The sequence below is a fragment of the Phoca vitulina genome, unplaced genomic scaffold (genome assembly GCF_004348235.1).
Source record: "Phoca vitulina isolate PV1807 unplaced genomic scaffold, GSC_HSeal_1.0 scaffold118, whole genome shotgun sequence".
Taxonomy (NCBI): domain Eukaryota; kingdom Metazoa; phylum Chordata; class Mammalia; order Carnivora; family Phocidae; genus Phoca; species Phoca vitulina.
The window spans coordinates 913,017-1,020,250 of NW_022589821.1; the positions used below are offsets into that span (position 1 = coordinate 913,017).

Below are 107,234 nucleotides of genomic sequence, written 5' to 3' on the forward strand. Positions count from 1 at the left end.
GCGCGGCGCTAGCCTCCGTCTTCTTTCCCCCTCCTTGTGGAGCGTGGGTGGCTGCGAGAGCTCTTGCGGCGTCCCCGCCTGGCCTAGGAGACCGGAGGCCTTGCGCGAGCTGACGGTACAAGGCGGGGGAGCGTCGCGTAACCCTCGCCGTTAAGCAGTCCCAGGGCAGAGACCGTCAGGTGGCACGGAGCCAGCTCCCAGAGCTGAGCGTGCATCGCACAAGTAAGCGTGTGCTCACGCGAGTGCCGTCAGCTGCGGCAAAAAACAGTGCATGGACCCAGTCGGGCAGTCCAGATCCCTAGAGTCGTGCCCGCACTAGCCGGGTTGCTGAGTGACAGAACCATCTCCATCCTTGTGCTGAGGCTCTGGGTCTGATACCTGTCGCTGAAGTCGTCTCTTACCCACAGCCCAGGGAGGCCCGGCGCGTGTATTGTGAGCGCGGTGTATCCCTGAGTGCACTTCTGCTTCCTGGCCCGACAGCATTTTCCATTTCCTCAGGGTGTGAGATTACTTTTATTTTTATTTTTTTAAAGATTTTATTTATTTATTTGACAGAGAGACAGCGAGAGAGGGAACACAAGCGGGGGGTAGAGGCAGAGGGAGAAGCAGGCTTCCCGCAGAGCAGGGAGCCCGATGCGGGGCTCGATCCCAGGACCCTGGGACCATGACCTGAGCCGAAGGCAGACGCTCAACGACTGAGCCACCCAGACGCCCCAGTGAGATTACTTTTTAAACTGAAATTGTACAGATATTAGTTAACACCACAGGGGATTCTATTTATTGCTACACTTGTTAGGGCTTAATATTTTAGCTATCTATACACATGCATGGAAATGGTGTGGATGAACCTTTAAATTGACTCTCATTCATTACTTTATTGTATATATTAACTCTAAGACCTTAGGCAAGTTACTTTGACTTTCTATAAATTATCCTGCCTGGAAAATAAAGCGGACTGGCTGATCTCTACCCTTATAGCTCAGAAAGTTTCGTTCTATTTGTGCTTTGGATTCCTTCTAGGTGCACAGCACTGCATTAGTCTCTGAAGAATACATGCTTGTCATTACAATAACATTACTATGGGTCACTGAAACACAAAGATACATTAGGCAAACAAAGAAAAGTTAGGTTTAAAACACTGTGTTCATGCTTCTCTTTGTGTGTGGGTTTTTAAAAGTGGGAACTGGGGAAATATACACCCATATTTGTAAATACAGAGACTATCTCTGAAAGCATACACAAAACCCCAGTAATATTTGTTGTCTTTGGGTAGGAGACTGGCTGCCTGGGAGATGGGGTGGGAGAGAAACCTTTTACTGTATATGTTTTTGATGAGTTTTGGGACATTGGTGAGGTCCGGAGCCCATGGCCAAGAAAGAATTCTTGAGATGTCTTTGGTGCAAAAAAAGGTGATTTTATTTTATTTTTTTTTAAAGGTTTTATTTATTTATTTGTGAGAGAGAGAGCACAAGCAGGGGGAAGTGGCAGGCAGAGGGAGAAGCAGGCTTCCTGCTGAGCAAGGAGCCCGATGTGGGACTCCATCCCAGGACTCCGGGATCATGACCTGAGCTGAAGGCAGATGCTTAACCATCTGAGCCACCCAGGTGCCCCAAAAAAGGTGATTTTTTTTTTTTTAAGATTTTATTTATTTGACAGAGAGACAGGAAGAGCAGGAACACAAGCAGGGGGAGTGGGAGAGGGAGAAGCAGGCTTCCCGCTGAGCAGGGAGCCCGATGCGGGGCTCGATCCCAGGACCCTGGGACCATGACCCGAGCTGAAGGCAGACGCTCAATGACTGAGCCACCCAGGCGCCCCCAAAAAAGGTGATTTTAATAAAGCACGGGGACAGGGCCTATGGGCAGAAAGAGCTGCTGCACTGGGGTTGTGAGGAATGGCTGATTATATATTAGGGAGTTGGGGGAAGTAAGGAAAAAGGGAGATGTCCAGAAGGACTTTGATATGCTAAATAAGACTTTCAGGATACTGGAGGCCTTGCCATTGTCAAGGTGAGGTTGGTTTTCCCTCTAGTAAAGTATTAACATTAAGACAGTTGGGGGTTTGGGGTGCCTGGGTGACTCAGTCGGTTAAGTGTCTGCCTTTGGCTCATGTCCTGATCCCAGGGTCCTAGGATTGAGCCACACTTTCTGCTCTCTGCTCAGTGGAGCCTCTCTCTCCCTCTGCCTGCTGCTCCCCCTGCTTGTGCGCTCTCTCTGTCAAATAAATAAATAAATCTTAATAAAAAAAAAAAAAGACAGTTGGGAGTTTCCTGGAGGAATATTATCTTCCTATCACAAGTCCTTGTCAATGGCTACAGTTGATAAGGAAGTTTAATTTTACCTGCATTTCCTTTTACCTTTGTTTTCCACATCACTATGGAGGGGAGGGTGATGTTAGGGCTCCAGGAAATTAAGTCTATGGATCTCTGGAAGTTAGGCTATCAATAAGAATGCTTTTTCCTTGTAAATCACTAAGACATTTATAAACTGAGGGAGACTCATGTCCTGCAGGACTGTGATCTTTATCAGTTAACCATTTGTTTTTTCTTTCCCCCAGTTTTAGGGCATCCAGGAGGGCCTGAGGAATGTCACAAGTATCCCACAGTGGTGGGGGGGGGGGGTGCAGGGTGTCAGCTTGTGCTTTTTCCTCAGCTTGCCTTCTGCTCCCTCATCACTTGGGTGGTTTTTTAATTAAGCACCATGTAAATGTAGTACTTCTTTAAAAATACCTTACTCAAAAATACCTGGCTGACTCAGTCGGAAGTGCATGCAACTATTGGTCTCAGGGTCATGAGTTTGAGCCCCATGTTGAGTGTAGAGATTAAATTTTTTAAAAGCTTTAAAAAGAAGAAAAAAATACCTTATTCAGAAAATGTTTTGGGGGGTGCCTGGCTGGCTCAGTTGGAGGAGCATGTGACCCTTGATCTCAAGATTGAGTTCCAGCCCCACGTTGGGTGTAGAGACTACCGAGATAAATAAACTTTAAAAATTTATTTTTATTTTTATTTTTTTTAAAGATTTTATTTATTTATTTGACAGAGAGAGACACAGCGAGAGAGGGAACACAAGCAGGGGGAGTGGGAGAGGGAGAATCAGGCTTCCCGCGGAGCAGGGAGCCCGATGTGGGGCTCGAACCCAGGACCCCGGGATCACGACCCGAGCCGAAGGCAGACGCCGAACGACTGAGCCACCCAGGCGCCCCTAAACTTTAAAAATTTATATAAATTTTGGGATCTTTGACCTCCCTGAGTAGTCACTGATGTGGTTTTGGAATATAGGTGAGGTTCGGTGGGGTGAAGTCTGGAGCCGTTGACCAAGAAATAATTCTTCACATGTCTTTGGTGCAAAATGGTGGCTTTACTAAAGCAAAGCACGAGGACGGGAACATCAACTGGCAAAAAGAGCTGCTGCACTGGGGTTTTGAGGAGTGGCTATTTATATACTCAGGAGTTGGGGAAAGTAAGAAAAAGGGGATTTCAAAAGGATTTTCATATGTTAAAGAAGACCCTCAGGATACTGCTAAAGAGGAACTACAAGCTAATGCTAAAGAGGACCTACAAGATGTTGGAGGCCTTGCCATTGTCAAGTTAGGTTGTTTTCCCCTCTAGCAAGGTATTAACATTAAGACAGTTGGGAGACTCCTGGAAGAAAGTCACACATATCCCGCCCAGGAGTGGGGGGTGGGGGAGGTTGCAGAGTGTCAGCTTGCACTTTGTCTTCAGCTAGCCATCTCCTCCCTCATCATGTTTCATGACAATATAAAAATCAGGTCATGTACATTTTCATATTGGACACTTTTGTTAAAAACTTTTGTAATAGTCAGGGGCGCCTGGGTGGCTCAGATGGTTAAGCTTCTGCCTTTGGCTCAGGTCATGATCCCAGGGTTCTGGGATCGAGCCCCGCATCGGGCTCCTGCTCAGCGGGGGGCCTGCTTCTCCCCCTCCCTCTGCTTCTCCCCCTGCTCATGTTCTCTCTCTGTATCTCTGTGTCTCGAATGAATAAATTTAAAAAATCTTTAAAAAAAAAAAAACACTTTCGTAATAGTCAATATTTTGGGGCCCCTGGCTGGCTCAGTCTGTGGAGCGTGCAACTTTTGATCTCAGGTTCTTAAGTTAAAGCCCATGTTGGGTGTAGGGATTACTTAAAAATAAAATCTTAAAAAAGCAAAACAAAAAATATATATGATAGTAGGAAAGCATACCTGCCTTTCTCCAATACTTTAGTCAGAAAATAAGCTCTAATTTTATACACATTTTTTAAAATTAAGTAAGCTCTACACCCAACGTGGGGCTTGAACTTAGAACCCCAAGATCAAGAGTCACATCCTCCATGGACTGAGCCAGCCAGGTGCCCCTTTTTTTTACTTTTTTTTCCCTTCTTATATACATATGAATAAAATGACAACTTACTTATCAAGAGTTTGCTACATGCCCTGCATCATTCCAATACTTCATGTTTTAATTCATTTACACCTTGATTTAAGTAATACTGTCTTCTCCACTTTACAGATAATAAAACTGAGGCACAGAGAAGTTGTTGGTTGTTGTGGGTTTTTTTTTAAGATTTTATTTATTGGGGTGCCTGGGTGGCTCAGTTGATTAAGCATCTGCCTTTGGCTCGGGTCATGATCTCCGGGTTCTGGGATCAAGCCCCACATCGGGCTCCCCGCTCAGTGGCGAGTCTGCTTCTCCCTCTCCATCTGTGATCTCTCTTGCTCTCACTTTCTCTAATAAATAAATAAAATATTTATCACAAGTAGGTGAGCAGCAGGCAGAGAGGCAGGGGAAGCAGGCTCCCCGCTGATCAGAGAGCCCGATGGATGTGGGGCTCATCAGGACCGTGACCTGAGCTGAAGGCAGATGCTTAACCGACTGAGCCCCCCAGGCGCCCCCACAGAGATGTTTAATAATTTGTACAGGTCATATGGTTTAGGAAATGTAGGACTTAGGAAATGTAGAACTGAATTGTGTCCCTCCAAATTCATATGTGGAAGCCCCCAGTGTGCTGGTATTTAGAGACCAGACCTCTGGGAGGTAATTAGATTTAAATGAGGTCATGAGGGTAGGGCCCTCATGATGGGATTAGTGCCCTTATAAAAGGGCCCTCCCTTACTACACAACAGGTACACAAAGAAGAGGTCATGTGAGCTCAGGCAGCAAAATGGTGGTAAGTGCAAGCCTCCGAATGAACCCTACATTGCCTGCGCTCTGATCTCAGACTTCCCAGCCTCCAGAACTGAGAAATTTCTGTTGTTTAAGCTACCAGGTCTATAGTGTTTTGTTGCAGTAGCCTGAGCAAACTAATATAGCCAGGATCTGAACCCAAGGAGCTCCAGGGCAAGCACACTTTACCCCTACATCGTACTGCCACTTTGTTAATACAAAGTGGAAAAATGGAGTGATTTGGAAATTTCTAACTTACAATTCTTTTTTTTTTTTTAAACTTACTAAAGTAGGGGCGCCTGGGTGGCTCAGAGATAGGAATACTCTCCTATCAACTAAGCAGACTCATCCAGCATTATTACGGGCACGGGGTTAGAGACTGTGTGAACATACCCTAAATTCTGAGCCCTGGAAGCATGTAGTTAGTACAGGAGAAACAAGGTTTGAAATATACAGAGCCAGAAACTAGTATACGGAAAATCCTTCCAATCATCAGATTTGTGAAATTGCAAAGGGAGGATTTGACTGTCACTGATGCCTCGTCAAAACTGAATGTCTTGGGGCACGGGGGTGGCTCAGTTGGTCAGGCATCTGCCTTTGGCTCAGGTCATGAACTCGGGGTCTTGGGATCGAGCCCCATATCAGGCTCCCTGCCTGGTGGGGAGTCTGCTGCTCCCTCTCCCTCTGCCCCTCCCCCTCTTTGTGCGCTCTCTCTCACTCTCAAATGGATAAATAAAATCTCAGGGCGCCTGGGTGGCTCAGTTGTTAAGTGTCTGCCTTCAGCTCAGGTCATGATCCTAGGGTCCTGGGATCGAGCCCCGCATTGGGCTCCCTGCTCCGCAGGAAGCCTGCCTCTCCCTCTCCCACTCCCCCTACTTGTGTTCCCTCTCTCGCTGTGTCTCTCTATGTCAAATAAATAAATAAAATCTTAAAAAAAAAATAAAATCTTTAAATATATTTTTTATTTTTATTTTTTAGAAGATTTTATTTATTTGCCAGAGAGAGAGAGCGCGCGCACAAGTAGGGAGAGTGGCAGGCAGAGGGAGAAGCAGGCTCCCGCTGAGCAAGGAGCCAGATGCTTATATCTTTTTTTCTTCTTCGATGAAAATTGTGCAAAATGTAATTTATCATCTGAACTCCTGGTAGGGCATAAACCTGTAGCAGTATTACAAATGGCAAATTTGTGTTTGAAGTTGTATGCTTTATGCATCCCACTTATTGGTAACAAAAAATAAATTTCACTTAACTCTGTTATAGGAAAGACAATTATTTTTCTATTCCCACCATAGAAAATGATATTACAAAATTATTGTCATATGAAAAGGCTATCAAAGAATATGCAATAAAAAAAGTAGGAAGTAATATAGACATGCCTCAGACAGTTAATTCATAAAGATACTGTTACTTTTCTAGGCTTTAATATATTTGGATATTTGTCAGCTTTTTGACATTTTTAATTTGTTGTAATTTATTTTCACATTCTAATTAAATATTTATTTTATACTTAATTTTGTATTATTTTTCTTTGTATTTTTATTTATTTATTTTTTTAAAGATTTTATTTATTTAGACAGGGAGAGACACAGCGAGAGAGGGAACACAAGCAGGGGGAGTGGGAGAAGGGAGAAGCAGGCTTCCCGCTAAGCAGGGAGCCCGATGCGGGGCTCAACCCCAGGACCCTGGGATCATGACCTGAGCTGAAGGCAGACACTTAATGACTGAGCCACCCAGGTGCCCCACTTTGTATTTTTTTTTTTTTAAGATTTTATTTATTCATTTGAGACAGAGATACAGAGAGAGAGAGAGCATGAGCAGGGGGAGAGGCAGAGGGAGAGGGAGAAGCAGGCTCCCCGCTGAGCCTTGAGTCCAATCTGGGGCTCTATCCCAGGACCCCAGGACCATGACTTGAGCCGAAGGCAGAAGCTTAACCATCTGAGCCACCCAGGCGCCCCTTTCTATTTAAAAAAAAAAGTAATCTCTACCCCCAATGTGGGGCTCAAAGGCATAACCCTGAGATCAAGAGTTGCATACTCTACCAACCGAGCCAGTCTTTTTCTTTTCTTTTTTTCTTTTTATTTTTTTTTTAAAGTTTTTTTTATGTATTTATTTGACAGAGAGACACAGCGAGAGAGGGAATACAAGCAGGGGTAATGGGAGAGGGAGAAGCAGGCCCCCCGTGGAGCAAGGAGCCCGATGTGGGGCTTGATCCCAGGACTCTGGGATCATGACCGGAGGTGAAGGCAGACGCCTAACGACTGAGCCACCCAGGTGCCCCATCCACATTCTTTTTCTTAAGGCAAACCCACCAAACTATAAGCTTTAAGCCCCACAAAACCTGGATCCACCCTAGCTGGAGGCCCGATGGAGAGGGACTCTGAGGAGACAAGGACTCTGTCCACCGGTGCTTTGTTTTGTTAGGATTTTATTTATTTATTTGACAGAGAGAGAGCATAAGCAGGGGGAAGGGAAGGCAGAGGGAGAGGGAGAAGCAGGCTCCCCACTGAGCAAGGAGCCTGATGGGATGCGGGGCTGGATGCGGGGCTAGATCCCAGGGTCCTGGGATCATGACCTGAGCCGAAGGCAGACGCTTAGCCTACTGAGCCACCAGCCGTCCCAGTGGTGTTTTTAAATAGAAATACTGTGCTCTGTGTGACATAACCCTCTTCTTTCCTATTTCCCGTATGAAATTTTTAGTAAAATGGCTATTTTTCACTTTATAATTTAACACAAAACAGGGTGAGAGAGATTTGGATTAACAGCGGCAATGTGAGAAAAACTGTGGGGTTGGAGGGATGTGTTTGTGTGAGGCCACAGGTTCTTTGATAGCCCATTGTGTGACAAATGCAGGGAGGTGACAGTTGCCTGCTTTCTGCACTCCTCAGACTGCACCTGAATGCTTCTGCCCCAGACAGGGAGGCAGGTTGTCAAAGGGACGTTGACAAACTAAGGTGAACCCAGAGGAGCTCACCCAGAATAGCGGAGTTTGGAGTCAGATCTTGGAAAAATCTTTATTTTTTTTTTTAAGATTTTATTTATTTATTTGAGAGAGAGAGAGCACATGAGAGGGGGGAGGGTCAGAGGGAGAAGCAGACTCCCCGCTGAGCAGGGAGCCTGATGCGGGACTCGATCCCGGGACTCCAGGATCACGACCTGAGCCGAAGGCAGTCGCTCAACCAACTGAGCCACCCAGGTGCCCCTTGGAAAAATCTTTAAAGAAAACTAGTTAAGGGGCACCTGGGTGGCTCAGTCGTTAAGCGTCTGCCTTCAGCCCAGGTCATGATCCCAGGGCCCTGGGATCCAGCCCCGCATCGGGCTCCTTGCTCAGCGGGGAGCCTGCTTCTCCCTCTCCCACTCCCCCTGCTTGTGTTCCCTCTCTCGCTGTATCTCTCTCTGTCAAATAAATAAATAAAATTTAAAATAAAAAAAAAACTAGTTATGTTGCTGAGACTCCGGTACGGGGGGGCAGGCGGGGGTGAACACTGTTGTTAGAAGAGAGGTAGTAAGGGCAGTGCTAGGACCAATGGTGAGAAGCAGACTGCCTTTTTTTTTTTTAATGTAAAGAGTTTATATTAAATACCTCTATCAAATAACTTAACATTCACGTTGGAATGATATTCATCAAACAACTACAATGGCAGGATTTTAAGTGATTTTAATTTCTTCTCTGTACTTCTTTGTAAAAGTGTATGCCATTTCTGGTAAACAATAGTCATTAGTCTTTTTTTTTTTTTTTAAGTCTCTATCAGATACATCTGGCTTTCAAAGTCCCAATTCAGCTACTGAACTACCTCTACTCTTGCTTATTTTCTCAACTACCACACAAGCAGATTTAGTTCATCCTGAGCTTCATAATTTATATAAAAACTCAGGTCCAGGGGCGCCTGGGTGGCTCAGTTGGTTAAGCAACTGCCTTCGGCTCAGGTCATGATCCTGGAGTCTCCGGATCGAGCCCCACATCAGGCTCCCTGCTGAGCAGGGAGTCTGCTTCTCCCTCTGACCCTCCCCCATCTCATGCTCTCTCTCTCTATCTCATTCTCTCCCTCAAATAAATAAATAAAATCTTTAAAAAAAAAAAAAAAAAACCTCAGGTCCAGGGTGCCTGGGTGGCTCAGGCGGTTAAGCATCTGCCTTTGGATCAGGTCATGATCCTGGGGTCCTGGGATGGAGCCCCTCATGGGCTCCCTGATTAGCGGGAGCCTGCTTCTCCCTCTCCCTCTGAGGCTCCCCCTGCTTGTGCTCTCTCACTCTCAAATAAATAAATACAATCTTAAGAAAAAAAGAAACTTGGCTCCAAGCTTATCAAAACAAAGGACTCCCCAACCTAGCAAGATGCTCCTTCCTTAGATGGCAGTTGAAAGGACAAGCCCCCTTGTCCATAAAAAAAAAAAAAAAAAAAAAAGATTCCTTCAAAAGAAATTCTGACAATTAGAGTATCTTCATCTTCTTATACAGTTGTTCTTATTACACTTGTTCAAAAATAGAATGGTCTCAGTTCCAAGTCCCTGAAAGTTTTCCAATAGAACATGAAAGAAAAGCCAGATATTTTAAGAAGGATGCTGGCCCAGGGTAGGCAGTTGGGACTCTATAACCTCTACTTTTTTTCTAACTCTCACATTTTTAGATCTCATTTGTACCTCTCATTGAGGGGTCTAATTATGTGCTGCATTTCACTTCCAAACATTCTCTGGACATCAAGAACTTCTTCTATCTAACACTGTGGTTTGCATAATGTAGACTCTTCATAACACTAGCAAAACACTTAACAAATTTCTATCACCTGCCAGTCAGCCTTCTAAGCATGTAATGGGAGGAATTAAGTCATGTAATCCTCAACGCAGACCCATGAGGTAGGGCTTATTATGATCATTCCCGTGTTGAAAATTTGCCTGAGGTTCCATGGATTATGAGGGACAGAGCTGGGATTCGAATCCAGGCAGGCTGTCTCCAGAGTTAGCCTCTTAGCCAACCTGACGCCGCCTCTCACTTGACAGAGGTTTGAAATTGCTCCAGTTCTGAATACTGAGATCTATGTGGTATTTTGGTGTGGTTCTAGCCTGCTGGGAGTTTGGTGGGCTGACACAAGAAAGCTGACCTGATCATGGGACCTACCTACCAACAGCCAAGGTATACCATATGCAATCCACATTTGAAAGCCAAAGGCAGAGGGGCGCCTGGGTGGCTCAGTCGTTAAGCATCTGCCTTCAGCTCAGGTCATGGTCCCAGGGTCCTGGGATCGAGCCCCACATCGGGCTCCCTGCTCGGAGGGAGGCCTGCTTCTCCCTCTCCCACTCCCCCTGCTTGTGTTCCCTCTCTCGCTGTGTGTCTGTCAGGTAAATAAATAAAATCTTTAAAAGAAAGAAGAAAGAAAAGGAAAGAAAGGAAAGGAAAGAAAGAAGGAAGGAAGGAAGCAAGCCAAAGGCAGAGAGTAGTCGTAGGATAGTTGCATCATGTCCAGAGGGGTACCACAGTGATTGACAGGTGCACACGACTGTGGAATCTTTGTTTGCTGTGGAAAGGTTCTTAAAGGGCAAGCAGCCCACCCATTCAACATTGGTGCCACGTGTGTGATGGGGAACTGGGTGGGTGGAGCTTCTTCCTATCCGGACCCCCTCACTGACCTTGGGTTAGCACTACCTGTCAAGTGGGTCCCTGACTCCCACCTCCTCTCTTCCTGTGGCCTCACCCACCTCTCAAGCATCCTGGCCTCTGCCTCGGACAACACTAAATTCATCAATATCTCAACCCTTCATCTTGGTGGTAAACACCCCGGCTGGAATCTTACTTTAGTTCCAACTCAATGAGATTAAATTTCCCCGGACAGCATTAGGTGTTTTATTCTTATGGTTAAATAATTTTTTTATAGTTTTACAACTCCCGCGATTTAATTAAAAAATGACTTTCAGGCTGCAAAATTGGCCTCCGCTGCTAAATAGATTCCATAGATTTGTCCTGAAAAGGATAAATAATTAAAAAATATATGATTATTACTAAAAGTATTGTTATGACAAGTAAATTACCGAAGGTCTTTGACGTAGAGAAAAGAGGGGGTGGGGGGAGGCTAAGTGCCTTCTGCAAGCTCTGTTTTATCTTCCAGTCCCTGACCGCTTGGGCCGGGCCCCCCTTGCCCCACAGCTGGACCTCAGCTGGGCGCTCCTGCCCCCTTCCCGGCGGCGTCACGTGGCCGCTGAGCTCACCGTCAACCGCCAGGCTCAGCTGGATGCCAACGATGACTGTTGTTTTTATTGTGATCGTACTCCAGGGAAACCCTGCTGCCGCCCCGCACCCCTCCAGCCCCGCTCGGCAGGACAGCCCGGGAAACCGGCCTCCCGTGGGCGGAGGCCCCCGCTCCCGCAGACCCCTCCCCTCGGCAACGGCTTTCCCAGGTCTTCCCGGCTCCGGGGCCTTCCTCCAGAAGGAAGTCTCCTCGGCCCCAGGGAAAGTTCTCGAGCTGCAGCAGTCCCCGGCGGCCTGGGCCTGTCCTCACGCCCCCCGCCGCCGCCCCCTCCCCTCGAGCGCCCCGTGCTGGAGCCAGGCTGCCCCGGAAGGATCTGACCGGCCACTTCCTGCAATTGTCTCTCTGGACGCAGTCCGCGGGCGTCCAGCGCTCCCCGTCTCCCTCCCGGAGCCCGGCCTCTCGGACGTCCCCGCCCACCCTCTCCGGCCCCGGCAGCTGTCCTTCGCCGCCCTCTCCGCAGCCGGCCGCGGGGGACCGGGCGTGCGTGGTCACCGGGGCAACCGCCCGGGTCGGGGCGTGCGTGGTCACCGGGCAACCGTCGGGCAGGGGCGGAGGCGGAGTACGGTAGCTGCGCTCTCCCTCCCAGCGAGTCAAATCGGAGCGGCCGCCAAGGGTGGGCTGGGAGCACCGCACAGCAAGAAGAGTCCCCGCGCTGGAGGGAGGACGGCTTGCCCTGCCTTCAGCTCAGACCACCGCGGCCCTGAACGCAGGCCGCCCCACCTCCTGGTCCCACTGGGCGTACCCTCCAGGAAGAGGCGCAGGGAGGTCGGAGGAGGGGCCTGTCTGCACTTGATGGATGGCACTGAAGAAATGTCTGGCACTTTCTTTCCCCGTGGGGGAGGTGAGGCTGCAGCCACCTCTCCCCCGCATTCATTCGCATTCCTGCCCGCCTGCTCAGGAAGGGCTTGGGGTGGGGGGCTGGAGCAGGGCCAGCTGAGAGTCATTTTGCAAACTCTCACATTTGTCTACACTGGCATGGGTAGTGTAGACAAATCTCAACCAAGGTAAGAGAGGATCCATCCTTCTTTCCTGGCTCCCAGACCTCCCCAACATTGGGCAATATAGCAGTTCTTAAACTGGTGTGGTCCACAGACCCTGGGAGTCCCCAAGACCCTTTCAGGGGATGGATGAGGTCAAGAGACTTTGTATAATCATACTAATACATGATTTACCTTCATGACTTGACAGGTACATTGATGGTAGGAAAGTAATGGGGGCAAACTGCTGGTGTCTGAGCATAAACCAAGGCAGCGGCACTGAATGACTCATTGTATTCTTCATTACCACACATCGGCAGTAAAAAAAAAAAAAAAATTAAAAAGTCAGGTTTTGTAAGAAAACTTGATAAAGCAGCAAAAAAATATTAACATGCGATTAGTTTATTATAGTTATTTAAATGAGTTAATAAGGCCTTGTTTTAATTTCTAATATAGTATACATGAATAGATTTAACCCACATAAACAAAAACTCTTTGAGGCCCTCAATAATTCTGAAGGGTGTAAACAGGTCCTTAGACCAGAAGTGTCAGCACTGCTGGGGGAAGTCACAGGCTGTCAGGTAGCTGAAAGGGGGCCGGGGCCTTTTGCAGATATTGCATTCCCAGCTTGAGAAGCATGTCTTACTTGGAGTAGAGGGTGGGGAACATGGCTGTGTTTTCTGGGAACCCGCTCTCCTTCCAGAGACAGTCACTAGAATAAAGATGTTAATGGCCTCTGCTCACCAGAGAAACAAGACATACAGGCTCACAGCCCCTCCAAGCTACCCCTCTCCCCTGTGCACTGTACCCAGTGTTGGGGGCGGAGGGGGACACAGGTGTGTTTGTGGCCTAGAGGTGGACTCCCCTCATCCCCCGGATTCTCTTATAGTCCCTTTTCCTATTGCCTCTAAGGTGGCTCTTCCCCTCCCCAAATTAGTCACAGTTTAGCAAGGTTGAGGGAGTGGGGGGAGAGGATCAGGAGTCCACACCCTAGCCTGGCTTGCGTAGGATGGAGAGTGGGTATACTTGTCTATGTGTGTGTGTGCCACTGGGCATGACTGTGTGCTTTGGTCCAGTTCCATGAACTCTCAAGTTCTCCCCAACACCAGTCCTCCTTCAGAGGTCATATCTGGTGTCTCCATTGGGGTTAGCACATTTGAGTTGTTCAAACTACTTCTCCGATCCTTTGGCAATGGCAGGGCGGCTGTGGGTGAGGCCGAGGTCTGGCACCTCTCTGTTACCTCTGGCACGGGGAAGGGAGGTGTGGAAGGCCAGGAGGGAAGGCAGGTCAACCTCGAGTGCTACTCCCCCGCTCCCCGAGGAGCCAGTAGGTCCGAACTTTGCCTTTGCCCTGGAGGGAAAAAGAAGAGGCAGTTGGGGTGGGGAGTAGCACACCTACCCACTTTCCCAAATGAGAGGAGAGGCTTAGGAATGGGAGTGGGGTTGGCTGCTTGAGAAGGGGCCTGGGGGAGCCCCTGGGACCCCAAGGATGGTGAGGGCAGGGGCTTTCTTCTCTACCTTCATTTCTACATCTCCTCGAAGCTCCAGCTCGAAACCACCAAACTCTTCCAGGACAGCCTTCGTCTCAGAAGACAAGTGGATCTTCAGGGCTGGGAAGGATAAGGCAGAAGAAGGGAAGGTGGGGGATGCAGAAATAGGAGCAGGGGAGATTAGGAACTGCAGGGGTAGAAAGATGCTTTCCTTCCTTTCATTTGGCCTAGAAAGCCTCTTAATTCAGAGTCCCACCCCTCCATGTGGAGTCTGTCCATACTGGCCTCTCCCTTAGAATTCTAGAACTGTATTGTCCAACATGGTAGCCACTAGTCACCTGTGGCTATTTAAATTTAAATTAATTAAAACTAGGGGTGCCTGGGTGGCTTAGTTAGCTAAGTGTCCGACTCTTGATTTCAGCTCAGGCCATGATCTCTGGGTCGTGAGTTCAAGCCCCACAATGGGCTCCACACTGGGCATAATTAAAAATAGCCTAATTAAAAAAAATAATAATCGGGGCGGCTGGGTGGCTCAGTCAGTTAAGTAACTGCCTTCGGCTCAGGTCATGATCTCAGGGTCCTGGGATCGAGTCCTGCATCGGGCTCCCCGCTCACTGGGGAGTCTGCTTCTCCCTCTCCCTCTGCCTCTCCTCCTGCTGGTATTCTCCCCTCCCCGCCTTGTGCTCACTCTCCCTCTCTCTCTCAAATAAATAAAATCTTTAAAAAAATAATTAAAACTAAATACAGTTAAAAATTTCAGTGCCTCAGTTGTACTGACCACATTTTTTTTTTTATGATTTATTTATTTATTTATTTGAGAGAGAGAGAGAGCAAGAACGAGCGCACGAGCATGGGGAGGGCAGAGAGAATCTCCAGCAGACCCCCATCTGAGCATGGAGCCTGACTCAGGTCTTGGATCCTAGGACCCTGAGATCATGACCTGAGCTAAAATCAAGAGTCAGACGTTCAGCCAACTAACCACCCAGGCGCCCTGCACCACCACATTTCAAGTGATCAATATTCTCCTGTGACAGAGGCTACTGCAATGGACAGCACAGATTATTGAGTATCTTCCTCATTGCAGAAAATTCTGTTGGACAGCATTCTAGAATGTCACCAGGCTCCAGACAGACAGTGTAGCATGGTGGTTAGGGGCTCCGACTTTAGATCCTGCTCTGTCTAGTGAATCCAGTTCAGACACTTGTTTGGGGAAGTAGTCTAAACTCTGTGCCTCATTTTCCTAGTCTGTAAAATGCTGATAGTGACAGTTTCCACCCAAGGCCTTGTTATGAGGGTTAAATTTAATGCTCATCAAGTATTTAAATAGAGTCTGGTGCACAGGAAGCACTCTGTAAGTGGTTCTTGTGACTCTTGTTTAACTCAATAGTCATTTTCAGGCTGAGGGAACTGAGGCCTAGGGGAGGAGATGCACCCCAACCGCGAGGTCAGATCTAGGCTCTGCTCCTGACCTGGTATTCCCCATACTTCTCTCGAACTTGCCCCTGCCACTCCTGGGGTCTGTATCATAGTGGCCTTGTTTTGTTGTTGAGCCATTTCTGAGAAGATGCTCCTTGAAGACTGGACCTCAGTGAGGGGCTTTCTCCTACTCTGACTGCTGGAAACACAGTGCCCAGGGAATATCTGCTGAACCAGAGCCCCTCTGGGCTCCCAAGTAGCCCTTCTCCTGCCATGAGGCTTGGATGGGGTCTGCATAAATCGCCCCCAGTGGGTCTGGGTCATCTTAGTACCCCAAGGCCTAGCACTTAGTAGTCACTCAATACATGTTTACTGAATTGAATCGCATTGAATATAGCAGGAGGGTAGAAGATCAGCAGGAAGCAAGACTAGGGAACAGGGAGGAGTAAGCATTGACGAAATACCTACTACGTGCAGGGGTTGTGCGAGCTTTTCTACAACCCTGAGACAGGTATCGTTTTATAGATAAACAGCTGAAGCTCAGAAACGTTGAGTGACAATTATGTCCTGGTCAGGTTATATGGCTTTCACACATAACTCTTCTAAGGTACGTATCCTATTCTCATCTTACAGATGAGGAAAACGGAGGCTTGAGGCCAATTGACACACAGCTGTGCGGGCTGTGGATCTAGATTCACACCTAAATGGGCTGCTTGAAGCCCCTACCACATGTAAGAGGGAGCAGAGGGGCCCGAAGGATAGGCTTCCCTTAGGGAACTGTTGAACACTGGCCTGGAAAGACTTTCAGCCATTTGGAGGAGGGGGCCCGGGTCTCTGACTGGATTGGAGATGATGTGCCCACACTGACGTGGAGCCTGGGAGGAGAAAGGGCTGGGTGCCAGTACACTGGGAGGGTGCCTGCCTGAGAGGCTTTCCTCGCTCCAGCCGCACCGCCCTCTCCAGCCGGTCCCGGGCAGCCACCTTACCTTCTCCATTAGACTCCATTCTGGAAGCGGTGTTGACTGTGTCTCCAAAGAGACAGTAACGGGGCATCTTTAGCCCTACCACACCGGCACACACGGGTCCTGCAGGGAGTGGAGGCCCATCAGTGACAGGGTGGCAGAGGTGTTAAGAATGGTAGGTGGGCGGAATGGATGGGGACTGCTGGGCAGGACTCCTGGAGAGTCAAGAGGTGGGACCCGAGGCCCCTGGGAATCCAGGTGTGCATGTGTGTGATGGGTGGTGGGGAGGAGCTGGGCCTGGGGATACGTCTCCAGCCCTTGGGGACAGCTGGGCCCGGGGACAGTCCAGCCCTGGGGGCTCCCTCACCTGTGTGGATGCCGATTCGCAGGCGCAGCTCCTCCTGGGGCCGATGGCGGATGCGGAAGGAGCGCACCGCGTCCAGCAGCGCCAGGGCCATGCGGGCCACCTCCCGGGCATGCAGCAGCCCATTCCGCACGGGGAGCCCGGACACCACCATGTAGGCATCACCAATGGTCTCCACCTGTGGGGCCCGCCAGAGGACGTGGGGTATGAGCCCTGTGCTGCCCCCACAATGTGTGCACCGTCTTTGGTTCAGCACCCCATCCCCTGCGTCCCTGCTCTGCCTGTTCCTGGGGCTCCAGGTATCAGTCTCTGCCCACGTCTCATGGTCTCCTCTCTCAACACTCTGCCCTTCACCTTTCTCCGAGCCCGCGCATCACCACCGTCCATGTCCGTCCCCACGCCCATCCTCACCTTGTACACATCAAAGTTGTCTATGACAGCATCGAAGCAAGTGTACAGGTCATTGAGCAGGGTCACCACCTGGAGGGGAAGAGGAGCCAGGGTGGGTAGGGAGGAAGGGCCCCCACCTGGGATCGAGTGGGAACAGGGAACCAGCAGGCAGGCCTGACAGGGTGGAGATGCTAGGCCAAGCACACCTGCCTGGTCTTCACCCGGACTCACCTGCATGGGTGTGCTCTCTGCTGACAAGGCTGTGAAGCCCACGATGTCACTGAAGTAGATAGTGACACTGTCGAAGGCTTCAGCCTGGACCGTCTCCCCACGCTTCAGCTGCTCGGCCACTGAGCTGTGGGGGCAGGGACAGGTGCAGGATCAGAGCATGAGGTGGGGCCAGGAGGGGGTGGCCGGGCGACACCAGACACGGGCACTCACTGAGGCAGAATCTGGTAGAGCAGGGCCTCGGCTTTGCGTCTCTCCTCCAGGTAGGCCTGGGTCCGCTCCTCTACCAGCCCCTCCAGATTGTTGGCATACTGCTCCATGCGGGACAGCAGGTTGTCCAGGATGTTGCTGCTACTCTCCCTGAGGACCGGGGGTGGGGGGATGGGAGTGGCGGTGGGCAGGGGGGCAGTGAGAGAGGGGTAGCCGGTAGTACCCGGAAGTGTCCACCCTGGCACTCACCCTTCCCAGGCTTCATGTGAGCCCATCCCCTAACTACAGTGGGGTCCCTGGAGAGGGTTGGGGTTGGGGAGCATGGCAGGATGGGTGGGTGTGGCAGGGGAAAGTGTAGGAGGAAAGTTCCATTCATCTCTGAGACCCCAGAGTCAGGCCCCAAGCTGGAGAGATATTGGCTACTTTGTTCATCTTTGTTGTTGAACACAAGCAAGTTAGAAGGAGGTAGAGGAGGTGGAGATGGACAGGGGTCAAGCGAGGACGGAGTGTGGGCACACGGGCGGGCAAAGGGGTGTGTGGAGGGGTGGTTGGGGCAAACTGCGGCAGGGACGTCCAAGGGCTGGGGTGAGAGCCCCTGTGGAGGGTTGGGAGGCAGGGAGCTCCACTGGTTCTGCACCACTTCAGAGGAGGGGCTGGTGGGGGGGGCAATGCTGGTGGGGGGAGGGGTATGAGAGGTGGGGGACGATGGGACAGCTGGGTTATGCAGCACTCACAAAAGCGGGCTGTGAGGCTGTGGTGGGCTGGAGCGGGCTCTCTCTGCCACTGCCAGGAGAAGACTTAAGTGTGGGGCACAGGGTGGCTGTGGGGGGGTGGTGGGCTGGGAGGTACATCAGCCACCTGTTGAACTTGCGCAGCATCAGGCGAATCTGCTGGAAGGGCGGCCGCTCCTGCGGCTCCTCGGCCCAGCACCGCTGCATCAGCTGCCCCAGCTCCTCCAGGTGACTCTGCAGGGCCAGGGAGGGCCGGAAGGGGGGCTGCGCCCCCCGAGTCACACGCTCCACGATCTCTGTGTTGGGGGAAGAGGGGCTGAGGGGAGGGGCCCGCCAAGGGCCAGGGAGAGATGGTGGGGAGGTCCAGGACCAGGCTGGTGTGGCTGAGCCACGTGCCAAGGGACAGGTGTGGTGGTGTTTCCAGGGGTCCCTCACCCTGGGGCTGGGTGTAGCTGCAACTGTGGCAGGGCTAGGGGACAACATGGTTCTCTCACCTTTGGGGCTGAGGTCCAAACCGTCCACATGGAAGACACCGCGCCTTAGGGCAATCTCCTGAAGGATGATCCCAAAGCTGTACACGTCACCTGCCTGGGAGCCCCGAGCAGGGGGTGAGGCCATTCGCAGGAGCTCAGGGGCTGTCCACAACTTTTCTGCAGGTCAGAGGTCAGGAGTCATGGGGCGAAGGGCCCTAAAGCTAAGGGGTGGGGGGAAACAAGGTCCTAGAAGATGTGGCTGGAGAGATCTGGAGCCATCAAACCGAGTGCTACAGAAGAAGAAGCCTCGAGACCACTGTGTCAGGCTCCCCTTTCCACTGGAGAATGAACTGAACCAGGAGTCAGGAAAGCCGTGCCAAGCCCTTGAGAAGCCAAGCATCAGTCCCCCTGTGGGGCTGTGCTTGGAAGGAGGGGCGTCTTAGGAGTCAGAGTTAGGGCTCACTGGCATAGAGTGTGTGGCCTTGCTCTGGTTCCGGGTCCCTGAAGCTTTCCAGGCCAAAGTCGGTGATCTTGAGCACAAAGCGCCCGTCTACCACGCAGTTGGATGATTTGAGGTTGCCATGGGAGCAAATGGCCCCATTGTGTAGGAACAGCATACCCTGGGAAATTTGGGGAGGCAGAGGTCTTGGTTTTAGTGGGACCTCCAATCAGGGCTGGGGAGAAGCATGCCTGGCCCCTCCCCCACATAGCCCACCTTGACAATGTCATTGGTGAGAGAGTACCGGAACATCCAGTCTAAGGTGATGCTCTCATTCTCCAGAATGTCCTGCTGGGCAATGAGAGTCAGGCATGTACACTAGGGGCTCCAGGGGGGGTTGCAGAGGCCTAGTGACATAAACTGGCACGACAGGACAAAGCCTTGGGTTTACTCTAGTGCATTTGCCCCCCTCCCCCATTTTATAGATGGGGCAAATAAAGGTCAGAATGAGGGAGAAGCTTGCCTGGGGTCATATGGCCAGTGGGGGACAGAAGCAGGACTAGGCCCAGATTTCCCGAGAGCCCTTGTCCCCTCACCTGCAAGCTCCCACGGGGACAGTACTCTGTGAGGATACAGATGTTGGGGGGCTCAGTGCAGGCACCTACGAACCTGGTCAGGTGTTCATTCTGTACATCCCGCATCTGGAGGTGGGAGCCGGTATCAGGAACCTGACAGAGACCTCACTCCTCACCAAGTGCCCCCCAGGGACCCCTGTCTTCTTAATGCCCTACTCACTCTGCAGACGGTCTAAGGCCCTGGTGATTCCCACCCGTGTTCTAAAGAACCCTCCCCCAGAATCTGCTCCCTGCTCACTCTGCCTCCTAATCCCCCCACCCCCCAGGGGCATCCAATACAGCCCCCCCAGGACCCCCCCCCCCCCCCCCCCCCCCCCCCACCCCCCCCCCCCCCAGGGGCACCCATACCACCCCCCCCAGGCCCCCCCCCCCCGATACCGCCACTAGTCTCTTCTCCCACTTAGGACCTTCTCTCCCACGTACAATATGCGAGGGTCCATCCCTTTCCCGGGATACCCCGTAGTCCTCCCATAACCTTCCCATGTCCCTGGGACTCTCCCCCAGGCTACTGCCTCACTCCCCCACATTACATGCTTCAGTTCAAACAGGACTTTTCGTGTCAGCTCAATGCGCTTACGATTCACACGTTTCACAGCCACAAGGTTGCCCTGGGCAAGGAATGGAGGATGTCACTGAGATGACCCAGTGGTGGGGACTCCAATTGCTCCTGCAGGCAACTCTGGGACCGCCCTGTGCCCCGCACCCCGCCCCAGAGCCCTGCCCAGCTTTCCAAGGATGGCAGTCTTTCCCCGGCGCACCTTATAATACGCTGTCTTGGCAAACACTTGGAACTGGCCCTCTGTGGTTAGCAGGGAGCCATAATTGGAGCCTCTCTGGAGGGATGGAGAGCAGGAGGGGTGGTCAGCCCACTCTGGCCCGGTGGCCGGAGCTCTGGCCCGCCTTATCTCTGTCATCCTGCTTCTCATTCCACATCATAAAATCCTTTTCTTTTTTTTAAACATTTAAATATTTTTATTTTAAAGATTTTATTTATTTCACAGAGAGAGTGAAAGAGCACAAGCAGGGGGAGCAGGAGAAGGAGAGGGAGAAGCAGGCTCTCTGCTGAGCAGGGAGCCCGATGCGGAGCTCAATCCCAGGACCCCAGGATCATGACCTGAGCCCAAGGCAGACGCTTAACCGACTGAGCCACCCAGGTGCCCCTATTTATTTCTTTTTTAAATGTATTTTCACATATACTATTTCTGAACTTTGAAAGCCGCCTGTGAAGGAGGCTCTGTGGGCATAATCTATCTGAGGTCGTCCCAGAGGGGCAATGGGACTCACCCCAGGTCACACAGCAAGTGAAGGCAGAGCGGGAACTAGGACCTTGCCCTCTGCCCTAGTACCAGGCACTGCCCCCGACCCCCACCCAGCTGTCCCCCACTCTTCCCCTTACAAGTGTTCTTACCCCACTCAGGGTCAGCCGGCTGCCTGCACTCCGGAGGTGCCTCTCAAGGCTGCTGGGCTGCACGTCCTCCCAGCGCACCCGCCACAGCTCGGAGGCCAGTTCCTTCTCCAGCTGCATCTTCCTGGGGCATGAAACCTCCATCTGAACCCATGTCTGAAGCCCTGAGCCCGGGCTGGGCAGCTTAGCAGCCCCTCCTCTGAACCCTGGGACCACTGCAGGTGCCGACAGGTGGACGGGGCAGTCAGGAGGTGTGGGTGAAGTCCTGCCTGCCTCACGGGGACCTTGGGCAGTCACTTCATGTCTCTGAGCCTCATGTCCTCATGGCCCAGTGTCCTGATTTGGGGACTGGCGACCTCGACATTTATTTCAAAGCATTGTCGTAAGAAGGGAAAGAAATAGCGCGTGGCGGTGCGTGGCGCACAGTCTGGGCTCAACCAGCACTGATCTTCTCCCTCCCCTCCTTGCATCCCTCTGATATTGATGTCTGCAGTTCATTTCGGCCTCCCACTGGAAGGCAGGAGTGGGGCTCTTTTACCTCCCTCCTCCACTCTGGGTTCAGCACCCAGTATAAAGCAGTGTTCATCACCCCTAGTCAACTGACTGGGCCCAGGGCCACAGGGTTTGAACCATCATTCCCCATCAGGTCTGCACGAGTCGCAAGGGAGGAGACACCAGCCCCTAGGCCAGAACCCACATGCCTGTGACACCCAACTGCTCTGCCCAACTGCTCTGCTCTTCTCAGGGCTCCCAGACCCTTCCTGGCCCTCCTTCTCTCCTCCCTGTGTCCTAAGGCTTTTTAGTCTCCCTCCTTCCCCATCTCCTGCAGCTTTCCTCCACTGTCCCTCCACCCTTCCCACTTCCCTCCAGGTCCTTGCTACTTCCTCTGCTAGTTCTCCAAGCCTCCCGGCCTCACTCCCCACCCTCATTCCAAGACTCACCTGCATATGAAGAAGGAGGCAGTCAGAATGCTGAGCAGGGAGAGGCTCCCCACCAAAGCCAGCACTTCCAGGGAAGAAAAGTGATCTGCAGAAGAGTCCAAGTTCCAGCAAGAGAGATTTGGTTAGACATCAGGAGGAGGAAACTTCTCATAGTTAATCAGTGAACTAGGAAGATGGATGAAGGGAGGAAAAAGGCAGGAGGAGTCTCTCCAGAAAACCCTCAGTGTGGGAGAGGAGCACCTATTGGACTCCTGAAGTGGGGAAAAGAGAGAATGTCTCCAGAATGGAGGCCTGGAAGGCAAGAGGCAGTCACCTTGGTTGCAAGCTGGGTCCTCGTTGTCAAAGCCGCATTTGGGGATGTCAGGAGGTGGGTACCCCAGCGGCCAGTTCAGTTTGCACCCTGGCACGGCCACCAGCTCCTGGGAAGTCCCATTGTAGTTCAGAACAACCTATGGAAGGGCAGGAGTGGTAGGCGGGAAAGGCCTGGGGTGACGCCTCCTGTCCGGAGGAGCAGGGCTGCCTCCCACCCACCCCACGTCTGCTTCCAGGGCCTGTATCTGGGCTGCTGTCAACAATTTAGCAAGCCCCTGCTGTGACCAGATGCAGAGGGCCTTCATAGCCATGCCATTAGAGTGGAAAAACTTGGCTTTATAAAGAAAACTCCATGTAGAACCCCAACTTGACATTCAGGGAGTTTATAATCTTGGACTGAAGCACATACAAAACAGGAAAAGACAATGTTCTCAGTCCACATTCCCAGGCCTAATCCATGTATCTCTTCTCCAGGAAGTCTTCCCCTAATGATCTGCTCCTTAGTGCTTGTGGCCCCAATTCCTTCCTGTTCCCGACTGAACTTAAAGAGCTGTACGGCCCCCAAGTTAGCCTGTCTCTGCCGAGAAAGGGTCCTGCCTATCTTAGGAGACATGGGACTTCCTGAGGGTAGGGCTGTGCTCCCTTCTCAGACATGGGGTTCCTCAAGGGTCCCCGTCATTCTGGTTGCTCCCCCAGACCAGAGCTGGGTCTCTTTTATCCCTGGATTCTCTTATCCCTCTCCAAAGGTGACCAAGCATGGTAGGGGTGACTACAGAGCAGAGATGCCCTGGCAGGGCTGTGGGGGAAGGCCGAAGGACAAGATGTCATTGACAGTTGGCACTGTCTCCTGGGGGCACAACCTTACCCTGAAAGTGCCAGTCTCAGGATGCATATCCCAGAGGGAGAAGTCAGTCTCCCGATCTCCATTGCTGTCCATTTTCAGGTATCCTGTCACACCTGGGGCATGGAGGAAGATGGCTATATTTTGAGAAAGTGGAAGTTCAGCACTTCCCCTTACCTTATCTCTATCCCCATCTTATCTCTATCCCTTGATCTTCTTTGCCTTGCCCTCCAAACATATCTAATAGTAACAAAGTATTAATAACATATATAATAACAAGAGGGACATACATTTCAGCAGTAGGAATGATTGAAGCTGGGGACTTAGGAGGACTTTTTTTTAAAGATTTTATTTATTTATTTGAGAGAGAGAGAAAGTGAGACAGAGCATGAGCAGAGCGGGGAGGGGCAGAGGAAGAGGGAGAAGCAGACTCTCCACTGAGCAGGGAGCCTTAGGCGGCCCCTGGGATCATGACCTGGTAACTGACTGAGCCACCCAGGCGCCCCACTTAGGAGGACTTCTTGAGGGAGCTAGGGAAATGGGGAAGGAGGCCCAAGGGAAGCTGTGGAAAGGACAGGCATGGGTGAGTGACCCCCTCAGCGGCTAGCTAGAGGCTTCTATGGCCTCCTGCTTGGGGCACCCCATGGTAGCCTATCTCTGTCACCTCCAGCCCCTGACCTTGGAAGCTTCGGTTCCACATCCGCTGAGTGATGGCCTCCCCATCCGTGACAGTTCCCCCACGTGCCAGAGTCTCTGTCACTGCCTGTACATAGAGCAGGAGCCCATCGTGGAAGGATGCTGGGATGGTGTTCACCTGCAGGAGCGAGCAGAGCTTGGCTGGGGTGGGATGTATGAGGGGTGGTGAGTGGGGCATTGTGGAGGAGGAAACGGAGGGCACCAGGAGCTTGGAGGAGGGTGGGAGAAAACACCCCCACAGGACAGAGATTTTTCTACTTATAAGATGCCTCCACAAATACCTCTGCTTCTGAATCCTGCCAGGCAGATAGGGCAGGACACGTCGTCCTCATTTTACTGATGAGGACTTGAGTTTCAGAGGCTGAACAACTTGTCCATGTCCCCCTTGGTCATCAGGAGAAGGGGAAGCATGGGAGGCCTGGGCATCCAGAGATGGCTAAGATGACAGGCTGGCCACCGGCAGAGGCCATGGAGTGGGGTGGGGGTGGGGGCTGGATGTCCATTCCGGAAGGTCCCAGGACCCACCCTACCAGGCCATCCTCCATGGTGAAGTTGAACTGCTTATGGGCCAAGTGTTTTAGCTGCTGCAGGAATTCCAAGTACTCAGGATTATCCGGCTCTTTATATGTAATGATTTTGGCAGCCTGAGGAAGGGGTCAGTGGAGAGGGGAGAGCTGGGAGCTGATCCAGTCCTCCCAGTACCCTGGGGCCCACCTCCCCCAGTGCATCTCTGCTTAGCTCAAGGTCAAGTGGATGGGCTCTGTGTCATGTATCAGGTGCTGCTTGCTCCAAAGCAGGGGACCCAGTGGGATGACCTCTCAAGTTCTACTAGTCTGTGGTATTGGAATACCCTCCCACCTCAAGCCCATTCGCTCATCTTTTTGGCCTCCTAGCTCTGAAGTCTCCTAGTCCTCTATACACACCTCACCCCTCCTTCCCATCCTCACCCGCTTCCCTGAGAGCATCAAGAGCCTCTTTTTTGGAATCCTTTCAGACCCTGAGGAACCCAGTGCCCAGAAACTAGGTGCCACCAGCTCAGAGTCCCACAGCCTGGGCTTATAGCCTAGACACTTACCTGAAAGGCCTGGTGGGCACTAATATCCTGCCCATCTCCTCTCTCCCAGGGCCTGTGGGGAGCAAGGCCATGTGCACCTTGCAGGCTTTGTCCAAAGAGGTCCAGGTGGAAGAACACATAGTCCTCCCCACTTAGACCAGCTTCCATGGCCAAAAGCATCAGAGTTCTGAAGGCATCTGGGGAGCTGCATATGTAGATAACTGGGGAGGAAGAGGGGATGGTCAGAAAGAGAGAGAAGCCTGGCTCTTGGCGGAGTGGGAAGGAAGTTCACAGACTCTACACTGGTCTAGGCCGCGGCCCAAGAAAGGTGGAGAGGGCTGGGAGGAGTCGGTGGGCCGGCGTGGTGGAAGGAGCAGAGACCGGCGAGCAGGCGAAGCGGCGCCAAAGGTGGGGAAGGTGGGGTCAGCCTCGGAGGGAGAGGAGGAGGCGGGCCAGCTGGAGAGGGGACTGGAAGGGGAGAGGGAGTGTGGAGGCGAAGATGGAGGGGGAGAGGCTGCTGGGAGGCGACCGAAAATGGAGGAGAAAAGAAGGGCTGGGCATTAAGCCGGGGGCCTCCTAAGTGGCAGGTGACGGCAGGCATCTTCTGGCGGAGGGAGCGGTGGGACGCAGATGGGGGAGGCTGGGAGCGCAGGGCCGTGGAGGCAGCCGGTAGAGGAAGGGAGGGCCATGGAGCCTTGGGCCGACGCTGGCTGGGGAACGAGGGGCCGCGCGGCGCTGCAGGAAGACCGGCCCGGGCCGCCCCCTCACCTCGGCCTTTGCGCCTCACGGTCCGCAGCAGCAGGGCGTAGTGGTCGAGGTCGCCCTCGGCGAACTCCAGGTGGTCCACCGTGATGTTGAGGCGGTCCCGCACGCGCATGTACAGCCCTTCCACCACGAAGAAGCACGGCTGGTCGTCGCCGGGCCGGTAGGCGTAGAGCACCAGCGCCCGGCGCTCCCAGCCCAGCCGTCGGTGCAGCGCCGCCACCAAGTCGCCCAGCTTGGCGTGGCTGGGCCCGGCGCGGGTGGTCAGCGCGTACTCGTCCTTGGCCCCGAAGCCCAGCGCCGGGGCGCCGGCGGTCAGCAGCGGCACCCGCCAGTGCGCCGTGAAGCGCCCCACCGGGGCGGCCGCGTACACGCAGCCGGGGCCCAGGAACACCGCGGGGCTGTGCTCCCACTTGAGGTCCACGGCGGCCAGGGGCGCGGCGGTGTCGGAGCAGACGCCCCGCGCGTTCTCGCTGCTGCCCAGCACCGTGCGCACCGTCCAGCCCGGCAGCAGGTCGGGCCGCGCTCTCACCCCGGCCAGGGCCAGCTCCACGGCCGGCCCCACGCGCGCCCACGACCACGGGTACGAGGTGTTGGCCAGCGGCAGCACCACGGCCACCGTCAGGTTGCCCGCGTGGCCGCCTGGGAGCAGCGGCAGCAGGAGCAGGAGCGGGAGGGCGCCGGCGGGGCGGCCGGGGCGCAGCATGGCTTCAGCCGGCCGCTCGGCGGGCGAGCGCTCCCACCCTGGCCTCTTCGGCCCCCTCCGCGGCCCCGTCGCGGGCACCGGGCGCGCCCACCCCGGGGCACGCTGCCCCCTCCAGCGGCGTCGCTCGGTGTCGGCCGCGCGAGGGGCGCGTGGCGGGCGCTGCGGGGCAGGTGGGCGCTGGCAGCGGAGCGCGGGGGCTCGGAGGACGAGCGTGGGCGACAGCGCGAGGGTGCGTGTGTTAGGAGCAAGCATTCGGGGGAGAAGGGTGGGAGGGGGCGCGAGGGAGGGAAGGGGAGTGGAGTGTTTGTGTGCGCGCGTGAGCGGCTGCCCCGGGAGGGTGCCAGCAGGGGCGTCCGGCCGGCCCAAGTCCCCGGCCGTCCGGGGGGGACAGGGGAGGTCCTGAGCCAAGCTCCGAGTCCTTCCTCCCGCCGCTTCCCCTCCCAGGCTCGGCGACTGGAGAGCCAACCCGGGATCTTTAACTCCTTCGTCCCCGCCCCGAAGTTGCGGACATGCCCGCGCCCCCAGCCCGCGCGCTTTCCCCTGAGACCCTCCACGCCGTCCTCCTCCGAGAGCGGCGCCCTCAGAAGGGGCTTCCTCGCTGGGATCGGAAGCAGGACCAAAGGGAGACTCGTGTGGGGGCCGCGGGGGCCCATTTGCGCCCCACCTCGTCCCTCCCCCTACCTGGTTCCGTTTGGGGAAGAGAGCTGTGCTGGTTTGGGATCTTGGCAAGAAAAGGTGTGAGGGTACGGAAGTGTGTGTGTCTGGGGCGGACGGGAGGGTGGCGGGTTTCTGGAAGGGCGTTAAAGTAGGTGAGCCCAGGGTGCCCGTGACTCAGTACATCCAGGACCGCCCCCGCCCCCCCCAGCTTCCAGATAGAGCAGACTGACGGAGAGAACGGACCCAGTGGAAGGGCGGAGTTAACCCTTTAGTTCCCAAATGGTTATAGGAAGGGGGAGAAGAGCGTGCGGTGGCTGGAGTGGGGAGGAGGAGAGTGGTGACCTCGGGGCCGCTCCCGGAAGGTGAGTGTGAGTTTGTTTGAGGGGGATTGTTAAAATGGGATTTGCGGTGACGGTGGGAGGCGGTGTTGGAAATGACCGGTGGAGGCGTCCCCTGGGGAGAGGGTTGGGGGTCCCCCCGCTGTGGCATCAGTCTGCCCTCTCGCGGCCAGCAGGGGTCACTGACGCAGCTGCGCCGCCACCCTCTCCGAGCCTGTGCCTGGACTGAGCCCAACACCTGCAAACTTTCCTTCAGCAAACCGACTTGAAGCGCCGGCTAAATGCTGAGGGTATGAAGGTAAATATATGTGTAGTCGTGCCTTGGAGGAGCTCTGCTTGGGACAAATAGCCATAATGTAATCTGATTGAGGACCACAACAGAGAGATGGATAAATTGCTAAGAGGCCCAGATAGGACTTCTGCTTGCTTTGGGGGCCAGGAAAATCTCCAAAGAGAAATAATTCAGCAAGAGTAGAATGATGAGCAAGGTATTCTGTGCAGAAAGAGCAGAATACTGAAGTATATTTCCTGTATCAGGAATTTTGGGGGAATTTTAGGACCATTTTTTCTTATGGTCTAGAACAAATAGTAGCCGTTGGACCAACTACAGATGGCCGGAATGTTTTGTTTGGCCTGCATTCTCTTTCTCTATGTTTGACTTAATTGCCTACACTTAAAAATCAGCAGATGAGGGGCACCAGGCTGGCTCAGTCAGCGGAGGGTGGGACTTTCTTTCTTTCTTTCTTTTTTTAATTTTTAAAGATTTATTTATTTAGTAGAGAGAGAGACCGAGAAAGAAAACGGGGTGGGGAGGGGCAGAGGGAGAGAGAGAACCTCAAGTAGATTCCCCACTGAGCACAGAGCCCCTCACAAGGCTCAACCCCAGGACTCCCAGATCATGACCTGAGCTGAAATCAAGAGTCCATGCTCAACCAACTGAGCCACCCAGCCACCCCGGGTGGGACTCTTGATCTCTGTGTCCTGAGTTCAAGCCCCAAATTGGGCATAGAGCTCACTTTAAAAAAAAAAGTAAAAAAAAAAAAAATTAGTAGATGACACATAAATATTTGGATTTCTGACTTGTCTTGAAATACTAGAGAGCTGGCAATAGCTAAGTCCTGCATCCCTTCCTTGAGCTGAGTCTAGTTCATCACAGTTCCTATCCATCCTGTTCACTCATCTGCTTTACTTGCCTGGCTGCTGTAGGAGTTTGTATTTTGAATCCTGATCCATGATGTAAGGTGTGTGCTTGTAGGAATGACTGAAGAGAGGGGTGCCTGGGTGCCTTCAGCTCAGGTCATGACCCCAAGGTCCTGGGATCAAGCTCCCTGTCGCCTGCTTCTCCCTCTCCCTCTGCCTGTGGTTCCCCCTGCTTGTGCTCTCTCTCTCTCTCTGACAAATAAATAAAAATCATAAAAAAAAAGGAATGACTGAGGAGAGGCAAGAGAGGGCAGCAGAGGGCAGGTCATGCAAGCTTTTGTGTGATAGGCATAATGTTCCTCCTGTATGGGGTGCTCCAGAGGCTAATACAGGTAGATAGGAAATTGGGAAACTTTTTTGAGGGGAGGGACTTAAAAAAAACTAGTTTTATTGAGATATAAGTGATATGGCATAAACTGTACATATTTAATGTATACAACTGATGAGTTTGGACATATGTATACACCTGTGAAACCATCACCACAATATCAAGGTAATAAACATATCCATCACCTCAAATGTTTCCTTCTGTCCTTTCGTGTGTGTGTGTGTGTGTGTGTGTGTATTAAGAACAGTTAACATGAGATCTACCCTCTTAAAATTTTTTTTAATGCCCCCTTTATTTTTTTAAGTAAACTATCCCCAACTTGGAGCTGAAACTCACGTCCGCAAGACCAAGAGTCTCATGTGCTACCAACTGAGCCAGCCAGGTGTCCCTCTTTTTTTTTTTTTTTTTTTTTTTTAAGATTTTACTTATTTATTTGAGAGAGTGAGTAAGCAAGAGAGAGAGAGAAAGAGAATGAACAGGGGGAAGGGCAGAGGGAGAAGCAGGCTCCCCGCTGAGCAGGAGCCCAATGCCGCTTAGATCCCAGGACCCCAGGATCATGACCTGAGCTGAAGAAACCGACTGAGCCACCCAGGCGCACCCCCCTCTTAACAACTTTTTAAGTGCGTAACATTGTTGACTACAGAGAGATGTTTTATAAGTAGAATCAATTGGACTTCAAGAAGAGAAGACAATATACAAATGACTGAAGTTTAGGTGACATTGACCCATTTGCTGAAGAGCTGAAGAAACAGGTTTTGAGTGTGGGGGGGTGATAACAATTTTAGTTTGTTGGGTGTGAGGTGCCTGTAGAGCCCCAAGTGGAGGTGTTCAGTATGCCATTGGATTAGTGGAGTGGAGCTCAGGAGAAATGACTACACCTAAAACCTAATTTAGTAATTGAGCCCCTCTTTCAACAATGGTGGACTGAACAATTTGCCTGAGCTGAAGATGACTAGAAATGTTGGATGAAATACTTTAAAAACTCAAAGCACTAATAAGACACTGAGGAATTATTGGTGTTGAGAACATGAAAGACAGGAAAGCATAGAGGTGAGACCAGCAGTAGGACTGCTTTTACCCTGGGGTCTTTTGCAGATGAGAACTGGAGGCAGAAAATGGGCTGTGTGGGGCAAATGAGACAAAAATTATAGTCCAAATGTCCCCAAAGGTGAGAAACCTGGCAAACCCATCTTCTGCTTTGGGGTTAGGATCCTGAAAGCTGTACTCCTGGGGGAAACCTTGGAGTCCAGTAAATCAGAAATAAATAGAAAATTCACACCCCAAAATATTAAAAAAACAAAATTAAGAATTAATAGGTTTAAGAGTAAGTCAGACTCAAGAGCAAGTAATGCAATGGAAGAAAGAATGAAGAAACTACCCAGAATGAAGCATGGATTAAACGAGACAAGAGGGATACTGTGAAAAAATCTGACATACCTTTATTCAGAGCCCAGGAAGTAGGGGGAATAAAAAAGCCCCACAGATTCAAGAAGTTCAACAAACCTCAAGTAAGATTTAAAAAGTCCATATTTTGACCCATCAAGATGAAATAGCAGGAAATTAAGTCAAAGGCAAAATCTTTAAAATAGAAAAAAAGAGGATTGATTACCTTCAAAAGAGCAACCATTAGGTTGGCAAAAAAAAATTTTTTTTCACAGCAAAAATGGAAGCCAAAGATAGTAAAATAATATAGTAAATGCACTGAAGGAAAATAACTTCCAAGCTAGAGTTCCTTATCCAGAGAAAATGTCCTTCAAAAACAAAGGTGAAAGGGGCACCTGGCTGGCTCAGTCGGTGGAGCCCTGTTGGGCATAGAGCTTACCTTCAAAAAGGAAGAAAGAAAGAAAATATATACAGAATTTAAATAATGTACACATCTACATCTACCAAGAGAAACAGATGCATCTGGCCACACAAATCTTGTACAAAAATAAAGCAGCTGAATAAAGCAGCTTTATTCATAATGGCTCCAAAGTGTTAACAACCCAAATGTGTACCTGTGTGTCCCAGCCAGTTGGAGAATGGCTGAACAGGAAAGTCGATATATTTATGTAAGGGAATGCTGCTCATAAATAAAAATCAACAAATTGCTGATAAATGCAAAAACGTGGAAGAATCTTGAAACGTATCAAGCAAGAGAAACTAGACAAATAAAGAGCACATAACCTGGGTGGCTCAGTTGTTAAGCGTCTGCCTTCGGCGTCTCAGGTCATGGTCCCAGGGTGCTGGGATCGAGTCCCGCATCGGGCTCCCTGCTCGGTGGGACGCCTGCTTCTCCCTCTCCCACTCCCCCTGCTTGTGTTCCTGCTCTGGCTATCTCTCTGTTAAATAGATAAATTAAAAAAAAAAGAGAGAGTACATACAGTGTGAGTCCATTTATGTGAAGTTCAAGAACAGACAAACCTAATCTATGCTCATAGAAATCACAATCATGATTGCCTCTAGGGGCCGGGTAAAGGGTCAAGAGCAAACTTTGAGGTGATAAAAATGTTCTTCGTCTTGGGTGATGGTTACATGGACGGAATACATTACTCAAAATTAATCGAGATGAAAGCTTAAGATCTGTGCATTTTGCTGTAATAAATTATACTAAAGTCCTTAAAAGAATTACACAACAGCAATAGCATATAATGGGGGGGGGGGTGATGGTTGTAAACAAATTATCCCTGCATTTTTTCACCAGGAGGGCAAAAGTATTGCACACAATTAGACCTTGCTAAGTCAAGGATGCATGTTGTAATTTTTATTTTAATCAACTGATTGACTGATTGATGCAAAAAGGTGATTTTATTAAAGCATGGGGACAGGACCCGTGGGCAAAAAGAGCTGCTGCCGCATGTTGTCATTTTTAGAGTACACTACAAGAGTAGAAAAAGTGCCTAACCTCCAATTAACAAAGGCGGGGAAGGAATTAACATAATCAGCGCAAAAGTAGGCAAGAAGCCCGAGAAAAAAATGACTCAGGGGGGACAAAAGCAGCGACCCGGGGGGCGCCATTAGAACGTAGGGGACGGCGCCTGCGCACTCAGGCCGGGAGCCGCCTGCCCCTCGGGGGCGGGTCTGCAGGGGGAGCGGCGACCTTGCGCGGGCGCTGGCGGGTCCTTGTCCCCTCCCCTGCTCGCTCTTTCTGAACTCTCTTTCTAAAGGCTGCCTGTTTCACTTCTAGCCGGTCATCATCAGTGCTTTTCCCTCTGATTCAATCTGTATAATACGCTTCTCCTGCCTCAGGTTTCTGGCCTTCGGTGAACCCCCAGGCATGTAGTTTTGCCTAAAGTCCCTTCCTATTCCCTTCACTTGCTGATGACAAAAACGGTTCTGAAGCCTGCATTTTTGAAGGAGGAAAAAGTTAGAGAGTGGTTATAATCACTTAAGAAAAGTAAACAGAAAAAGGAGCACTTCATAGCAGAGGATGGTTTCGATCCATCGACCTCTGGGTTATGGGCCCAGCACGCTTCCGCTGCGCCACTCTGCTGCCTAGAAACACACTTTTTCTGGATTCCCAAAGAAAGCTGTACCGTGCCTTCTCCATATCGCGCCATCTAGTGTCCAGTTAAAAAAAAAAAAAAAACTGTCGCTACTGTTAAATCTGTTCTTATTGGCTAATTTCTGACACAGCAGGTTTTTCTTATTGGCTCGCAGACTGGTCTGCCAAAGTAAACCAATGGGCATTAGCGGCGGGGTAGGGCGGGAGCCAATCGCGCCAGAGTTTGTTGGGACGCGCCGACAAGCCGTGTCTCCAGGGTCTGCTCCTCTGAGGAGAGGGGCGGTTGGTGTGGCCTCCATTGTTCGGGTTTTAGGACGCCATGAGGTAAGGGCACTGGGGTGCTCTGAGCCGGGCTAGCGTATTTGCCCGAAAACTTTGGGGAGGTGGGCCGACGGGAGCCGGAATCCCCGAAGGGGCCGCGTGTCCGGGGGCTGCCTGAGGCCGGAGGGCGGCGGGCCGGGCAGACGGGCGCCGGGGGCGCGTCCCGACGGGGGACGGCGGCTCCGGGGGATGCAGGGTTTACCTCTCCGGCGGATCCGGGAGCGGCCGCTCTGGTCTCTGAGGCGTGTGGGGCTGCCGCGTCCCGGGGCTCCGGGGGTGCTCATCACAGGCACGCGGTGTTTGAGGCGGGCACTGGGAGTGAGGAGGGAGGAAGTGGGAGCGGGGCCCCTTGCGAACGAAGTGCAGCGCCGCGGAGGTGCCTTCGGCGGAGCCAAAACAAGTGGAAATCTCTGCCTTTCTAGGGGTGACAGAGGCCGTGGTCGCGGCGGGCGCTTTGGGTCCCGAGGAGGCCCAGGAGGAGGGTGAGTGCCCGTTCTCGGCGTCCCTGCGGTGGTTAGCTTCCGTCAGCCGTCTGCGCCGTTTGGAGAGGACGCAGGCTTCCCGCTCGTGTGAGATCAGCCGTGGTTTGGCAACACCTCTCTTCGTGCGCTCCAGCTAAACGACTTCGGCCCCACGATGCTAAGCCGTTTGATTTTTTTGATGAGTAATTTGGATTGTTTTTCTTGTTTTAGGTTCCGGCCCTTTGTGCCACATATTCCATTTGATTTCTATTTGGTGAGTACCGTGGCTCCTGTTCACCACTGTTGACTTGTAGTTTCCGGGAACCCAGCATCTCTCTGTTGGTGAAGTCAAACAGTGCTACGAGTCCAAGAAGGGATCAGGAATGGAGTTGGGGTTTTGAGTCAGCGGCGCGTGAACACGGTGGGGAAGATAATTCTTTGGCTACTGTTGACAGTAACAGGATGGTAATCTTTGTTCTGAATAATTACCTGTGTCTCTGCTTTATGTTAATGTAAAAGCAGTGAGAGCTTAAATTACGGCTAGTCCTTCCCGCAGGTATCCTGGTTTGAATATCTTAAGGAGTAAAAACAAGTATAGAATTTTCTGTTTTCAGTTGTTTCTGTTGTGGCAATGGAGAAGATGATCTCTCTTGTATAGTACTTTTGATAAAAAGTATATCATTGTTTCTTTCTGGTTTAGTGTGAAATGGCCTTCCCCAGGGTCAAGCCAGCACCTGATGAAACTTCCTTCAGTGAGGCCTTGCTGAAGAGGAATCAGGACCTTGCTCCTAATTCTGCTGAACAGGTATATTCTTTTGGCTTTCTTCCTGAGATTTCTCTAAGAAAGCTAGAGAAGTGACTAACTCCTGGTGAGGTTACTGTTACCAGAGTCTAAACTCCACAGAAGGCTTTAATTCTCCTCATTTCTCACTGTGGGTAGAGGGAGAGTGCCGGGTGGATTAGATAAACAGATTACATGTATATTTATATCTTTTTTTTTTTAAAGATTTTTTATTTATTTATTTGACAGAGAACAAGAGAGCACAAGCAGGGGGGAAAGTAGAGGGAGAGGGTGAAGCAGGCTTCCCGCCAAGCAGGGAACCCGATGCGGGACTCGATCCCAGGACCCTGGGATCATGACCTGAGCGGAAGGCAGACACTTAACCATCTGAGCCACCCAGGCGCCTGTGCATTTATATCTTTATTGGGGAGACCTATCTTTGGGTCAGAAAGTTACTGTCTTCTGGCATATTCAAGGCCAGAAGGTCAGAGTGTTTTCAAAGCCCTATGTAGATATTGATTCAGCTTGTGTAGAAGAGATTACGGGAAAATACTCAAACTCTGAGAAGTTGCTTATAATTTTTCACTTTAGGGTATTTTTGTTTCCTGCTGTTTTTCAGGCCTCTATCCTTTCTCTGGTGACGAAAATAAACAATGTGATTGATAATTTGATTGTGGCTCCAGGGACATTTGAAGTGGTGAGTTTTTAATGATTCAGTCATGGGAAAGGGCAGCCTTGGTAGTGTGTGTAGTATTTCCTAGGTGCCCATATCTTAATTCGTCAGTTACTTATTTTCCAAAGCCAAGCCTAAAATAGGAAGGAAAGTACAGTGAATTCCTTTGTAGTGGTGATCTTGGGGACAAGACTTGTATCCGTGTTACCAGTTAGCCATAACGTATTAGGCTTTTCATGTGGTGGTTTTGGGATATGATTTGACTTCTGCTACTTCTAAATCTGGGTAATAATTGTGTTGTAATTGACTTCTGAGAGGAACTAGACAGTCTTTTTTTTTTTTAAAGATTTTATTTATTTATTTGAGAGAGCATGAGCATGAGGGGGGACGGGGCAGAGGGACAAGCAGAATCCCTGCTGAGTGGGGAGCCCGATGCAGACAGATCCCAGGACCCTGAGACCACCACCCCAGATGAAGTCAGACTCAGATGCTTAACCAACAGCCACCCAGGCGCCCCTAGACAGTCTTTTTCACTTCTACATCCCCCCCCCCCCCCCGAAATCCCTTTTCCAACAGCAAATTGAAGAAGTCCGACAGGTGGGATCATATAAAAAGGGAACAATGACTACAGGACACAATGTGGCTGACCTGGTGGTAATCCTAAAGATTCTGCCAACATGTGAGTGTACCTTTTTCTGGCCACAGGAGCAGAGAGTTGAGTTTGAGGCATAGGGATCATTAAAGCCCAAATTTCTTTTCTTTTTTTTTTTTTTTAAATATTTTATTTGATTATTTGAGAGAAAGTGAGAGAGAAAGACCATGAGCCATGAGTGGTGGTGGGGGGGAGGGGTTTGGTGGGGAGAAGCAGAGAGAGAAGCAGACTCCCCACTGAGCAGGGAGTCCGACACAGGGCTCGATCCCAGGACCCATGAGATCATGACCTGAGCCAAAGGCAATTAACCAACTGAGCCACCCAGGTGCCCCTAAAGCCCAAATTTCTTGTGAGAAAGATTTGTTTGGAAGACAAATGGGAAATTCATTTTTTTAACGTGTGTTGAGGTAATAAGGGACAAAGTCTGGACCATGTGTCCGAAAGAATGTATGGCCAGTTACTAAAGGGCAGTGTTCCTCATTTGGTGATTTTTGTCTCCCATGGGATATTTGGCAGTGTCTGGAGACAGTTTGGGCTACTGGCATCAAAGGAGTAGAGATCAGTGCACAGGACGTATTCTACTCTCCGACCCTCAAACAGAATTGTCCAGCCCAAAATGGGATTAGTGCCACTGATGAGAAACCCTACTATTTAAAAAAAAAAAAAAAAGGGTGTGGGTATAGGAGGTATCCTGTTCCCTGAGTCTTCCAGTTTCTGTGTTCAAGTGTTAGTTTCCCCTTGTAAAAGTGTTTATTCTTGCTTGCTGTTGCTCCAACCTTGCATGTGGGGCAGAAATCAGAGGGTGGAGTAGTGTAGAGATGTATAGAAAGTCTTTAAATGGTTATATAATGTTCATGGTCTCTTTTTTTCTCAATCTAGTGGAAGCTGTTGCTGCCCTAGGGAACAAAGTTGTGGAAAGCCTAAGAGCACAGGATCCTTCTGAAGGTTTGAGTTTGTTGCTGAACATGTATTTAATGGTCACAGGAGCCAGGTGTATAATTACAAGTACACTTTTAACAAAGTTAGGTCAGCCTAGAAGGAAGAGTGAATGTAGAGTTTTATGTTGGGGAAGTTTTTGGCAGCAATCTCTAGTGTTCAAAATCCTGTTCATCTTTACTTTTATTTACCTTTTTTTTTTTTTTAGATGGTCAAGGCTACTGTTTTTTTTTTTTTTTTAATTTTTTAAAGATTTTATTTATTTATTTGACAGAGCAAGAGAGGGAGAGAGAGAAAGCACAAGTAGGGGGAGCACCAGAGGGAGAGGGAGAAGCAGACTTCCTTCTGAAGCAGGGAGCCTGATAAGGGACTTGATCCCAGGACCCTGGGATCATGACCTGAGCCAAAGGCAGACTCTTAACCATCTGAGCTACCCAAGCGCCCTTACTTTTTTTTTTTTTTTTTAAGATTTTACCTACTTAGCAGGGGGAGGAGCAGAGGAAGAGGGACAAGCAGACTACATGCTGAGTGCAGAGCCAGATGCAGACCTCGGTCCCACAACCCTGAGATCATGACCTGAGCTAAAATCAAGAGTCAGATGTATAACCAGCTGAGCCACCCAGGCGCGCCTACTTCTTATTTTTTTAAAGTTTAAGTAATCTCTACACCCAACATGGGGCTTGAACTCACACCCCAGAGATCGAGAGTCCCATGCTCTACCCACTGAGCCAGCCAGGTGCCCCATCTCTTACTTTTAAAATTGTATTCTGAATCCTCATTCTGGACTCTTAATATTTTTTTAAAGATTTTATTTACTTATTTGAGCGAGAGTACTCGCTCGTTCACAGGGAAGAAGGGGCAGAGGGGGACGGAGAGGGACAAGCAGACTCTGCGCCCAGTGCAGAGCCAACATGGGGCTTGATCTCAGGACCCTGACATCAGGACCCGAGCCAAAACCGAGAGTCAGACGCCCAGTGGACTGAGTCACCTAGGCGCCCCTGGACTATTGCTATTTTTAAAAACCCGTCTGTTCGCCTACTCCCACTGTAGATTTACCTCTGGTCATCTAAAGGCAATGGGAAAGTTACAGCTTTTGATTTTCTTTCAGTTTTGACCATGCTGACCAATGAAACTGGCTTTGAGATCAGTTCTTCTGATGCTACGGTGAAGATTCTCATTACAACAGTGCCACCCAATCTCCGAAAACTGGACCCAGAACTCCATTGTTAGTTTTTTTTTCTATTGCTGGGATAGTTGGGGGAAAATCAAAACATGGTATAAAGTTGTTGTTGAGTTTACTTATTAGCTTGTTGCTATTCCACGTGAAACCTTCTGGACCTAAGTTGACCAGACTTTGTTGTCTCCCTCTGTAATGTGGGGAGTTTTACCAGCTCGCTAGTGAAATTGTCACAGGGGATGGCTAAGAAAGCAGCTGGAGTGGAGGACTTAAGAAGGACTGAGGAAATATTTATGGAGGGAGTAGGCTCTTGGAGAAAGTGGTGGATCTTGCATGCTTGTAGATTTGATTTGGGGGAGGAGTAGTGATTTTTGGACAAGTGATTTGCTTGCTGATCTGAGGCACATGGGGTGGTTTAAGAAATTAGGAAGTTATCCTGTCTTCCTTCCAAGTTCTTGGACTGTGGCAACGGGGTTGAATTGCTTAATAATGGGAGTGTTTCAGTGTGGCCTGTCCTGCTTGTCTTCTAGTGGATATCAAGGTGTTGCAGAGTGCCTTAGCAGCCATCAGACATGCCCGTTGGTTTGAGGAAAATGCTTCTCAGTCCACGTGAGTCACTATTTTGAGTTAAAATAATCTAATCCTTCTAATTTGCGGTGAGTAGCCAGATCCCCCATACTTCCTGTGTTAGAACTTTTTTGGCTGTAAGTCAGGGTTGTTTTTTGGTGGTGGTGGTGGTGGGGGCGGGTTAACAAATTTAGATTGAAAGAAACAGAATGTGTAGTTTTGGAAATAGCATCAGCTCTGTACCTCAGGGATGGAAGCACATGATCTTATTCCTTTTAATCTCTGGGTCCCTCTTACCTTCAGAGTTAAAGTTCTCATCAGACTGCTGAAAGACCTGAGGATTCGTTTTCCTGGCTTTGAGCCCCTCACACCCTGGATCCTTGACCTACTCGTAAGTGAAGAAGGGCAATTGGGAGTTCCTGCTCATCCCTCTTTAACAGTAGTTATTCTGAAACCTATCAGGGTCTGAAATTTGGTGAAGCTGAAAATAAATTTCAAGGTGGGCAGGTGATCCAGTAAATACTCAAGGTTTATTACTTCCTTAGGTTTTTGGAGTATTCAATTGAATGAGTAATTGGCTGCCCCTATGCCTTTTTGTTACTGATGTCATTTCAATAATGTGATGATGAGAGGAAATTACTGAATGAACAGCCATTTCAGAATGCTTCTGAACTTTATAGCTAGGCCTTAATAACCAGTTTTCTCTTTGATGGTTTAAAGTTTGAGTTTATTTGGCTAGATATGCCAAGTTTATGGCACACCTACCAGATTGTTTATTTTCCAGGGGCACTATGCCGTGATGAACAATCCCACCAGACAGCCTTTGGCCCTAAATGTGGCATACAGGTATAACAAGCTGCTTTGGGTTTGGGGCTCGATATAAGTTGTCTTCTGTGTTCTTTTAATGTTCTTGTGTGTTTCAGGCGTTGCTTACAGATTCTGGCTGCAGGACTGTTCCTGCCAGGGTCAGTGGGTATCACTGACCCCTGTGAGAGTGGCAACTTCAGAGTACACACAGTCATGACTCTGGAACAACAGGTATTGGGACAGCTCTGATATGGTCTGTTGTGCCGCACTCGACTACTCTAGGTCAGAAGGCAAAGGGAATGTGGTCTTTAGGGGTCAGGATTTAGGGGTTCTCACAGACTTTCGTCTTGAAATTAAAGTTGTCTTCATCTTTTTTTTTCATGAGAATGTTCATCAGATAAAGTACTTTGATTCATCTTGCTAGTTTACTCTCACTTTGCCCTCCTTTAGGACATGGTGTGCTACACAGCTCAGACTCTAGTCCGAATCCTCTCACATGGTGGTTTTCGGAAGATTCTTGGCCAGGAGGGTGATGCCAGCTGTGAGTGATCACTGTGGGTCAGGGGTTCTTTAAGCTACTCTGTGGTCTGCAAAGAAGTACTGCACTACTCAGATGTCTTGATATTTCTACTGTGTAGATCATGACTGGTATGCTGGGCTACTTGGCCTGAAATCACTTTTTCTTTTCTAGATCTTGCTTCTGAAATATCTACCTGGGATGGAGTGATAGTGACACCTTCAGAAAAGGCTTATGAGAAGCCACCAGAGAAGAAGGAAGGGGAGGAAGAGGAGGAGAATACAGAAGAACCACCTCAAGGAGAGGAAGAGGAAAGCATGGAGACTCAGGAGTGACCTTCCTTTCTCTTCACCCCCTTTCTTTTCCAAGGGGAAGACTGCAGCCTAAGCTAACTGCTCCTGGGCTTTATATGGTGGCATTTCTGAGGGATAGGGGAGACAGGGAAAATAAACTCTATAGAAGGAAGTGTCATTCCACTGGGTTCTGATTGGCTCAGTAGCCAGAAGTCTCCCATTTATGACCTATGCCATCCATCATCTATAATGAAGCAGGATACCAGCTTTTCTTCCTAAGACTTCAGAGAACCCAGTTCCTGGAAACCTCTCTCAACCAGTATTTTGTTGTTGAAATGTTGTGAACTGTTAGTGTCTGGATTTTTTTTTTTTCCTAAGAAAAAGATTAAAGTACTTCCTAGTAGGGCTCTTGGTCTTGTTTTTCTTTGGTATCTGGCAACCTTTTTTGCTTTCTGTATTCTTCAGTGAAAGTGATACTTGAATCTTTTCATTTAAACACTAGATCACAATTTGAAGCTATATTTGAATTAAAGTACAAAGATTCTTGGAACCTTTTCATATATCAGAGTAAACTAAAACACTTTAAGCATTTATTGGATTATATGGTTCTAGCAGTGCTGCTACTATATTCAAGCCAAGTGCAATCAACAAAAGAGGGTAGACAGGAGTCATTCCCTTGACTTTGCCTGCCCTCTTCTCCAAATCCTCTGTAAACAAAGGGAAAAAAGCCACAAGTAGAGGACATGCAACAGAACAGAACTAGGCCTGAAGGTAGAGGAGCTGGGTCTTGAGTATGTAGAGGCCTCAGCTCATTCTTGGAAGCAAGAGCCATAATAAGTCCTTTGGGATCATTAGTCCTGCTGTATACAGGTTTCTTTGGGACCCCATATAAACAGGTAAGACTTAAGTGCTTCAAAGAGAAACAACAGGGCTGCCTTTTTGATGTCCCAAGGTCTGCAGGGAGTCCTGGAGGAAACAAGGCAGCTCCGGAACAGTACTTGTGCTACTCCGAGGCAATGCATGGGTCCCATCTTCTGGCCTGTTACTTGCTTGGGGAACCAGGCGGGTAAACTCCTGAATCCAGCATTGCCCTCCTGCGGGCTGTTTCCTTGGCCACGCTGTGGTTTAGCCGCCTCAGCCGTTCCTACAAGACAAGATTTGGAATTATAACTGCTGTGTGAAAGGCTTCAGCACTCCCTGTCAACTAGGTGCTGGAAGATACCTTGGGCTTGCTCCATCTCTAAGGAATGTAAGAATGTACAGGAGAGCAACTGGGTACTGAGAACAAGAGTTCTATCACGCCTGACACTAGCTGACAACTCCCTTTCACTGTGTTGGGGACTTTGGGATGTCCCAGTGGACTTGTAAAGAATCCCTGCTGGCGGGGAATTCTTTTACCTGCGCATTCTGTAGAATGTTGTTGACCAAGACAACTCGCCGCCGGGCATTAAGTAGCTTCTTCACGTAGGGATCGAGGTCCAGGGCCACTTTTTGATCCTCATTGATTCGGCACAGTTCTGGGGGATGGAAGGAAGGAGCGGCTAACACCTAATGGTTCCCTTCATGCTCGTAGGGAGAGCAGGCTGGTAAATGGGATGCAAACACGCCTGCAACCACACGGGCCGGCCACTAGAAACTCAGGAAAGCAGGAATCCACTGCAGCCCTGAAGCCCTGGAAGCATACGACTGAAACCCACCCCGAGCTCGGCTAAACATGAGGCCCTAAAAGTGTGTGGCAGTGTCGCTGGTCTAGGGGGTGCTTACTCACCAGTAGCTAGGTTGTCAATTTGTTCTCGTAGCTCTACCTGGCTCTCTCTGCAAAGAAGTACGAGGCCCACACTGTCAGTTAATGGGACTCGAAAAACTCACTCCCCTAGGGACTCCCCAAGTGCCGGAAGAAGCCATCACCACCCGCGGCTTCCCGCCCACCGGCCGGGCCTCCCACCAGTCCCACCCGGGACTTGCCCCTTCCGGCATAGGCCCCGCCCCTTCCGGCACAACCCCACTTTCCCCCGAAGAGCGGCCCCGTCCCGCCCCTCCCTCTCGGACCTGACGGCGTGGACGTGAGAGTCCAGCTGCTGCACAGCCGGTCGCAGGAACTCGAGGAGACCCTCGGCGAAGAGGTCGCGGCCTGCGGGACCCGCCACTGGGGTCCCTGCCCCGGACACAGCGGCGGAACCAGCCGCAGCCATCATGAGCAGCCCTTCCGCCGGGAACGTGCCGCGCGGGCCGCCGGGAACTGGAGTCGCGCTGAAGTGCGCCACCAGGGGACGCCCAGGAGCTGCCGGCTGGACCCAGCCTGGGGACTTCTGGGAAACCGAGTCTCCGCGACCGGGGGCGGGGCGGGCGGAGCGGCAGTTCCTTGGAGGCCCCGGAGAAGCGGTGTTGGGGGGTGTCTCCAGACCGCGGGAGGGCTGGGAGGAGCCATTTTGGGGGCGGCTATCTTTGGTGTTCTGCAAAGGTGGAGAAGAAATGCTTGTCTCCCCGGTTGCGCTTAGCCCTCCCATGCTAACCAGATTGTATTCATAGTATATATAGTTTCAGATTTCTAACTTTGAGAGTGTACTTTTTAATGGCACTATAGTGTCTACAAAACCGCATAGGAATATTATTAAGTCTTAAAAGGGAATGCAATTCTGATACATGCCACCATGTGGATGAGCTTTGGAGACTGCTGAGTGAAATAAGCAGAGCAGAAGGACAAATACTGTCTGGTTATTACATGAAGTACCCAGAGGGGTCAAATTCATGAAGATAAAATGTGGTTTTAGGTCTCTATCAGAACAGGGTTGCCAGGGGAATTACTGTTTAATGGGTAGAGTTTCAGTATGGGATGATTAAAAAATTCTAGAGATGAGTAATGACACAGTAATGTGCATTTACTTAATGCCACTGACCTGTACACTTAATGCCACTGACCTGTACACTTAAAAATGGTTAAAGGGTAAATTTTATGTGTGTTTTGCCACAGTAAAGCAAAACTTAAAACCTACATGTGTTTCCATATTTTCATTTTTTCCTTCCTTCAAAAAGTTTCCTTAGTTTTGTTGTGTTTTTCATGGCTTTCCAGAGTTTACATGTCTTGTTGAATTCTCAACAAAAGGCACAGTCTCTTAAGCTCTAGAGTGTTCCAGTGGCTCGCAGTCCTGTGGCCCTGGGGTAAGGTGTGTGTAGAAGTGCTCCTGGAGGGCAAAGGGGTCCCCAGAGATAAATGGCACCAGAATGTTCAGCCTTGAGCTTCAAGCTCAGGAATAAAAGAGGAGGTGTTTAAATCACTGTGGGAGAGTGGTGGTCCACAGCTGGGAACCTGAGGCTCCAAGTGTGGTAACTTTTAAAGCCTTGTACACTTTTTGTTGTTTATTATCTTTATTTCTCTGTATCTTTCCCTCTAGTGATTAGAGCTAAAAGTCTCATGAGAGGCTGGAGGCTTATTATGGGAGTCAGCAACGGGAAGGGGGTAGCTAGGGTAACTATCCTGCTCCACAGTCAGGCCTAGTGAGGAGGAAGCCCAGAGGATAGAGAGTGGTGACAGTGTTGAAGAGGAAGGAATAAGGGCTAAGTCCTTGAGGCCTGTTCTGGAGAGAGAATAAGGGCTGGTCTGGGCAGGGAAAGGAGGTTAGTGGCTCAGTGTCTAGACAAAATGCTCCCAAGTTGGGCCAAAGTCCTTTCAGGTACCTTTTGAAGTAAGGTTGTGAGATTTGGAAAACAGAACAATCAAAAAAATTCTGGGACACTAGGTAAATTTGAATTTCAGATAAACAACATTTTTTTTTTTTTTAGATTTTATTTATTTATTTATTTGAGAGAGAGTGGAGAGGGGAGCACAGAGAGTCCCATACTCCCCGCTGAGCATGGGTCCTGATGTGGGCTCGATCTCATGACCCTGAGATCATGACCCAAGCCAAAATCAAGAGTCAGACACCTGGGGCGCCTGGGTGGCTCAGTTAGTTAAGCACCTGCCTTTGGCTCGGGTCATGATCCCAGAGTCCTGGGATCAAGCCTCACATCCGCAGGGAGCCTGCTTCTCCCTCTCCTCCCTGCTGGTGCTCCCTCTCTCTATCTCTCTCTCTCAAATACATAAATAAAATAAAATCTTAAAAAAAAAAAAGAGTCGGACGCCTAACCATTCAGACGCCCCAACAACAAATAATTTTTGAGTGTATCTTACCTGGTAATCCTACTTCAAAGGCTGGTTCTCTGAGAAAAATCACTCACTATTCTGTTTTTAAGCTTTCCTTTCCACACTTCCTATCACCTCCAGTTAGCTCTTATCTCTCATGAGGGCACTGCAACACCTCCTGATTGATCTTCTTGCCTGTAGTCTCTCTACCCTCCAGGTCAATCTGCACTCTATAATATCAGTTACATAATAACCTGCTCAGAGAATACAAATGCTGAAAAGGACTTTGTTGTATTAATTATTTATTTTTAAAGATTTTATTTATTTATTTGAGAGAGAGAGAGCAAGTGAGAGAGAAAGAGCCCGAGCATGGGGAGGGGTGGAGGGAGAGAGAGAAGCCGACTTCCTGCTGAGCAGGCAGCTGGATTCCGGTCTTGATCCTAGGCCCCTGGGATCATGACCTGAGCCAAAGGCAGACGCTTAATCAACTGAGCCACCGAGGGGCCTCTATTATTTTTTTTATAGGGGCACCTGGGTGGCTCAGTTGGTTAAGCAACTGCCTTCGGCTCAGGTCCTGATCCTGGAGTCCCGGGATCGAGTCCTGCATTGGGCTCCCTGCTCAGCGGGGAGTCTGCTTCTCCCTCTGACCCTCCCCGCTCTCACATTCTCTCTCTCTCAAATAAATAAAATCTTAAAAAAAACCCAAAAAACTCTACCCCCAACGTGGGGCTTGAACTCACCACCCTGAGATCAAGAGACTCATGCTCCACCAACTGAGCCACCCAGGCACCCCTGAAAGAGATTCTATTATTTTATTTTATTTATTTATTTTCTGAAAGAAACTTTAGAATCCATCTTTCCACGGTTTCTTGGATACCTCTGTAAGGGAGACCAGGCAAGGGTCTGTTGAAAGGAAAACCAAGGGCCTAAGATGGGGTCACTTATGTCAGGCCAAGTCACCAGACCTGGGCTTTATACTTAACCTAATTGTAGTTTCAACCTCCCCCAGAAATGTAGTCTTAACTGGTCAGTCAGGAATTTTCTGGTCAGCACCAATCAGGCAATCTGTCACAAGGGCCCTCTCCGTACCCCCCACGCCCCCAAAGGAAGGTGAGGTCATCTGCAGGATAAGACCCCTCTGCCTTTCCCCCAAGGGAAGGTGACCTTGCCTGGAGCAATCCTTTCTTTTACTAATAACTTTTTGCCTCACCCTCCTTCCTACAAAACCCTTCCATTTTTGTACAGCTCCTCAGAGTTCCCCTCTCCTTGCTGGATGGGATGAAGATGCTTGATTCACGAATTGCTTAATAAAGCCAATTAGATCTTCAAAATTACTCATTTGAATGTTTGCTCTTTAACAAACTAAAAGCACATCCTCTAAAGGAATTTCATTTCTGGAGAAAGCCAGGTAGCAACCAGAGGAGAGGAGATGGGGGGAAAACTAGAAAGATAAAAGGACAGGCCTCTGAGGCCTTCTCACGCTCCTCAGTGCTGCCAAGGCCAGGACTCCACCCTCAGCTTCTGACTCCTTTGTGATAAGCAGGAGTCCTGGAGTCTAACCAGATCCTGGTCTGACCAGGGAACCCACCCATGGGCCATGTGGGGACAGCAACTCTCTAGAAGCACCAGTTGGGGGAAACAAAAGCTGGAATCTCAGGCCTCACTGCCTGCTCTACGCCTTTCCAACACCCATCCCAGTGCTGCCCCCTTCGACTCTGCTGTTGAAGCATTGTAGGGCTCCCTAAACCAAGTTCTGACCTCCCAGAAAGTGGGGTGGATGAGGAAATCCCTGTCCCTTACCTGGACCTGACTCTCAGGGCCCCCTTCCCAGGTAAAGTCCCCCCCTCCCCCAAGCAGGACCCTCTGAAAACCCTGACCACCACCCTGCCCCACCCAGGCTCCCCATTGGGTGTGGGGGCACACCTAGCCTGCTGGGCAAAGGGCACGGTGGGCTTGTACCACCTGAACCAGTGCAGCTTCTCCCTGAAGAGCCTCCTCAGGACCAGCAAGGAGGGGGCAGGTCAACCTAAGCACCTCTCAGGTGACCGGGCGAGGAGAGGAGGCAGTTGTTTTTTTTGTTTTTTTTTTTTTGTTTTTTTTTTATTTGAGAGAGAGCGCAAGCATGAGCAGGGGGGAAGGCGAGAGAGAGGGAGAAGCAGACTTCCCACTGAGCAGGGAGCCAGACAACATGGGGCCCCATCCCGGGACCCTGGGATCCTGACCTGAGCCGATGGCAGATGAAGGCAGACGCTTAACTGACTGAGTTAAGAGTGCAAGCAGGGAGGAGGGGGGCTCTTCACTGAAGACCTTGTGCCATGGTGCCTGGAATTTGATAAACATTTAAAGAATGAATAATTGAGCCAGCACTGGCCTTCAAGCTGTTACCAAATTTCAGAGTTTCTGCAAACCCTGTTAAAAAACAAAATTCAACTAAATAAATCTGGAGATCTAATTGGCTTTATTAAGCAATTCGTGAATCAAGCATCATCCCATCCAGCAAGGAGAGGGGAACTCTGAGGAGTTGTACAAAAATGGAAGGGTTTTGTAGGAAGGAGGGTGAGGCAAAAAGTTATTAGTAAAAGAAAGGATTGCTCCAGGCAAGGTCACCTTCCCTTGGGGGAAAGGCAGAGGGGTCTTATCCTGCAGATGACCTCACCTTCCTTTGGGGGCGTGGGGGGTACGGAGAGGGCCCTTGTGACAGATTGCCTGATTGGTGCTGACCAGAAAATTCCTGACTGACCAGTTAAGACTACATTTCTGGGGGAGGTTGAAACTACAATTAGGTTAAGTATAAAGCCCAGGTTTGGTGACTTGGCCTAAGTGACTCCATTTGGGCCTGTGCATTAAACAGGTTTAAGCAGAATTTAACAGGTTAAAATGCAAAGGATAAAGCTTTAGGGCATTTTGGAAGTACTCATTTCACCCAAGACTTCCAGATAGCTTTTCAACTGTGTGTACCTTCCATCCCTGTGTCTTTTGGGTTCTGAGAATTCAACTCCATTCTGGCAAGGTCTCCCCAGAGGTAGCATCAGACCCCACAGGTTAAGTGCATGATGGCCAACCCCCACCCTTCAGATACCAGTTGCAAGCCCAGCTTGTCCCCTGTGCTTCTGGCTGACCAGGTATAGATTGGAGGGTCCCACCACCCCTTCCTTGGGTTCAGTTAATTTTCTACAGCGGCTCTCGGATCACAGAGAAGCATTTTCCTTACTAGAATGCCGGTTTATTATGAAAGGCTAGAACTCAGGAATAGTCAGGTGGAAGAGATGCAGAGGGTAAATCCGCATGGGAAGGAGCACAGAGCTTCCGTGCCCTCCAGGCGCACCACTCTCCCCTGAGGCTCCACGAACCGCATCCTTTATTACCCAGGCATGATTGCTTCCTTGGCCACTGGTGATGGATTGAACCTCCAGCCACTGTTCCCTGGAGGTTGGGGAGGTGGATGGGACTGGAAGTTCCAACACAGGGTTGGTTCCCCTGGCAACCAGCCTCCATCCTTAGGCTACCTAGAGACTTTTGGAAAGTCAACATTAACACAACAAAAGGCCCTTTATTGCTCTCATTACAGGAACTTCCCAGGTTTTAGGATTTCTGTGCCAGCACAAGATACATTATTTCTTTCTTTTTTTCTTATTTTTTTAAAGATTTTATTTATTTATTTGAGAGAGAGAGAGGGAGAGGGAGAGGGAGAAGCAGACTCCCCACAGAGCAGGGAGCCCGATGGGATCATGGACCCTGGGATCATGACCTGAGCCAAAGGTGGGCGCTTGACCAGCTGAGCTACCCAGGGGCCCTAAATACATAGTTCTTATTATAAACCACAAGATCACACCATGGATATGTTTAAATCTTAAGCCGATAGTCACCTTACACTAAAGGGTAAAGAAATCCAATAAATCGAACCTAAATAATGAAGTGAATATTTTTAAGAGGTTTCCTGGAGCTTTATCTACACCAGGCCTCCTGGCCTGCCTGCCCTACACAGTAAGAGGACCATGACTGAGGACTGCTATCACCATCACGGGCCCCAGAGCTGTCCTGGCCTCTGTCTCCACCCTCAGGGGTGCCCCTATCCTGCTGTCCTCTGCCCCTGGGCCGTGTGGTCAGTCAGGGCCCTCACTAGGCAGGGTACAGTGCAGGTTGAGAGCCCACCCAGGCAGGAGTGTAGGGCAGCCAGGTGGCACCTGGAATATCTCTCCCACTGGCATGACCAGGTAAAAATGGGAGACAGAACATCAAGGAGCCTGGGGGTGTGGAGATTCCTATTAAGAGTCTGGAGATAGGGGGCGCCTGGGGGCTCAGCGGTTGGGCGTCTGCCTTCGGCTCAGGTCATGATCCCAGGGTCCTGGAATCGAGTCCCACATTGGGCTCCTTGCTCCTCCTGCTTGAGTTCCCTCTCCCTCGTGTTCTCACTCCCCCTGCTTGTGTTCCCTCTCTTGCTGTGTCTCTGTCAAATAAATAAAATCTTAAAAAAAAAAAAAAAAAAAGAGGCTGGAGATGATGCCTGGAGAAGGTCCTGGGTCAGAAATCAGATGATACGCCATTGTGGCAACTTTGTGTGTTTGTGGGGAGGGAGTGAATCCTTAAAAGGTCCCTAGAGCCCAGGGAAATGGAGGCTGGGGCTCTCTTGCTCTTCCCACATTGCCTGGGCAATCGGTGGGAAAGGTACTGGGGCTTCAGAGGGATGGATGGGACAGCTCACAGGAAGAGGAGAGGGGATACAGAGGCCAGGCCAGGTCCTCGTCCCGGGTCACAGCCTCTCAGGCCCCATTTACAGTGCTGGTCTGGGCATAGCCCTGCTGCTGGAGCTACATGATGAGCCCCCAGGAACCCCTAAGAGGGAGGAAGGGGCCTTATCCTCAGCCAGGCCCTCTTGCCTGGAGGCCTGGAACCCTGGGGAGTGGGAGGCTGTGGTGGAGGCTGGACTGGATGGTGGGCAGCAGCACTGCCATTGGTTCCAGATCAGACATCATGGGGTCATCAAGGGGAGAGGGAACCACACATGCCCTGCTGCCCCTGGCAGCTTGTTCAGGCCACCCCGACTGCCTTCTCATGTCTGACAGACAGCCAGACGTCAGATAGTGTGGAAACCGCTGAGGGTGTGGGCTTCTCCCCAGCCACCCTGCCACTGCCCAGATTCAGGTCCACTCCGGTGATTGGACGAACACAACAGCCCTGAGGGTCTCCCAGCCTCCACCGTTGCTTCCGCTAACCCATCTGCACCTCCCTCCAGCATTGTGTATATCACCCCCCTTGAAAATCCGCAGTGGCTCACCACCACCCGAAGCATGAAGCCCAAGCTCTTTAGCAGACAGTTAGGCTCTGGGCTACCTGATCTTGTCAGTCGTGCCTCCCACCCTAGGTTGGAGGACCATTGAACACTCACTCCCCAGCATGCAACACACGTTTAGGCCTCTGTACCTTTGTATTTGTTGTTCTCTGTACTTGGGAGATTCTTCCCCCTTCTCTGTCAAACTTTCCCTTTTCTTTTTTAAATAGGCTCCAGGGCCAGTGTGGAGCCCAATGTGGGGCTTGAACTCACGACCCTGATTGAGACCTGAGCTGAGATCAAAAGTCAGATGCTTGGGGCACTTGGGTGGCTCAGTCAGTTAGGCGTCTGTCTTCGGCTAGGGTCATGATCTCAGGATCCTGAGATTGAGCCCCGCATTGGGCTCCCTGATCAGTGGGGAGCCTGCTTCTCCCACTGCCTCTTCCTGCCACTCCCCCCTGCTTGTGCTCTGTCAAATAAATAAAAAAAAATTTTTTTTTATTTGACAGAGAGAGACAGTGAGAGAGGGAACACAGCGGGCGGTGGGAGAGGGAGAAGCAGGCTTCCCGCCGGGCAGGGAGCCCGATGGTGGAGCTCAATCCCAGGACGCTGGGATCATGACCTGAGCCGGAGGCAGACACTTGATGACCGAGCCACCTAAATCAAATCTTAAAAAAACAAAAGTCAGATGTGTAACCCACTGAGCCACCCAGACACCCCAAACCTTCCCTTGACTTTCAAGGTCCAGCTCACCAACCTCTTTTCTGTGGTCCCAAGACCCCCTTTACAAAATTTTTAAAAATAATCTCTACACCCAAAGCGGGGCTTGAACTCACAAGCCTGAGATCAAGAGTCACATGCTCTACTGAGCCCGCTGGGGCCCTAACCCTCCTACCAAACCACACCTTGTCAGTCAGTGTCTGCATGGCAAGCCCTTGGCAGATGGTTGTTCAATGAGTGAAAGGCTGACCCAGGAACTGGCCTCAATCTCCTTGTCCCTCTCTACCCTGGACACTCAGCTGGGACTGAAGGTGGAAGAAGTGGGCACAGGGCTCAGGAGATGCCGAGAACTGCAGTGAGCAGCAGGAGGGCCGGGAGGGCCTGAAGCTGGTAAAGTTCCTTGTGCCCATTGCTGGGAATGAACTTCTTCATGAGGTAGGACGAATAGTGGAGGGTCCACTGGGACCTTCAAAGCAGGCCCCCCACCCCCACCACCTGAGGGTTCACAGTAAAGATTCACAGATGCTGGAAACGGCAGCCCCAACTTGGTCTTAGCTCACTTTGCTGCAAGTTGGGCCCATGCAAGAGATGGGTGTAGAGGACATGGGGCAAGTCCTCCTGATGGCCACCTGGGGGCAAGAGAAGCCTGGAGTCAGCAGGATGGTAGGGCTGAAGCACCCGGGGAAGGGGCAGTCTGGGCTAGAAGAGGCTGACCTATGAGGGAGCAGCTAAACCACACTCAGCAGAGCCCCCCACCCTTCCTTTTCTTGCTCAGGGGGTGGGAACATTCAGGGACTGTCCTGAAATGAATCTCCCAAGCGAATTCCATCAATGAATTGGAGGGCAGTGCCAGGAGGCTCAGTGCCACCATTCCAGTGTCCTGCTCTCCCATTTCCCAACTCCCTCAACATTTTGCTTTTACTCTGAAACTTTGCCAAAAGTATGTGGAGCTATCTGCAAGTAAAAGAAGGGGGGACATGGGCATAGAGGTGTGTGGGGCACTGTGGCCCCTCCCCCCCACCTGGCCAAGTTCCCTTTTCCTTACATATGCCTCAAAGCCTTTCGTGAATCTTTTTCTTAGAGGAGCTCAGTGGATTAAAAGAGGGATGGGGGAAGAAGTGGTTCAAAATCCACCAGATTGGAGCGCCTGGGTGGCTCAGTTGGTTAAGCACCTTTCAGCTCAGGTCATGATCTCAGTGTCCTGGAGTCTAGCATTGGGCTCCACGCTCAGCGGCAAGTCTTATTGGCATTCCCCCTGCCCGCCTCGTGCCCGCTCTAAAATAAATACCCTATTTGGGGGCATGCACCTGCTACCTAGGGAGACTGGGGAATAAGCCCTGAGAAATGGATCATTGGAAGTTGTGTGAAGAGGGTGAGGGACCTACTCACCCTGCAGTTCCTTTTCCTTCTTCCCGAAGGTGTCCTGTAAAGTGCCTGATGTAACCAGTGGATGTATTTCAAAAGGGCACCCTGTCCACTGCCAAGCAGCACTTCCCTCACAAGTCTTGGGAGCTGGCAAGAGTCAACCTAAGGGACTACCTAAGAGACTACCCTTACAACTGGACTTGCCCAAATAAAAACACTTTCCACCCCACCCCTTCCAATTACATGTTATGAACACCTGTCTGACCTAAAGACCTCCAGCCTCACAGTCCATTTTTAATAAAGAGAAGCGATTACAGCACACTCAGAAACCAGATCAGGTGGGATTTTTTAAAACGTGGTTGTCCTCTACCACCACCTGGTCTTCTCAATCTCACTCTTCTACAGGACTAAACCACTTGCCTCACAATCCAGAGGCTAAGAAGCCCAAGTCACACAGATAGGATTCAAGTCCAGGATGTCTTGACCAAAATTTCCTTCCCAGCATGCCACACACACCTCCCAACAGTTTAGGGAACAATGTGTCTCACTAGCAACTGGTTTGGTTGGAGGTGGTTAGGTTCTTTCCCACAGCACAGGGGAAAAGAGAAACCAGCACCAGGGTCCAGAATACTGCCTAAGATTGTTCCGCTGGAGCTCCCTATGGGCCAAACAGGCCAGAACATTATTTTGTGTGGCTATCCACCTTTCCGCCAAGCTTACTCAGAGGGCAAATTCTTCACTTTCTGGCTCAAGGCCCTATCTCCATCTGCCCCCCACCCTCATTTTAATACTCCTATGAAGAAAAGGACTCTGAATTCCACAAGGGGTAGGTCAGGGTATTGTTATAGTGACCACAGCATTTCAAGAGGCCCAACAAAAGAAAAAGTCCTGACTAGATTTGAAAACGATTTCTTGTTATGATAAACCAGAAATACAAGATTCCACTGAAAACTGGAACAGTTGACAGAATATAGTTGAACTTAAACCTTCAAAGGGAAATAAAAAGAGGGCCAAACAAAGCCAATGAATGGAGAAGCCCAGGACTGGTTTGGGATAAACATAAGGACAATGGCATTCCAGCATGGGTATGTTCTGACTCCTAAAAGGTATCTGCCATCATTCTATCCCTTTCTCTGAAGCATCTGCCCAAACCAAATGCCCATTTCCTCTCTATTACAAGTGTAAGCCAACCCAATAGTAGCTCTTTGGACATGATACAAAGCCAAGAGCTAAGTTTATACATCTCATTTCAGGGTAGAAAGTGCACACACCCAGCCCAGCACACTCGTTATGTGGTGTCAATGTACACAGAAGTTAACTTTAATCAAATCAGAGGTGTTACCACGTGTAACCTGTTATGTGGCCCTGTGACTATGTCAGTGTCCCTAATTTACTACAGGCAGAATTTGAGCTCCACATTTTCTAAACACTTCTAAGAGGCTTTATATTAAAGATCATGTAGAACAGAACTGTCTCTCAGAAACCTAGACATCAGGAAGGAACACTGATGGGTTCTCTCTGGGGCTTTTTTCATGGGGACAAAGAGACGACGAGAGGAAATGTTAGAATATGAGAGCATACGACAGATGAAGGGAGGCAGAGATGGGAAGAGGGTTTTCTAGCCACAAGGCCACCACATTCATGTTCAAAGAGAAGTCAGAGCGACTGGGGGGGGGGAACCCCAAACACAACAAAATAAAACCCAAGTCAGAGGAAAAAAGGGTTTCATACAACACAGTATCAAAAAAGTAAAAGGAACACACTAAATGCACAAACTGGTGGCAAGTTAAGTCCATAGCCTATTGTGATAGGTCCTTCCAGCATCAGTCAGGTTTCTTCTCCATCTGTTATCTCAAGGTTATTTACAGATATGGTGACTTTTGAATAAGAGTCTCTCACAGGAGGGTGGGCAGGTTTCAGTCATTGGTTTCTGGATCTGTTTGTGCCATGTAGGCATCCAACTCGGCATCCAGGTGTCCTTTTGTTTTCGACATGTAGGCATCCAACTGGTTGTCCAGCTGCTCCTTGGTCAGTACAGGGCGAGTGAGGGCACCTCTCCCTCGTCCACGTCCTCGGCCTCGACCTCCAAAGCCCCCTCTTCCCCGACCTATCATACCCCGACCTGGCCCAAGGGGAAAAAAAGGAGACAGTTACAAGTAGGTTTAATGGGTGTTATGGCAAATGCCCCTCAGAGCAGCAGGGCCTAGCTGAGAAAGGCTGAAAGGGCAGGGCAAAGAGGAGAAATCTGGAAAAACAGGAAACACATTGGGTAGAAAGCAACACATGGAAAGCACACATAATGAATCCCTGTTTACAGGCTCATCTCTAAATGCTATTTAAAGACTATTCTGTCGACAAAGGGAAAATAACTGACAATTAAAAGAATCTTAACCTCTCCTAAAACAAAGAAATTATCTCAAGTTTGAAACCTACTGTAAGTTCATAATTAAAATACACTATAGATAACCTCACTTAGGGAGGAAGTAACAAGGGCACAGAGAAACGGGTGCAGGGCTATACAGTTTTTAAAGTAAGCCTTACTGAAGATTTTTCTGGAAAATTAGCTCATCTCTCCTCAAATTTATTAAACCTAATGAGCTGACCCCACATCGGGAGACTGAGGAGTTATTCTGACATAGGAACAGAGTGAGAAGACGGGGGATATATTTAGAGTAGTCCCAGCCAATTCTATCTCAGATTCTATTCACCTTATAATTATGGTTATCTGAGAGGTGGTTTCAATTCACTTAACAAAACATATGCAGTTTTTTGAAAAGCTCCTTTAGACTCCCCCCGCCCCAGCCCTGTGATGCTCTCTCAGAAACCAGGTCAAGATAATGTGGAAATGTACTATTTCATCCTGAAACCCAAACTAGCTTGTACTTCACTCATTAATCCAATAATATCATGGGAGAGAAGAAAACAAGTCCTTGGCTATCGAATTTCCTAACAGTTATTATCCTTTGGCAACTTCAAGGTCATAAATTATAGAAGACCCGCCACACACTATAAAAGGACCAAAGCAGATATACACAGGGGCTACAGGAATAGATTCTCTACCCCCTTGGACAGGTGTTGTTGAGAGTTTTCCACTAAGCTCTAAAATCAGAAAACTCCCACGAGATTTGGATTAATGACAGCAACACCATTAAATTCTCTTCTATCTGGGTCATGAGGTCACAAAACAAGTATCACTAAGTCTCAAAGGTCACATTATCAACAAGAGTCAGTCAGTTAACTGACACGGTACCTTCTTGCTTTCTACCTTGATCAAAAAAAAAAAAAAAAAAAAAAAGTCATCTCTGATTTCCTGTAGACACAAACTTTACCTTGACTTTACTTGGCTTCAAAGTCAATATCCAGCTCCAATCTCATCATCCTTTTTAACTCAGCTTCATTTCTGTACATCTCCCTCTTCTTTATTCTTAGACTCAAAGCGGGGTTTTGAGCTATGGGATGGAGTGTGTGGTGGTGGGGCAGGGACACAGAAAGGTAAAACCTCAAACTGACCATCTTGTCATTTTAGTAATACGATTTAAATTGCAAGAACGTGGAAAATGCCTGAATATAATCTGGCTCTGACGTGTACCTGACTGGCTCTTAAGACAACCCATGACAGACTTTTTGCACTACCAGCATGTGAATTTAGAAAATAAGCCAGTTTCAAAAAACAAAACAAGACAAACAAATAAGCCTGCCTATGACTTGAAGCTGTGCAGAAAGGTGGCTCTGAGTTTTGAAGGGAGAGAAATAAGGGGGAGCTATTCTCTGAAGTTGGTAGCTGACTAACCTCTACCACCGATTCCGCCACGACCCATAGCTCCACGCCCTAGGCCCCCTCTCCCAGGACCTCCACGACCTCGAACACCACCTCTTCTTAAGCCCATTCGGGGAGCTACGGCTCGTCCACCTCGGAGCAGGTTTTGACCTTGGAGAGGAGGCATACAATGTATATGCAGGTAAATCCAAGAGAGACAAAGTAGACTCTAACCAAAGGAAGGCGGTGAGGGTTAAATGAGAGTTAATTCAGTTAATTTTTAGGTTGGGTGGGGCAAGCTGTACACCAAGTGTGAACAGATCAAACTGCTCTTTACTCAATCAATTCAACAAGTCTGACATCAAACCCATTTTTGGAAGAAGCTGGGAGTTAATTAGTTAAGTACATATAATAAATATCTATTGAATAATCAGGTAAGTGCCTAGCATTACTGTAGATTTAAAAATAAATGATATGGCTCCTGCTCTCAATACATTCTTACAAGGGACAAGAAACAACACAGGGAACAGTGTTAACAGTGCCCAAAATGTAACATGTAGCTATGGGTCAACTTGTCCTTTCTTTTCAAATATAACAGCGTATTTCACTAGCACAGAGATGGTTAGTTATGATACAGGCCAAGGGACCAAATATTTCTTAGATCTGACTTATTTCTAGAACTTGCATGTGCTTTGATTCAAGCAGCAGCAGGGTGTTTAGACGGAATGGAGATGACATGAATTACCTGTCGTTACGCAGGTCATAGCCTCTCACCATTGCACATTATCAGAAAGGGAATGGTATCGAGAAAAGACATGCAGCACTATTAAAAATATGTGATTTCAAAAGTTATTAATTATATTAATACAAATTCAGGCTTCAAGATGTTAAAACAAATGTGTCCATAAGCAGCCCAAGAGAAAAGGGAGGGGTAGGCCCAATAATTATCAGGTACACAGCACTGACCTCGGAGCGACATCCCGCCCCTAAGCAGGGTTCTGGTGGCACGTCCCCCACGTAGTCCTCCTCGGGGTAAGCCTCTCTGGATTATGGGCAGGCCTCGTCCTCCGATTGCTCCCCTGGCCAGGGTCCCTATGGGTCGGCCTAACCGTGCCTGGATGTTACTCTTACCCAGGCGCTGCTTTAAGCTCTTCTGGAAGAAAAGGTGTTGGGGGATTGAGATCAAAAAAGCATTCTAGTGGGATTCAGCAACTCAAAGTGCAGAGAAAAAGAAGCAAGTGAGATGGCTGTGTGGAGGGAGATAAACCTGCCGTAGATGTCACAGAGATCCTAAACCAGAAACTAGCCTTTGCCTCAGGACATGGTAAAAAAGAAGCAGAATTGTGATCTAGAGCCTTTATGAAAGCTAAATTATGGTCCTGTGACATTGATATCAACAAAAATTACCTAAGTTTGGCTATAGAAGCCATACACCACTCCTTGGAACTTAAGTTTTAGTAAGGACTCCGTATTTCAAATCCTGGATTCTGCTGTTTTTGAACCACAGGTTGACAATGATACAACTTGATTCATACTTGCCCAAGGACTACCACTGTCTTCAAAGGCTTACTCAAACACCATAGGAAGTTCATCACACTCTGGGAAATATTTTAAATTATAAGTTCATTTGAATTCTTGTCACTTAAAAACAAGATTTGATTTTTCAGTCAAAGAGGCCAGTGTGTTCCATTTTTCCTCTGAGTATCTATCTCCAGACGGTCCACTTTTTACCTTAAGATGTAAATAAACACAAACAAGTCAAACCTCCTTTCCTTATATTTCTTAAATCGCTATTAATTCCATGTCTCCCCTTGCAAACAGCTCCATTAAGCCAGTACAATAACCTTTTAATTCAAAATACTCAAATGTATCTCCAGAGAGTAAGCTAACTTTCATTAGAATTAAGACAGGTGATATAATCACAAAACTCAGGGCCGTATTTGAGAACAAGGACACACCACTAATGGGAGATTTTCAATAATCTGTCCCTCAAAGAAACTATTAAGACAACATCTCAGCGAATTAAATTCCTTCAAAGGAAAGGTAACTGTGTAGCCTTGAACACAACCAAGGCCCCAGCAAACCTGTTTTCCTATAAAGCCATCAGTCAATATGAATGAAAATAAATTCTGTGTATCCTCAGGCTTCACCCATAAATGGCTTACCAATGATTTTTTTTTTTTTTTTTGCAACCACATGCTGTGAGTTATTAGCTTTCTAGCACAAGATAATAAACTGCTTCTAAGCAGAGGGACAGGCTCTGAACATTATGCACCTAGACATAACCAACCTTAAGAGCCTGTCGCATCACTCCTGACAGCACACAATTAGGAGGTCAGGACTTCATTCTACAAATCCCTTCTGTTCGATGATCCGGAGTATATTCTCCCAAAATCCGTGCTTCAGAGGAGAATGCACAGTGCTTAGAAGTTCTCCCTTCCTAATCCTTTGCTGCCAGCAACAGTAGTCTCTAACACAGTCGGCAAGCTTAAAAGACATTACTATACCATTTAGTTTTCACTCCAGAGCTGTGCTGTGTGCTAAGGAAGCCACTAGCCACATGTGGCTATTTAAATTACAAGTAAATAAAATTTAAAAAGCTCCTCAATCACACTAGCCACATTTTGAGTGCTCAACAGTCACACTTGGCTAGTGGCTACCATATCTGGAGAGCAGATGTAGAGTATTTCCTTCACTGTGGAAAGTTCTCTCAGATAGTTCTGCTCCAGAGGCAACTTTCTGCCCAGCCTATACTTAAGGCTTCTTCTAAAAAGGTCCTTTGGAATGATGTGTCAGAGACTTATCTTCAGCAATTTATAATAGCTACTCTTGGAAAATGGTGGGGCCCTTTTCACTGCTTTCCTGAGTCAGGGACAAATACAGAACTCCATGGCTTAAGGCGGCTGAAGCAGAAGGCCTTGTTTATTTTTGGTCAGTGAGCCTAACAGTTCAGGGTGGGGGTGGGAGGGTGTTATATTTAACTGCCAAATTTATGCACAGCCATGCAGTGCTACCAGTTAAAGTCCTTACAGTTGCATGGCATCGCCCTCCAGACGCCCAGCCACAGCTTGGACATATCCTTCCACAGCCACTGTCCGGACTTGCATATAAGGTCTATGAATAATAAAGAGCAGGTTTTATTTCAGGTCTGAATAAGGATTACCTCTTACTGGAAATTTGACAAGAACCCACTAATTCTTAAATTAATTATTCAATGCTCTCCCTCTATTTTACTGATAAAACTTAGGTGCTGTGGCGATGAAGGTCACCCTACTCTTTCTATATTTTAGCATTGGAAATCTCTGGCTAAGGCTGTTCAGCCTTCCTGTGCTGGGGGAGAAAGAGTAAGATTATTTCCCTCTTTTGTAAGTCATTTAACATGGAATAAGTAAAGGATTTTCGGAAGGTCATCTAAAACAGAAACCAAAATTTCTTTGTGGTAAAATCCAGTGAATCGATTTTAAGGGAAAAGGATCAGAAAAAAAGAGATTAATATTCATTGATAACATAGAAATAGGCCACTCTGATGGCAAACTACCTAAAAGAGAAAGACAACAAAAAGTTACTTATTGGTACCTGCCAAAATGGGAATTCTCTGAACTTCTCTTTCCTCCAGAGAAGTTTCTGCTTTTGCCCTGAGCCACCTTGCAATCATCCTTCATGTCCTGACAGCCTCAGTGGACTGCCTGATAGAGATCACCAGCTGCTTCTGGAGCATTAAGACCCATCCTCTCACCTGCTTAAGTTTTAATGCTGCCTGGACAGAGGGTCTATTCTCCATCTGCTGGGCCAGTCTTCTGTTTCTGGCACTGGCTAGCTGCTGTTGTTGCTGCATCGAAGCCCGAATATTCACTGGCATCGGCTGTTTGTTCTTCAGCATATTAGTAAAGCTTCAAGGTCGAACAGAATGGATGTTTAAATAAAAGCTTTATTACAAAACATTTATTGGCATTTTCATGGCTTGCTAGACCAGGAGCTCCAGATCCCACGAACTTTAAGTAAAGTGGTACACTTAGATCAAGGCTGAAGTGGGTTAAAGACTCCTCTGCTTCCACAAACTTGCAAGAATCAGAAACTTAGAAACGCAGCTAGGTGCAGCACATTCAATCAAAAGTGATAACAAGGGCTCAGGTAACGGCTTTTAAGAGAGGTGGAAGGTATGAAAAACACGCAGTAAGCAGATATGATGACAACAAAAGACAGAAAATGTAGTTTCAAAGACAAACAGAGAAAGCCAAAATCTTGGGGGAACCTGAGAGTGCACTGTAAAAGCAAATATAAGGAAGGACTAGAGCACCTTCAGAGCCCACGGAAATAGTACACTCATATGAATTATAGGAGTATATCTTATTTTCTTATGTATTTGTTTGCTTAGTAACATGTAAATATGGAGAATCAGTATATCATACCCTAAGAGATAAGAAGCAGCACATATGCTTCAGAAAAGAAAAAAAACATCAAGTCAATCTTTTAGTGGTCTAACATCAACTAAATAAAATCATTGGTCAAAGGCACTCAATACAGAGCTCTGGGAAATAGAAACTGTACCTTAAGTACCTTAACTTCTTTTCTTAGTCTCAAAGGATTACTTTTCCTAACTCCAAGTGATTACTTCTGAGAAAATCCGATTACTTTATTTATTTTTAAGATTTTTATTTAAGAGAGAGCATGAGAGGAGAGAGGGTCAGAGGGAGAAGCAGACTCCCCGCTGAGCAGGGAGCCCGATGTGGGACTCGATCCCAGGACTCCAGGATCATGACCTGAGCCGAAGGCAGTCGCTTAACCAACTGAGCCACCCAGGTGCCCCAAAATCAGATTACTTTAATCACTTAACAGCTTGTGAAGACACTCCTCTCTTATTCCTGTCAAATAAGTTCAATGCCACAAAAAAGAAGAACACTTAATTGTAAAAGAATCTAACACAGAAACAAACTAAAAGCAGGACTGAAAGAAAGAGAAATGGAGCAAAGCAAGTGCCTCTTACAAGGCCCAAGAATGGCATTCAAGGGCCTTTGGACATATCCACAGCTTGCTACCTGCCTCTTACAGGCCAGACACAACACTGCTGGCCTTGGACTGGGCAGCAAACCTACTGCAGCCGAGGTACCACGCTACCGAGCTGCACCACCCCTGTATCAACGTAAAAAAAATGTGAAGAAGAGGGAGGGTGTGAGGAGTCTTTTAAAATACATCCCACCAGATAAATATTTCAGACAGCTTAACATAAAAATCTACTGATAAGGGGTTTTGAAACAACCGCCCAATTTGTTTTGTGTACCACATAAGATGCAACTAAAAACAGAGGTCTGTAGCCTTCTGTTGGTATTTAGTGTAAAACTGGTTTTTGTGCATTGGACCCCAGGGCCAAGTTAAGGAATGTTTTCTTATGAACGAGCTGAAGTTGCTGTTGGCTGCCTCACCGCTCATTTAGAGACATCTTGGTGGTGCTTTTTAGCACAACTTTCGGCGCTGACTGTGCAGCCATCTTCAAATCCCGAGAATCTACAAAGGACAATAGGCAGAATGAGCAAATCAGAGCAAGGAGCCCCTCGTCTCCGCAGGCATCAAAGACCCGGCCCAGCAAGGAATGGAAACAAAAGGCCTGTATGGAGGACCACTGAGGGCCCCACAAGGCTCGTTTTGGGTGCTCACATTCACAGCAGTTACCGCGAACAGACTTCAAGGCCGCAGGACACAAAACACCTACCCTGACCCCCAAAATGGCAGACCCAGACCACGCTGAAGGAAGCGTAAGTTTGGCTTTTAATCTGCAGTAGTCCTTTCCAGCCTTGGCTGCCAGAATCTTTCAAAAACACAAGGAACCCGGATCCACCCCCCCCCACGTGAATCCCAATCCCGGCGGTGAGGCCTGGGGGTGGGCCGAGCGGGGCGGGATGCAGGCCGCTCGCTGCTCCCCACACGCAGCCGGCACGGAGAGCCCCCGACCCAGACAGGGTGCAGGCAGAGCCGTGTCGAAAGCGGCTTTCGGCGCCACCATCGAGGGGGAGCCTCGGCGAGGGCCTGGCGCCCGGCGGACGGAGGACCCCACCCGGACGCCGCCACTGCCCTGTCAGGGCCGCCGCCCCGCCGCCGCCGGCTCCGCCCTCCGGGGCCCGCCGTGCCGCCCCGCCACTCCCCCCTCGCCACAGAAACGCACCGAAGGAAACGGACGCCAGTGCGCCTCCCGGGGCTGCCACCACGGCTGCGGCGCGCGGGCCGGGGCCCGGCGGAACCTGAGTTGACTTGGTGGGCGGTTGGTTAGAGGTGTAAGCGGTAGGCTGCTACGTTAGCTCGTTGTTGCCAGCCGGCTGTCTGGTCGGCCGGTCCGCCTGCTCGCCCGGCCTGCCCTTCCCTGCCTTGCGTCGGTGCCACCACAGCCGCCGCCGCCGCCTCCTCCTCCCGCTCGGTGTCCAAAACAAAATGGCCACCACGCCCAGAGCCGAGTGGGACCGGCTAAAATGGCGTCGACGCAATTACGCCGGACGTCAGATCCGCGCACAGCTGGGTGATGGGAGAAGGTGAGCGCTACGCCTGCGCGGGGTTTGGGGCGGAGCCCTAGGGAGAAGGCGGGGCTTTAGCAAAGGTGGGGTCTGAGTTACACTCCGCCCCGCCCGCGGAGGGGCGAGGCCAGTGCTCGCGGTTGGTGGTCTTGGAGGTTCTCGGTCCAGGCAGGGTGGTTGTAACCTGGACCTCTTAGAGCAGTTTCGGTCTCGGGGAGAAAGACGTCGCGGCGCCCCGCCCCGGGTAAGGGCGACCATCCACAACTCTGTACGCGGGATTTGCCTCGGTGCCTCTTCCCGAGCACCTGGGCCCCGGTGCTGGACGCGGGCTCTCTCCGGGCTGTGAAGAGCCATAGACGCCCCAGCCAAGGCCAAGGCGCCGGATCCTACGCCGGTCACCAATGCCTGTGCATATTTTTCTCGTCCTGAATATTGTTAAATCCCTGTGGGGGGGTGTCTTTGTGTCCCTGCTCCCCCTTCCATGCCCTCCCCATCTGCCAGTCCTGTGCGTTTCGATGCAGACCTACACAGGATTTTTCTTATGCCTGGGTACACAATAAAAATACTCAGATGTTTGAGGAATGAGTGAATGAACACATCTTCAACCCATCTGCATATACGTGCATCAAGATCCTTTCGTTTTCTTCCTAGCATTTGTGTGTGTATGTGTGTGTGTGTGTGTGTGTGTGTGTGTGTTTAATGGTCTGGCATCCTTACTGGACTTTACCTATGTGACAGTAAGGGTCGTGTTTGTTTTGTGCACCGCTACACCCCCAGTTTCTACACAATGTTTAGCACATGGTAGGTCCTCAGTAAATATTCTTTGCAGACTGAAGGGAAATTCTTCTGTCTTTGCAGCTGGAACTTTGAACACCTACCTTCCTGGGCCTTGAGCATTCCTCAGCTAGGAAGATGTAATGTCCCCTTGACCTCTCTCCGAATAAGATCCCTTCCCAAATAAGGTGAATTGGGAGTGAGCAACCTTGATTTACTCACTCCCAGACCCCAAAGGAGACAGACAGCAGCTGGCCAGAGAAGAGCCTTTAATGAAAGATGAGTTGCAGGCTTGGCCCACTACTCTTGCGCCCTTGGTGGAGGGTGGGCAAGGGTAGGAGTGTAGGGAGGGAAAAGTGGGGTGAGGGGGAAGGAGGGGGAAGGGCGCTGCCCACTGGGGCTGTCTGCTCAACTGTTCTCCCAGAAAAAGTTGTTGCAGGCTACTGTGAGGGCAGCCACCAGCACCACGTACTCCTGGAAGTCTACCTCCCCATCTCCATTCTCGTCTAGCTCTTTCATCACCTTGTCCACAGCATCTGCATCCTTCTGGGCCTGTGGAGGGAGGAGATGGAGAGGTGGGTTTATAGGGAGATGAATAGTACTGAATCGGGGCAAGGGGGGGTAGTTGATTGGGAAGAAGGAGGCAGAGGTGAGCAAGAGGCAGAACTACATCTAATTATGGGACTGTTCTGAGTCCCTCCTTAAAACTAACACTGGTGGCCTCCTGTTACCTACAGAATAAACCCCTTAACAAGGCAGAATAATAACAACATTGATTACCATATGTTGAGTGCCTAGAGAAGCTTTACAGGGATTGTCTTGTAAAATTGTTAATTCTAACACAAACAGTATGAGGTAGGTTTCATTATTTGCATACTAGAGAATAAACAAATTAACAGTTGGTGTTAAATAACGTGCCTAAGTCACACAGCTGGAAGGTGGCAGGGTCAAAATTGGAGCCCAGGCCTGATAAAACCTCAAAGCTGGTGCACTTTCTCCTGGCTTCTTTATTATAGAATAATCAGCATTTGCAGCCTACTTTTCTGCATCCTTCACTCTGGTCAAAACTACTGAGCATGCTCCATGTTCTTTCCTCCAGGCTTTTGTTCATGCAGATACCTCCTAATATGTCTACATTTATCCTAATAATATTCCAGTGGAAATCCATGGCTCAAGTGCCACCTCTTTGGAGAAGCCCACTTCAGTCAGGTTAGTATTGTCCCGAAGTCCTTTCTGGCAATTCTGTTAACGCTCTGTGTAGTTCCTAAGTGGCTGGCCCAAGGATTCATGGGGACGGGGATCTATGTGCTTCTGAGCTTCCTGTCAGCAGACTGGGGCCTCTTTTGATCCTTCAACTCTGGGCTCTCCTGAACAGATTACTTCCTGGTGTTCATGGTTTACTTCCATGTGTCAGTCTTTCCCTTCTAGACTGTGAGCCTTCTTTAATGATGCGTCTGCATGGGTCCTAGCACTTAACAGGTGATTAACAAATTAGGGTATTTTGTCTTGAACCAAGAAAAATCCAGGAAAGAAGTCTGGGAGAAGAAGAAGATGATTGGACTGAGTTGGGGTGGGGTGGAAAGATGGTAGGGAGGTCCCCAGTTGTTGTTCCTCCCCCCTCCCCCACCCCACCCTGTACCCCGCTCTGTGCTCACGTCCAGGAAGCCGGAGAGCTCAGTCTGCAGCAGCTCTTTTAGCTCCTTCTTGCTCAGCTTGTACTTGTCTCCCTCCTTGCCCGAGTGGGCATGGAACACATTGATGAGAGTCTCCATCGCTGTCTCCAGCTCAGAGCCCATCGTGCAGCTCACCTACCCACCCCCCACCATGGAAGTAAGTTGGGGACCATGCTCAGGGTATCTGGGGTTGGGGGGAGGGGAGCCCTCAGACCTGGCCCTGGTCCTGCACCTGAAGTCGCCCTGAGAGCAGAGCCACACTGCAGTTTATCTCTCACTGAGACTTTAGGATGTGGGAACCCAAACAGGCCTAAATCCAGGCTTGTTCTCTGTGTCCCTCAATCCATATCCCAGCCAGAGGGAGTCAGGGACTGGGGCCGTGGAGGTAGAGCCGCTGGAGCTGGGCTGGCTCTAGAGGCCTGCAGTGGACTCTGCAGTGGCTCCTGGCTGCCTGGGTGGACACTGAGGAGGGCGGGGCAGGCAGGTGGGGATGGTCACAGGACACTGCCAAGCTTCCTCTGGCTCTATTTTTACCCTGCCTTGCCTGCCTGGCACAGCTAAGCTCTGCTGCTGAGGGTGGTGAGCTGCGTTCTCTACGGCCTTGATTCTGCTGTCTACCCCTGGCACGGAGCCAGTCTGGTGCCCTCAGCCAGCCTGATGGAGAGAGTGGCAGCCAGAGTGGCTGGCCCAAGGCTTCATGGGGACGGGGATCTAAGTGCCTCTGAGCTTCCTGTCAGCAGACTGGGGCCTCTTTTGGTCCTTCAACTCTGCTCTCTCCCGAACAGGTCACTTTGGTTTCCCCGGGGTGCACCTCCATTACCTCTAGTTTGGTTCCTCTTACTTCTCTGCAGAATCAGGCCTTCCATCGGGTGATGGTGGGAAGCGAGAGAGGAATGACCAAACCTTTCCCCGGAGCCAGGGCTCCCAGCGTGAGGGAGAGGAGACCCCTGGGGCCTTGTCCCTGCTGCTGCCCACTCCCTCGCCTAGGCCCAGCCTGGATGATGTGAGGACAGTGGTAGTGGGAGAATGGGTCTGATATATGTTGGGGGAGATAAAAGGCTGAGTATGTCCTCTGAATTCAAGGGGAGAGAAGAAGAGAAAAATGGAGGGTTTTGTTGAGAGGGGACTGCCAAGCCAGTGGGCCTCTTTCTTTTGGCCTTGGGATGGTCATCCCCTCCACAGCCTCAGGAGACAGCTCAGGTGTCTCAGATCAGGTGTCCTTGTCTTTCCCCAGGCCTGGGGGGCTGAACAATGGGCCCTGATCAAATGACATTCCACCTTTACAATGGGAACCTTGTGAGTGTCACCTGAACTCTGGACATGAGAAGCAGTTGTCACAGAGACCTGGGGAGATGGAACCCAAGCCGGGACTGATGGAGGGGATAAGAGTGTTTGTGGGGGAGGGCTGTTAGTGGCTCAGTTATTGGCCCCATCCAGTAGGGGCACTTAGAGGTTGCCTGGAGCCCTTGAGCAGCCTGGGATTTTATGTAGGGGCCGTTTGGAGAGTACTTTGGCAGGGAGGGGGCAGACAGGAAAACAAAGGGAAAGACTTGAAGGAAAGAGGAGTCTGAAAGTCTGAGCCAAGAAAGGGAAGGTCACGTGAAAGGAAAGTTGGGAGTGGGTACACTACCCCAATGCCCCCTCCTCTTGATCTCACATGGTCCATGCTCTGCCACCCCCAGATTTCCCTGGGACCTGAGCCCTTGGCAAGGCTGGGTGGTGGTGGGTGTGGGGACAGAAGCAACAGTTCCATTTGCTTTCTTATTCTTACCCGCCTGGAAGCAAGGTGGGAGCTGGCTCCCTTCCCCAGCACCGGGAGATTGAGGGAGCCTTGGGAGGGCACTCTGAGGGCTCTGTGGTAGGAGGGCTTGATCTCCTGGAAGCTTGGTGGCTGGGCTCCCCACTGGCTTCTTCATTCTCTGAGGAATACCACAGACCTCCCTCTGACCTTCACTTGCTTCCCTGCACTACTGTCCAAACCTTGTCTCCCCCAAATCCCAAACTGCTGTCACTCAAACCCCTCCCAGACCCTCGGTGCAGCACAATGCTATTGTCCCCAGACTTTAGGAGCCCTGCTGAAGTCCCCTTTCCCCCAAGCTGGCCACAGGAGAGACCTAGCACAGGTGGCACAGGATACTTACTGTCAGCCCGGACCTGAGGTGGGAGCAGGTTCTGGACAGACGGACGAGTCTGCAAATGTGGCTAAGGGAGCTGTGTGGGGAGACCTGTCTTCAGTCCTTCCCCCACTGACCCCCCCCTCCCCACTGGCTCCACCCCTTCACAGACAGACACCCAGTGGGGCAAGGGGCCAGGAGTGGACAGAGGCGCCCTCTGTCTCCTGGGCTAGAACAGGCTGCCCTGTGTCCTCTTGTCCAGCCTCAGTTGCCTCCCCCCTCCCTGCTGGGCACCAGCAGGCAGGGCCCAGGAGGAAGGGGGTGGGAAAGGTCCTGGGAGGGACCCGGAGAGGCCTCGCCCCACCCCCACCCCAGCACTGGCAGGAAAGGGGAGGATCCTGCTGAGGGGTCTCAGTGAGGGGACCTCTCAGTGAATCCCTTAATCTTGGGAGTCTCACTCCCCGCTGAGAGATTTCGGTCCAGGAAATCTTTCTCCACGGGGGTCTCAGCGGGATTCCCCTCTGTGTGTGGGAGCCTCTTGGGGGTCTTGGGCTGCAGGGTCCTTTTCAGGATCTCCTTCGGAAGGGCTCTCAGTGGTGCTTCTCAGACTGAACTCCTGGGCAGGGCTCCCTCTCGGGCCTCTAGGATGTCCCGGTGCCCAGAGGGGGTCTGTCCGGGAGGCGCCTTCCCGCCTCCCCCCTGCAGGGGGGCGCGCGTGGGTCGGGGCGGGCGGGGGGACCCGGGCACCCCGCCCGGATGCTGCGGGGCGGGAGGCGGGCGGGAGGCGGGCCTGGGCGGTCTCCTCCCTCCGGCATCAAGGCAGAAGCTGGACACCTCCGGGCTGGGCTGGGGCTCCGCTCGCTCCTGCCCTCCGGCTCCCGCGCCCACCTCCCCCTGCCGCGGTGAGTCCCGTGCCCCCACCCTGGGGCCGGGCGCCTTCCCGCCCCTCGCCCCCACCACCCCCGCCCCGGGGCTCCCGGGCGTCTCCCCGAGCCAGCTCGGACTGGGGTTCGGGAGGCTTTGGGGGGCCGGCCGCTGTCCTCGTGGAGGGGAGTGGCGGGAAGGGGCTGGAGGAGTGGGCTCGGCCCTGTGCCCGCTGCCCCTGCGGCCTGAGCGGAGGCTGACCGCAGCCGCTGTGGGCCTGACCGCGGGCTTGTCTGCGGGGAAGGGCGGGCGGGGCCGCTGCACAAACAGGCTTTGGAGACAGGCAGCCTCATGACCCCGGGACCCGCTGAGCCTCCCAGAAAGGGCCCTTGGGACTGAGGGCCACAGAGGGGCCGCTCCAAAGTGCCTCCTCTCGGAGGGGTCTCCAGACCGCAGGGCCACCACCGAGGGGTCCCTAGGGCACTGACACTTGGAAAGGACCACCAGCCTCAGACCTAGAGAGGATGGTGTTTCTGGAAGCAAACACCCCTTCCCCCACCTACGCTGAGCTGTTGTTTCCTGGTCCCTGCCCCAGGCTCCATCCCTGTCCCCTCTCTCCTGGCCCATAATGCTTCTTCCAGGCAGGGGCCTGAGGTGCCAATGCCAGGGCAGGGGCACTCTGGTCTAGTCTAACTCTCCCTTTCTCTCCCTGCCCGTCCTACAGAGTCCCGATGGCAGCACAGCCACTGACGGAGCTGGAGGCGGCCATTGAGACCGTGGTCAGCACCTTCTTCACCTTTGCAGGGCAGGGGGGCCGGAAGGGTAGCCTCAGCATCGATGAGTTTAGGGAACTGGCCACTCAGCAGTTGCCTCACTTGCTCAAGGTAAGTGGGGGTCTCTGGGCCTGAGATTTTGGAAGACCGTGGCTGCGGGACACTGTGGATGTGAGGTGATGTGTCTGGGCACAATAATGTGACCCAGGTGTGTGGTGGAGAAGGGTGTGGGTGACTGCGTGTGTAGCTTGGTCATACTGTGTTGCTGAGAGTGCAAGTGTGTTACTGGACTTTGTACTCCCCTCAGACAGAGCTGTTGGGTCTTGTGTCTGCTCTCTGGTCTTACCTCTCCACTACAGCAGTGGGTCCAAAGGTGGCTTCCAGGAGAGTCGTAGACCATCAGTGCTAGAAGGAGGCCGAGAGAAAGCACAGACCAAACTGCTCACTTCACATGTATAGAAACTGAGGCCCAGCTGTAGAAAGGGGTTTGTCAAAAAGAAAATCATAGCCCAGTTCATGGAGTGACAGAACCTCAGGGTAGGAGGGACCTGTAAGTAATCTTTGACTACTTCTCACCCCCTCTGGGAATCCCCTCAATAACGTACCGGGTAAGGTCATTCCTTCTCTCCTACTCACTGGACAGAGTAGGAGTTTAGATTTCATCCGCTCTGAGTTGCCTAATCATAGCAGGCTGTTAAGTTTCTTTTATACCCTTTCTGAGAATTCACAGGCACGTGAAAGTGTGTGGATATGGATTTAAAAATAAACAAACAAACAACAAACACGTCTTGGAAACTCAGTCTATCATATGCAAAATCCCGTACATCCCTAGACTTCTCAGACTTTTCCCTTCCTCTTCTCTCAGGAGACTTGAGACTCCACCTGAGGTTCAACATTCCCTGTAGCCTTGCCACACAGTGACTGGTTTTTCCTCCAAATCCAACTCCCTCCGGGCCTGGAAATGCAAGAAGTGACCTCTTAGCTTTTTGTCACTGCTTCCAGATCTTAGTTTCTTCTTCTTCCTACTATGCAAAGCTCCTTGGAACCTGCCCCCCTTCAGCTCCTGCCTTACTGTTTCTCATCACTGCTTTTGTCGGGGTCCTCAGTCTGCACACAGAAAATTCATCCAACACCTGGGCCTTTCAACTTCTTCAACCCCTTGCTTCCAAAGATTCTGTCCTGCTTCTGATTAGCCTACTCCTTTGTTCTTGCTTCAGATCTTGTCATTAGCAAAATAATGTACCACCTCCAGAATCTCAATTTCAAGCCTCCTTTTCCCTGGGTACTACCTCCTGCCATTCCAGTTCTGTTCCTCCCACTCTCGCATTTCCTCGACTCCATGGGGACCGTCATTCTCCTGACCCTGTCATATTTTCTTTCCCATGTCAGCCCCTCGTGTCAGTTCTCTTCTCACTCAGCTGGGTTCTAAGGCGCAGCAACACAATCAGTCCCTCAATCCCTTGGTTCTGTTTCTCCTGTGCTGGTTGGCAGAATCTCAACTCAGGTTAAGTCCAGTATTTCACCTCCATTAACCTGAGGGTTAAATCTACCATTCTTTCTCAGATCCAAAATAAAGCAAAATTTCCGTTCTCAAAGAAAAAACAACAACAACCCGATCAGTCGTCTACGAACCATTCTGCCTCTGCACTTGGGTAGCTGAATCTGGCTGCAGGAAAAGGTGTTGCATGTTGACTTGTCCCACTTTATAATTTTTGTTATTATTATTTTTTCATTGAAGTATAGTTGATACACAGTGTTGACTTGTCTGTCTTTAATTCTGGAACCACAAACTCCAAGGGGGCCCTCGGCACAATCTGCCAATTCTGCTCCATTTCCCAATTTGGTTCATTTACCACCTCTTTCAGATGACAATGTCACAACTTTTCCTCTCCTCAAACCCCAGTCCCTCTTTCCACATTCTCCCTCTCACTGAGAATTTTCTAGAGAAAATTAAGAGCAATCAGGAAACTCCTGTGTACTGTCTCCCCAAATCTAAGCAGAGCAGCATTTACGGGGCCTGCCTGTTACCTGAAGCCTCTGTCTCTGCCCAAGGCAACCCTCCTCTGCTGCCCGACTCCATTCTTTCTCACCACTTAAAATCTGGACTCTTTCAGTCCCTCCTCTCTCTGGCATCATCAGTTTTCCCTCTCCACTGGATTGTTCTGATTGGTTTCCCAATATTCTGTAATATCTCCCATCTTAAAAAAAGGAAAACAAAACAAAACCCAAAACAGCCCTCTCTCTTGGCTCTGTAAGTCCCTCCTGCTATGTCTTATATCTCCGCTCCCCTTTATAGCAAAACTCAAACGCAGCAAAGTTACTTATACTTATTTGCTCTCCTGGTCCAAAATGCTCACTCCTTAGGTATTGGCTAGTCTTACTCTCACTGAACTCAGATTTCTGCTCAAATGGCAAATCCTCAGCATTGCCTTCCTTCACCTAAGAATGCAAAGATCACCTTCCTTGTCCTCTATTCCTTTACCTCCTTTATTTTCTTTCACAACACACCCATCACAGCCTGACTTCCGTACACACTTGCATGTTACCAAGAATGTAAGTCCCATGAAGGAAAGGAATATGCTCACTGTTTTATCTCCAACACTTAGAGCAGATATCAAGTGAGTGAAATTAAAAAAAAAAAAATAAAAAAAAAAGTAAGAATTGTTGAGTAAATGAATAAATGCATCTTAACTACTGTTCTACAAATACCTTTTTAAAAATGGAACCATGGGGCGCCTGGGTGGCTCAGTCGTTAAGCGTCTGCCTTTGGCTCAGGTCATGATCCCAGGGTCCTGGGATCTGCCCGCTAAGGGCTCCCTGCTCCGCGGGAAGCCTGCTTCTCCCTCTCCCCTGCCTGCCACTCCCCCTGCTTAGGTGCATGTGCGCATTCTCTCTCTCTCTCTCTGTCAAATAAATAAATAAAATCTTAAAAAAAATAGATACTTTCCTGTTTTAAGAAAATGATGCACTATACATATGGTATATAGGTTAACACAAATTTATGTAGCTAAGTTTCTATTGATGGATATTTCTGATACCCATTTTCTTTCTTTTGCAAACATTCTTGTTTACATTTCTTTACATACTTGAGGAAAATATTTAGGGTAAATGTGTGGCAGTAGAAATATTAGGTCAAAAGCATGTTTATTTTTCATTTTTATGGATATTGCCTCCCAAGCAAGGTTTCAAGGCCAACAGTGCATACAAATGCCTATTTCCCTGCGTCCTTGCCCAAATCGGGTCTTATCAGACTTGGTTTTTGCTAATCTAATATGTGAAAACTGATCCCTTGTTCTGATTTACACTTCTTGAATTCTGATTGAAATGGAACATTAAAAAGTTTTTTTGAGGGGCGCCTGGGTGGCTCAGTCGTTGAGCGTCTGCCTTCAGCTCAGGTCGTGATCCCGGGGTCCTGGGATCGAGCCCCGCATCGGGCTCCCTGCTCGGTGGGAGGCCTGCTTCTCCCTCTCCCACTCCCCCTGCTTGTGTTCCCTCTCTCACTGTGTCTCTCTCTGTCAAATAAATCAATAAAATCTTAAAAAAAAATTTTTTTTTGATGGACATGGATAATCCTCTGTGAACTGCTTGCTTATTTCTTTTATTTAAGAGATTTTCTTTTTCATATTGATTTATTATAGCTCTTTATAGAATAAAGAAATATGCCTTTTGTCTATTGTATGTGTTGCAAACATTTTCTCCTAACTTGTCCTTTGTCCTTTGACTTTATTTTTGGTAGTTTTTGCCATACAGAATATAAAAAATTTTTCTGTAGTCAAATCTATCAAACTTCTAGTGAATGGCTTCTGTGTTTTTTTTTTTTTAATGTTTTATTTATTTATTCATGAGAGTCAAAGAGAGGGAGAGAGGCAGAGGCAGAGGGAGAAGCAGGCTCCCCGCCTAGCAGGGAGCCTGATGCGGGACTCGATCCCAGGATCCTGGGATCATGACCTGAGCCGAAGGCAGATGCTTAACCATCTGAGCCACCCAGGCGCCCAATGGCTTCTGTGTTTTATGCCAAGTTTGGAAAGGTCTTTCTCAGTTTAATATATTAAAAAAAAAAAAATTTATTTTATTATTAAAATTTTCCTGCTGAAATACCACTTTTATTATTTATTCAATTCCCATATGTATTTTGGGTCTCTTTATTGGGTTTCATTAATCTTTATTATTTATTAACAATTTTGTTTGATTATTGTAGTTTTAATATGCCTTAATTACCTGTAGGGTTGGTTTTCTTTCATTATTCTTATTTTTCAGAATTTTGTGGTGGATCCCACAGTTTGTTTTTCAAGAAGAATTTTAGAAACATTTAATCATGTTAAAAAGAATCCTATAGAGGGACGCCTGGGTGGCTCAGTCAGAAGAGTGTGTGACTCTTGAACTCAGGGTTGTGAGTTTGAGCCCCATGTTGGGTGTAGAGGTTACTAAAAAAGAGTAAAATAAAATAAAACTTAAAAAAAAGGAATCCTGTAGATATTTAATTAGGATCATATAAAATTATATTTCAGGGAAAATTGACATCTTTACACTATTGAGTCTTTCAAAAAAAGGGTACATTTTTCTATTCATGTTTTCTCATATTCTTCAGTTCATTTTTCTTCACAAAAGCTTAATTTCTTAATTTATGACTAAGTGCTTTATTTCATTTGTTACTATTTTTAGAAAATATTTTATTTATTCATTTTACAGAGATAGAGAGAGAGAGAGAGAGAGAGCGCATGCGTGAACGCACAAGCAGGGGGCGTGGGAAAGGGAGAGGGAGAAGCAGGCTCTCTGCTGAGCAGGGAGCCCAGTGCGGGGCTCCATCCCAGGAGCCTTAGATCATGACCTGAGCCAAGGCACATGCTTACCTGACTGAGCCACCCAGGTGCCCCCATTTGTTACTCTTTTAAACAGGATCTTTCGTATACTTTCTGACTGGGGGGAAGAAATACAAAGTAGTGGATAAGAGCATAAGCTTTGAGTCAGAAAATCTAGGTTAAATGCGGATTCTAGCTTGTCTTCCCTGGTCACCCACTCCTTCTGAGCCTTAATTTCTTTTTTTTTTTTTAATATTTTATTTTATTTATTTGATAGAGAGAGACACAGCAAGAGGGAATACAAGCAGGGGGAGTGGGAGAGGGAGAAGCAGGCCTCCCACTAAGCAGGGAGCCCGATGCGGGGCTCAATCCCAGGACCCTGGGATCATGACCTGAGCCGAAGGCAGATGCTTAACGACTGAGCCACCCAGCCGCCCCTGAGCCTTAATTTCTTATCTGTGAAATAGACTTATAATAATACCTTCCTTGTTGGATTGCATTTATTCAGTCAATATTTATTGAGCACCTACTATGTCCTGTCCTGACACTGTCCTAGGCTTTGGGTTACAGTGACGAACAGGCATCTGCCATGTGCCAGACATTCTCCCTGGCACTGGGATTACAGTGGTGAACAAGGTGGACAAGGTCCCCGTCATTCCAGCAGATTACGAAGTTAGATGGAGTAAGGCATGTCCTGTGTTTAGCATAAGCCTTGGAACAGTCCGCACTATTAAGTGCTTACAATTGTTGAAATGTTAGTCATTATCAGTCTTGGTTTTTCCTAGGTCTGCAATTATATAACTGCTGATATAATAAGAGGTGAATTTGCCTCTTCTTTCCTAACACTTATACCTTTTATTTCTTTCTCTTGATTAATTGTATGTCTTCCTCCCTCCCAGTATAATGTTACACTGGGCATCTTTGCCTTCCACTGGCAGTGCTTAAAGTGTTTTACAATTAAACATGATTGTGGGGGCACCTGGGTGGCTCAGTCGATTAAGCGTCTGCCTTCGGCTCAGGTCATGATCCCAGGGTCTTGGATTCGAGCCCCATGTCGGGCTCCCTGCTCAGCGGGAGTCTGCTTCTCCCTCTGCCTCTCCCCCCACTCGTGGTTGCTGTCTCTCTCTCCCAAATAAATATTAAAAAAAAAAAAGGCATGATTGTGGCTTTTACAAAGGTCTTGCTTAGCTTTTCTATGAATTAGCTTTAGCTTTGTGCCCTCTGTGGGTTTGGCATGTCTTCTCTGCCTTCATGCAAATACTGATTCAAATACTGAGCGTTCGGCTCTGCCGGCGGCGCCCTTCTCTAGCTTGACATCAGTCCCGTGTTCAGTAGATGATGTTCTGGTTGTGACTGTTTATCTAGTAACAGATCCTTTGATCATGGGTCCAGTTTATATATCCTTTGATTTCACAGTCCTGTCATGAGAGACTTTGTCAAGGACAAAATCAGATACCCCTTGTCTTTGCCATTCCTCTGATCAACCAGGCTAATAACCAAACTGGAAAAAATGAGACTACGTTGGGGTTATGCAAATGAGCAGCTTAGGGCTGTGAATTTCTCTAGCTTTCTGTGAAGGAGGAAGGTGGCCTGAGAAGGCTCTGAGGACCCAGAGTGGGTCCGTGCCTACGTGGGCCCCCCGAGCGTCCTGTGCTCTGAGGATGGCCAGAGTGGGTCCTTGAGCAAATCACAGGTGCAGTGGTGTGCTGGAGCTCACCACCTGTGGGCGAGAGCCCACTGTGTGCATCTCTTCCCAGCTCTGTGTTCAGTGACACCGTGTTTGTGGTTCATAATCAGCCGTGGTGGGAGTGTTTACACACTGGCAAACACTACAAGTCGGGCCCCCTACCTCCTGCGGCTGCCGCCATTGCAGCCCAGCCGGTTTGGAGAGGTGGTTAACTGCCCGACACCGTGGCAGCGCTGTCCAGGGGCCGCAGCGGGGCAAGTCCTATATGAAGAGAGTGGAGATTAGCAGTTTTTGCCTCTCTCCCTGTCTTGAGAACTCTCACTTCTAACCCCACCCTTTCCTTTGGTGTCTCCTCAGGATGTGGGCTCCTTAGATGAGAAGATGAAGAGCTTGGATGTGAATCAGGACTCCGAGCTCAAGTTCCACGAATACTGGAGACTGATAGGGGAGCTGGCCAAGGAGATCCGGAAGGAGAGGGCCCTGGAGATCCGGAAGAAGTAAAGCCCTGACCAGGATAGTGCTGGGCGGGGCCAACCAGGCAGAACCCCACTCCCTCCAAAAAAAGCCTCTTTCTTGAAACATAAATGTTTCTTATTCCCACCTACCCCTCTTTCTTCTCTTGAGAGTAAGCAGTGGATAAGTTCTGCCCTGAACCAAGAGTGGGTCCAAAAATTATGAGCTCTTGGGGCACCTGGGTGGCTCAGTTGGTTAAGTGTCTGCCTTTGGCTCAAGTCATGATCCCAGGGTCCTGGGATCGAGCCCTGTGTCAGCTCCCTGCTCTGCGGGGAGCCTGCTTATCCCTCTCCCTCTGAAGCTCCCCCTGCTTGTGCTTTTTCTCTGTCAAATAAATAAATAAGTCTTAAAAAAAATTACGAGCTCTTTACGGACCAGGAAAGTTAGTCCTATCTTTGGATTCGACAGCATCTAGCACCAGGTCTTATACGGGGTAGGTGCTCAATAAGTAAATGGTTGATGAATGAGTATATGAAAGGAAGGAACAGATCTCAGGGGCAGGTGTAGTGAGTCCTATTCTGCCAGGTGCCTCCGCAGCTCCCACTTTTCTTATTCCTGGGGTTTGTGTCATGGGATGGTAAGGATAGCAGTGAACTTGGGTTGAGGGCTTGCTGTGTACCAGGCACAGTACTAAACACTTTTCCTGTGTTAAGTTAGTTAATTCTCACAGCCCTTTGAGGTAGGTACTATTTTTTTCCACATTTTTATTTAAATTCTAGTTAGTTAACATATGGTGTGGTATTGATTTCAGGAGTAGACTTCAGTGATTCATCACTTCCATGCACCACCCAGTGCTCATCACAACAGGTGCCCTCCTTACTGCCTGTCCCCCGTCTAGCCCATCCCCTGCCCACTGCCCTCCAGGGCGGTGCTATTTTTAGGTCCTATATTAGAGATGAGGAGACAGATTTTAGAGAGGCTGAGCTCACAAAGACAAGAATAGGTGGTACTGGGTTGATGTTCCATAGCCTCTGTGATGAACTAGGATCATCTCTGGATGGGCAGCTTGGGAACACTAGGCCCTCCTCTCCTTCCTCCCTGCATAGCAGGGGTGAGGCAGAAGAATGGACACAAGGATCTGGTATGAAGACTGTGGGATGGACGGTGGTGCCCTTCTCCCCATCCTTGGCTTGAGGGGCATATGGTTTGCATTGCCCGCCACCAGAGGGAGCAGAGGCAGGGCAGCCCAGTGGGTGAGGCCTTCTGGCGGCTGTCACTGCCAGGGTCTGGTGTCCATTAGTCCAGAGGAACATTTAGGTTGAGACAACCTCCCTACTACACACCAAAAAGGGTCCTAGATTGAGACCTTCCATCTAAGTGCCCTCAGACTGAGAGACCCCAGAAGGACCCCCAGGCTGGGACTCTGAGGGGTTATTTGGCTGAAGACATTCCAGAGGGGATCTCACAGGGGGCTTCCCCGCAGCGAGAGACTCTAGGAGGGTCCCCCAGACTGAGACTCCTCAGTGGGATCCAAGTTTGAGGCACTCTTGGAGAAACCCTCAGATTGAGCCCTTCAGGGGGTCCCCAGATTGAGACCCTCTGAGGAACACAAGATAATGAGATACTCTTGGGAGGGCATTTTCATGGAGACACTTCTAGAAGTACAGGGGAGCCCTAGAAGGAGACACAGGGACGGGCTGGGAGGGGCGTGGGAGACATGCTCCTGACCTCAAGAGTTCAGGCTTTGGGCCCCACCCCATCCTTGCCTTGACCCACACTAACTCGCCTGCCCTTCTCCCTTCCCCCTCCCCATCAGGTGAGGAGGTCCACTGGGGTCATTCCAGGCTTCCTGGGATGTCATCCTGGGCACTGGATTGGGGTGGGGGGTGTTAGGGAAGGCATGGGTTTCTGAGGGAGGGAGAAGTAGGCAGCCCAACCTGTTTGGAGAGGTTGTTAACTGCCAGGTAACCCATCTGCGTCTCTCTCACTCATGTGCTTGCTGGCTGAGGGGAGCTGAAGGGGAGTCGGGACAACACTCAGTCGGGCCCCTCTACCAGGCTGCCCTTCTGTGGCTCCTTCCCCACCTCTCAGCCATGGGGACGGCAGGTATGAGTGTCACCACCCAAATTGGCCCTGTTGGGAGGAGTATGAGTGCGTGTGTGTGACATGGCAAAGTACAGAGTGGTCCCTGGGGACCTCTCTCAATTCACATGTCCCTCGTTCCCTCTGGACCACAAGCCCTGCCTCGATCAGCCTCTGATTCTCCTTCTCAAAGCCCCTCCACTTCCCTGCCCTACAATTCCTCCGGGATTTTCCTCCTGGGCTTCACCCTGCAGTGTTGCCAAGCCCCCACTCTTCCCTTCCCTTTTTCTTGCCCTGACTCTGCCTGCTGGTCTGGGGCCAGGGGCAATCTAGACCCAGCCCTCCATGGTCCCCTCCAGTGGCAGGGTGGGCGGGCTCTTGGAGCTCTGGCCAATGGAGGGTGGGGCCCACACAGCTGGCTCACAGCCCAGACCACAGTAATAGCAGGGGCGGCTTAGGGAGGAGGCCCAGCCCCCTGCCTTCCCTCCCTGCCCCCAGGTATAAGAGCTGAGCTCAGGTGAGCCAACTCCTAGCATCCTGTCCCAGCAGCTCCCAGCAGGTAAGGAGACACAGGGCTTTTCAACTAAATGGGCTGCCCCCTGTCCAGAGGGCAACACTTGGCTATTCTACCCTGGCCTGCCAGGAGAAGGGCTGGGAGCCAGGTCCTAGAGGCTGGAGTGTGTGTATGTGTGTGTGTGTGTGTGTGTGTGTGTGTGCACGCGCATAGCAGAGGTGAGTGGTGGGAAGAAGTGGGAGGATTGATCTAGGGTGAGGCCCAAGGGATTCCCTCTGGATGGGTGGGCCTGGGGGCTGTGACCTTAGCTCCTGCCTGGATCCTTCGCAGAGACCGGTCCTCGTGTGGAGCTGGCCCCGACCTCCTGAGTGAGGCACAGAATATCTGGGGTACAGCCAGAGGGGATAGTTGAGAAAGAAATGCTGAGCCCTCCCCTCCCCTCGGTCTCCCTCCTCTAGGCAGATCATGAGCCATCGGCTCCCCTGTGGCCAGCTGTAGGACAACACAACTCTCACCAGGACAAGCGCACTGGGCACCATGGGACAGTGTCGGTCAGCCAATGCTGAGGTGGGCCCATTCATGCCTGGCCTTTCTGTTCCCATGCTCCACTCCTCCACCTTGAGGGTCTGCGTCCCTATTGACTTCTGCCCCCTTGCCTTGGCCTTGCCTTGTACCCTAGACCTTGCCTGGAAGACCCAAACTCCTCTCTGGTGTCTACACAGGGTGATGTGTCCACACAAGGAGCCCTCCTGGGAAGAGGTGTCCATGCCTCGTGCTAGAACCCATCCTGCGTGGGGGCTGCCAGTGACAGGGAGGAAGCCTTGCTTGGCCTGTGGCTCAGGGCAGAGGCCAGTGGGGGCAGGGGGGCTAGATGCTGGGCTCTGGAGTGGGTGGGAGCCCCTGTGCCTTCCAGCTGTCTTCTGCCCCATTAGCCAGGGTGCTGTTAGGTGGGTGGAACCTCCCTGATGTTGGTGATGTCCCCTGCCCTCAGGATGCGCAGGAATTCAGCGACGTGGAGAGGGCCATTGAGACCCTCATCAAGAACTTCCACCAGTACTCTGTGGAGGGTGGGAAGGAGACGCTGACCGCCTCCGAACTACAGGACCTGGTCACCCAGCAGCTGCCCCACCTCATGCCGGTACTGAGTGGGCCCCTCCCCAGGCAGCGCCCTGACTTCCCCAGCAAGGTCTCCAAGGCCCCACCCACTGTGCCCCGGCCCCGGGCACTAGCAGCCCCTAGCCCTTCCCCTTGCCAGTGCCAGGCACAGGTCCTGCTTCCTGCCCCCGGGCAGGGTGGGGCAGGAAGATTGGAGGTTCTGCCTTGCTGAGCTGTGGTGTCTTCCCTCCCCTCAGAGCAACTGTGGGCTGGAAGAGAAAATTGCCAACTTGGGCAGCTGTAACGATTCTAAACTGGAGTTTGGGAGTTTCTGGGAGCTGATTGGAGAAGCAGCCAGGAGTGTGAAGCTGGAGAGCCCTGTCCGGGGCAGCTGAGAACCTTTTCCTGGAATTCTTGGGGGGGATGTTGGGGTCTAGAAATAAAAGTCCTCTCCACCTGCACCACACAATTCCCCCGTCTGCACTTGCCTCACCTCTGCAAGGTTCAAGTCCTCAGTGACCCTTCCCAGGGCTCTCTGTGCACTTCATCCCTGGGAGTGCCATGGAGCTAACGGGTCCAGGAGTCCCCACCAGAGGGAGGCTCGGGGTGGGTGGGGGCCAGGGATAGGTGTGGCGAGCTGCTGGAGGGATAGGGATGGTGAGAGGGCCAAGTAATTTGGTTGGGGGGGGGGGGGGGAGGGCAGAGAGGAGGTGGGCTACCGGAAATGACTGGAAGAAGGGGGCTGGGAATGGGGCTGGGTATTTGTTACTAAAAAGGGTCTCTCAGAACCTGCCCTTCCTAATCTCTTCCCCAACCCACACAGTAGCTGTCTGTCCAGTGCTACACCTTCCTGCCTCCAGCTCTGCTCCAGCCTCGTCCCAGCACTCTGTCCCTGGCCCAGGGCAGGGGACGAGAAAGATCAGGCTGAGGGAGAGGCGGAGGAGGGTGTTACTTTGGGAGAGGACCAGCTGGGTGCTTGGGCATTTAAAGAATGATGGTTGTTTTGTATCATTTGATTAATAAAAAAATGGAAAAAGAAAAGATGTTGTTTTGACTGGACACCCACCCCCCACCTTGGTCCACGGGGGGTTTGGGGTGAATGGCAGAGTCCTTGGTGGCCCGGGACACGTGGGGCTGCGGTGGTTGCAGTGGGAGTGAGTGGGGACTCACTTTTCCCCATGGATTTGGCTTGAGGATGGGTCCCAGGCCCCAAGCTGGGAGACCTGGTTCTCTCTGAAGGATAGGCTTCTCTTTGCCAAGGGCCTGGTCCTCTGACAGGAGAGCGGCCACGTGTGCTCACCTGGGGAAGCGCGATGGACCCCGGTGTGCTGGACCTTGGCTGACTGGCAGCAAGGGAAAGGCAGGGCTGAGAAACAGGCCAAGCAGCCTGGGTTTGCGCCCAGCTCTGCCACTGATCATCTCTGGAGCTTTGGGCGTGCTCCCAGAGTGTCAGTTTCCTCATCGGTAAAATGGGGTCTTCATATCTCTCACAGATTTGTTAAGAGGATAGTGGACACATCACATAAAGTCCTTAGAAGAGAGCCTGACACAGAGCAAGCGCCCAGAGCTGAAGTCTCTACTGGCCAATTCCCTTGGGTGTCCTGGGGAAGGGTGTTCCCAGAAGAATCCTCTGCTGCACCTGACAGGTCCTAGGAATGGCTGTCAGCTCCTGGTGGTCGGAACGGGAGTCGCAAGACCAGGGGCCAGGCTCTGCTGCGGCTTCTGACTGGGGCCCACAGAAATCAGGCATTACTCCTGAAATCCTACGAGCAAGGAAGTTTCTGTGGCCAACCAGGCTGGCCTGGAATGCTCACTGAACTTGTCTTTTGGGGGACCCTGAAACTGGGCTCCCAGTGATCCAGGTGATCAGGGCAGGTGACAGCCCTTCCCTTTCTTCTCCACCGACTAGATTCTTTCTGCTCAGGCCCTGCAGGATGAGGAGGGTGGAGTTGGGGGGGGGGTGCCTGCTTCCACCACTCCCTTTGGGGTGGGGGTGGAGGGGTGTTAAAAAAGGTGTGTATCTCTTTAACAAGGGCCCAACCCCAGGGCTAAGTCAAGAGGGAGCTCAGTCACTACCTCCCCACCGAGCCAGCTCAGCCAGGCACGCTGCTGAGGGAGTGGGACAGATTCTGGGAGCGAAGCGGGGAGGAGTCCTGGCCGAGCTGAGCGGGGGGGGGGGGAGCTGCTTGGCAGCGCCAGAGCCCAGGCCCCAGAGTCCTGCTGGAGAGGAGACATCCGAGGAGGCAGGTGAGCACCCCCAGCCCATCCTGGGAGGTCTGGGGCGGCTGGAGAGGCCCTGCAAGCATTTGGGGCCAGGAGGAGGGGCAGTGAAGGGAGCCTGGAGCGGGGGGCCTGCTAGAGACTGGGCAGGAAGGTTCGGTTAATTGTTAATTTTCCCACAGGCTGGTTTGGGAATGGAGACTGCTGGTGGGGCTGGGGGCTGGAGAGGCCTTCAGAGGCGTGGATGGGGTGGGGAGACCCCCTCCCTACCCCAGAGGCTGACGGGGCTCTTCTCCAGGGCCTGTGCCACAAGGCAGAGTGCTCAGGAGCTTTGTCGCAGCTGCTCCGATCCTCCTTTAACAGAAAAAGGACAAACGCGTGTTGGTGGGGGTTGGGAGGTGGTCAGACCTGGGCACAGGCCTCACCCAGCTCTGGGAACTGTGTCCTGGGAGAGGTGATGGGGTCCAGGAGGAACCAGGAAGGGCCCAGCGAGCCTGAGAGCCCGAGGAGAGGAGGCTTGTTTCCACTTCAGGACCCAGGCAGGCTGTGGCTTGACTGGCTTCGCTTGGTGGAGCCACCTGCCCTGCTGGGGCCTTGCGGTGCCCAGCCCTGTAGGGTTGGGGGTGAGGGCAGGGGCGCTCCGAGAGGGAGCACTGCGAGTGCTGGTGGGCCGGGCTCAGCCTTCCTTGCTGACTAGTACAGAGCTCTCTGGCTGTTGGTGAGACCAGGGGACCAGGGCAGCAGGCTGTGTGAGTGTCCACACCATACTCCAACTCCACTCGTCTGGACGCTGCTCCGGAGGAATGGACTTATTCCTCCAGAGACATGCTCTAAGGCAGAGGTGGGTGGACGGGGCATGGGGGCTCTGTGTGTGGATGTGTGAATTAGATGCAGTGAGTCCTGTGAGGGTTGGGGGGGCGGGGGCTCCTGCGTGAGACTGTAGCCTCTGGAACCAGGAAAGGAGTGAGAAGACGGAGCACAGAATGGGGCCGTTGAGGTTGGAGATATTCATTGGAAACAGCCTTGTAAATAGAGTGACAGGGTACCAGCCAGTCCGGATCACACCTTCCCTGTGTACCGAAGGCACTTGGGGCAGACGAATGAATGAAGAAGGAAAGGAATGAGTGAGTGAACGAGAGAACTAGCAGGTGATTGAATGAGTGAATAAATGAGCTGATGGATGAAGAAGGAAATAAATGATGAGAAATGAGTGAACTGGGGCGCCTGGGTGGCTCAGTCATTAAGCGCCTGCCTTCGGCCCAGGTCATGATCTCAGGGTCCTGGGATCGAGCCCTGCATCGGGCTTCCTGCTCCGCGGGAAGCCTGCTTCTCCCTCTCCCACTCCCCCTGCTTGTGTTCCTTCTCTCACTGTGTCTCTTTCTGTCAAATAAATAAATAAATAAATAAATAAATAAATAAATAAATGAAATGAGTGAACGAATTTGAGGTGTATGAAAGGGACACAGGAAACGCCAAATTCAGGCTTGAGAGTGGGCCAAGCTCTAGAGAGGACGGTGACCAGGAGGCATAAAAGTTCAGGGACATCTCCCAACACCTAGAGACCATTCGAGACTTGAGAAGAGTATGTGTAGTGGGGAGAGAGGGTGGATTTGTGTGTGGTGGATGTTCAGGGCTCCAGACTGAAGGGGACTGGGGGTGGTTAGGAGGCAATTGGAGGGGTGAGGCCTAGAACCTGGGGGTGGGAGGCGGGGCTGCTGTGGCCAAGACCCAGGGTCAAGGGTCAGAGAGCTCCTAGGCTTTGGGAGAAGTCAGCAAGCTGGACTGAGGTGGGCGGGGATGGGGGTGGGGCCTCTGGGTTGCTCAAGGATGAATCAGCTAAGGAAGGGACAAGGAGAACATTGGGGGAGGGTTGGGGGCTCTGGGTGAGAAGGCCCTTTGGAGGACAAGTGGTCCCCCCACTCCTACATTTTGGGAAGGCTCTAATGTACATGTCCACCCCACCCCCCAGGCTCTCAGGCCAGGACCTACCTCCTGCCAACCCTTCCTAGGAGGGACTGATGGGACAGCTTGACCCTCCAGCCTGATTCCAGCTTGGTTGGTGGCTGAATGCGGCAGGTGGGGGGGACAGGTGCCTGTGTCCTGGCCCCCAGGGGAGGGAGGGAGGAAGAGGATAATGACACCTGACTATCCCACTCTGATATCCTTCCTCCAGAAAAAGCTTCGGAGAAGCGCTTATCCCGATGGCTATCTCCCACCTTCCCATTTGACTAGAAGGTGTGGGGGGGGACTACTGGGGACCAAAAACCAGGGCTGCTGAGGCAGGCAGCTGACTGTCCTGGGTGCTCAGCTGTGTCTGGCCTGCTCGGCTGCCAGAGGCCAGGTAGGGGCTGGGACGTGGTATCAGGAAGGGCAGGAGGAGTCAGAGAAACAAGACTCTAAGAAAGGTGGGGAGGAGGGTGGGTGGGCCAGGGGGAGGGGGTAGAGGCACAGGATCCGAAACCTGATTTCTTTCTCTTTCCTCTCCCTGACTAGTTCCCACAGGTTCCTAACTTAGGAACAAGGTCTGGAATGGTTTAGGTTTGGGGGTTCTCTGAGCTACCTTCCTACTGCCAAAGCTTGGTGGGGAGTAGGCTTGGCACAGTCTTGCTGAGGTGGGTACCGCTTTTGGAATCCCCAGGAATGCGGGTCCTGGTCCTGGGCCACTCCCCACTCAGGGGCAGCAGAACAGTGGTTTGTGGATCGAAACTTTTCTCCCTTGTCATTTGTGAGTGTTAGGGTGTTTGCATGAAAGTCTTACATTGGACCTCATAGTCACACACCGTTTTTTTTTTTTTTAAGATTTTATTTATTTATTTGACAGAGAGAGAGGGAGAGGGAGCATGCCCAGAGCATGTTCCTGCAGGGGGAGCAGGAGAGGGAGAAGCAGATTCCCTGATGAGCAGGGAGCCCGATGCCCGATCCCAGGCCCCTGGGATCATGACCTGAGCTGAAGGCAGACGCTTAACTTTCTGAGCCACCCAGGTACCCCCAGTCACACACTTAATAAACAAAGAGCATGGGGAAAGAATGTGGTTTCTTGTAGTCCCAGTTCCATTCTCCATCCTCTAGCCACAGACCAGAGTGGTCAGGTGGGCAAGGCAGGGACAGAAGGCAGGGTCCCTGGTCAGAGACGCTCCTCTGTCTCAACCCCCATTTCCTTCCTCCATTAGGGCTTCATCCCTCTGGGTCACATCCTTCCTTCATAAAGAGCTTCGTAAGGGAAGTATCTTAGAAGGGTGGCCAGGGGCTTTGGATACCTGATACCAGGGCTGGAAGGAGGTAGAATATTTATAGAACATACACCTCAAGTAAGCCATTGTGCCAGATGATGCAGGCGAGGGGAGATGCAGAGATTAAAAGCAGGGAGCTTATGTACTTAGGATTTGAAAACAGTGGTCCTGAAGTCAATGAGTCATGCCCTTTGGTTCAGAAAACACAATGGCTGCACGTAAGAAACTATCCTTGCCTCAAGGAATGCCTGGTATCTGGGGAGACCAGACCCCGGAAGAGACGGTAGCCCCTGCCAGTGCGGCCTGGGAGTCTGGGAGCCAGGGAGGCAGGGTGCCAAGGGCAGGGGATACGGCTGTGGTGAGGCCTGGCCAAGCAGACCTCTCTTCCAGGTTGGGCAACAGGATGCCCAGGACTGGATGGTGGCTGTGTCCACCTTCTCTTGCCAGGACCCAAGAGCAGGGCAGCTGTAGCACATTCCTGGGCTTGGGGGTGGGAAGGGAGGCTCATTTGCCCCGGTTCACTTGGGGGGGCTCTGGGCATGGGCGGCGACTCACAGAGTAGACCCGCCTGTTCCCCTCATATCCTGTTATTCAGAAGGCTGTATCCGCTTGGACTGTGAGTGCCTTTTGTCCTGGTGTGAGGGGGTGATGCATGTGGCCTCTGTCGGCAGCTCTGTCTCCAGCTGGGGCAGAACCAGGCCTAGCTCCTCCTTAGGTAATGGGCTGGAGGGTCTTTGGGTCCTTCTATGTATTTTGGGGTGGATATGAGGGAGGGCAGCCTAGCAGGGTGTAGGTGGGGGTCTGCAGAAAGTCTGAATCAATGGATGAGGATATCGCCCTTTCCCAGAGAGGGGCAACCTTCCCTGGGCTCCTGAGGTCCCTGTCCTGGTGCCCAGCTGAAGGGACTGGGCAGGGCCTAGGTCCCTGCCCCCTGCTCTGTGGCCTGGGCCAGGGTCTCTGCCAATCCTGCCGCTGGGGGGATACGGCTTCTGGCCTCCCCGCCCCCTTCTAGCTGTGCTTGCTCCCAGGGCAGGGGCCCTGGGTGGGTCAGGTGTGGAGAGGGCAGAGGGATGGGCACTTACTCTACCCCCTTCCCACGGGAGCCTCCTGATCTCACTGGGGCTCTGACAGGCCAAATGCCTGGGGCTGGGGCAGGGCTTGGGGAAGCTGCTGGGGGAACCTGTTGGGGCGGTTGAGCTGGTGAGCATCTGGATTACAGCAACCACACAGTTCGCATTCCAGGCCCACCCTGGTGCCCCCCTTTTCCTGCCTCATCCCTCCTGCATCCCTCCTGCCAGCCTGGGGGCCCAGGGGGAGGATGAGGGCAGGGGGCCAGAGGCGGTTTGGACTGTGGGGTCTCCTCACCTCCCCTGTTCATGGTGCCCAGGCCCCCCTAGGAGTGAGGCGGTGAGATGGCAGACTGCTACACGGAGCTGGAGAAGGCGGTCGTGGTCCTGGTGGAAAACTTCTACAAGTACGTGTCTAAACACAGCCTGGTCAAGAACAAGATCAGCAAGAGCAGCTTCCGGAAGATGCTTCAGAAAGAGCTCAACCATATGCTGACGGTGAGGTCCCCCAACCCAAGGGCCTTGTCAACCCCCCAAGCCTTTGTCCTCACATGGTACCCTCCCTCACTGTGCCTTCTGTCTTTTCAGAGTGACCCCCCAAACCAGGGTCTCCCCCCTCCCCACCCAGGCCTCTGTCCTCTCAGGGTACCCAGGCCTGACCAGGGAGGGCTCGGTTCGAATCTTCCCAGGAAGCAGCTACTCAGGCCAGAGCCCCAGGAGTCCTGCCTTGGGCTCTGTGGGGCCGCTGCCCTCAGCACTGCTGACCCCCATTCCTCTCCAGGACACGGGGAACCGAAAGGCTGCCGACAAGCTCATCCAGAACCTGGACGCCAACCACGATGGGCGCATCAGCTTCGATGAGTACTGGACCTTGATAGGCGGCATCACCAGCCCCATTGCCAACCTCATCCGCCAGCAGGAACAGCAGGACAGCAGCTAGAGGACCCTCCCACCTTCCCTTCATGGCGCTGCCTGCCGCCCAGCCCCTGGTGCACTTCCCAGGCTCCCCTCGGCCTCCTCCGCCCACCCAGGCTCCCATCCTCGCTTCTCCCTCCAGATCTTCTGCTGGCCCTTGCTGAACAGGGCAAAGGGCCCCTTTGTGATGTCTCAGTCTGGGGGTGACTCCCTAGGGGTCTTAGTCCCTGGAGCCAGCAGGCTCTGGGGCCCCCTCTGAGTTTTCAATGCTGTTTGGGGAGTCCCACGAGTTTCCTCGCCTGCTTAGCCCATCAACCCTTCCAGTGGCTGATGTTCTGCCTGATTCGGGGTCTCTCCTGACCTCTGGAGGTCAGCTTGCTGCTTGAGGTCTTCCTGCTCCTGGCAGCGGCAGCAGACCTCTCCCCTTTCTCTCACCCCCTTTGCTGGGTACAAAAGATTCCCGGGGACTTCCCTCCAGCTGCCTCTGGGTCAGGGGACAGCTGAGCAGGGCTGGGCCCCCACCTTCCTACTCACTGAAGCAATGGCAGTGAGGCGGATTTGGGGTCTGTACCCTCACCCAGTCCCCTTGTGATGCTCATTAAAGCCTTTCCGCTCCCTGGAACCTCCTCATTCCTTGGTGGTCTTTGCCCTGGGGCCTGAGGCAAGGGGGAATCTCACCAGAGAGAGAAGCCAGAATGCCTGGGTCTGGCAGGTGCTGTTAGCCCTAGGCCAGGAGCAATCCCCATCTGGCTCAGTGAAGGGTCGAAAGCCATGTGTCACCAGCCCTGGGCCCTCACAGCCCCCATTCAGACTCCTGTTCCACTTCTGGGCACACAGTGTGTCCCACGGGGCCTCTTTCCAGTTCCATTAGAGAGCAGCCGCAACCCTCAGCCTTGACTCATCCTCATCAACAGATTCTTCTAATACCCAGAGAAGTTTGTGGGATGGGAAAGTAAGGGTGAAGGAAAGGGGTGTGGGAGGCTAGAGCTGACCTGCGGCGGGCGGGGTGGGGGGACAATGCTGGCTTCTCCCTGTTCTTGCCCTGGGTGAGCCCCTGTTCTTGCCCTGGGTGAGACAGAACCCCGCCCCTCCGGAAGGCCAGCAGTAAAGGCAGGAAACCCAGCCAGCAGGCTGCAGATCAAGGGTGTTCCACCTGGGATGGTGCGCTCCAAAGGTTCAGATTTTTCAGAAGATGCACAAGCACAGACAGTTTTATTGAAATCCATTTACAGATCCTCAAGTTTTTCAGATAATCTGCTCAGGACAGGCCTGTAGTCACGGCGGTGAGCGGTCCCCTTCCTCAACTCCCCTTTACAGTGACCCCTCCCCAGTTACTCTTTGCCTGTCCTGAGGGTCACTGCACTGCCCTAAGTGGGGAAGAGCTTGTTCACATTTCTTGGGGGGGGGGTCTCTATATATAATTGTGGTAAAGGGGCACCTGGGTGGCTCAGTCGTTAAGCGTCTGCCTTCGGCTCAGGTCATGATCCCGGGGTCCTGGGATCGAGTCCCACATCAGGCTCCCTGCTCGGCGGGAAGCCTGCTTCTCCCTCTCCCACTCCCCCTGCTTGTGTTCCCTCTCTAGCTGTCTCTCTCTCTCTGTCAAATAAATAAAATCTTTAAAAAAATAAATAAATGAACAAAGCTTTATAAAAAAAATAATTGTGGTAAAAAACATGTAACATAATTTCACCCTCAACAACCTTTTTTTTTCCCCAAGATTTTATTTATTTGAGAGAGAGAATGAGCAGGGTTACGGGCAGAGGGAGAAGCAGACTCCCCATTGAGCAAGGAGCCCGATGCAGGGCTCTATCCCAGGACCCTGAGATCATGACCTGAGCCCAAGACTGATGCTTCACTGACTGAGCCACCAGGCGCGGCTCCGTCAACATCTGTTAAGGGTACATTCTGGTTGTTAACGATGTACTTTGTCGTACTGCAGATCTCGAGAACTTTTTCATCTTGCATGACTGAGACCCTGTACATCAAACAGCAGACCCCTCAGCCCCTGGAAACCACTATTCTACTGTGTGTTTCTATGAGTTTGATGACTTTAGATATCTCAGATAAGTGGAATCCTGCCATATTTGTTTTTAGGGTTGGCTTAAATCACGTAGTATAATGTCCTCACGGTTTATCCCTGTTGTTGCATACACCACCATTTCCTTCTTTTTAAAGGCTGGATAATATTCCATTCTATATATACCACATTTTCCTTATCATTCACCTGTTGGCGGACATGTAATTTGCTTCTACTTCTTGGGAGCACTAACATCTCTTCAAGATTCTATTTTCAATGCTTCTGAGATACACCCAGAAGTGGGATTGCTGTAAGTTCTGTTTTTCAAATTTTTGAGGAACCTCCACAGTGGCTGCACCAGTTTGCATTCCCACCGACAGTGCACGAGGGTTTTGATTTCTCCGCATTGTTGCCAACACTTTATGTTCTGTTTTTTTGATAGTGGCCATCCTAACAGGTGTGAGGTGATATCTAGTGGTTTTGATTTGCATTTCCCTGATGTTGAGCATCTTTTCATGTGCTGTGGACTGCATATCTGCTTTGCATAAATGTCTATTCAATGTCGATTTACTCTCTCTCTGTTTTTTTTTTTTGAGTAGGCTCCATGCTGGGCGTGGAGCCCGACATGGGGCTTGAACTCACAACCTTGAGGTCATGACCCGAGCCGAGGTCAAGACTTAGACGCTTAACCAACTGAGCCATTCAGGCACCCCCTATTTGCTCATTTTAAATTGGGTGATTTGTGTCTTGTTTTCTTTTTTTTTTTTTAAAGATTTAAAAAAAAAATTTATTTATTTGACAGAGATTTAGAGAGCACAAGTAGGCAGAGCGGCAGGCAGAGGGAAAGGGAGAAGCAGGCTCTCTGCTGAGCAGGGAGACCGATGCGGGGCTCGATCCCAGGACCCTGGGATCATGACCTGAGCCGAAGGCAGCCGCCCAACCGACTGAGCCACCCAGGCACCCCGGGTGATTTGTGTCTTGTTGTTGTTGTTAATATTGAGTTGTAGTTCTTTCTGTATTATTTTTTTTAAGATTTTATTTTTTTAAATTTTATTGTTTAAATTTTACAACTTTTTTTTTAAGTAATGTCGACACCCAGTGTGGGGCTTGAACTCACCACCCCGAGATCAAGAGTTGCGTGCTCCACCAACTGAACCAGCCGGGTGCCCCTTTATGTATTCTTAATATTAACCTCTTGTTCAATGTACAGTTTGCAAGTATTTCTCACCTCTTGTAGGCTACCTTTTCACCCCGTTGTTTCCTCTCTTCTGCAGAAGTTTTGAAGTTTGATGTAGTCCCATTTGTCTATTTTTGCTTTTGTTAGCTAGCTGCTTTTGGTGTCATATCCAAGAAATCATTGCGCATTACAATGTCATGAAGATTTCCCCCTATGTCCTCTTCTAGGAGTTTTATGGTTTTAGGTCTTATGTTTAGGATTTTAATCCATTTTGAATTGATTTTTGTTTGCGGTGTAAGGTCTGGGTCCCACTTCTGCGTGTGGATGTCCAGTTTTCCCAATACCATTTGTTGAGGAGATTGTCTTTCCCCATTGTGTAGTCTTGGCAGCCTTGTTGAAAATCATTTGACCATGTAAGTAAGGCTTTATTTTTGGGCTCTTCATTCCATTCCATTAGTCTATATGTCTGTCTTTATGCCACTTCCATAGTGTTTTGATTACTGTAGTTTTGTGATATGTTTTGAAATCAGAATGTGTGAGGCCTCTAGCTTTGTTCCTCTATCTCAAGATTTTTTTGGCTACCTGGGGTCCTTTGAGATTCAATATGAATTTTAGGATAGTTTTTTTCTATTTCTGCCAAAAAAAAAAACACCTTTTGGATTTTGATAGGGGTGCATTTAATCAGTAGATCACTTTGGGTAAGACCAACATTTCAACAATATGAAGTCTTCCAATCCATGAACATAGGGCTTCTTTCTATTCATCTCTTCTTGCTTTCAGCAGTGTGTTCTGTAGTTTTCAGCAGAGGAGTCTTCGGCCTGCTTGGCTAATTCCTAGTTATATTATTCTTTTTGATGCTGTTGTAAATGAGATTATTTTCCTAATTTCCTTTTTGGACTGTTCAGTGCTAGTGTATAGAAACACAACTGATTTTTGAGTGTTGATTCTGTGCCAGCAACTTTGCTGAATGTATTAGTTTCTTTAGGGTTTTGTACGTATAAGATCATGTTGCCTGGAAACAGGTAACTACTTCTTCCTTTCCCGTTTGGATGTCTTTTATTTCTTTTCATTGCCTATTTGCTGTGGCTAGGACTTCTAGAACTTTGTTGAACAGAAATGGTGAGAGGGGGTGTCCTTGCTCTGTTCCCAGTCTTAGAGGAAAAGCTCTCAGTTTTTCACTGTTGAGTATGATGTTAGCTGTGGGTTTTCATATATTTATTTATTTGACAGAGAGAGACACAGTGAGAGAGGGAACACAAGCAGGGGGAGTGGGAGAGGGAGAAGCAGGCTCCCCGTGAGCAGGGAGCCCGAAGTGGGGCTCGATCCCAGGACCCTGGGATCATGACCTGAGCCAAAAGCAGACGCTTAACGACTGAGCCACCCAGGCGCCCCAGGGTGTTGAATTTTGTCAAATGTTTTTTCTACATCAATTGTGATGAGCATGTGTTCTTTTCTTTTATTCTGTTAATGTGGTGTGTTATGTTTATTGCTTTTTTTTTAAGATTTTATTTATTTATTTGATAGAGAGAGAAAGAGCACAATCAGGGGGAGTGGGAGAGGGAGAAGCAGGCTCCTTGCTGAGCAGGGAGCCCGACGCGGGGCTCAATTCCAGGACCCTGGGATCATGACCCGAGGTGAAGGCAGATGCCCAACTGACTGAGCCACCCAGGCACCCCTCGTTTATTTTTCTTTGAAATTCTTTCTTTTTATTAAGACTTGATTTTTTTTAGAGCATTTTTTTTTTAAAGATTTTATTTATTTATTTGACAGAGAGAGACACAGTGAGAGAGGGAACACAGGCAGGGGGAGTGGGAGAGGGAGAAGCAGGCTTCCCGCCAAGCAGGGAGCCTGATGCGGGGCTCGATCCCAGGACCCTGGGATCATGACCTGAGCCGAAGGCAGACGCTTAACGACTGAGCCACCCAGGCGCCCCTTTTTAGAGCATTTTTATGTTCAGCAAAATTGAACCCACACATGCACACCTTTCCCCATTAGTGACATCCTGGACCAGAGCCGTACCTTTTTTTTTTTTTTTTATTAAAGATTTTATTTATTCATTTGAGACACAGAGATAGAGAGAGAGCATGAGCAGGGGGAGAGGCAGAGGCAGAGGGAGAAGCAGGCTCCCTGCCTAGCCAGGAGCCCGATGTGAGGCTCGATCCCAGGACTCTGGGATCACGACCTGAGCAGAAGGCAGACGCCCAACCATCCGAGCCACCTAGGCGCCCCGAGAGCCGTACCTTTGTTACAACTGATGAACCTCCACTGATACCTCACAACCACACAAAGTCCGCAGTTTACATTACGGTTCACTGTTGGTGTTGTACCTTCTATGGGTTTGGACAAATGTGTAAGGACACGTATCTATCATTATAATATGTTGCAGAGTATTTTCACTGCCTTACAAATCTTCTTTCTTCTTTTTTAATGTAGATGCTTCCTGCTATAAACTTCCCCTTAGGCACTGCTTTTGCTGCATCCCATGTTTTGGTATGCTGTGTTTTCATTTTTATTTTATTATTATTATTATTAAAGTAGGCTCCATGCCTAGTGTGGAGCTCAGTGTGGGACTTGAACTCATGACTCTGAGATCAAGACCTGAGCCAAGATCAAGAGTCAGACATTTAACCAACTGAGCCACCCAGGTGCCCCTTTATTTTTTATATTTTTATTTTTTTAAAAGACTTTATTTATTTATTTATTTATTTATTTGAGAGAGTGAGAGAGCATGAGTGGGGAGGAAAGGGAGATGTAGGTTCCCCATGAGCAGGGAGCCTGACGTGGGACTCGATCCCAGGATCCTGAGATCATGACCTGAGCTGAAGGCAGATGCCCAACCACCTGAGTCACCCAGGCGCCCCTTTATTTTTTATTTTTATTTTAAAAACATTTTTAGGTAATCCCTACACCCAACGTGAGGTTTGAACTTACTACTCCGAGATCAAGAGTCACATGTTCTACTGACTGAGCCAGCCAGGCATCCCTGTGTTTTCATTTTATTTGTCTTGAGATATTTTCTAATTTCCCTTGTGATTTCTTCTTTGGTCCATTGGTGGTTCAATTTCTATGTATTTTTGAATTTTCTAGATTTCCTATTGCTATTGATTTCTAGTTTCATTCCACTGTGATTAGAAAAGACATTTGGTATGATTCCAATCTTCTTAATTTTGTTAAGACTTGTTTTGTGGCCTAACATGTGATCTGTCCTGAAGAATGTTCTATGTGAGATTGAGAAGAATGTGTATTCTGCTGTTGTTGTGTGGAGTAGTCTGTGTGTGTCTGATGGGTCCATTGGTGTATAGTGCTGTCCAAGTGTCTGTGTCCTTACTGATCTTCTGTCTAGTTGTTCCATTATGTGTATAGAGAGAGACAATGGATGGTATCAGACCACTGTGATGTTTAGATTTCATTGAACACACATTTAAAACAGTCTTAATGGGAGCACCTGGGTGGCTCAGTCGGTTGAGCATCTGGCTCAGGTCAATATCTTGGGGTCATGGGATCGGCCCCTATGTCGGGCTCCACATTCAGCATTTCACTCTCCCTCTATCCCTCCCCCCAGCTTGCTGATCTCTCTCTCTCTCCCCTTCTCTCTCTCAAATAAATAAATCTTAAAAAAATAAATAAAACAGTCTTAATGGTTTTATTAAAAATGTTACAACATTGGTACACCTGGGTGGCTCAGTCTGTTAAGCATCTGCCTTCGGCTCAAGTCATGATCCCAGGGTTCTGGGATCGAGTCCCATATTGGGCTCCTTGCTCAGCGGGGATCCTGCTTCTCCCCTGCCTGCCGCTCCCCCTGCTTGTGCTTGGGCTCTCTCTCTCTCTGACAAGTAAATAAATCAAAATTTTAAAAGAGAATTAAAAAAAAAAGTTACAACATTTAGGGGCACCTGGGTGGCTCAGTCAGTTGATCTCAGCTCAGGTCTTGATCTCAGGGTCGTGAGTTCAAGACCTGCCGTTGGGCTCCGCACTGAGCATGGAGCCTACTTTAAAAAAAAAAAAGTCACAACATCAGAAATACCTTCTGTAATGATTTAAACTGATGACAAAACAATTTTAGTTGTCAACTTAAAATACATGCTGTAGTACATAGTTTTTTTCAAAACTCCCTCAGGGAGCACAGAAGTGAAGCCTACGAAGACAGACCGCTACTTCCGTGAGCCGCGGTGTCACCTGAGGTGGGGTGTGGAGTGCATGCTACTTGAGGCAGCTCTGGAGGAGAGGTGGGCTGAGCTGTAATGGAGGCAGGAGAGGGGCAGACTTAGTCGGTAGGTCTGATGATGATCAGGTGTGGTGTGAGTTGAAGCCCCAGGTTTTGCCATGAATAACCTTAGGCAATTTTTTAAAAATATTTTATTTATTTACTTGACAGAGAGAGAGAGAGTAGCAGAGGGAGCGGGAGCGGCAGACTCCCTGCCAAGCAGGGAGCCCGATGCGGGGCTCGATCCCAGGACCCTGAGATCATGACCTGAGCCAAAGGCAGACGCCTAACCGACTGAGCCACCCAGGCGCCCTGGCCCTAGGCAATTATAGAACAGCCCTGCCTGCCTCCTCTCTTCCAACAACCGGCTCCTCAGTCATTTCCCACTTTCTATGCTGTGCCTGTTCCATCCTACACACTCAGCATTTCCATCCTTCTTCCAAAGGGAGGGGGAGACTGGGGAGGGAGGGAAATGTTATCTCCATGTCAGAAACCAGAGAAAACCCAGGGTCTGGGGGCCAATCCCACCCCTGTTCCTTGGGATCGGCTCTTGTTTCTTTGAAAGAAGGGGCTATGCTCCCTTTACTGCCCCTGATTTGTGTTTGGAGACCTCGCCCCCCAAGACTTTAGGATAGCTGGTGGGAAAAGTTATGTGTGTGACCCCTGTTGGAGGTCTGTTTCTAGGGGTCTAAAACTAAGTCCAGAGCTCTGAAGTGGATGCTGAGCTTCAGTGGAGGCCAGTCGGGGCTTGGATGGCCAGAGAGGCCCCAGAGGGCGAAAACAGCCACTGCAGGGGCAGACAGCTCAGCCGAGGCCTCTCCAGGCAGTGTCAGGCTGAGGCCGGTCGGGGTGGGGTGGGGGTGTGGACTGAGTCGCTGGGGTGCTTCCTCCCTCACCCAGAGGTCCAGGGACTACACTACACAGCCAGAGCAGGACCTGAGCAGCCCTGGGGGTGAGGGGGCAGGCAGAAGCAGGTTTCTTTGGGGGCCCTGGAGTTGCGCTGAGATGGGTCTCTCTCTTAGGGTCTCACAGTGGCCTGGCCTTGTGTCTAAACCACTTGGTACTGAGGTGGTCCCAACAAATCATGCCCGTGAAGCCCATCTATAGCCAGACTTGTCATTGTCCAGGGTAAGAACCTGGCTTCAGTGTCGAGTTGGGGTAAGGGGCCTAAAACTGCCTGTGTCAGCCTTTATACTGCTTGTATATTTGGTTTTTCTTTCCATTTAGGTTCCTGGCAAAGTTCCTTTTGAAAAACTAAACAACTTTTCACCTGTTTAATGTTAAAAGTTTAAAAAACCACTATCTAATCCAAGCTCCTTTGGTCCTCCTGACAACCCTGTGGTATAGGAATCATGATCCACATTTTACAGATGAAGACATGGAGGCTCATGTAGGTGACAGGACTTAGCCAAGGACACACTGCCAGTTACCAGTGCACCTGCGGCCCAGAGGTCTTCCACTACCTCTGTGTGGACTGCCCAAAGTCAGTGGCTTGGCACCAGGAACTACGAAGGGCCAAGAGTGCCCCCTTATGGACCCTGTATGTTAGCCCTGGTTACTTCTGCTGAAGACCCATTCATTCATTCATTCATTCACTCATTCAGAATATAGTACTTGTATGTGCTAGACAAGGTAGATTTGCTGCAACAAAAACAGTAGGAACAGATATGTTTCCTGATTTTACAGGCCTTTCAGTTTAGAGGGGAGGACAGCAAATAACCACATGATCACACAAACAAATGGGTAATTACGAATGGGGGTAACTTCTGAAGGATCACATTTGCGGTAATTTTTTTCCTTTAAAGATTTTACTTATTTATTTGACAGAGAGAACACAAGCAGGGGGAGTGGCAGGCAGAGGGAGAGGGAGAAGCAAGCCCCTCGCTGAGCAGGAAGCCAGATGCAGGGCTCCATCCCAGGACCTCAAGATCAGGACCTGAGCTGAAGGCAGGCACTTAACTGTCTGAGCCACCCAGGCACCCCACATTTGTGGTAATTTTTAACAAAGAAATGTAACTTAGTCTGGGATTGGGGAGCATCTTTGTGGAAGCCATGCTGGAGCTGAGATGTGCAAGATGAGCAGGACATGCAAAGGGCAGACCTGAGGGAAGAAGGGCTTCCCAGACAGAGGGACCATCATGTGCAAAGGCCCTGAGGCAGGAGGGAGCATGGTGAGCCTGTTTCTGAGGGAAACTGGGTGTGGCTGAAGCTCAAGAGCAAAATGGACAGAGATAAAAGGCAAGGCTGGGGAGGTGGGTAGGACTTAAGGAACATGTTAAGGATTGGTAGCCCCTGAATGTTGGGCTTTTGTTTTGTTTTGTTTTTTATTTTAGAGGTGGGGAGGGGCAGAAGGAGAGGGAGAGAGAGAATCCCAAGCAGACTCCATGCGGTGCACAGAGATCGACCTGGGGCTTGATCTTATGACCCTGAGATCATGACCCCAGCTGAAATCAAGAGGCAGACACTTAACCTACTGAGCCACCCAGGAGCTCCTGAATGGTTTTTTTCAGCAATGTAAGTATGTGTGTGTGTGCACTTGTGCATGTAATGTGATCAGAGTTGCATTTTGAATAATCACAGTCTGCATTATGGAAAAGATTGAGAGAAGAAGGGCAGAGTGGATGCAAGGAGACCAGTGAGGAGGTAATTTTTAACAAGTAATAGCAAATAACAGCTAAATTTTATTTTATTTATTTATTTGACAGAGAGAGACACAGCGAGAGAGGGAATACAAGCAGGGGGAGCAGGAGAGGGAGAAGCAGGCTTCCCGCTGAGCAAGGAGCCCGATGTGGGGCTCGATCCCAGGACCCCGAGATCATGACCCGAGCCGAAGGCAGCCGCCCAACGACTGAGCCACCCAGGCGCCCACAGCTAAATTTTACCAAGTAGTTATTCCATACCAGGCGCTGTTCTGAGTATTTATTTTTTAAAGATTTATTTATTTATTTGAGAGAGAGAGAGAGAGAGAGAGAGAGAGAGAGAGCATGTGGGGGGAGGGGCAGAGGGAGAGGCAATCCCAAGCAGACTCCGTGCTGAGTGCAGGGCCCCACGCAGGGCTGGATCTCATGACCCTGAGATCATGACCTGAGTGGAAACCAGGAGTTGGATGCCCAACCTACTGTGCCACCCAGGCACCCCTATTCTGAGCATTTTGCATGTATTAACTCCCTAATCCCTACAACCCAATGAAGTAAGTCCTTCTGTTATCTCCGTTTTGCAGATGAGAAAACCAAGGCACAGAGAAGCTACATAACTTGCTGGAGATCTACAACTGGTAAGCCGTGGCACCCAGGTGGTCTGATCCTGGGGCCGCTGCCCCTAAGTACAACTGTCTCCTGCACGGGGGTGGCGGCGGTGCAGACTCATTCATGAGGTCAGCACGGACTTGCCGAGGGCTCGCTGCCTGCCAGGCGCTCTTCTGCCTCTGCCTTCATGGAGCTCGTAGTCTGCCTGGCTGGAGACACCATCAGCAAACAAACAGGAAATCATGTGGTGTATAAAGAAAGCCTTAAACAGAGAGGAGGAACAGTGAGTTCTGTAAGGGGCTGGGTACCCATGAGCTAGCCGAGGGGTAGAGCTGGAACGAGAAGAGACGAGAAGAGGCCTGTCCAACCGGCAGCTCAGCTTCCCATGTCCAAGCGCACCCTCCTGATGGCCTCTCCCTGCCCTCCCTCTGCCTCTCCCCTGCCCCCCCATTCTCCTGGCTTCTCAGGACAGAAGCATGCAGTGTTCTTGCCCCCTTTCATATCTCACATTGCACATCTAGTCTGTCTTCAAATCTTGCCAGTTCTATCTTCAAAATGCGTCCAGAATCATTGTCATCTCTCCCCCTCCACTGCGGCCACATCCATCGGAATCCTGTCCTCTCTCACTTGGTCTTTCTTTTCTTTTTAAAGATTTTATTTGTTTATTTGACAGAGAGAGAGAGCACAAGCAGGGGGAGCTGCAGGCAGAGGGAGAAGCAGGCCTCCTGCTGAGCAGGGAGCCCGATGCGGGGCTCAATCCCAGGACCCCGGGATCACGACCAGAGCGGAAGGCAGACGCTTAACCCACTGAGCCCCCCAGGTGCCCCCCGTAATAGTTTTCTAATTATGTCCCAGCGCCCCCCCCGCCCCTTTAGAAGGACATATACCGCAGTTCCCCGTACCTGTGGTCAACTCAGGTTCAAAATGTGTGTGTTCAGAAGGTCAGTAGGAGCCTCATGGTGGGTTGCATGTCCGCGTCATCCACCTCCTTCATGGCATCATGTTCATTTCTTACTGAGCCTAGTTTGTAAGTTAGACTTTATCATAAATTATGCATGTCTAGGAAAAAACAGTATGTATAGGGTTGGCTACTACGGGCAGATTCAGCCATCCCCTGGGGGTCTGGAAACACACCCTGCACAGATCAGGGGATGACAGCATTATGTCTTCATCTTATATACTCATGCAGCAGCCAGAGCGATTCTTTTAAAAAAATGTGAGTCAGATCATGTCCGTCTTATGCTCAAAATCTCCCAGTGGCTCCCCATTTGCCTCAGAGTGAAAGCCAAAGTCCTTCAGTGGCTCTGAGGCCCACGTTAGCCCTGGAACCTGCCCCCCACCTCCCCACATTCTCCCCTGCGACCCCATCTCTTCCACTTGAGGCCTTTGCTTTAACGTGGCTGTTCCCGTGGAGCCTTCGGTGGCCACTTTCCTTTAAATTGAGCCCTTCCTCCTTTCGGCTTTCCCCCGTTGCATTGCACTTGTAACTTTTGAAATACCTTGTTCTTCTCTCATGGTGTCTGGCTTTTCCTCACCATCAGCCAAGCTCCAGGAGGGAAGGTCGCCCTGTCTGTTCTGTTTTCTGGGGATGTCCTCAGGGCCCAGCACACAGAAAGGGTACAGAATGACTTGCAGTTTCTGAAAAACGACCAACCCCCCCCCCCAAAAAAAACTCCTGGTTTTCCCTCCAAATCCACGCTACCCCCCACATAGTAATGGTGCCACCATCTACTCAGGCCCTCAGGTCAGTTCTGGACGTCTTCCTTCCCCTCACTCCCCATATCCAGTTCATCAGCAAGTTCTACCTCAAAAATCAGTCTCAAGTCTCTCTGTTTCTTTCCCTCTCTAATGCTCCTCCCATCATTTCAGACCCCTGCCACCCCCACCCCACAGGGGCCAGTCTCCTGCTTCCCACTTGTCCTGCTTCAACCTCTTCTTAGAAACAACTGCTAGTTGTTTGTTTTTGCTTCTTTTTTAGAGTGTCCCTGACCCATATCCATTAGCCCCAACAGCAACAACAAAAAATTAAGCAATGCAGCAAATACTGATGCGACAGAGTAATCACTATCCCACCACCCAGAAATAAGCACTAGCATTGGATGAGCGCCATTTGGATCTCTTGCAGTGTATACAGCTAGAAAGACTGAGAGAGGGACTTACAGGAAAAGAGCCACAAAAATGGACCATAATACGTGTTATTTATAATAAAAAGTATTATTTACGTTTTACTTGCCGATGACAAAAGGGAAAAATGTCAAACGGAGAATGAATTACTGAACTTCAGATAAGTATTTTTCTTTTTTTTTAAGATTTTTATTTATTTATTTGACAGAGAGAGAGAGACAGCGAGAGAGGGAACACAAGCAGGGGGAGTGGGAGAGGGAGAAGCAGGCTTCCCGCCGAGCAGGGAGCCCGATGCAGGGCTCGATCCCAGGACCTGGAATCATGACCTGAGCCGAAGGCAGACGCTTAACGACTGAGCCACCCAGGCGCCCCCAGATAAGTATTTTTCATCATGAGAAATATTAATTTGTAAAAGATTCTAGAGATTAAAAAACAACTTGCCACATTTTCATTTTAGACAATATCTTTGGACTCTGCTGGAAGGATGAGTAAAATAGTACTTTTACACTTCCATTTCCCCTGCCCCAATCTACCAATCTCTGATAGTTACACTAGTTAATTTTAAAATGTGGATGTTTATGGTATTTACATTCTGTTTTGTAACTGCGATCCCCAACGCAATGTTAGTCTTAGTTCTGTGAATCCCATGCTCACAAACAGACCTTTCGGCATGGCTGCTTCTTTCCTGCAGCCTTTATTTGATTCATTTGGTTGGTGGGCTTTCAAAGGGCTCTGGGCTTTTGTATTTCCTGAGTTCTTTCAGCTCGAGGTGGTTGCTGCTTGGCAGCAGAGACCCCTTGGCCACGCACGCTCTCTGAGCCCTGTAGACTGGCTCAACTGCTTGTGCCCTTGTGGGGGCCGTGGGAAAGTCTCAGGCTAACTGGGTTTTCCTACCTTATATGTGGCTTGCTTTTTCTGCATGGATGCTCTCTCTTCCTTTTTTTTCCTTTCTTTCTTTTTCTTTTCCTACTATTTTAATGATGAAATAAATAAATGATGAAATATTTCAGAATATTACAGAAAAGTATAGAAAATAGCACAATATCCAGCTATAGGCTTTGTTGAATTTGACCATTTAAAAAATATTTGCTGTAGATCACTTAAAATAAAACAAATAAAACTTACCGATCTAGTTAAAGGCCTTCCTGTGCAACCCTATATTGCACTGGCCCCCTTGATAGCCATAGCCACCGTCTTGAATTGTGTGTTTATGATTCCCTCAATTGAAAAAAATAATTTTGGTCACATATGTACATATTCCTAAGCAATATATTATTTAGTATTGTATGTTTTTGCACTTTACATAAGTGCTATCACAATGTATAGGTTCTTCTGCAAATTCTTTTCTTGCTTAAAATAAGAGATTTATCCATATTGATGGAGTTCATTAATTTTCACTATTGTATCATATTTCAGTGTTTGAATATGCTCTAACTTATTTATCCATACACCTGTTGATAGACATTAGGACTGTTTCACTTTTTTTCTCCTTCTTTTAAAACATCTATTAATTAGAAATTTTTATTACATGAGAGTAAGAAAGCATAATTATAATTATAGTCCATCTAATAATGATTCTTTGGAATTTATTGAGACTTCTTTTGTGTCCTAGAGCATATTCAATATTACATGAGCCACATGTGTTAGAAAAGAATGTGTATTTTCTCTTTCTTGGGTGTAGAAGTCTATATTTGCCAGTAACTTGCCAGCCAATCTTACTGATAAATAAGATTATTCAGCTATTTTATATCTCTATTTTTATCTCCTTGATTGTTCAGTTTCTGAGAAGAGTGTGTTAAAATCTCTAACCATTATTTATTTCTTCCAAAAGATTTGATAGTTGTTGCTGTATAATCTTTTCTTTGAACTTTGTATCTCTCTCTCTTTTTAAAGATTTATTTATTTATTTATTTTAGAGAGAGAGAAAGAGAGAGAGTGTGTGTGCATGCTTCTGTGGAGTGGGGGAGAGGAGGGGCAGAGGGAGAGAGAGAATCCCAAGCAAACTCCTGCCGAGTTGGAGCCTGCCATGGGGCTGGATCCGACAACCTTGAGACCATGACCTGAGCCAAAATCAAGAGTTGGACGCTCAACTGACTGCACCACCCAGGCGCCCCTAAAAAATTATTATTATTATTATTATTATTATTATTATTTGAGTAGTTTCGGTGCCCAGTGGGGCTTGAACTCATAACGCTGAGATTAAGAGTTGCACACTCTTTTGACTGAGCCAGCCAGGCGTCTCCCACCCCCTTCCAATGGCTTCCTGTTTTACTTAGAACAAAATCCAAAGTCCTTACACTGGCCTTATAAGGCCCTGCATGATTTGACCCTTCCTGACCTTCCTAATTCCATCTCATGCCCTTCTCCCCCTCACCATCCATGGTCCACCCACACTGCTCTTTTCTCCTTTCACACCCCAAACTCCTTCCCATCCCTGGGCCATGCCTGGAACACACCCTCCCCTCCCTGTGTGGACGACTCCTCATCCTTCAACCCTTCTCCTTAGTGAGTCCTTCCCTGACCACCTGCCCAGGTGACAATTCTGTCATTATACCTGTTCGTTTTTGTTCATAGCCCTTACTACAACCTGTACTTTACATTTATGTCCCATCTTCCCCATTTGATTACATGCTCCACCAGGGCAAGGGCTATGTCTGTCTTGTTCACTAGTGTATCCCTAGGGCTTAGTGCAGTGTCAGTACTGAATAAATATTTGCTGAGTGTATGCATAAAGAATGAAGTGGAGTGTTGGGTCCTTGAGAGCCACACTGAAGAGTTTAAGTGATGTGGTGGTTGGGGCACCTGGGTGGTGCAGTCAGTTAAGTGTCCTTCTCTTGGTTTTGGCTCAGGTCGTGATCTCAGGGTCTTGAGATCGAGCCCTGCATCGGGCTCTGCACTCAGTGCGGGGTCTGCTTCGGATTCTCTCTCCCTCTCTTTCTGCCCCTCTTGCTCGTGCTCTCTCTCTCTCAAATGAATAAATAAATCTTAAAAAAAAAAAGATGTCGTGGTCAGTAGAGAGACTCAGAGGTTTTTGAGCAAGTGAGTGACAGAATGGACAGCTGTGATCGAGGCAGGGTTCCCCAGGGAAGCCCAGCAGCACTCGTGGCTGGCAAGGCTGCCTGGCTAGGCCTAAGGTTCTACAGAGCAAGGCAGAGACAATGCCCACGTTGGGGCTGGGACAACTGGGGCAGCAACCAGAACCTGGGGCTGGGCTGGTGGGGCTGCCTGAGTGCAGATTCAAACCCTTTTGTTTTAGGAGTTGTCTAAACTGAAGGATGCTATGAGAAAGAGGGGGAGACAGAAAGGAGATAACTGGAAGCAAGCAAGAGAGAAAAGGGTAGAGACTAATGACAGCCCCACCAGCAGACATAGGGATAAGAAGAGGGCCCAGGAAGTGGCCAGGGCTGGAACTTGGGGTGGAGAGGTGGCAGTGAGGGTGACTGAGGAGTGGTGCTCAGCAGCAGGGCTCCTGAGTTTAAATCCTGGCTCTATACCAAATCTCCTGAGCTTCTGTTTCCTGATCTATTAATCACAGACATTGCCCACATTATAGGGTGGTTGGGAGGATTGAATTAGGTGGTGTATGCATTGTACTTAAACAACGTCTACAAAGTTTACTCAGTAAAGTTTACTCAGTAAACTTTAGTTTCTTCCCTCCTACCTGCCAGCTGCCCTCTTTCCTTCTTCTTCTTTTTTTTTTTTAAAGATTTTATTTATTTATTTGACAGAGAGAGAGACAGCTAGAGAGGGAACACAAGCAGGGCTAGTGGGAGAGGGAGAAGCAGGCTTCCCACGGAGCAGGGAGCCCGATGCGGGGCTCGATCCCAGCACCCTGGCATCATGGCCTGAGCCGAAGGCAGACGCCCAACGACTGAGCCACCCAGGCGCCCCTGCCCTCTTTCCTTCTTAAAAGCAGATGTTTATCTAGGTTCAGGAAGACATTTTTTATCACTTCACTTAGTGATGGTCTTGTTCTGAGAGATTAATTCTTCTTCATTCTTATGACTGCCTGGCAAACCCAAACATTCCAGAAATCAGCTCAATTTCTTCCCAGGAGGAAAGTCCCTTTGAGAATCCAAATGCAAACCAGAGGCTGGTTGGTGGATAGAGAGCTAGGGTACATGGAGTTGGATGATCTTAGCAGGTCGCATGAGTAAGCTGGCATGATGGTGTGTCTACCCCTATGCAGGGAATCAGTTCCCTTGTCTATGACACAGGGTGTAGGGAGGCATTGAACTGGATCAGGCTAGGCTGTCACCAAACTCCACTATTTTTGAAGCCAGACCTGGGTGTTTTGCCAATTATAATGGGGAAAATATGATCATTTCCAAGCTAGGAGAAAGAATCCAGCAAATGAACAGATTTTTCTCAATTTTAAGATTTACTTTATTATTTTTTCCTAAACTGTTAACATCTGATACTAGCAGATGACCAAGTAAAGGTTCAAAGGACAAATAAATATTGACAAGGAAACCAGGAATAAATTATTGTTCTAGTGTTTGGGGGTATGTACGGGGTTTGATTGTGCTTTCATGTTGCTGAGATGTCAAACAACCCCATCTCGTCAGTGACGCTGTTCTTACTGTACATCATGGTTTCTGCTACTGTTGCATCTAGAACATTCACTGAGTCCTCACTATGTGCTTTATGTGTATCATCTCATTTGATCTGTGAGGAGGGGGCCATAGCATCCTCACAATACAGAAGAGGAAACTGATGTTTAGAGGGAGATTAAGGACCATCTGTAAGGTCATATGGCTAGTGTAGTGACTGTGATAACTTTCTTCTTCTGGTAAGAGTCCCTTGACCACAGGGCTGGGAACCTGACCCGCAGTGGCCAGTCATAGCACCCTGTTCCCTGGACACAGGGATTGGTTCATGGCTGAGTGTGTGAACCAAGTAAGGGCTAATCAGGGCTCTTCCTGGGATAGATGGGCACTGGGTTTTCCAAAGCTAGGACGGCCTATGGCCATGTTCCTTGTTCCTGCTGCGGTAAGAGTAAATACAGCATCAATGAGATGAACAGTGAACAGTGATGAGGCAAGGATGGACAGATGTTTGGATGGATGGATGGATGGATGGATGGTGTTGAGTTCCCCTTTCTAGCCCCAAGGCTATGGTTCATTGACCCTTTGAATTATCTCAGTGAGATTACCAGTTATATAACACAACACATTCCCTTTTTTGCTTCGGTGAGCTTGCATGAAGCTTCTTACAGCTGGAAGATCCTGTCTGATAGAACGAGAACATGGACAGGTCAAGGTTAAAACCCAGAATCTGTCTTCTCTGCTGTCACCATTTCCTAGTATTACACATTACACACTCTTTTTTTTTTTTTTTTAAGATTTTATTTATTTCACAGAGAGAGACAGCGAAAGAGGGAACACAAGCAGGGGGAGTGGGATAGGGAGAAGCAGGCTTCCCGCGGAGCAGGGAGTCCGATGCGGGGCTCGATCCCAGGACCCTGGGTTCATGACCTGAGCTGAAGGCAGACGCTTAACGACTGAGCCACCCAGGCGCCCCTACACATCGATCTCTTAAAACATCTCTCTTTAAACCGCTTCCTCATGAGCAACACCCTGTAATTTTTTAAACCACTGCTCACCTTCCTGAGTCAACTTTCTTTTTTTGAAGCTGCGCTTAGTCCCTTTCTGAGATTTGGGAAGTTGCCTGGGTTTATTAGAACACATCAAAATGCATCCCTCATGTTGGGTGTTTCTGGGAAAATGGCTATTCTTTCTGCTTTATGTTGATTCCTGTTAGCACCAGTCTTACCAAATGACATTTTCCATCGTTGGAACCTCCATTCTGGCAGATGGTAGAAACCTGCTCCCCCGGCCTGGGTGCTTGCTGGCTGGCTGGCTGAGCGAGGCCATGAGGAACCTTCGGGTGGCGGGGCGGGGGGAGTGTCTCAGGGTTCTGAGTAAGACACCAGACCTCAGGCACTACAGGCCTCTGTAAGGAGTGGTGGGTGGGGGAGGCAAGTCCCCAAACCTGAAGTCCTGCAGTGCCAGGGGATGGCCTGCTTTCTTCACGAGGACATGGATGCTGGTGGGGCTGGCTGGAGGTTGGGGGCACAAGGAGTGGTTTGTTCCTGACCACATCCCCTGAGGATTGGCCCTAGTTAATGGTGCATTCTTCTCCTGCTGCTTCCCAAGCTGACCTTCCCTGCCTTCTCCCAGAGAGCCGCTGCCCAGCTGTACCCTGCCGTGCGGGGTGGGCTCACCGGGGAGGTGAGGAGGGTGCAGCCAGCTGGTTGAGAAGGAGAGAAGCATAGTGTGGACTCTCACCTCTTCCTTGTTGACAGAGAGAGGAGTGGAAGGGCTCCGCTCCCCTAGAAGCCCTGCTGGGGAGTGGGGTGTTTCATTGCCTCCTCCCCAGAGCACTGGCATGGGCAGGAAGGAAGCATCTGGTGACCGTGGAGAGAGTTGGGTGGATGCAATGGTAGCAAGTCAGCTTCTAGAAGGTTTGGGGTGGGGGTAGAGCCTGGTCTGGAAATGCGGTGTTGAAGGGAGGCGGGAGGATGGTGGCAATGAGGGACAGCACTGACCATTCTCCAAACACCTGCACTGTGTCAGGCACTGGGGACACTGGGAATGACCAATGCTCAGTGTCTATTTCTCAGCAGCAGAGTCTAGTGGGGGAGACACATAAAGAAATAGTCTCATAAAAGTTGCTTTTATAGGGCAGGGGGCTAGTGAGGTCCATAAGAGGACCTAACTATGTTCGTGTGTATGCTCTAGTATGTGGGGAGGCTGGGGAGTAGATTCAGGGTGCGGCACAGAGATGATCTTAGAGTTGAGTTGAAAGGGTGATTAGGAGGTCGACAGGGAACAAACTGAGGAAGTGCTCTCGGAGAGAATGAATGGCTTAGGTGGGGGCTTTGAGGCACGGGAGGCCGTGGCCTGTGCATCAGTGAGGTTGGTGCCTGGGAAGGCGTGTCACGTTTGGTAGCCTTCTCCTCAAAGTTATGAGACATCACGGTGCTTTCACCTGAGGGGTGACATGCTCAGATTTGGATTTAGGAAGATCACTCTGGTGGCAGAGCTGAGAACGGGTCGGAGTGGGGGCAAGGTTGGGGTGAGAGAAGAGTCCAGCTGTGTTTATAACCACCCAGGGGCACAGGGACGTGGCGGCAGCTCAGGCAGTCTGACAGAGATGAGTGGCATGGAGAAGGCAGGCGGAGGGCAGCGACGGGGAAGCAGGAGGACAGCCAAGTTTCTGGTTTGGGTCATTAGGTGGATGGTGGTGTTATTTGTGGCAGAGAGGGGTACTAAGGGAGGTGAAGATCCGAGGAAGGTTATTTTTAAGTCTGCTTTAAATGCAGGCCAGAATGCAGTTGGAAGGCAAGGGGAAAGGGGCTGGTGGTTGAAGACGCCAGAGCAGAGCAGGTGGAGGAGATGCTCCCCTAGGCCCTGGTGAGGTTGAGAAAGGAGTCCAAGAGGCCAGGTGGGGGTGCGGGGAGAGAATGGCAGAGCGTCATGGTCTGAGTGGGAAGGTTAGAGCTCTCAGGGATTCGCAGGGATTGGGGTTTATAGAGGAGTGTTACCATTGTGACTACCCCTGTTTGTCATGCCTCGTTAACGGTGTGAACCTGGGCAAACTTGCCCGACCGAGCCTCGATTTCCTCCTCTGTAGAGTGGGTGAGATTGTACCAACTTCCTGGGATAGTTGTGTAAATTAAATGGAATAACATACAGGGATCACCTAACACACAGTAGGTGCGCGGTAATGTCAGCCACGTAGCCTCCCAGCACGGGGAATGCATCTGCTCATTGCACGGTGATGTCAGCAGGTTTTCTTGTGCTGATCATGCAATCAGGGGATAGTTAGATAAATTATTTAATGCAGTTTGTTATGAGAAAATATTTCAAAGCGGGGCGCCTGCGTAGCTCAGTCAGTTAAGCGTCTGCCTTCTGCTCAGGTCATGGTCCTGGAGTTCTGGAACGAGCCTGAGCCCCAAGTCTCCAAGTCTCAGGCTCCCTGCTCAGCAGGGAGTCTGCTCCTCCCTCTCCCTTTGCCCATCCCCCGCAGTTTGTGTTCTCTCTCTCGCTCTCTCTCTCAAATAAAATCGCAAAAAAAAAAAAAGAAAAAAAATATTTTTTAGATTTTTTGTTTGTTTATTTATTTGACAGAGACACAGCGAGAGAGGGAACACAAGCAGGGGGAGTGGGAGAGGGAGAAGCAGGCTTCCTGCCGAGCAGGGAGCCTGATGCGGGGCTCGATGCGGGGCTCGATCCCAGGACCCCGAGATCATGACCTGAGCCGAAGGCAGACGCTTAATGACTGAGCCACCCAGGCGCCCCAAAAGAAAATATTTCAAAGCATATTTTGGGGGGTAGAGGACTAATAAAAGGGATTCCTATAGTGAAAAGTAGGTCAAGGGTGCAGTGCAACTGGCCAGGGTCGCATGGTGAGCCAGAGGGAATGCCAGGGCTTCAACCTGGGGCCCCAACACCGGGGCCATTTCTCTTTCTGCCGAATTGTCCTGGGGAAAGCAGTGTGTGGGCAGAGCTTGGCAGTGTTCAGTCCCTCACTCAGGCCGCGTCGTTCCCTGCTGCCCCTGTCCCTAAGGCTCCTAACAGCTTCTAGACATGGGCTTCCGTCTCCGAGGTCCGCTGGTGCTGCTCGGCAGGCGCTGTCCAGGAAACCCCTTCTGTGTCAGGCAGGTGTGAGGGTGTGGGTGTGGGCAGGCCCCCGGAGGTGAGTCAGCACTGCCTCCGCCTTCGTGAGTCAGGGGCCGGGCGGGGCCGGGGCTGGGGACCGGGAAAGGCGGTAGGGAGGAGGTGGGGGGTGGAGGTGTGGCTGGCTGGCAACCACAGGCCTCAACCACCAGGGGGCAGGAACCAGGCAGGGAAA

At 50.2% G+C, this 107,234-nt stretch overlaps 8 protein-coding genes and 1 non-coding gene across 19 annotated transcripts; 4 read left to right on the forward strand and 5 right to left on the reverse strand.

Annotated features, from left to right (window-relative positions):
• Positions 1-12,810: 12,810 nt before the first annotated feature.
• On the reverse strand, positions 12,811-26,425 carry NPR1 (natriuretic peptide receptor 1). 2 transcript variants are annotated; one of them, XM_032398657.1, is made up of 23 exons: positions 25,726-26,425; positions 24,979-25,178; positions 24,434-24,547; positions 23,886-24,021; positions 23,232-23,323; positions 22,368-22,503; positions 22,055-22,139; positions 21,117-21,237; positions 20,467-20,541; positions 20,239-20,316; positions 19,670-19,774; positions 19,350-19,421; positions 19,098-19,254; positions 18,656-18,811; positions 18,289-18,457; positions 17,434-17,580; positions 17,224-17,347; positions 17,014-17,082; positions 16,606-16,780; positions 16,263-16,361; positions 13,889-13,980; positions 13,612-13,721; positions 12,811-13,082 (listed from the first exon to the last, which is right to left on the reverse strand). In XM_032398657.1, exons 1-22 carry the CDS (start codon positions 26,423-26,425, stop codon positions 13,659-13,661), a joined length of 3,165 nt encoding a protein of 1,054 aa, XP_032254548.1. In that variant the 3' UTR covers positions 12,811-13,082; positions 13,612-13,658. The 2 variants fall into 2 exon arrangements, with proteins under 2 accessions (XP_032254548.1, XP_032254547.1); XM_032398656.1 differs by having other exon boundaries at positions 12,811-13,721.
• A 5,923-nt stretch (positions 26,426-32,348) lies between these two features.
• On the reverse strand, positions 32,349-32,420 carry TRNAM-CAU. The gene has a single exon. It is a non-coding gene; the product is annotated as a tRNA-Met (tRNA).
• A 239-nt stretch (positions 32,421-32,659) lies between these two features.
• On the forward strand, positions 32,660-40,020 carry ILF2 (interleukin enhancer binding factor 2). Its single transcript, XM_032398695.1, has 14 exons — positions 32,660-32,756; positions 33,176-33,235; positions 33,446-33,488; positions 33,915-34,019; positions 34,615-34,692; positions 35,245-35,347; positions 36,200-36,265; positions 37,365-37,481; positions 37,964-38,042; positions 38,304-38,391; positions 38,785-38,846; positions 38,924-39,038; positions 39,258-39,348; positions 39,499-40,020. The coding sequence occupies exons 1-14, from the start codon at positions 32,752-32,754 to the stop codon at positions 39,657-39,659; spliced, it is 1,173 nt and encodes a 390-aa protein (XP_032254586.1). The 5' UTR covers positions 32,660-32,751; the 3' UTR covers positions 39,660-40,020.
• An 80-nt stretch (positions 40,021-40,100) lies between these two features.
• SNAPIN (SNAP associated protein) lies at positions 40,101-42,529 on the reverse strand. The gene is made up of 4 exons (XM_032398696.1): positions 41,667-42,529; positions 41,386-41,432; positions 41,016-41,134; positions 40,101-40,761 (listed from the first exon to the last, which is right to left on the reverse strand). The coding sequence occupies exons 1-4, from the start codon at positions 42,122-42,124 to the stop codon at positions 40,660-40,662; spliced, it is 726 nt and encodes a 241-aa protein (XP_032254587.1). The 5' UTR covers positions 42,125-42,529; the 3' UTR covers positions 40,101-40,659.
• Positions 42,530-52,700: 10,171 nt separating this feature from the next.
• Positions 52,701-61,347, reverse strand: CHTOP (chromatin target of PRMT1). 6 transcript variants are annotated; one of them, XM_032398637.1, is made up of 7 exons: positions 61,006-61,340; positions 60,269-60,350; positions 58,585-58,738; positions 57,879-57,962; positions 55,815-56,001; positions 54,882-55,019; positions 52,701-53,213 (listed from the first exon to the last, which is right to left on the reverse strand). In XM_032398637.1, the coding sequence occupies exons 2-7, from the start codon at positions 60,331-60,333 to the stop codon at positions 53,008-53,010; spliced, it is 834 nt and encodes a 277-aa protein (XP_032254528.1). In that variant the 5' UTR covers positions 60,334-60,350; positions 61,006-61,340; the 3' UTR covers positions 52,701-53,007. The 6 variants fall into 6 exon arrangements, with proteins under 6 accessions (XP_032254528.1, XP_032254531.1, XP_032254530.1 ...); XM_032398640.1 differs by lacking the exon at positions 54,882-55,019 and having other exon boundaries at positions 61,006-61,347; XM_032398639.1 differs by lacking the exon at positions 57,879-57,962 and having other exon boundaries at positions 55,815-55,998; positions 61,006-61,332.
• Positions 61,348-61,453: 106 nt separating this feature from the next.
• On the forward strand, positions 61,454-74,786 carry S100A13 (S100 calcium binding protein A13). Of its 2 annotated transcripts, XM_032398644.1 has the most exons (4): positions 61,454-61,592; positions 63,222-63,331; positions 67,498-67,657; positions 74,390-74,786. In XM_032398644.1, exons 3-4 carry the CDS (start codon positions 67,505-67,507, stop codon positions 74,531-74,533), a joined length of 297 nt encoding a protein of 98 aa, XP_032254535.1. In that variant the 5' UTR covers positions 61,454-61,592; positions 63,222-63,331; positions 67,498-67,504; the 3' UTR covers positions 74,534-74,786. The 2 variants fall into 2 exon arrangements, with proteins under 2 accessions (XP_032254535.1, XP_032254534.1); XM_032398643.1 differs by lacking the exons at positions 61,454-61,592; positions 63,222-63,331 and adding an exon at positions 66,678-66,811.
• S100A1 (S100 calcium binding protein A1) lies at positions 62,375-66,052 on the reverse strand. 3 transcript variants are annotated; one of them, XM_032398648.1, is made up of 3 exons: positions 65,937-66,052; positions 63,778-63,941; positions 62,375-62,674 (listed from the first exon to the last, which is right to left on the reverse strand). In XM_032398648.1, the coding sequence occupies exons 2-3, from the start codon at positions 63,916-63,918 to the stop codon at positions 62,531-62,533; spliced, it is 285 nt and encodes a 94-aa protein (XP_032254539.1). In that variant the 5' UTR covers positions 63,919-63,941; positions 65,937-66,052; the 3' UTR covers positions 62,375-62,530. The 3 variants fall into 3 exon arrangements, with proteins under 3 accessions (XP_032254539.1, XP_032254538.1, XP_032254536.1); XM_032398647.1 differs by having other exon boundaries at positions 63,778-63,930; positions 65,933-66,052; XM_032398645.1 differs by having other exon boundaries at positions 63,778-63,930; positions 65,937-66,050.
• Positions 74,787-75,338: 552 nt separating the features above from the next.
• On the forward strand, positions 75,339-78,818 carry S100A14 (S100 calcium binding protein A14). Its single transcript, XM_032398693.1, has 4 exons — positions 75,339-76,591; positions 77,540-77,648; positions 78,073-78,219; positions 78,434-78,818. The coding sequence occupies exons 2-4, from the start codon at positions 77,619-77,621 to the stop codon at positions 78,569-78,571; spliced, it is 315 nt and encodes a 104-aa protein (XP_032254584.1). The 5' UTR covers positions 75,339-76,591; positions 77,540-77,618; the 3' UTR covers positions 78,572-78,818.
• Positions 78,819-80,214: 1,396 nt separating this feature from the next.
• S100A16 (S100 calcium binding protein A16) lies at positions 80,215-86,230 on the forward strand. 2 transcript variants are annotated; one of them, XM_032398650.1, is made up of 3 exons: positions 80,215-80,423; positions 85,014-85,191; positions 85,475-86,230. In XM_032398650.1, exons 2-3 carry the CDS (start codon positions 85,039-85,041, stop codon positions 85,631-85,633), a joined length of 312 nt encoding a protein of 103 aa, XP_032254541.1. In that variant the 5' UTR covers positions 80,215-80,423; positions 85,014-85,038; the 3' UTR covers positions 85,634-86,230. The 2 variants fall into 2 exon arrangements, with proteins under 2 accessions (XP_032254541.1, XP_032254542.1); XM_032398651.1 differs by lacking the exon at positions 80,215-80,423 and adding an exon at positions 84,243-84,341.
• The last annotated feature ends 21,004 nt before the right edge of the window (positions 86,231-107,234 follow it).

What these genes read in the sequence shown, in the direction of transcription:
- S100A14 (XM_032398693.1), top strand. Translation starts at nt 77,619, where the DNA reads ATGGGACAGTGTCGGTCAGCCAATGCTGAG. An exon ending in GTCGGTCAGCCAATGCTGAG is followed by an intron (nt 77,649 to 78,072) that starts GTGGGCCCATTC and finishes CCCTGCCCTCAG; the next exon opens with GATGCGCAGGAATTCAGCGA. An exon ending in AGCTGCCCCACCTCATGCCG is followed by an intron (nt 78,220 to 78,433) that starts GTACTGAGTGGG and finishes CCCTCCCCTCAG; the next exon opens with AGCAACTGTGGGCTGGAAGA.
- S100A16 (XM_032398650.1), top strand. Translation starts at nt 85,039, where the DNA reads ATGGCAGACTGCTACACGGAGCTGGAGAAGGCGGTCGTGGTCCTGGTG. An exon ending in AGCTCAACCATATGCTGACG is followed by an intron (nt 85,192 to 85,474) that starts GTGAGGTCCCCC and finishes ATTCCTCTCCAG; the next exon opens with GACACGGGGAACCGAAAGGC.
- NPR1 (XM_032398657.1), bottom strand. Translation starts at nt 26,425, where the DNA reads ATGCTGCGCCCCGGCCGCCCCGCCGGCGCCCTCCCGCTCCTGCTCCTG. An exon ending in AGGCCACACACTCTATGCCA is followed by an intron (nt 18,812 to 19,097) that starts GTGAGCCCTAAC and finishes TCTGACCTGCAG; the next exon opens with AAAAGTTGTGGACAGCCCCT. An exon ending in GCGAATCGGCATCCACACAG is followed by an intron (nt 16,362 to 16,605) that starts GTGAGGGAGCCC and finishes CACTCCCTGCAG; the next exon opens with GACCCGTGTGTGCCGGTGTG.
- CHTOP (XM_032398637.1), bottom strand. Translation starts at nt 60,333, where the DNA reads ATGGCTGCACAGTCAGCGCCGAAAGTTGTGCTAAAAAGCACCACCAAG. An exon ending in GAGGGCGATGCCATGCAACT is followed by an intron (nt 56,002 to 57,878) that starts GTAAGGACTTTA and finishes CTTTTCTTCCAG; the next exon opens with AAGAGCTTAAAGCAGCGCCT. An exon ending in GGGCGGGATGTCGCTCCGAG is followed by an intron (nt 55,020 to 55,814) that starts GTCAGTGCTGTG and finishes CTCCTCTCCAAG; the next exon opens with GTCAAAACCTGCTCCGAGGT.
- S100A13 (XM_032398644.1), top strand. Translation starts at nt 67,505, where the DNA reads ATGGCAGCACAGCCACTGACGGAGCTGGAGGCGGCCATTGAGACCGTG. An exon ending in AGTTGCCTCACTTGCTCAAG is followed by an intron (nt 67,658 to 74,389) that starts GTAAGTGGGGGT and finishes GTGTCTCCTCAG; the next exon opens with GATGTGGGCTCCTTAGATGA.
- S100A1 (XM_032398648.1), bottom strand. Translation starts at nt 63,918, where the DNA reads ATGGGCTCTGAGCTGGAGACAGCGATGGAGACTCTCATCAATGTGTTC. An exon ending in AGCTCTCCGGCTTCCTGGAC is followed by an intron (nt 62,675 to 63,777) that starts GTGAGCACAGAG and finishes CTCCCTCCACAG; the next exon opens with GCCCAGAAGGATGCAGATGC.
- SNAPIN (XM_032398696.1), bottom strand. Translation starts at nt 42,124, where the DNA reads ATGGGAGGGCTAAGCGCAACCGGGGAGACAAGCATTTCTTCTCCACCT. An exon ending in TCTCACGTCCACGCCGTCAG is followed by an intron (nt 41,433 to 41,666) that starts GTCCGAGAGGGA and finishes ACTTCTTTGCAG; the next exon opens with AGAGAGCCAGGTAGAGCTAC. An exon ending in ACATTCTACAGAATGCGCAG is followed by an intron (nt 40,762 to 41,015) that starts GTAAAAGAATTC and finishes CTTGTCTTGTAG; the next exon opens with GAACGGCTGAGGCGGCTAAA.
- ILF2 (XM_032398695.1), top strand. An exon ending in ACTGGACCCAGAACTCCATT is followed by an intron (nt 37,482 to 37,963) that starts GTTAGTTTTTTT and finishes CTTGTCTTCTAG; the next exon opens with TGGATATCAAGGTGTTGCAG. An exon ending in GAAAATGCTTCTCAGTCCAC is followed by an intron (nt 38,043 to 38,303) that starts GTGAGTCACTAT and finishes TCTTACCTTCAG; the next exon opens with AGTTAAAGTTCTCATCAGAC.